At 41.0% G+C, this 144,179-nt stretch overlaps 2 protein-coding genes and 1 pseudogene across 2 annotated transcripts; 1 reads left to right on the top strand and 2 right to left on the bottom strand.

Moving 5' to 3' along the window:
- Nucleotides 1-12,705: 12,705 nt before the first annotated feature.
- Nucleotides 12,706-34,864, bottom strand: LOC118844666 (zinc finger protein 829-like). The gene is made up of 5 exons (XM_036752605.1): nt 34,739-34,864; nt 33,421-33,516; nt 18,981-19,547; nt 18,191-18,357; nt 12,706-14,194 (listed from the first exon to the last, which is right to left on the bottom strand). The coding sequence occupies exons 1-4, from the start codon at nt 34,860-34,862 to the stop codon at nt 18,314-18,316; spliced, it is 831 nt and encodes a 276-aa protein (XP_036608500.1). The 5' UTR covers nt 34,863-34,864; the 3' UTR covers nt 12,706-14,194; nt 18,191-18,313.
- Nucleotides 34,865-74,133: 39,269 nt separating this feature from the next.
- On the bottom strand, nt 74,134-96,976 carry LOC118844664 (zinc finger protein 420-like). Its single transcript, XM_036752603.1, has 6 exons — nt 96,893-96,976; nt 96,100-96,190; nt 83,006-83,095; nt 80,757-80,883; nt 79,960-80,055; nt 74,134-78,507 (listed from the first exon to the last, which is right to left on the bottom strand). The coding sequence occupies exons 2-6, from the start codon at nt 96,130-96,132 to the stop codon at nt 76,373-76,375; spliced, it is 2,481 nt and encodes an 826-aa protein (XP_036608498.1). The 5' UTR covers nt 96,133-96,190; nt 96,893-96,976; the 3' UTR covers nt 74,134-76,372.
- A 20-nt stretch (nt 96,977-96,996) lies between these two features.
- Nucleotides 96,997-140,897, top strand: LOC118842771 (annotated as a pseudogene).
- Nucleotides 140,898-144,179: the final 3,282 nt, after the last annotated feature.

The following is a 144,179-nucleotide window of genomic DNA, read 5'->3' as shown; positions in this document are numbered from 1 at the left end:
AGGGCCCAGTCATTAAGGGCTGAGTATCTAGACATTCTGGAGTGCGTATACCAAATACAGAATAATTCCATTGGTTGATGTATGGTGCATAGGCTAAAATAAGCAAACCAATAAATAAACAGGGTCCTGGGTTGGGGAAAGCAGGAAATATTTCCACTGACCCTGTGGTCACAAGCTAGAGGGGCTTCTCTTTAGCTTAGGGAGGAGCTATATGTATGCTCCCAGAACAAAAGCAGGGGGGGCGGGGGGGACTTTCCATACCATACCACCTCCTAGACTTGGTTTGGTCATGGAATTTGAGTGAAGCAGGATGCAGATATCTTTGTCAACATTCTTGTGGTTGTACATGTGAGCTCCATAACTGGTAAACAAGTAATGATCATTACATTAGAGTTTGAAGCTTATTATAGGGCCCTTCTATTTGAACCTATATTCCTATGTGACTTGGATGTGTATGGTATGGATTAATGGTATGATATGTGTATGGTATGGATTAATATGTGGCTTATTCTGACCCAACTATGCTGAAGAGGCTTGGCAGAATAGAGAATCTCATTGGTTAACAGACCTTGCTCTTGAGAACCAACAATGACATTAGCAGGGGAGAGGGGTTATCACAGGTTGGATGAAGCATGGGGCACCTCCACTGACCAAGTGGTCAGAAGATGGTCACCTGCTCCTGTTGGACAAGAGACAATGGCCCAGAGGCACAAAAATAAATTGGGGGATTTTCCATGTAGTTGAGTCACCTCCACCACACTGGACTTGGTCACCACGACAAGGAAAAATAAGGGTGGAGGGTCACTAGCTAACTTCTTACTATTAAACAAGTGAACTTACCATGTGTAGCTCACAGCTGTAGGGCCAAATACTGAGAATTTCTCATCATTACCTCTATGGAATCACATCAGATTGATGGAAACTGAAGGGAATGGAGTAGATGTCCTCAGTGAATCAACTCCTTCATAAGCCTAAGCTGCACCAGAGGGTCCCAGGCATCCTCCACAGATCCTAGTTGTTCCTCAGGACAGACTCTATGTCTGCTCCCCTTCCCCAGACCTCCTGCTTCCCTGCCCCCACTTCCTTCAGAGCTCTCGGGTCCCCTACCAGGGAGCTCAAACCTAGGCTGAGTTTTGTCTCCCATTCTCAGGCTTTCTTGGTCATTCCCTTGTGGTTCCATTCCAGATCCCTTCCCATTCTCTAGCTTCCCTAGCTTTCCTCCCTCCTAGATCTGGCAGTGAGTCTATTGTTTACATAATGTGTGGGTTAAGTGGGGAGAGGGGATGCAGGGAGGGCAGAGGACCTCTGGAAGGGAGATCTCTGTTTTAGGGGTTGAATGATAAATCATTATAGAAGATCATCCATATTATAATGTAAGCCTGGCCCTTCTCCCACTCCACCCCCACCCCCATGCCCCAGCTCTTGCAAGTTCTTTAAGCTCTCCAGCTTGGAATAAAGAATCAGACATTCCTTTCAGGCTAGGAGACTGAGAAGCCCCTCTTGGAGAATGCACCTCTCAGACATTCCTCTCTGACTGATAGGTCCAAACAAAGAACAGGAAACGTAAGACAAAGGATAGGAAATAGCTCCTCTCCCTCTTGGAGAAATACTCCTGAGATTGCCTAGCCAGTTCTTAGGAATGAGGGCTGGGGGAAGGTGGCTCCCCTCTCTGGCGGGAAAAACTTTCTTTGTTCAGCATCCTATAAAAAGTCATCACGTGGAATAAGAGCATGGGATCTCACCCATGGGGAGGACACTTCGCCTGGGACCATTTTCCCTCTTGGGCCTTGATCGAGCTGAGCTGTGTAAACCAGGATCCCCTCAGTTTTGAGAGGATCAAGTGCTGAAGTCCCTCTGAGAGATGATGAATCTATGTCGCCTGTGTCTTTGTCTTTGTTGTGTTAACTGTGTTTGTTAGAGTATTTCCTCTGTCTTTCAATAAAAAACTCTGTTCTGTTGGAAGTATGCCTTATCGCCAGAATGAATCCAAATCCGAACCTAACTTAGCTTAACCGAACAAGGGTCTCTGCTGGTCTCTGAGCCTCGGACTGGTCTCACCCCATCTGGGATCCCAAACTCCCTACTGCCTCTTGGGGCTCTGTAGGAGGATGGGGAGGGGAGAGAGACAGAAGGGGAGTAAGAAAGAGAGGGAAGTAGTAGAACTGTTCAGACCCTCCTCATTTTCAAGCCTGACCCTCCCTGTTGCCTCCTACCCTTTATAGGTCGGAGTCATTCCCTTGAGAGCAGGGCCTGGGTCTTTCTGACTCCTATAGGACCTTACCCTCTATAAATCCCAGTTGGGCAGCCTCCTACCTTGGAAGAGAGGGGAAAGAGCTCTCCCTGTCTTGGATCCTTCTCCCTCCCCAGCTCACTATGCAGAGGACCAAGGACTGGCCCAAGCAGGTATTGGGTCAAATCTAGACACTGAAGCTGGAGGGAAATTAGAAGATTTATTTTAATGTACAACAAATACCAATCACCCAGAGTATGAGCACCAAGGCAGGCAGCCTGGGATTGAGGTTACAGGTGGGGCAGATGGGCTTTTCTGTGCAGAGGTAAAGAAGGGAAGGACCTTCCAGGTGGCTCCAGGCTGTCCCCTGGTTATCAGAAAGGCTTAAAATTAGGACATTCCATCTGTTGATGTTGAGACATCTGTGAGGAAGAGCTTTGGCTGTTGCTCCATCTATGGGGCCATAAAGGGTGGGGGAGCAGGTCCCTGAGGTAGACAATGTCCAGGGATAAGATGGAGAAACTTTACAAAATGGAGTCACTTTGGTTCCTTTGCTACCTACACAGGGAGCCTGGATTCAGAGGGAATGGCCCCTGGGAGCAGCCGAGCCCCAGCCTAGTGAGTGCAGTCCATCCACAGGCTTGAGCAACATCTGCAATCCAGCCATTTCCATACACCTAGAGGGTGGTTTATGAAGCTGGTGATACCTGCCTTATGGATCTCTTCTTTACAAAATTTCTCAGTGGTTATAGCTAAAGAAAATTCTATCAGCTGGTCAACTCTCTATCAAGAGGTAAGCAACGCGTTATCACGATTCCTCAGGAAATGATTGATCGTTGCATTAATCAGACTTCCAGTGTGTGTATAGACACAGGCAAATACATACATTTGTATCAGTCAAGGTCCACCTAATCATCCTCCCATCTGCTCCCTCCCCCTCACTGAGAACACAAGAAAAACCCATTACACACAATGTGTGGTCAATCTGAAAAAAAAAAATCCACAATGCCCACCCTCAGATCCTCTTTCTTGGCCACCACAAAAAGAGGTAAAAAGTTATGAAAACAGAATTTGATTTGTTTAGGCCTAATCCCTCCCATAATCTATCCTTCTTTTAATTCCCCCTCTCCTTTCTCTCCTTTCCCTCCTTTTCACTAGTGAGTCAAATGTATTTCTATACAGAACTCTGTGCTGTGTGTTCTTCCTTTGACTAGAGGACTCAGGTTCAGGCATCAGTTGTTCCCACCCACTCCCACCTCTTTGTTAGGATAGATGTCTATTTATGCCCTATCATTATGTGAACTCCTATTTCCTAACCTTCCTTTCCATCCCACCACATCAGTGTATTCCTCTTCCTCTCTTTCTGCCTTTTCTTTAAGATGAAGACATAGCAGAACCCCTCCCAGGTCTTCTCTAATTTGATTCCCTCTTTGAGCCCTGAGAGAGATCAGAGGGAACACATATCACCTCCCCATATATGAATAAAAGTAGTTTATCCTTTTTTTTATTCCCCTAGACTGGTTCAAGCTTCTTTACTTTCTTATGTTTCTTTTCAGTTGTGTTTGAACTTCTAAAGCTCTCTGCAGTTATGGTCTTTTCATCAAGAATGCTTGGAAGTCTTTTCCTTAAGGGTCATTTCCCCCATGTCATTATACTCAGTTTTGTTGGGTAAATGACTCTTGGTTGTAAGTCCATGTCCTTCACCTTCTAGCTTATCCTATTCCAAGCTCCATGTTCTTTAACTGATGGTTATTACCTAATTGTCTGTGAACCTGTGGCTTTTTGGTACTTGAATTGTTTTTTTTATTTGTTTGTTTTTCTGACTGCTTCCTGTATTTTTCTCATTCACCTGTTAGCTCTGTGTTTTTGGCAATGGTGTTCCTGGGAGTTTTCATTCAGAGATTTCTTTCAGGAAGTGATGTGTGGTTTATTTTGACTTTCTGCTCTGGTCCTAAGACATGTGGGCAGCTTTAAAATTTCTTGAAATCTCATATGGAGGCTCCTTTGTTGAATGGTAGTCAGATAGTCCAAGGTTATTTAAATTTTCCCTTGTTCTCTTTTCTATGTGAGTTGTTTTTTACTATGAGATAAATGAGATTTTCTTGTTTTTTTTTCTTTCAACCTTTTGAATTTGTTTTAAATCTATTATTGCTTTGTGTCTTCTGTTTGTTGTATTCAAAATTATAGAGAGTTTGTTGCTTGGCCCAGGTTTTATACCCCTTGTACCAATCAGTTACCTCCTTGATTCTTTCCATACCACTCATTTCTTTTCCCTCTAGCACTCTCATTCCACTTATAAACATGTTTAACTCTTTCTTCAATACTTCCAGAAATTCTGGATGAGTTTGTGCCCAAGTTGTGTTTTTCAGAGGTAGTGCTTGGAGATATGAGTCATTCTTCTATATTTGTGTCTCTAGTTCCTTTGCTGCCATAATAATTCATTATGGTGAGGCTCTTCTTTTGTTGGCTCATTTTTTCAGCCTACTTCCTCTGCAACACTCCTGGAGGGAATGTTTGGGCTGCTCTTGTTGCTGCTTCCTCAGGGTCCTGAGTGTTGTGTTATTCCAGAATCTCAGGGGCAGGATGGAGGCCTATGAGCTCTCACTGTTCCCAAAGTGGTCTGATCCAGAGCAAAATAGGATTGTTGCCCTCTTGCTCTGAGCTCTCTAAGTTTCTGACCTGGGTTTTAGTCTCTACAAGAGTGGACTGCAGTCTGTCTCTGTCCCTACTGGCCAACTAATGAGCTCTGCTGGATGGCTCAGAGAAAGAGGATTGTAAGTTTCTCTTTATTTTGGTATTCCTGCCCTTGTTATTCCACTGCAGGCTGGGCTGGACCTTGGAAGTCACACCCTGCTTGGCATCCCAGGCCTGAACCACGCCCCTGCTTCTGCAGGCTTCTGCTCTTCCTTGCTTCATTCCCCAGGGTCTCCCTACCCAGGAATTTCAGTTCTTGTCATAGATTCCCTTGATCCTGATTATGTGAGCTAGGCCTGGCTAGAGGGTGAGAGAGCTGCCAGTAGCAGCCATCCTGTTGCAGTTCCTTGACTTGGGTCTGAATCTCCTTGCCCTGTTACTCAGGATTTCATTCCAGAAATGCTCCTTGTGCAGTGTCTTCCCCACTAGACTTGTTCCCAGGGTCCATGGACCTCCTGTTTTCCTCCCTGTGCCAACCTGGACCCAGGTTTCACAGGTTTTTCTGGTTTTCTCCATTAGGATTTGGTCTGGTACATTGTTCAGATCTCTTATCTGTTTGTGGAGAGGAGTTCACTGCATTGCTTCCTCACTCTGCCATCTATGGCTTCCTCTCCTGGATTCCTCACTGGATTTTTTTTTTCTTTTACAGGTGTAAATGGAAGTGACTATGTTCAGGCTTCAGTTAAGTGAAGGGGGTAAAAGGAAGGGGCCAGTCCATGTTATCTTAGGGACCTGAACAATGAGAAGGCAGAGGAGAGGCTTACCCCAGTAGCCTTCCCTTGGGGTCCCCTTCTCTTCCCATACTCTGGTTCTGGGCTGTATGTTCCCGACTGGGTTGTCTTCCTCCTTTGTTTCCTGGCAATGACAGTGCACAGGGGTCAGATGTCTCTCTCACAGCCAAAGATGAGACTTTGAGGGCCTAGAAGGAGGGAGGGACTGGGGTAAAGGGGGCCAAGCCAAGAGGAGGGTTTGTGAGAAGTTGGGCTGAAGATTGGCTGCATGGTGAGGCAGGCCCTTCAGAATGATGAGAGGCTGGAGGCCAGAGGGCACTTGGAGGATCCCACTGAATCTGTCTTTCTTTCTTCAGCTTGAGAGAATTGCCTGGTATGGACCTGATAAAGAAAACAAGTTTCCAGTCCCTGTGTTGTTCCTGTTGACCCCCAGCTTCTCTCCCCAGCATTGACCCCTGGGATCATTCCTGGACTCTACTGGCCCGAGCCCCTGGAAGCATTGTTAGGGCCCTCACCCTGTTCTCTATGGCCTCCCTCCCCCACCTTCTTTTTTTCTACCTGTCTCATTCTGCAGGGAAACAACCAGCAGTAAGGGCCAGAGGGCTTTGGGAATGAACCTGCCTTCACATCTGATGTTTCCCTGACTTCTGGGATTTCTGTCTGACTGCAAAAACAGCCCAATGAATTAATGTTCTTGAGTCTTCAGCTTTTCTCCACAATCTCAGCTGAGCTTCCCATTGGGTGGGGGATTGTGGGGGACAGGATGACAATCTGGAGATATTCTGGCCACATGAAGAGGAAAATAAATGAAAGTTTGAAGATGTGTTAGAATCCTTTTATTTGCTCTGCTGATTCTGTGAGTACAGGTGGGGGCTGGGGCCAAGAGGGGAAGGAGCCTGGGGGAGGCCAGTGTATTGTACTGCTGGGGGGCACTTGCAGACGTGGTCTACTGGGACTTGTTCCAGGGCTTCAGACAGAACCCAAGCTGCCTACTGGAACTGCAACCATGCCCAAATAGGCTGCTGGGGGGCTAGCTCATAGGCTGGCCCTCAGCACCAATTTTGAAAGAGTCCCAATTTCTCTCTGTTTTGTTGTCATTTTCCTCCCCCACCTTGTATGTGTGTCTCTGCTTTTCTTTCATTGCAGGAACCTCCCTAAGGGCTTCTGCGGCCTCTGCTCAGGGCTCAGTCCAGAGCCCTAGGGCTCCATCTCTGTTGGTGATGGCCACTGCAGTGAGTGACTGCCTTGTCCCCTTTTCAGACTGCCCCAGAGCGGCAGCTTTTCATCCCCTCTGAAGAAGGGTAGGGTTAGAACCATAACCTTCTGGAATTAATGAAAGGAGGAATATCTGGTCTCTAAATAGAAAGAAGCCCCTGCCCCTTCCTACCTCTCTGGAGTCCTGACCCTGTACATGGTTAGAGCCAATTTATCACTCTCTACCTGTGACTTCCCTCCTCGCCCCTCTCTTTTCTCCTTTGGAATGATCCACGATGCTGGGAACATCTGCCTTTCCCTCTTTTGTTCACCCTATTGTTTCTTTCCAAAAAAGAGAAATGTTTTAATTATTTCTGTTTCTCTCCTATCTTGTAATCACTATCTCAGCTTAGCATCACACAAGTTTTTTTTTCCCTTCATCCAAGGCCATCCAAGTTTTGCTCACTTGTTCTATAATCCCGGTGTATGGGACTTTCCCATTACAATTATTAATTGATCTAAGGAAGGCAGTCACAAAGTGGTGGAAGCAGGCAGAGACTGAGGCCCTACTGTCTTCTAGCTGATAATGTGATAATTAAGAGAAAACATTTGCTACAAATACGTCAGGTCGGATCCTGGGGTCTTGCTGGGACATTTGTTTCTCAGAGTAGCTAGGACATAGTTTTTACAACAGAAGGTTGAGGTCTCTGTCTGAGCCTCTGTTCATCTCCCAAGAAAGACAAGAGATTTTGTGCTAATAAGTAGATCTCCCCTGGGGTGTAAGCCGTGTATGCCATAGCCAGACATGATTTGGGGACCCTGGAGTTGGAATAGGGAAAGAGCTTCGAGGGGATGGAACCATCTTCCTCTCTGAGCCCAGAAGCATTCTCTTGCTTGACTAAGGTCATCCAGTTGTGGAGGGTTGTACATGGAGGACTTGTCTTCTCTCTTGTCACAAGTCTTCCTGTCCTCCAGTGGCTTACAAGGAGCAGGACAAAAATACTGCTTTTCTATCTCTGATTAGTTCACTGAAATGTGAAACATGTCTCATAGAACTTGAATTGCTTTTCTGTCCCTGATCTCCAAACTCTTTGATCCCCAGAGTCCAGCTTTCCAAATCCCTCTTTTTAACCATTACAGGTGTCCATAAACAGAAGGGGCTGCTCCAGAAGGCCCTGCCTTAAAGGGACTGAGTGACCAAATCCTATGGGCTTTGCTCCAGTGTAGATTCCATACAGGTGTAGGTTTGATCAGAGGGGTCAAATACACAGCCTGCTGCCTGGCTGCTATGTTCTGGAATACTTTGGAAGCAGGTTAAAGAGCAGTTGGGAGATATTTAACAAGGAAATGAAAATACAAAGAAGCAGATATCATTTCATTTTAAAACTAAGTCAGTATGTGGCCTGCAGTGATCCTTAAGTACAGATTGGTGGCTCCCATTTCTATTTGGGGGAAGCTGGGTGGTGTAGTGGAGAGAGTACCAGGCCTGGAGTCAAGAAGACTCGTTTTCCTGAGTTCAAATCTGGCCTCAGAAAGCTGTGTGACCCTGGACAAGTCACTTACCCCTGTTTGTCTCAGTTCCCTGGCCCTGACAGAGACCTGGGCAGGGAAGTAGAGAATAGTGGCCCCTTGGAGACTGGACAAAGCATCCAGGGGTAGATGTGTGGGTGGGAAGGTTTTTTTTGCTACAGAAAGCTCCTCCAGCACCAATTCCAGGAAGCCAGCCCCTTAATCTCAGGTGAAGTCAAGGTGGTGCTCAAAGGAAAAAGCCATGAGTAAGAGAGTGTGTGACTGATAGGGTGCTTGCGTCCTTGTGCTTGGACCCCAATTCCAAGATCACATTTCTCCCTAGTCTCAAAACATTATTCCTGACAGTTCTCTTCCCAACCCAAGGACACTATACCTAACAATTGCTCATGAGTGGGTCCCAGTAAGACAAACTACCTTTCCCTGCAATTACTCATGAGTGGGCCCCAGCAAAACAAATATCTTTCCCCATTACAGGAACAAGCTGACCTCTGTAGAATTTCCCTTGTCAAAACAGGACTATCTTATAACCACGGAATTATCATGTACTGACTGATTCCCACAATTATCATATTCAATTCAGAGGTCAAGCTATAGACATCAACTCTCAAAGCTATCTTGCACCAGACATAACAGACCAAAAATACACCCCTGAGAAGCCCCTTCCCCTGGTTTCCAGTAGTGAATGAGGCCTGTGACCAAGGTTGTAAGTTATCACCTAATTAGCCAATCTGCCAGATAATCCACTACTTTTCCTGTAAAACCTTTAGCATCCTTCCTGTTAGGTCGCAAGTTCCCTTAGGATCTCTGCCCGCCATATTGGCATTACAATAAACCTTTGCCACCTTGACTTAAAGAATGCTTGAGGATGTGAATTCCTTCCAGAAGACCTTCTCCTGTACTTCAGTCCTTGAGGGATCCCTGAATCCCTTAGAACTGCATCATCTCCAGTTCTAGTGAGTATCTCCACTGGGTAACTGTAGGCTTTCACCCTGCAAATGCCACCTCTTTGAAGACTGATGAAAGAGGCATGGTGCCCTGTGGCTATAGCCATAAGGGACTCAGTGAAGCAAGAAAGGGCCTCCCTCCAGATCCATACTGATTCCTGGGCAGATGCCAGTGAACTTGCAGTGTTGTCTGGCAAGTGAGCTGATGATGATTGGCAGATCCAAATGAGGTACTGTACTTTGGAAGGACATTGCAGTGTACCCACAAACCTACTCATTCTGGGTGTTTCCATCCCTCACAGAAAGGGCTACAGAGGAAGCAGAACTCAACCAGGTGGTTGACAGCAGCACAGGGCCAGCAGCCCAGACTGTCCCATTACTGCATAATATGTGCCTCATATGGAAATTGGTCTGTGAAATGGGCATATGAATGCTCTCGAATTTAGGGACTTCTGGCCTTACAGGCTGGCTGAGGAAGCAAGATGTGACAGCCTTTACAGAACTGAGGGAAATGAGGGTATTGGGACAGCAAACAGTTAATAGTGGGAATTGGGTGAACCACACTGACTCCATCTGGTGACTTAATTCTGCATCTAGCACAGTTCCCTTTCTGTTCAATTATAGGTCTGGTCTGATGTCTGTCTTCTGAGAAAACTTGATTCAATTGTGGGAACTGCGAGAAAACTTTATGGCATTGTCTGAACCTAGCCATGCATGGGTGGGAAGCTGAACCAACTCTCCCTGCAGCTTAGAGATCCTTAACTAAGGACCTGGCTTATGCTTGCCAGAAACCTGGTCAGATCCAAAGATTGAGGCAAGAAGTTTCATTACAGTTGTACATCTCAAGCAGCCCATCTGTCTTACCTGAAAACCAGCTCTGTACTGATCAATTACTGCTTCCATATTCCTTTGATTGTTTACAGACACTGTGGGGAGAGGGATATAGCTTTGTCCGATTTCAGAAACCTGTTTGCTCTCCCCTTCCCAATTTGGAAAGTCCCTAATCTTTCCTCCAATTAGAAATCAGATTACTTATTGTTTTCTGGTTAATTATTTCCTTTTAATTAATGTCTTATTTGCTTGTTTTTAATGTATAAAAATCTGTCTCCCCCTGTGTTCTGGATTTGGTGCTAAAGCTGAGGAAGGGCACTAGTCTTGGTTTGTTGGGCAATTGGCAAGCATTGTTTGATAACTTCATATGCTTGGAAACTCAAACCTTTGCTTCCTCCATCACTTCATCTTTCACCCACCACAGCACTCACTGACCAGGTCACCAGAGAATTCAAGATATGGACTGCATTCTGCCCCTGGAAATGTGAACTTCAGGGCAGCATTCTTAAGGGGCAAGTCCCTCACACAACACCAAGGTGACAATATCAATTCCAACCAGAGAAACTGAGACTGTGTCAGAAGGAAGTACAAGCATGGAGAAGGCTGCAGGCACCACGGAGAGTGTCATGGAACCTACTCGCCATTGGTCATATTACACCCTCCTCTACCTACAGGACTTCCTATCCTTCACCATCCTGGAGCTAGCTACCTCTATGCTGGGCTTCTCCACAGAGTTGATGGCTATCACCTCTTCAACTGCCTCCTGACCTTCAGCACCAGCTAGAAAGTCAGCCAGGAGTCATGACTCATCCCTGTGCCCACCTGCAATCCCTTCTTCATGACTCAAGCAGAAGCATGATCAGCACCCCTAGTGGAAGCTCCTTAAATGGGATCACACTTATTACAAGTGTATTTGGGGAATTTGTGGGAGGCACAGGCATCCTAAGAGGAATTGGAGCTGCAGCTACAGAGGCAGCAGCTAGAGGGCAATAGTTAGAGATATAGCACCTGGGGTGCAGCATCAGGGAGCTCACTGGTGGCCAAATGGGAAAATTCTGCAAAAGGACCCCATGGCAATCCCAAGAGCTCCAACCAATCCACAAGTCCTCCAGGTGAAGGACCAAGGGACCAGCTAGAACCCAGAGTCAGGCCCTGAGATCCACAGACCCTAAGGCTGCTGGCCCAGGTGCTCACCTTCCAGGACCCCAATCACCAGTAACTACAGCCCTCACAGCTGTGTCCATTCCTTTAGTTATCTCCACCTTGGGAACATGGGGGCAATCAGTGAGGCCCACTGGGCTGGTTCTGCTCAAACTGGCCTCTTTCAAACAATTAGTCTAACACTCTATCCAGGCACAATATGGGGCCATCTTGACCCATGTGCCTGCCCCCACTTCCTGGCCACTTTCACACGCACAGGAGAATTTCTAGCCAAGGTATGTGAAGCCTCAGACTGTGTCAATCTTTTGCAATTTGCTGAACTTGTCTTACAATATATGTCCTGAAAAGGCTGGACTGGCCCCCATGAGGCTGGCTTGCTATAGTCACTCCCTGTCAAAGAGCAGTCTCCACACGGCAGTGCCTTTGCAGTTGCCCAGGCATATATCCCACCAGAATTTGGTGGTGGACAATTGACCACCACTCTCGACTCCTGCACACCTAACTTCACTAAAGCTTTACAACCAGATGAGGGGAAGAATAAAAACACCTATTCGTTTCCAGCCAGCCATTGCCCATGAACTAACTACCTCAGCCCAATGGCACCAGACTCTGTGTGACATTCCTGACACCAATGGGTATCACAAATATTGCCCCCACAATGTATCTCCAGCTAGATTTGTACCTCCAGTGGTCAAACTTGGATTGAATGGGCAGACTTCAAGAGGGACTTGTAACCTGGGGTGTTGCAGAGGAAGAGGGCCATAGAAAGCTGAAGGATGCACATGAAGGTGACTGTTACAGAACTAAAGGACTAGACTGAGGATACTGCCAGAGGACTTAAATTGGCTGAAGGAGCCGTACTTTGGGAGCTACGGTGATAGACCACTGGCTGGCCCTGGACTACCTGGCAACCAGCCAGAGAGATGATGGTTCTGTCAACTCTCCCATTGGGAGAAATAGCCCCCATCAGTGACTGTAAGAGAGACTGAGTAAAGACTGTTGATGGCATCATCATAGACATCAAGAACATTAAGCCAGGGCTATGAGTGTTTTCAGTAATCTTTTCTCCTGGATTATTCCAGAAAAATGGGCAGGATTCCTGCAAGGATCCTTTGAGGTTATTATGATTATTGTTCTTTCTGTGATTTGGTTTAATCGGTAGACATGGTGGTACATGATGGTGGTCAGGGGACCAGGAGTGGATTCTGTTAAAATTGTATTTTGTTCTAGTGCCCCTGGCCACTCACTCCCCTTTTAGTCAGTATGTAATTTTTAGCAGGAAATAAGATTACAAAAGGGAACCTGGAAGTCACATAAAAATCATCCCAAAGATCAAAGGACCATCATTTCCAAATTGTATTATTTATTAACTCAAATTCACATCCTAGTGGTATGTGCTGAGTCAGGAGAAACCATCTAGGTGCTGCTCATCAAATGACTTGGATTTCTTCCCTTCACCAAACATTGTCCCCCAGTTGACACAATATTGACACAAGTCATTCTATTTTCGAGAACATCCAAATGTCTCTTTTCACACAATCCTGCAGTTTATGAGGAACTCTATTGTTTCCTTCATCTGTTTCGCAACCTGATGGGTTGGCATGAATTATTTTCCCTTACTTCGTCATTATGTTATAGTCAGACACAAAATTTAGCCCTTCACCAGTGACCTCCATCTTCCAGAGAAAGACATGTCTCCATTAAGCACTTTCATAAAGCTTCTTTCTGGTATGAATCCTGTGATGTAAAGTAAGAGATGATCTCTGGTTGAAGGCTTTCCCACTCTGAGTCCGTAGGTGGCTTACAACCAGAGTGAATTTTCTGCTAAGAAGCTCTGCACTCCATTCGAATGCCTTTCTTCATTCATGTCAGTGTAAGATTTCTATCTAGTATAAATTCTCTGATGGGAAATAAGGGCTGACTTTTGCCTGAAGGCTTTGCCATAATGATTGCATTCATGAGGTTTCTCTCCAGTGTGGATTCTCCCATGTTCAATTATACTCTTTCTACATCCGACGATTTTTCCACATTGATTACATTCATAAGGCTTCTCTCCAGTGTGGATTCTCTGATGATGATCAAGACTGGCCCTCTGTATGAAAGCTTTTCTACACTGATTATACACATGAGGTTTCTCCCTAGTATGAATTCTCCAATGTTGAGCAAGATTGGAGCTGTACTGGAAAGTCTTTCCACATTGGTTGCATTGATAAGGTTTCTCTCCAGTGTGGATTCTTTGATGTACAGGACAATTGTAGCTATATCTGAAAGCTTTTCCACATTGATTACATTTATGGGAGTTCTCTCCAGTGTGGATTCTTTGATGTTTAGCAAGTTTACTTTTCTTTAGGAAAGTTTTCCCACATTGATTACATTCATAAGGTTTCTTTCTAGTGTGGAATCTCCGATGTCGAACAAGATGGGAACTTTTTGTGGATGTCTTTCTGCATTGATTAAATTCATAAGGTTTCTGCCCAGTGTGGATTCTCTGATGCACAGTACATATTTCTCTCCAAGTGAAGTCACAGGGACTCATGAATCTTTGCACAGAAACTTTAATCAACTACTATGTGAAAAAAGCTGTGAATTCAAAGATCATAGCTGAATAGTTCCTCCCCTTGTAGGAATTTAACATTCAGTTGGAGAGAAGGCAACTGGTGTCTACAGCATAATTTCAAGAGGAATAAGATTCATATGAGAGGAGTGGCAGAAGCCTCACCAGTGGGGTGGAGCCTGATCTGGGCTTCAAAGGAAGTTGGAGATTCTGCCCAGTGAAGGTGGGGAGGGTGTGCATGGCCCTCTGAAGGAGCCACCCCTGCAAAGGCCTGGCGACAAGTGATGGAAGGATGTGTGCAGGAAGAGCTGGCATGCTGGCTTTACTAGAATAGAGAGGACACAAAGTGGGTTAATGTTGCACAGATTGGGAAGATAGGAGTGGGCCTTATTTTTTGTTTAATATTTTGGTTTCCAACATTGATTTCCACAAGATTCTGAGTTACAAATTTTCTCCCCATTTCCATCCTCTCCCCAACTCCAAGATGACATATATTCTAATTGCTCCATTCCCCAGTCAGCCCTCCCTTCTGTCACCCCACTCCCTGCCCCATCCCCTTCCCCTTTACTTTCTTGTAGGGCAGGATAGATTTCTATGCCCCATTCCCTATACATCTTATTTCTCAGTTGCATGCAAAAACAACTTTTTCTTTTGAGGATGTGATTTTAATTCTTTGAGTTCCAAATTCTCTCCCCTCTTCCCTTCCCACCCCCCCCTCCCTAAGAAGGCAAGCAATTCAACATAGGCCACATGTGTATCATTATGCAAAACACTTCCACAATACTCATGATGTGAAAGACTAGCTATATTTCCTTCCATCTTATCCTGTCCCCCTTTATTCAATTTTCTCCCTTGACCCTATCCCTTTTCTTTTTCTTTTTTTTTATGCTTGCTGAATTAACTTGAATTTATTTATTTATTTTTCTTTCTTTTTTTAATTTTTTTTTTAACATGCTCTGTAAGCAGCCTCATTGCTGCACGACCCACGATGAACTCCTTTCACTCTGTCCCTGCAGTTTTTCCCACTAACCTTCTCTGTTGTCTTTGGTGTTTGTGGATTGAGAAGTCTAGTAACTGCCACAGCTCACTGATTCGGGGTGCTAGGGCCTGTTCTGCTCTGCTCCCAGCACAATGCGATGGACCTTACCCAGCGATCATCCAGGCTGTCCTGGGCTGGAGCCCTGCTTCCCTCTGCTATTTCGTGGGTTCTGCAGTTCTAGAATTTGTTCAGAGCCATTTTTATAGGTGTTTGGAGGGTCCTGGGGGAGAACTTTAGGCAAGTCCCTGCTTTCCAGCCACCATCTTGGCTCCACCCCCAGGATCCACATTTCCCTTTCTAAGTAGATGTGCTTAGATTTGAAATAATGTTAACTGAATAAATACCATTTCTGGCAGACTTGTGCCTAAAATTCAGAGTATTGTATTAATTTTTTTTCCCTTCAAAGAACTTCTCCTTAGCTCACAGTTCCCCAACTTCTCCATGAGAATAATGTGAGAAAGTTAATTCAATGCTTTTCTGAATTCTAGGTAAATTCTGTAATTTGGCATTTCACTTAATGTATCAGTTTAGTGACCATGTCAGAAAGGGAAAAAAAAGCTAGTCTGACATATCCTATTTATGTCCATGTCCTTATTAATTTTATGAACAAAACATCCCTTTCTCACTTCTCAATGACTTACCCAGAAGTACCTCACTAATTGTAACACTTGAATTCCGTGATTGCTCACCTGGATTTCTGTACTCAAAGTGTCCCAGTGTCTGTTTCCAAAACTATCAGTCCTTGTTCTGGCATCCTATCCCAGGGACACAAAGATTCCACGGTGCTCCCCTGATGTCTCTGAGCCAGTTGGAAGGCTAGCTAAGGAGGACATGATGGTAATACCATCTCTCAGGGAGACAGCTTCATATGCTTTTTGTCATTACTAGTGTTAGCCCTCAGGACCATTTAGAGTCCAGAGGAAATCATAGGATCACAGATTTGGAACTCAAGAGGACCTTACAGGTCACAGGACCCAACCCTCTCCCCTCATTTTACAACATTGGTGTTACTTCTGGTTTTGCTCATTTCACTCTGAGTCAGTTCACAAATTCTTCCCAGGCTTCTCTGAAACTGTGCCTGTGACTTCTTGTGATTCACTAGTATTCCACAGTATTCATATATGAAAATTTGTCTAGCTATTCTCTAATTTATGGATACTTTCTGAATATTTAGTATTTTTGCCACCTGGCTATTATTAAGGGAGGCTCTCTTGAACCTCATGCTTTGCCAGATCAGCTTACCTGACTCTTGAGAGAGGAACCTTCCAGATCCTTCAGAAAATTCTCCCCTCTCCTTTAACTTTGTCATGTCTATGATTAGGTAAGGCTACAGCTCATCACATCTACTTTCTCTTATACTGTTCTTCCTCCTCCCCACTGAACTCTGCTCATTAAAGAGATATAATTACTAACAAGAGCTGTAGCTAATCTGATGGTTCTCTTCTGCTGGGACAAGTCTTAAGTCAAAAAAACTTTCCTAACAATCTTACATGACTATGGTAAGGTTCAAATGAAAGAATGGATATGCAAGTATTTTGTTTCTATTAAGCATCATATAAAACTTAACTATCATGATTTCGTCTGAGAAAGATACATGGTGGTCTGTGTTGACAACTTTGCAATGTTCTGCATTGCCACTTTCCTCCATCTGCTTAACCAAGTGATGATATATCATCCAGGACTTCTCTACAGAGGCTGGGCTGGGGCAAGCCCTGGGTTAGAAAACCCTCAAGGGCCTCAATTGATTATTTACAGGTTGCTCCAGGCATTAGGATTTATCATTGTACTAATTATAATTCTGAGCAGACAACAAGGAGTGGGGTGAACTTCCATTGTCTATTATATGTGCAACTCCAAGGTACCTGAGGTCAATGGAATGACCTCTTGGTGTAGGGTTGTGTTTCATCCTTGAGAGTGACACATTTTGACCCTTCATTTCAAATGCTCTTTAAGACTCTATCTCCCATCTTGGGAGTCTGGCTAGTTTGCTGCTGCTCAGAATGGTCCTGCTGGGAATAGAGTAAGCAGGGAAAAAAGAGTCATTTAGAAAAATTCAGAAGGAACCTTTGAAAAACATGGCATTCCTTTAGGTTAAAAAAGTCTTAAAATCATAACAATAAATGAATCTTTCCTTCATATGGCAAACCATATCTATCTAAACTCAAGAGCTGAAATTGCATGTAATGGAGAAACACTAAAAATCTTTCCAGTAAACACTGAAGAAAGGCAAGGATGTCCATTATCATGGCTGTAATTTGACATACTTCTAGAAACTCTAGCTATAGCATTAAGACAAGAAAACTGAGGGAATGAACAGGGGAAATGTAGGCAAAATTATTTTCGTTGATGCTAAGTTGGCTTACTTAGAGAATCTTAGACATGGTATGACAAAATCAATTAAAGCAATTAGCAATATGAGCAAATCCATAGGATCATAGATGCAGAACTGGAAGGGATCTTAGAGGCCATAATACACAATTCCCTAGTTCTGTAGATGAGGAAACTGATGCACAGAGAAGTTAGTTGCCTTTTTTAGTAATTGAGCACATTTAGCCTAGGGAACAGTGGAAGTGGGAGAGCAGGGGACATGAGAAACATCCTCAAGTATTTCACAGAATCAAAGTTTCAGAGTGGAAACAGATACCAGAGACTATTTTATCAAATCCATTCATGAATAAGAATTTTTAAATTACAATTTGCCTTTAAATGCTCATCAAGACTCTGCTTTAAAATGTTCATTTAAGAACTCAGTACTTCCAATTCCATTATACTTTTGATCTAATTGTCAGGAATTTTTCCTGAAATCGAGCCTAAATTTTCTTCTCAATTTAAAATCCCTGTTCCTAGTTCTGCCTTCCAGAAGAAGCCTGATTCCTATTTCACTTGAAAGCCCATTGAAAATAGCTTTCATATCTGGAAATTAGGTAGCCTAGTGCAAAGTGTACTGGATTCAGAGTCAGGAAGAGCTGAATTCAAATCCACCCTCAGATACTAGCCTTGTGGCACTGGGCAGGTCAATGAACCTCTGACTGTTCCTGGCAAAGATAGTGTAATGGTTTGCCATTTCCTTCTCCAGCTCATTTTACAGATGATGAAACTGAGGCCAACAAGGTTAAGTGACTTGCCCAGGGTCACCCAGCTTGTAAATGTCTGAGGTCAGATTTGAATTCAGGTCTTCCTGATTCCAGGCCAATTGGTATAACCATTGTATCACCTGTGTCCAAACAAGCTTTCTACAGTATGGACTGGAGGCATTCTGAGATGGAAGGCTCTAGCACTTACATAACCTGGAAAAGCTTGTTTTCAGAAGGTGAGATTTTAGCTGAGATGTGAAGGAAGCCAGGAGGCCCAGGTGAAGAGAGAGGCCATTCCAAGCATGAGAGACAGCTGTTGGAAAGGCACAGATCAAGGAGGTTCTTGGTCAAGAGTCAGCCAGGAGGCCAGTGTCCCTGTGTCAGAGAGGAGAAGATGACAAAGTTGTAAGAAAAATGGAAAGGTTAAGAGGCTGGTTTTCTGGTGTCTTCTATGTGCCAGGAGCTATATAAATATTATTGTCATGGTCCTTGCTAGGGAGAGCCAGAATAAGGGAGTATAAGTTACAGATAGACAGTAAACTATGGCTTATTTAGCCCCTCAATAGTGTGACACATTTCAGATAGATGTGTGTTTCTCAGAGTTCCACAGAGGACATAAAGCTCCATACTCCATTTACACACCTCTCCTCAATCATGTCATTGATGAAATTTATATCTTATATGAATTCTCTGATGTGATAAGAGGGCTGACTTTTTGCCTGAAGGCACACATGGATGGTATTTTCTTTAATGTGGATTCTGATGTTTAACTACACTGGAGCTGACTCTAAAAGCCTTTCCACACTGATTACATTCATAAGGTTTTTCTCCAGTGTGGATGTTCTGATGTACTCTAAGACTGGAACTGACTCTGAAGGCCATTCCACACTGATTGCATTCATAAGGTTTCTCTCCAGTGTGGATTCTCTGATGTAGTGTGAGATAGTCCCTCCGTGTAAAAGTCTTTCCACATTGATTACATTCATAAGATTTCTCACCAGTGTGGATCCTCTGATGTACAGTAAGATTGGCCCTCTTTGTAAAAGCCTTTCCACATTGATTGCACTCAAAAGTTTTTTCTCCAGTGTGGACTCTCTGATGTATGGTAAGATAGTCCTTCTGTGCAAAAGTCTTTCCACGTTGATTACATTCATAAGATTTCCCTCCAGTGTGGATTCTCTGATGTATGGTAAGATTGGCCCCACCTGTACAAGTTTTTCCACACTGATTACATTCATAAGGTTTTTCTCCAGTGTGGTGTTTCAGATGTTTATTAAGATGAGTCCTCTGTGTAAAAGCCTCTCCACACTGATTACATTCGTAAGGTTTCTCTCCCATGTGGATGTTCTCATGTACTCTAAGACTGGAGCTGACTGTGAAAGCCTTTCCACATTGATTGCATTCATAAGATTTCTCTCCAGTGTGGATTCTCCAATGAAGAGCAGAGATTTCTCTCCAAGTGAAGTCACAGGGACCATCACCCATGAATCTTTGCTCCTGAGTTACTTCTGCAGAAAGGTTTAGGACTGCAGGAATCTTCTTCACTTCAAGTCTGATTTCTCCTTCTGAAAGAAACAAGCAAGAAAACATATACACAGACACATATATAATTATATCCCCTTCCCTTCACTGGCAGAATATAAACTCCTTTACATTCTCTTTCCTCAGGCAAAGAGAAAGGTCTTCAAACTTCAAAAGTCTTCAAATAGGCAGAACCAATTATTTCAAAAAGCCTTAGCTCACATCCCAAGGATGATTTAGTTTACAAAGAGCTTCACTACACTGAATCTTTATAACAAACCTCTGACAGAGGCAGTATCCTTATCACATTTGAAACAGCCACAATCATGGACCATCATGGACCAACCATGAAACCATCATGGACCCCCCACAACCTTTCTACAAAAACCAAGGCCATGAGCTCAGAATGGCTCAGTGACTTGACTCAAAATCCCTAATGTGAGACATGAACTAAAACCTGTGACTTGGCATGCTCTGTCCACAGTACTAGAAAAGTTCCTTCCGCTGAATCCTTCCTTTTCACTTTCATTGTTTGCACTTTCAATGTTTTCTTCACAGATATTATGCCATTTGGTGTACACATACTAAATATTCAAATTATTTCAAGATCTCTCATATTTGTAAATATAATGTAATGTCCATAGTAACAACTTTTCTTTCTCCTATGCAATATTTGAGGTCACATGAAGAATACCAGTACCGGTTTTTGTATTTACCTAAAGCATAAAAGAATTTGTTCTGGCCTAATTAAATTTTTTTGAAAAAAAATATTTTTTTTGGCAAGGCACTCCAGGGTCTCACAGTGAGTAAGTGTCAAGTATCTCTGGTTGGATTTGAACTGGTACTCTATCAACTGCACCACCTAGCTGCCCTTCGGCCTATTAATTTATTTTGATAGTGATTACTTACTTCCTTTTTTAAAAAAAGTCTGTAAATGCCTCTGCTTACTATAATAAAAATAAAATCCTTGTAATAAAGATTGCAGATGTATAATCCATGTAAGATTGCTTACCATCTCATGGAAGGGAGGTGAAGAAATGAAGGAATTAGGAATTTTAAATTTAATCAAATGTTAAAAAGTTTTAATATCTAATAGGGGAAAATAAAATATCGTATTATAAAATACAATCTATTTGTACTAAAAAAAAATCCACATAATAAACCTTTAATAAGACCTTTATAATAATAAGACCTTTAAAAATGCATGGCATTTCCTCTGTCTGAAAATATGTGTCTCATACATGAATTTGAATCTATCATCATTTTGTAAAGAAGTGGACAGCAGGCTTCAGTATAATCCTCTTGAAACCCTTTCCCATTTAGGGGTTCACAAAACCATTAGAGATTCTAGAAAGCAGTCCAAAGGATTTGAAGTCAAAATTTGTCATTGGTACCTTAAGCACTAAATAATTGCCCAATTTTGTGGCTAAGATATTTATCCTATGGAACAACAATTGTGTGTATACTTCCATCATAAATTTCATTCTGCAGTGATTCCAAATCATGGTGGTCAGGCATAAAATCCTTTTGGGGTTCATGCAATGAGAACATCACACTCTGACTGCTTCGGACTGTGTGCAACATATTCTTTCCATTTCTCAACTCAACATCAAATTGTTTCCAAACTTGCAGGAAGTTTGGACATTCATGTACAATCATCAGAGGCCTGCATAGACCCTCACTAGCTGGCGGCCACTGTACCAGAGTAGTCCTCTCATTCCTGGGTTACCTTGTAATCACATCTCATCAAAGCTGCAATTACCAGATCAAGATGTTACAACTCCGTCAGCTTCTCAAAGGAACTGTTTGGCCACACAGATTAGGCATTGGGTAGAATTTCAAGGAAAGTGTAGTAGGTTTTCCATTGGTGGAAAAAAGAAAGCTACGTCCCAAGAAATCCTATCCTTACATAGGAGCTTTTAAATATAAACGTTGCTTTAAAAAAAAAAAAATCTGTGCAATTGACCTTCAAGTACATTTGTCATTTAATACATTACTTGTCATGAGCAATTAGAATATTGCTGTTGCTATGTACAATGTTCTTCTGGTTCTGTTTACTTCACTATGCATCAGTTCATGTAAGTTCTTCCAGGTTTTTCAGATATCATCCTGCTTGTTATTTCTTATAACACAATAATACTCCATTCCAGTCATATGCCACAGCTAGTTGAGCCATTCACAATTGAGGAGCATCTTCTCAATTTCTAATTCTTTTCTCCACAAAATGGGTTGCTATAAATATTTTTGTGGAAATAGGTCCTTGTGCCTTTTTTTTTTGATCTTTGGGATATAGACCTAACAGTGGTTAGGTCAAAGAGTAGGCAGAGTGTTATAGCCCATTGAGCAAAGTTCCAAATTTCTCTCCAGAGTGGTTGAATCAGTTCACAAATCCACTAGCAGTGCATTGGTGTCCCAGTTTTCCCACATCCCCTCCAATATCCAACATTTTCCTTTTCTGTGATGTTACCCACTGATTGGTGTGAGGTAGTACCTCAGTGTTGTTTTCATTTGCATTTCTCTGATCAATACAGATTTAGAGTATTAATTCATATGACTGTAGTTGCTAGCTATTATTTTTATCACTATGATTTTAATTTTAGACTATTTCTTGCCAATTCTGTTCTCCTTCTCAGACTGTGATTATTCTCACTTCTTGAATTCTCTCATTTCCCTATTGAACTAAATGTATTTCCATTCCAAAACAGTCTCTTTTCAAGTAGATCAACTAAGAGTGAGGTTCATTTTCTGTTCCTTCTTCTCCAACTGTCTCCATGTTTTCATACTATACTGGGAGCTCCTTAACAGCAGAGACTTTCTTTTGCCTTTCTTTGTACCCTCAGAGCCTAGCACAGTGCCTAAAACACAAGGTGCTCAATCAGTCTTTACTGATTGCCTGAAAGGGCCCAGGGCTGACAGCAGGCCCCAGCCTCTAACTCAGTCACTGCATTCTGGTCCCTCTCCTAGTTATTTAAGCATGTTCTCACTTCCATGATGGTTATCTCTCTTTCTTGCACCCACTCACCTATAAGTAGCGACCTTTGTTAGGTGCTAACCCTGATGGAACCTGACCAGACCCAACACTGAAGACCACAGAGGCATCTTTCTAAGCTCCTGAATTGTCTCATACCAGAGGACAACTTCAAGTCTGTACCTCTCAGCTCCCTAAAAGGAAGTGGTCATCACCTACATGAACCTGGCCAATGATTCTCCAAGAATGGGACAGAGACTGAGCCACAGAGGTAAAAAAAAGGGACTTGGGCTGATGATTTATGCAAAGTCTAGCCTTGGGTTACTTCCAAATGTGCTACTGGATGAGACTGAGAAAACCACGAAAGCAAGCTGCCTTGGTCCACTACAAATGTAGGCTGCACAATCTCAGCTGCACCCTCATTGTAGCAAAACAATCCTTTGACATCTCCCTAATTCCCTATGCCACTCACCAGAGCAGCTTTTCCAAATCTTCTTTCATCCCCAAGGCTCCCTTAAGGCTCCTTCCCCCCCCCCCCCCCCCCCCCCCCCCCCCCCCCCCCCCCCCCCCCCCGCCCATCCCACCCATGGACACCTTCTTGGCCTCCTATTTCATAGTAAAAGCTGGACATTTATCCAGGGCTATCAAATTCTTATCTCACATTCCTCAGATGCATTCTTTTCATTTTTGGGCTCAGTATCAGGTAAAAAGTTGATCCTTTTTCTTGCTAAAGCAAATTACTTTAGGTATGTAAATAATTGCATTCAATCCCTATTCAACCTTGGTACCTTCTTCCCCCAGAATCTGCATTTTTTTCACTTATTTTCACTCTCTCCCCCACTAAGGACTCCTTTCCTCTTGTCACAAATAAAACCATTTCTCTCTTTCCTCCATTTCATGGTCAGATAGCTAGAGATGGCCATTTAAAAACGGTGTCTCCAACTCTTTTCTTGCTTTCTTTGAAACTCTCTGCAGTCTGGCTCCCAACTTTCTTCTTCTACTGAAACTTATTCCTCTAAAATTAGCGACAATCCTGAAATTCCTAAATTCGATGGCCATTTCTTGATGCTCCTTCTTGACTTTTCTGCAGGGTTTGGCACTGTCAGTCACCCCTTTTCCTCGATACTCTCCTCTCTAAGCTTTAGTGACTCTCCTCTCTCCTGGTCCTCCTTTTACCACATGCAAAATGAAACTCATTCTCTTTCCTACAAACCTCCCATCTCCTTACATTCGTAATATTATCCAAGGCATCCTCAACAGTCCAGGCTCAGAGATGAAGTGTCATGCAGTCCTCATTGACTCTCACACATTCACACTCCTGGCCCCATATTCACTCTGGAGCAAAGTTCCAGGATTTCATTTGGGGGAAATCTCTCCCACACACCCCCTTCTCTCCCAGCACTGTCACTGTCTTGGTTCAGGCCCCAGTCACCTCACCCCTGAGGTATTTCAGAGTCTGCTGGTTATTCTGGCTGCCTCATCTCCCCCCAATCCAGTCAGTCTTCCACCCAGCTGTCGAGGTCATCTTCCTAAAGCTCTCACTTGATCATGTCATGACCCATTCAACAATCTCCTCTGACTCTCCAGCAAAAGGATCCAATGTAAAATCATCCCTAGGGTTGATGATAAAGCACTTAATCACCTCTCCATGTCCCACTCTTCCAGTCTTTCTTCACCCTGTCCCCCACCGTATTTGCTATAATCCAGTGGTATGGCCCTCCTTTCTATTCTGTGAATAGGACACTCTATCTCCTGACTCCTTGGGTTTTTCTCACCATCCCTTTTGCCTAGAATACTCCTCCTGGCTTCCCTGAAGACCCAGCTAGAGCTCACCTTCCACAATAAGCCTTTCCTAGTCTTCCCCACTTTAGGGCCTTCCCCCCTTGCCCAGCTCTAATTTAAGCTGTCCATACTGGCTTTCTACACAATTGTTGGCCTGTTCACCAGACTGTGAAATCAGGAGTGCTGAGGACTACCCTTGCATCTCTTAATGACTCCAATGCATAGCAAAGGGCCTGGCATGCAGCAAGATCTTAATAAATGTTTGTGGGTTTGAAGAAGCTCTAAGAAAGAGCTCATCTTGGAGCATCTAACCCCCTTTGGCACTTTTAGGAGATTTCATTCCCCAGATTCCAAATGGTAACTTCTTATAACATGATAAATTTATCCCTGGAAGGGAGCTGAAAGGCCATGGAGTCTAACCCCCTGGGAAAAATGAGGCTCCAGTGTTGTACCAGGAGCGAGTGAGACACACGACAAGAGTTTAAGTTTTAAATGGAGAAGTTTATTAGCCGGCGACCGTTCGGGGAAATAGAGTCTCCCAAATCAAAACGGCTTCTGATGCCAGTGAAGAAGCAGTATTTATACAAAAATCTAAGTACAGATGTTAGTTATCTCTTGAAACTTACATATGTTATTTTTGGCAGGCTCAGTAAGCCTTTGTTAACTTTACTTTGATGATCATGATACATAAAAGGAACCTCCTAAATAGATTGTAAATACAATATATCAGATAGCTGACTTAAGTGTTGACTGAATTACAACCCAGGATCTCTTCGTCCAATTTGCCATACATCCCACGGGAGCATGAGATAAGAGCTAGGAGCAATCACGTAATTCAAAGGAATATCCGGGGCTGAGGCTTTCATCCTTCAAGGCCATAGGCAGACCGGGAGCGATGGTCCAGCTGGGTTTTGTTGAGACAAGAGATAAAGTTGTCTCCAAGCCAACTCAGTTAGATAAAGGAAGATCGTTAGGCTTTCCTGGTAATTAGCTTACATTCCATGGGAATATCTTAGGGGCCCGGGACACTCAGACCTCAGTCTGGTTTTTTCTTATGCAGACTGGGGTTTGCAGTTAGGGGCTGGGGGCAGGGTTTTTCTAGCAATAGCTGGCTACTCAGGTATCACATCTCCCACTTCTTTTATGGAACATTTCAAATATTTGAAAAGGAATGACTTGATTCAGAGCACCTGAGGTTTGGGCCACTAAGACAGGGACAGAATTAACATGAGAACGAATAAGGTTGGGGATATGAGAAAGTAATCAGGAACCTATAGTTACAGACAGGATCAATAAAATGAGGGGGGGCCAGCCAAAGTGCTAGCAGGGTGGTGAGCCAGGGGGGACATTGGTCCCCTGAAAATCACTCAATATCAGCTTAGGCTAGTGCCAGGTGAAAAACTTGCAGTAAAAATTCCCTAAACGCATCCTGTAAAGCAGGGGTTTGGGAAGTAACTGAAGGCATGCATAAAGTAACAATAGAGGGCAAGGCTCAGGTAGAAATTCAGAAGCTTCTTCAATTAGAGTGGCCGCAACAGCCAGGGAGTCCAACTGTTCTTTTAAACAGGCAACTGGCTTAGGCAACTAAGGACTGCGTTAGGACTCCCAAAGCCGGTGCTCTCCCTTCATCAACATGCCAAGTGAAAAGTTTGTAAAGACAAGAGTGTTGACAAGGGTCAGTTAAAGTATATACCTGTAAAATATTTAAGCAAGGTACTCCTCTCATGATTAGGGTCTCATCCCTCAATGGCTAACAAGGGAAAAATATCCTTAAGTAAGTCTGATCTGGCCTTGTCAACAGAGGTAGGGGTATTTCCTGAGCAAAGTTTAGAGAACAAAGAAGCCCAGGTCCTGGATCTTCTTCCAGTTACTCATTAATTCAGGCTACAAAATGGTATAAAACATTCCACATTTCCCCCTTTTGGTCAAAGGCAAACTGAAGGTTTCGCCTGAAGACCAATTAAGGTATGGAAAAAAAAAACTCTACCTTAAAAGTTCTAAAAATCCTTATCTAGGTGGATTCAGGTTTTTTTTTCTTTCTGTGTTTGGACATCCCCAGAGATGGACAGTAATTATAAACCACTTGTAAACAAGCAGGGGGAGCAAGTTGCAAGGGGGATCAGTAGGGAGCACAATGGGGAAACTAGAGAACTTAAATAAAATAAGCTAAAGACACCAAAGGTACAAGTAAACAGTCTTGGGAACGCGAGGGACTCAGAAAGAGAGTTGTCCTTCGTACAGGTTCTGGTCCAGAGTCTCGGGAGGGGCTGCCTGCGTCTGTTGCTGTCCCCTTCAGGCTCCTTTGAAACAGGAGGGCAAGGTGTCCTATGGGCTCAGATGTCCACTTGGGATCAGGGGCAGATGTGACAGAAGGATCAAGGAGTCCATCCACAAGTTGGCAGCTGTAGAAGTAGTCAGATCTGATAGGAGCTTCCAGAATACATATGATTTGATAATTGAGAGAAAAACAGCACAACATAGGTCCCAGCCACACAGGGCTAAGTTCAAATAAATACAATACCTAGATAGTAAAAGAGAATTCTGCTTCTCTGGTTCAGATCTAGAAATTCTCAAACAATTCTAACTTAATATAACTTAGTACAATCACTTAAATTTGGTTCCCCTTCCTTTAACTTCAGAGTATTTCAGTTCATATATCATCTACTGTTTCTGTCCTTACCTAAATTTTGTACCTGGTATAAGAATCCTTTAAAATATGAAAGTCCAACCATAAATTGAACTCATCTTCCTTTTAAAATCATCAGACAGATACCTTACAAAGGAGATATAATTTCACTTGTAACAATATCTTATACAATTTCCTTGTGCAAAAATCCACATTTAAGATCTTGTTACCAAAACATACTTATCAGCTCGAATTTCCAGAATTGATAAAGTATGGAGCCAGCCATACACATCTGTATATAATTCTTAGGGGAATTGCCTTTTTCAAAATTTGCTATCCCTTCGTTCTGTTAGACATTGATCACATTACATCTTTGCCTTATTTGCTTTGCCTAATCATTTTTCCCTTTTGGAGGATGTTATCCCTATATTATTTCAATGTTTTATTTGGCCATGAACATAGGTTAAAATTGTAAGCTAGTCATACTTGTATCCTATTATAATAACTCAGAAATATTTCAATATTCTTCTATTACCTAATAGATTTAGCATAGTGCTTACAAAACTTCTTGTTAATATAAATTTGCTATGAAAGAAATGAGGGACTATGTCATATATCTTAACAAAAGGAAAGAACTTCTTCAGCTCTGTTTGATTCCAGGCATGAGTCATATCTGATAGCCAATCTTATAGTCACCAGGTGCTGAAAGCTGGGCTTAGGAGTAATCAGGTGGAGACTTTCCTTTTCAGAAAGGAAATAGCAGAATTGGGAAATAGAGTCAGGAAGATCCTACCTAGGCTGTGTCCAAGGTCGTCTTCAAGACTTTTTCCCAGGCACAGACCTTTCAAGTTCTCAGCTTGCAATGCCCGCCATACTACCACTGACTTCACGTGACCTAAACCTGTAATCAGAGCTTAAAACAATATTAAATTGTAGTCCCATAAAATCTTAAATAGCAAATAAATATCCTTCACATGAGACTGCCCAAATTTCATTGAGCTAATAATTATCAAATCAAGCTACATAACATTTCCAGCTTCTAAATACTTCCTCACACTCTTTCCTAACTTGCTAAAACCATCTGAAACTATCATTCTCAGGACAGGGGAGGCTTAGCTAACTCCCATTTGTCCCCTAACTCTCTCATCTGCCTTTTGTATCCCCTCAAGCTTTTATTTACCTTTCCAACCTATTACTCAGTGTCCCTTTACGTTACAACCATAACACAAAACAACTCATAAGTTAGTACTTTTTACTGACATAACTGTGTATACTGGAATCCCATTCCAGTTTGCTTAAACAAACAAAAGAGGTTAATGACTGACCTCACAAGTTGATGGATTTGTCCCTGTTAATTCCTTCTGGAGGAAAAAAGGAACACTTCAGGAATTGAGTCTTATACACATTGTTAAGCTCTAACTCTCGCTTAAAATCACAAAAACATTTTCCAAAATACCTCTAGAATTGTTTACCTAAACTGAAGATGTCTCTGATTTAGTCGCAGTAATTAATTACACTATTTGTGTCAATACCCAATTGCTCTTAAATCACCTCACAACATCCAAGAACTCTATCTCGCATAAATACAATACAACTTTAAAATCCCAGCCTTAGTCTATGGGATAATGATGCAACCCTACATCATAAAACTTCTCTTCCCTTTCTAATTATTCTCATTAACACTTTAGAAACCATATTATCTTTCATTTGACTATAGAAGAGTACCAATATAACCAGTCATTTGATTAAAACAACAAGATTTTACATATTTGCATTTATCCAATTTCCCATTTTTTAAAAACAACTTCTTTCACAATGGTAACAGATTCTGGCAGATAACTTCCCTTTTGTCACTACCTGCTTATTTCTGATTAAAGAGATCTGCCACATCATCTCCCCCTGAGGTGGGTTCTTTCCCATTAGATGGCAAGCTTTACTAATAAGAACTGTATCTTTAAGACCCACATCCTCCTCGAAACCTAATCTTATCCTAAAAACATCACCTTTGCTGACTTTAAAAAGCCAGGTTTGAGACCCCTACTGTTCTTTCTTTCAGTAAAAACTCAAATCCCAGTAATTGTTGCCCCTCCCCCTTTCTTCCCTTCTGACACGTGAGCAAAAGTAGAACTCTTTCTTCTTATTTAAACTAAAGGGGGATGAGTGCAGACTGCCTCTTTACTCAAAAATGTAGAATAAGACATTGAATGGGCCATGCTTTAACCACCCTCCCAAGACTTCTACAGATAAGGTTCTCACCCAGAACTTGGAAAACTGCAGGTTTGAACTGCAACCAATTTGCTTACAGGTGGAAATTCAGCAGGCCTTCTGAAAATCATATGAAAAGATTTTACGGAGCATTTTAAAAGTATTTTCCCTTCTTAAAGCAAAATAACCTTTAAACATTTGGATTCATTCATATTCCCAAAGTGCCATCACCAATTAGTCCATAAACCTCCAGATTAACATACATAAACATGTATCTTTAGATGATACGGGCTTCAAAATCACACTCCTATATTTTCAAAGTATTATAACAACTAAATTCTTTGTTATTATAAAATTTCTAGATATCACAAAATCCTTTAGTCAAAAAGATGTTGTAATGGGGATAACACTTAGTTTCTATACCCAATTAAGTTAGCTTTTATTACAATAACAAAGTTTACCAGGACCTTTAAAAACTTTGTCCATAGGAATCTCTCTATCCTGAAAACTTTCACAAGATTGAATATCTAAACGTCCTCAGTTCAGTTAACAACCTCAATTTCTTAATTAAGTACAATTCTTAATCTAACAACATCCAGATTATGAGAGAAATTATTTTCTAACAGCATAGGTAATGCGATGTTAACCAATTTGTATATAATAACAAATTTAGAAATAAGTACACCACAAGCAATTATCATGTATTTAAAACTTGAAACAGATTCTAATTAATTACCAATCTAGTGATCATAACTGAGTTGGATAAGCAAATCAGATCTGGTTCGTAACCACTAGTGGTAACATTCTTAATTTCTAAGGCCCAATACTCTTAGCATAGTAAAAGAAAACATTACTGTTTATAAAACCATATTTTAACAGTTCACAAGAGAACCCGAAAGGCCTCTGCACAAATTCCTGACTTATAGCAAAAACAATTTCAATTGAACTTCCTTTTAAATAAAGACAAAACTTGGAAGTTTATAATTCTTTAAGTTACAGCAATTGTCCAGCTTCTTAACCTAATGCAACTTTAAGCCCTAAACATTATTATGTGTGTAAAGTTTGAACTACTCATTTCTGTCTAGGTAAGTACATTTTAAACCAAATATGATAGTTTAAAACTACCAAATTCTCATCACATCCTCTAAGAGCACTCAATTTACATATATCTAACTCAGATTAAAATCGCATAATAGTCTTTTCAAATTACAAAATCTAAGAATTTTAGAAATATAATGTTAGAAGTACAAAAACAATAAATTTCAGATTGCAATTCCAGACTATCACATATAGGAATTATTGATCCTATTACTTCTGGTGTTTCTATATTAATATATTAATATACATGCATAACATATATCAATACATTAATATCTTAAATACACTTTATTTATTTAACTGTATATTCTCCATCAGGTAACAAGTTTCTTTTAGCTTCAGCTTCCACAGTCTTTCAATGTGGAGGGTGGGGGGAGGGATGTGGCCAGGAGCAACATCCCCCCCCCCCCCCCCGCCTAAATTTCCCCATACAAGTTTTCTCTTTCTTTCCTAATTCTTGACCCAAAGTACCTCAAACATTTCAAGTGAATAATCAATTACATACTCTCCCAGCTTTTATTATTTTTAGAATCTAACCACCCCTTAATTCAGAGCCCATTTCATCAATTTAGGTGAGCAAATTTCTAAACCTCTATGCACAGAGAATCTTCCATCTCGTCTTTAAACCACCAGATATATGCTCATAAAAACTTTCTCACATGGAAAGTGTGTTCTCATGGTTAATATCAGTATTATTAATTATTCACTTGTTACAACCACATATAACAGTTCCAAATTTTATCACATATAGAAATTATTCAACTTATTATTTTGGTATCCAAAAAACTACTTCAAAGGTTAACAATTACATGAAATCAGAGAGAGATAATAATGTTGTGTCTAAAATATAAACAACCATCATTATTATTTCCCTTTGCAAATCAGGAAACAGGTCAAACAGAGATTAAAATACAGTTTGCAATTGGAACAAAAATGTGAAGTTACCTAGAGCAGAAGCTGGTATCCCAATGGTGACAATTCTGGGAGGCAGAAAGTCCAAATCCATCTACCTTGCCCTTCCCCCACGACCGCAGAAGTTACTGAGCCTAGGGCAGTTTGCAGCTTCTGAGGACAGAGTGGGCAAGATGCAAAGGACCTGGATGGCATTTCCAAGCTTTGCCAAAAAGGATGGGCTACCCAGGGGCACAGGACTGACTGTTAGTCTGTGAATTTCTGTCCTTCTTCTCCTTTTTACCGGGTGGGGAAGGGTGATTTAAGTTTTCCCTACAGCCCTCCTGCGTTCTTCTAATCTGATCTGAGAGGAGAGGAGTTTGTTTTATCTGCTCTAACTTTTACTGCAGCCCTGAAACAGGATAACAATGGTGAAAAATCTCAACGAAGTAAACTTCACTCCTCGCTTACTCCTAAAGAAAACTTTTGCACTAGAATCTAAGGGAAAAGATTCCCTCCTAACTGTGATCAGGGACAAAGACAAATGCGAGAGTCCCATAGAAAACTTTAACAGAGGTTTTAGCCAGAAGGCATTCATTAGGAGGAGGTGTTTTTCAGCAAGAGGAGCTCCTGGAATGAATTTACAATTTCAGGAATTCCCTCTCCCGGAATTCAACTAACCAATTTCCAAACTTTTTAACAATTAAAACCCAGAATTTGCCAAAATTTTAACCCTTTTTCTTTCCGTTGTAGCTCTAATTCGGCCACAAATAGAACCACAAGGGGAGAAAAAATCTTTGTTTCCCTAGTTGCAGCCTGAAATCTCTGGCTGCCTGCATTTCAGATTTTAACAAAACATAGACATTTCACAATTTGACATAGACACACGAACAGAGACGAACTCAAAACGTAACAAAAAGACACAGTGTGGATCGAACTGAAGGCTAAACAGGTCCCCTCAGAGGAAAGAAAAGTGAACCAGATTTCCTCCTTAGGGATAGGACCCTCAATCTCCCCACACCCAACACAAAACAGAAGACCAGATGGCATGAGTTGGTTGAGGGCTAAACAGGTCCCCTCAGAGGAAAGAAAAGTGAACCAGATTTCCTCCTTAGGGATAGGACCCCCAATCTCCCCACACCCCAGCAGGAAGAGGCTGACGTCTCAGCTCTTCCACTCTGCCCACCTTCCCCTCTTCAGGGGTGTCGTGGTAACAGAGACCAGAGTGGCTAGCCCAGAACAGAACAGAACCTTACCTCTAGAGGATTTGAAACCAGATCTTCTCCGAAGGCCGAAAAGGGACGAGTCAGCAAAGAGCCCATTCTCCGAGACCGTCTCCCCACATCAGAGTCCTAGGAATAGAAATCCCCAGGAGCCGGCCCTCTGAAGTGAGAGAAGGTGGATCGGGGGCAGAGACTCCCTGTTGAGGTCCGGAATTCTGTGTGTGTCTCCAGGGCGGTAACACGGAATACCTCCTCATCTCGCTGGGGCCTCCAAAATGTTCTACCAGAAGCGAGTGAGACACACGACAAGAGTTTAAGTTTTAAATGGAGAAGTTTATTAGCCGGCGACCGTTCGGGGAAATAGAGTCTCCCAAATCAAAACGGCTCCTGATGCCAGTGAAGAAGCAGTATTTATACAAAAATCTAAGTACAGATGTTAGTTATCTCTTGAAACTTACATATGTTATTTTTGGCAGGCTCAGTAAGCCTTTGTTAACTTTACTTTGATGATCATGATACATAAAAGGAACCTCCTAAATAGATTGTAAATACAATATATCAGATAGCTGACTTAAGTGTTGACTGAATTACAACCCAGGATCTCTTCGTCCAATTTGCCATACATCCCACGGGAGCATGAGATAAGAGCTAGGAGCAATCACATAATTCAAAGGAATATCCGGGGCTGAGGCTTTCATCCTTCAAGGCCATAGGCAGACCGGGAGCGATGGTCCAGCTGGGTTTTGTTGAGACAAGAGATAAAGTTGTCTCCAAGCCAACTCAGTTAGTTAAAGGAAGATCGTTAGGCTTTCCTGGTAATTAGCTTACATTCCATGGGAATATCTTAGGGGCCCGGGACACTCGGACCTCAGTCTGGTTTTTTTCTTATGCAGACTGGGGTTTGCAGTTAGGGGCTGGGGGCAGGGTTTTTCTAGCAATAGCTGGCTACTCAGGTATCACACCAGGGTTCAGACACTGGCCCAGGGTGACACTGTTAATAAAAATATCTGAAAAAGAATTCCAAGGCAGGCCTTCCTGCCCCCAAATCTAGCACTTCCTTAACCACAACACATAGCAGCCTCTCATAATCACAGCTTTCATATACTTGCTTTCACCTCACTCACCTGGACAGAGGCTCCTCAGGCCTTCTTGCTCCAGCATCCATGGTGCTTCCCTTTGCTCAAAATAGGAGATCACATTTTCTCTGGGAACTGGAAGCCCTGGGCATGGGGAATCAGTTAGGGATGAGAATGGGGAGAAATTCAAAACTGGTCAGATAAGCCACAAGCCCAAGTAACAGGGACCTTGAAGAATCATCCTTTGCCCAGTCCCCCTACCTGGCTCCTCACTCCCTGAAACTTATATAAACAGTGTGTACTATTCATCCGGGGGTGTTTGTCTCCTTGGCTGAGAGTCTTCTACTGGCGAACTCAACCTGGTTTGTCCAAATACTATTTCTCAGTCAGTCTCAGTTATTCCTGGCATCCAGAGTGGCATGCAGGCAATGACCCCAGGTGGTTCCCAGGAATCCTGAAGGATATTTTCCATAGCATTAATTTTGGGGGTTCTGGGGAGAGGTCAGGGAGAAAACCTTGGAACCCCTTTGGAGTCAGAGAATTTAATCTTGTGCATCTTCTTCATGAAAGGATGGACTCATTGCATGGTTTCCATTGTCTAGAAATCAGAGGCAGCTGCTAGTGCAGTAGAGCGAGCCCTGGGCCTGGAGTCAGGACTGCCTGGCTTTAAATGTAGCCTCAGACAATTAGTAGCTGTGTGCCCCTGGACAAGCCACTTAACCTCCGTTTGCCTCAGTTTCTCAAGGGTTAAATGGGCATAATAATATCACCTACTCTGGAAGGTTATTATGAGGATGAAGTGACATAATATTGTAAAGAAAGCCCTTGGGCCAGCTTGTGGCAAATAGCAAGTGAAGGTAAATGCTTATTGCCTTCCCTTCCTTTCACACCATCTGTGCTGGAAGCTTAGGGTAACATGAAGGAAGATTAATGACAAACCTCCTACACCAGCCACAATGTATGCTTGTTAAATAGAAGAATATTCCAAATATTAGGCCCATCCCAAAGAGGGAGGGGCTGCAAGGAAAAGCTGCCTGGGCAGTTTTCTGCGATTTGGCATCAAAATTCAGGCAGAGGTTAGACCAAATAACCTCTGGGATTAGTTCCATGTCTGAGATTCTTCCACACTGATTGGAGCTTTGACCTGAAGATGACTAGAATTGGTAAGAAACTGCATCAGGAGCAAGAAAGGAAACCCTCAGCTTCCTATCACACAGCGCAAAGACTTTCTATAGGAAAACCAGGCTTGGACACAGGAGATATACACTTTCTCTAATAATTGACAGATGCTCCAAAGTCTGCACACTAGAGAATGAAGACATTCCCTTTGATTGCGGACTCAGAGTGAGCAGGGAAGTGTCCTTACCCAGGGAGAGCAGATTCTGGGCATTCTCCACCATCACTTCCTTGTGCAACTCCTTCTGAGGATGGTCCAAGAGGTCCCACTCCTCCTGAGTGAAGTCCACAGCCACATTCTTAAATGTCACCATCTCCTACATCATCAAAGTTTGTAGAATTAGAGCTGAAAGATACTTCAGGGTCAAATCCCCATTAATTTATAGGAAGAAGTCGAAGCTCACAGAAGGGATTTGCCCAAAGATCATCCTCTTTATGAGTGTCAGAGTCAACTTTTGAAACTAGTCAGTAAGATCCTGATGAAATTTTGAGAAAAGCACTTTATATCATCAGTTGGAATAAGGCTGACAAATGTCTGATTATGGAATGTGTCTCCTTGTAGAATCAGGGAGAATGTGTGTTCTATCTGAGGCAGATTCATTGGTGAAAGAAAAAGAGAGAAGGAGTAACGTGAAATTTCTTCCTTATTGAACCGGTATAAGTGATATATATTCTTAAAAAAGTCTATGAGAAGATGGTAGGTAGCAGTGCGTGAATATTAAATATGATCACTGAAAAGAGAACAAAGTAAAGGAAAAGATCTAGTTTGTTTCCTGAATGGCTGAAATAAAGTTTTATCTAGAAGGAAATATGAAGAGCATTCTAAAAAGATATTAATCAGAATCTGGACTGTACAGAGTGGTATGAGAGGGTTCCCACAAGTGAAGGAGCTTTACCTGTAATTACATAGAGGGCTTAAGATCACTCTGGGTATGAAGCTGTTATAGACAAAATAGCTTATCTTGTGAGTGCAGAAGCAGTGGGGCTGTGGGTACTTACCGGAGGCTGCAGGTCTTGGTTTGGGTTTGAGGTCAGAAGGGAGAACAGAAGGAGGATCTGAGGCCAGAGGCATCATAGCCCAACCCCAGGACTAGAGGTGATTACAAAAATTAAACTATTACAAAAAAATGCACAGCCAGAGGAGAAAGAATCCGACTATAGTGCATTGCTATGCGAGTAGAGAAGATCAGGGTTATTCTTCAGAGGAGGCTACTAAAACCAATAATGTCAAATAGTCACCTGCTAAAAAGGATTTATGGAAGAATTTAAACAAGACTTGAAAAATCAAATGAGAAAGGTTGAGCAAAAACTGAGGAGTAGAATAAGAACAATGCAAGGGAAACAAGATTATGAAAAGAAAGTCAACCAATTAGAAAAGGAGATCCAGAATCTTTTTTTTTTAATTACTTCCTTCACTTTTTGTTTTCAACAATCACTTCCATAAGTTTTAAATTTTCTACACCATCCTCCCCTTTCCCATCCCCATCCCAGGACAGTTTGCAATCTGATATAGGCACTACATATACATTCTTATTAAACTTATTTTCACATTAGTCATGTTGTATAGAAGACTTAAAATGAATGGGAAGAACCATGAGAAATTAAAAAAAAACAAAAAAGAGAAAAAATAGTCTGCTTCAATCTGCATTCAGACTCCATATTCCTTTCTCTGGATGTGGATGGCATTTTACATCATGAGTCTTTTGGAATTGTTTTAGGTCCTTGCATTGCTCACAAGAGCTAAGCTTCCGCTATATCTTGATCTTAAGGAAAAGGTGGAAAGAGAGGAAGAGGAATACACTAAGGTGGGTGGATGGAAAGGATGGTTAGGAAATATTATCTCATATAATGATGGGGCATAATTAGATATCTATACAAACAAGGAAGTGGGAGTGGAGTGGGGGAACATGTGATTGATTCCTGAACCTTAGTCCTTTAGTCAAAGGAAGGAAGAACATGAGCAACACAGAATTACCTGTAGAAATACATTTTACTCAGTAGTGAAAAGGAGGGAAAGGAGAGAAAGGAGAGGGAATTAGAAGGATAGATTATCAGAGGGATTAAGTATAAACAAAACAAATTCAATTTTCATAATTTTTATAATTCTTTTCAAGGTGGATAGAAAGAGAATCCAAAGGATAATTCATTAATGCAGTATAGATGAATAAATAAGTTTAACAAATGTAATGGGATATTATTTCATTGACCTTGAATTAGCATAGAGACCAATCAAGACTCCAGAGGGCCAAAGAAACATGCTGCCTATGTCTCCTCTCCCCTCCCCTCCCCTCCCTTCCCCTCCCATCTCGTCTCCTCTCTTCTCTTTCCCTCTCCTCTCCCTTCCTCTGCTCTCCCCTCCCCTCCTCCTCTGATCACCAGTCATTTCCGGAGGAGTCATGATAACATGTTGCTTACCCTTTGATAGAGGGCTGACACTCTAAGTACTGGTTGATACAATTTTCTTTAGCTATAACAATTGAGAAATTTTCTTTAGGTTGACTACATTCATTCTTGCAACAGAATATCGTTTTTCTTGCTTTCTCAGTGGGGGGGTGGAGCGGTGTGTGGCAGAAAGGGAAGGGAGAGATGGCTAATTTCTGATGTAAAAATATGATGAATTTTAAAATGAGGTAAAAAATGTTTTCCTCCAAATATTCCAGACTACATAAATAAAAATAGGATGGGGATAATGGTACCTACCTTCCAAGGTTGGTTGTGAGGGTCAGTGAGATATTGGGAAGGTGCTTAACTCAGTGTCTGGCACTTAGTAGGTCGTTGATAAAAAATGCTGGTGTCCTTCCTTCACCCAGTCTTGAAATCAGACTGACCACTCACCTGATGTCTGTCAAAGGAAGGCCCCTCCCCATTTGGGAAAGGGCTCCTACCTCTTAGAGTTCTGTCCTTCCCCTCATACAGGGTTAGGCCACTTTGTTTTATTTTCCCACAAAGGCGACAAAGCTGTCCCCAGGACCTGACTTACATAGTAGGCAAAGGCTCCACGTCCCTCCCTCCAAGGAGTATTCTAAGGGTCTCTGGACAAATTAGTGTGGCTGCCTGGCAACCTAAAGGCATAAAAGGGTCCTTCAGCTATGATACATTTCCCCAAATGGCACACTGCTACACCTTGCTTTGCTGACCAGATGTGGTGCCACGAACCTTGTCTACTCAAGCTAAAGAACTATGGTGTCCATACTGAATATTATTTTTATGCTATACTTAAATGAAGCTCCTTTTGCTTGTTGAATGACCCAGGAGTGTCTGATTTTTAGTTAACATTTAAACTGAGTATTGGCTTGAATCAGTTCCATCCATTATTCCCTTCCCAGGTCAATCTAGGACCTTCTCCAGCCTATGGGAGACTCAGATTTTCCAAGAAGCTGTCTGAAGTACCTTGACACACTAACAACTATCACTCCTTCCTTTTCTCCTTGTTGCTCTCATGGTCTCTGCCAGTGCCTGGCACATTGCACAGGAAGACCAAATTATCTCACCAGGAAGCCAATCTGTACAGTAATATGGTATGTGGAGAAGCTAGTCCTGGTGCCCAGGACCAACAGAGGCAAGGATGAGAGTCCCAGGAGCCTCTTTTAAACAGTAGAGAAGCCACCCATCATTCAATCACTGTGCCAGGGTAGGTCTTAGAAACACAGGAGCAGCAGGATGGCCCCAGAGCAGTCTGTACAAGAAATCTTGGGCTTGTATATCTAGGGCCTTTCTAAATGCTCATTGACTTGACCTGAGAACAGGTAAAAGGGAGAGCTTCAGAGGGACCTGGGAAAGCCTGTGTGAGCTGAGGCAGGAGGATAGGAGCAGCACCAGGAGAACAATTTCTGCTCTGATGATTACACAGCTAAGGACAAGAGCTGGGAGAGCCTTCAGGGCTCTGCTCCATGACTGCCCAGACAAGACTCAGAGTGAAGGGATTTCCTGGACCTTCAGGTGGCACAAGGGAGGCCAGAAGAAAGAGAGAGGAGGACGAAGGGCAGTCTGTAGGGGGAGGAAGTGATGGCAGACATTAAGAGAGCCAAGACATGATCCCTGGGTAATAGAGACTAAGAAATGAAGGGGTCACCCTTGTCAGTCAGCTGTAAGGAAGGGGAAGTTAAAAACAAATAGAGGGTAGTAGGTGGTAAATAGGTAGAGCACTGGCCATGGAGTCAGTAAGACCTGAGTTCAAATCCAACCTCAGACACTTGAGACTTTACTAGTTGTGTGACCCTGGGTAAGTTCTTCACCCTGATCTCCTCACAAAAAGAACTTGGGATGGCAACATTGGGGGGAGGGGGCTGTGCCGCACTCAAGACACCAGGGTTGTAAAGAATCAGATTAAAACACAGAATGTGGGAGCAGGGCAGTATTTTTAATACTCTATTCAATTTCATGCCTCTTTTTCTAAAGAAATGATCCATAAGGCAGGTATCACCAGCTCCACAGACCATGCTCTGGTTCTATGGAAATAGCTGGATTGCTGATGTGGCTCAAGCCCATGGATGGACTGCACTCACCTGGGCTGGGGCTCGGCTGCTCCCAGGGGCCATTCCCTCTGAATCCAGGCTCCCCGTGTAGGTAGCAAAGGAACCAAAGTGACTCCATTTTGTAAACTTTCTCCATCTTATCACTGGACATTACCTACCTCAGGGGACTGTTCCTCCACCCTTTATGGCCCCACAGATGGAGAAGCAGGGAAAGCTCTTCTTCATAGATGTCCCACCTAAGCATGGAATGTCTTAATTCTAAGCCTTTTTGATAACCAGGAGACAGCCTGGAGCCACCTGGAAAGTCCTTCCCTTCTTTACCTCTACACAGAAAAGCCCATATGCCCCACCTGTATGTAACCTTAATCCTAGGCTGCCTGCCTTGGTGCTCCTATTCTGGGTGATTGCTATATGTTATACCTTATAGTAAATCTTCTATTTTCCCTCCTGCTTTGGTGTCTGGATTTGACCCAATACTTGCTTGGGCCAGGCCTTGGGTGTCTGCAGACGGAACTGGAGAGGGAGAAGGATCCCAGAGAGGGAGAACTCTTTCCCTTCTCCTAGGCACTAGGCTGCCAAACCGGGATTTACAGAGGGCCAGGGCCTGCCCTCAGGGGAAAGATTGTAACCAGTAGAGGGGAAGGAGGCAGCAGGGAGGGTCAGGCTCAGAAATGAGGAGGATCTGAACAGGAAGACTATTTCTGTCCCTGTCTTGCTTCTCTCCTGTCCCCCTCCCCTCCCCATCCTCCTACGCAGCCCCAAGAGGTAGAGGGGGCTTGGGATCCCAGGCAGGATGAGACCAATCAGAGCTCTATAGGACAGGCTCTGGAATGGAACTGCCAGATAATGCTCATGGAAGTCTGAGACTTGGAGAGAAAACCCAGTCTGGGATTCAGTCCCCTGCATGAGATCTGAGGGCTCTGAAAGAAGTGAAGGCAGGAAAGCAGAAGACCTGGGAAAGAAGAGCAGGGTATTGTCTGGGAGGCAAGACATTCGAACATAGCTCATGGCAGGGAGGTCAAGGTCCCTAGAGTGACAGATGGATTCCAGGTGGACAGTCTGAGAAAGCTAGAAGACTGTGTTCTGAGGTCTAACAGGGAGCTAGGGAGGACACCTGGGACCCCCTGGTAAAGCTTAGGCTCAGAATCCCTAAAGGGAAAATAGAGAAAGGGAGCCATGTGCCTGGTACATGAGAGGGAAGCAGCCCAACAGCTGCAGGTCCAGATAAGGGCCCAGGAAAGAGCTTTGCTTCCTTCATCCAAGGAGGGGTCCTCAGGGCAGGCAGAACTCCTCGATCCTTACAGGGTCCTGGGTCTGAACACAGGAGCTGAGGGCAGGAAGACAGGACACCTGGGTCCTGATAGGAAGGCTGAAAGCAGCACTTCTGGGTCCCTATGGGCAAAGTCTGAAGTTGGGGAAAGTGTGACCTAATGGGAAATCTGGTGAGGGGGACCCTGGACATTGGGGAAGTGATTGGGAGTCTGGAAGAGTTAGGGTTGGGTAGCTCATCCAGTGGCTAGGGGAGGGAGGCAGATGTGCTCCTGGCAGACCTGAAGGACACTCACTTGAGTTCAGATGGGGAGGATGAGACCTAATGGCACCTGCAGCCAAGCAGAAGGCAGGATCTTTGTGGGGACCTGGCTCTGACCTAAGTGGGACCTGTACCCACAGAGCTGGCTTCCAGAAGGCAAAGAGACTTCAGCTCCAGGGAAGAATGCAGAGAGAGATCTCAGAGGTAGGGCTTCCTGCCAGTCCACTCTGGGAGGGCTCTCCTCCTCCCAAGAGTCCCACCCTGCCCATCCCCCAAGGCCCCCAGCATGAACCCTTTCCTCCAATCACACCCAGGGCCACTCCCCTGCCCCTCCTCCCCAAGCCCTGCCATCTATCACAGATCACTTGAAAAGCCTTTGCTGCTGGAATGATCAGCCCTAGACTCCTCCCAGGCCTCCCAACTCCAGCCCAGGGCTCTATTCCACCTAAGCACCACCCACCAAGCCGGTCATCTCCCCTTCCCCCATCTCTCCACACTCTCCTTCCCTCTCTCTCCCTGCTCTGGGACTCAGACCCTCCCCCTTCCTAGCAGAAAGGCTGCCAAGATAAAAGGTAGACTAACTGAAAGTAGAAGGCATGTACTTTGAGATGCTGGCAGCAAATGACCCTTGGGAAAATTCTATAGACCCTATAGACTGGTTCTAACTATAAACTGAGATTAGATTGGAATGAGTTTGTCCTTATCTAAATTAGACTGTGGGTTCATTGAAAGTCAGGTGTGTTTTTCCATAGCAGTAACTGGAATGTTTGATCCTCTGCAGGTAGATCAGACCTTAAAGCAAAATACGCTTCAAATTTAGCATTAAGGTGGTATCTTTAGTAACTGTAAGAATAAGAATTAAATGTAATTGGATTAGAATTACTCTGGGTGGATAGATGGATGAAATGATTTTTCCATGTAAGATAATTCAGAAATACATGGAACCAAATTGATGTCATTTGGCAATTTTGTTTCATGTTTAAATAGATAACATTGTTATGTTATTATTATGCTTTCATTATTATTGTTATTTTTAATTTATTATTTTAATATTTTTATCAACATTTACAAATAATTAATTTATTTTATTATATGCATTATTAGTATTTATCATTATTAATATTTATTTATTAATTTGATTTATTATTGTTGTTATGTTATTATTATGCTTTTAATTTTTTTATTAGGATTTTTGGGAAACCAATGTATAAGACATGTAGTTAATTTGAAAAGTTAAAATGATGCAATTGTATCCTTAGAAAATTAATTCCTCTTTTGATTTGGATGCTCTGAAATTATTTGAGTCTTCTTGTACAAAATTACTAATATGGAAATGCTATAATTTCACATGTATAACTGATATTTGATTGCTTACCATCTCAGGGAGGGAGGAGAGGTGGGAGGCAGGGATAGAACTTGGAACTCAAAATTTTGAATAAAATAGTTAAAAAATTAGAATTGGGCAAGTGGAAGCTAATGATTCTAGGAGACATCAAGAAACAACAAAACAAAATCAAAAGAATGGAAAAAAAAGAAGCAAATGTGAAATTTCTTATTGGAAAAACAACTGATATGGAAAATAAATTGAGGAGACGTAATTTAAGAATTATTGAAATACTTGAAAGACAGGATCCAAAAAGAGCCTGGATATGATCTTTCAAGAAATTATCAAGGAAAACTGCCCTGATTTCTAGAACCAGAGGGCCAAATAGACGCGGTAAGAATCTACCAATCACCACTTAAAAGAGATTCCAAAATGAAAACTCCCAGGAACATGGTAGCCAAATTCCAGAATTCCCAAGTCAAGGAGAAATTACTGCAAACAGTCAGAAAGAAATAATTCAAATGTTATAGAGCCACAGTAAGATTTACGTGGGATTTAGCAGCTTCTCCGTGAAAGAATCAGAGGACTTGGAATATGATTATCCAGAAGGAAAAGGAATTAGGATTATAACCAAGGCTCACCTACCCAATAAATTTGAGTATAAGTCTTCAGAAGGGAAATGAATAATGAAATAGAGGACTTTCAAGCATTCCTGATGAAAAATTTGATCTTCAAATATGAGACTCAAGAGAAATATAAAAAAGTAATAAAGAAACAAGAAAGAGAAAAGATAAAAGATTTAATAAGGTTAAACTGTTTGTATTCCTATATGGTAAGATGATATTTGCAACCCTTAAGAATTTTATCATTATTCTCTCCTTTGATCTGTCCCTCCACAAAAGTGTTTGCTTCTGATTACCCCTCCCCCCATCTGCTGTCGCTTCTATTATCTCTCCTCTCTTAACCCCTTCCCCCCTGCTTTCCTGTAGGGTAAGATAGAATTCCATACTCAATTGAGTGTGTATGTTATTGCCACCTTAAGCCAAATCGGATGAGAGTAAGGCTCACTTATTCCCTCTCACCTCCCCCCTCTTCCCTTCCATTGTAAAAGCTCTCTCTTGCTTCTTTTATGTGAAATGATTTACTATATTCTACCTCTTCCTTTCTTTTTTTCCCAGTACATTCCTCTTAACACTTAATTTTATTTTTTAGGTATCATCCCTTCATATTCAGCTTATCCTGTGCCCTATGTCTACACACACACACATACAAATGTATATATACATATATGTATACATATATACATATACATACACACATATACATATACATGTGTGTGTGTGTGTGTGTGTGTGTGTGTATTCCCTCTAAGGACCTTAATACTGAGAAAGGTGTCTTGAGTTACAAATATCATCTTTCCATGTAGGAATATAAATAGTTCAACTTTAGTAAGTCCCTTATGCTTTCTGTTTCCTGTTTACCTTTTCATGTTCTCTTGATTCTTGTATTTGAAAGTCGAAGTATCATCCTAAGTCTTTTGTTCTAATTAGAGTAAAAGTCAGTCTGTGACAAATTCATTTGTGTAACTATTGAACCCAGGGGTTGAAAACTTTTACCTGCAGAAGTATTGTTACTTCCCAATAGCATCTGATCCTCATAAAGGAATTAGAATCAGAGTGGAATTTCTAATGAGGTCTTTGCTGACTTTCTTTGTTTATCTCCATTCTGACATCACTTTTAATGCCCCCTGTGTTTGGACCCTGCACATTCAACCTACTTGTCAGATTTGTATCTTCCAGACTACAGGACATTCCTTTTTGGTTGACAGCAAACAGTGAGTACCAGCCCATGTTCTCCCATTGTCCCCTGTATGCAGCCTGTGCTCAGTTCCAGTCAACCTCCTCTCTGGGACCCCCCTTAAGGCAGAGACAGCTGTATGTATCACCCTTGCCAGCAGGAAGCAGTTTCAGAAGCTGAGACTTTGTCCCTTACCCCAAAAGATATTGGGTCCCATTTGTTTGATGGGGAGGTAATGTGGTGCTAATGATGGACCCCTAAAAGACCATGTCATTGAAAGCAACCCATCTCTGAATTTTCTCATACATTCCAGCAGCACAGATCACTGGCATCTGGCATAGCCCTTCTTTAGGATTGGGACTTAAACTGACATTTTCCCATTCAGTGGCTACTTTTGAGGTCTTCAAATTTGCTTGCATACTGAGCGCAGCACTTCATTTACTCTTGTGTGAAAAATTTTACATTTTATTTTTTCTAATTACATGTAAAAACAATATTTAAAGCATTTTGAAAAAAAAATTGATTTCCAAATTCTTTCCTTCCCTCTTTCCTTTACTCTGGGATTGGGGGTGTAGGGTGTGTTCAGGGAGGACTGGTACCTCTGGTGTGATGGCTGCTAGGCCCTTTTCAGGGCTGCTTTCCACCTTTGGTGTCCACCTATTCCACCCAACTCTCACCTCTGGCCTTCAGGCAAAAGTCAGCCCTCTTTTCACATCAGAGCATTCATGGAAGATATAAATCTCATCACTGACATGATTGAGGAGAGGCATGTAAATGGAATATATGGTTTTATAGAGATCAAAAAGTTCTGCATACAAGCCATTCACGGACTCAGTGTGAATCAGGGCTTCAGCCAGAAATCATCTCTTATTCTCCCTTCAGAGGATTCTATTAAAAGGATTTTTACTGAGCCAGTCTCTAATCTGAGAATCCTTGAAGCCACACAAACCATGCCTAGAAACAGGAGTGCCAGTAATCGAGTTATTTAATTAATCAATTGGTGCAACAATATGGCTAGCTGCTATTGTGGGGGTGAAAGACCAATACAAGCCCAACAACAAGAATGCTACCAGCACAGGTTCTCTGATTTGCTTTACTAAGGAAAGCAGAGTTAGGGGGTTAACAATCTTACTTTAATCCAACATATACATATATCATTCACTTAGTTCAGGGGAAAAAGCCAGCACCCTGAACTTCAGAGCAAATACAAATACAAATTATAAACATTCATTTATAAACAGACCAAATACAATTCATAGTTACCAAGAAGGCATCAACATCTGAGTTCACAAGCTAGAGGGCTCTTAGTTACAGCTGCCCAGAGTCTCCACGTCAACACTCCTCCAAGAGTGAGAGCCCCAGTGGAAAATGCCAACCTCTGGGTTTATATATCTTGTTCAGGGTCAAAGGTGAGTCATGCATGCCACTCACCCACATGACCTAAAAGCCAAACCCTGCAAGGGCACTTGATTGAATAAGTGCTAAAAGCCTTCCTTAATTACCAATATCCTCTCCCCCACCTGGCCTCAATATACATCCCACATTCAAAAATGGCTGAAAACTCCTCCCTGTAGGTGTGTAAGGTAACATTCAGTTACCAATTTCCATTTGTGGAAATGTGGTAGCCATTTGACCCAGTTTTCTCTGCAACCCTGACCATTATCTGGCCAGTTTAGACCAGTTTTCCTAATATCCTGAATCTTCGGTTTCTGAAAATCCATAAAGGTTATTCCAATTGGCTGGGGACCTTCATCCTGGTTAATTTTTACTCCTTTTTTGTTCATGCTGACACTTCATTAATTATTCTGTGGAACTTAATTAACTCTTCTATGGGAACCTGACTTTCCCTAACTTTTACCAATCTCTCACAATCCCTACTCTTGTCTTTAGTAAGGATTAGGTTTCTACTCTTTTTCTCACATGAATTCTTCCCCTCATCCATCTTCTCTTTAAGTAAATAGGGGAGAGATTGATCTACACATTGACAAATCACATCATCTAATGAAATCATCAGGTCCTTGGTATTTGTTTCAGCTATCATAAGCACAGCATCTCAGGATCTCGTTCTTCTTGTCCTCTTGTAGGAACCAGCTTCCTTTTGTCCATTCTCCTACAAAACTGACCTTAGCACAATTTTAAGTTATCATCCTTACAAAACCAAAAATGGGACCTTGGCCAATTACCATCTTTAAGAGGTTTACATTAAAACCTAGTGAAACTTCACTAAGGAATTAATGAGCTCCAATATGTACTTAAACTTCTATTCATTCCATGCTTCTTTTAACATCAACTAATTGTGACAGAGCTTGAGTCAAGCATGATATTAACCAAACAACAGATATTATTCTCACAAGCCCTTAATTGCCTCCATACTTTTACAAAGGAATAAAGGACCCTAATACATACAGGAATGCACACTAAAAACAGATATCAAGTCCAAATAGCTAGTTGTTGTTTGGACTAAATTCCTAAACCTGATGGCTAAGTCTTATAGCAAACTAAGATGTTCCAGAATCAATTATTCAATAGATTTGATATTACACTTAAAAAACTTTTTGATTATAGAAAGTTGCCACTAAGAAATTAGGGACATAACTAAGTCCAGGTAGAAATCATGTTAAACTACAAACTGCATTGAGTCAGGTTCAAAGTCTGCCAGGTTTCAGTTAAGGAATCAAGTCAAGAGAATCCCACCTCAGCACATGCTGAACAGTTGCCCTCTGGACCTACAATTCATGCCTACAGTTCATACTTGCCCCTCACAGGACTGCTGGCATCATGGATCAGTGGCTCAGACAGCCTTTCTTGATAGATATCAACACCTGGAGTTAGACTCAGAGAAATAGTCAATTAACAGTCACATTAGGTCTTTGAATAGCAAGCTTCAATAATCAGTTTAAGATATGACTATAATCTCACGTTGCTTAAGGAACATCTTTGAAGTGTGAACCTTAAGTAGCTTGCATGTACTTCTCTACCTTTGTTCAACTTTTGTTCATAAAATCTTCCCATTAAAATCATAAGTTATTTCTCCAACAGATTTACATCTGTTTCCCAAGCTTCTAATAAAATATACTTCAAGAATTAAACCATATAAATATGATAGGTTGAAACACTAACTTTATCTTATGTTTTATATCATGGAGCAAATTCAAATCCAAACAGCCACATTTAACTTTTCCTATCAATGCAGAAGTATTTTACAGGTTATCTTTCTCTAGGAAACTTACACTCCTCTGATTTAGTTCCAGTAATTAATTACACCATTTGTATTAATGCCCAATTGCTCTTACATCACCTCAAAAGAGTCCACATAGATACATAGTAACTTTAAATCCCAGCCTTAGCCTATGGGATAATAATTCAGCATTGTGTTTGTATCTTTATTTCTTTTCCTTTTATCTAGTTGTTCCCATCAATATTTAGAAAGAATGCTATTCTGCACATGACTATACAAGGGTACTAATTTACCCAATTATTTGATTGAAGACAACAAGATTTTACGTATTTGCATGAATAGATTAAATTTTAAATTCCTCCCCCCCCCCCCATAAAACATTCTAGGTCTTTGGATATCACAACTTCACTTCACAATAGTAACAGATCCTGACAGATAGCTTTCCTTTATCACTAGATGGCAAATCTCGTTAATCAAAACTTTCTCAAATTCTGATTTTAAAATCTGTTCTAAAAGCCAATTACTAGAAATCAGTTCTACTGACCTTAAAAAGCCAGGCTTGGAGTCAGCTGGTTTCTGAACTGCTGTTCTCTCTCTCTCAGCAAAACTTTCAGGCTTTCCCAAGTTATTGTACAAACAGAGATCCCAGTAACTGCTGCAAACTTGGAAGTTTATAATTTCTTAAATTACAATTCATTAAAACACATGGTCAAACAAAGTGACTTGGCAGTTTCCTAACTCCTTCATCATTTTTATAGTACAACTTTTAACCTAACAAGACTTGGAGAAATTGCCTTTCTGACAACACAAATGATACAGTTGTTTACCAAACAATGAAACCTTTTTTTTTAAAGAAACACAGCAATACCATAAACAGTTGGCATGTATTTAAACCTTTTAAAACCAAAATTATTTAATTACAAATCTGGGCTGGATGTGTCTTCAGCCTCATCTCATCACCATTAACATAAACTTCGCATCTAAGAAAATCCACATATGAAGCAATTATATTTAACTTAAACATTTGTTTTTGCCAATCACTGTGCCAAATACTTTTACAATTACGTGACTCCCATATTATCCCTGGGAGCGAATTCCACACTCATCTCCTAGCACTGAACAATGAATTAAGGTAAATAGAAGTTTCTTAGGGCCATACAATTAATAAATTTCTCAATGCCAAATAGCAATATGTACTTTTAAAATTATACAAGTATACATTTCTAAGTCTAATACCCCTGGCCCTTAAAAAATTATTATCCACAATTTCATGTATTTCCTTAATTTTTCAGTTCCCCATTCACATTCACATTTTTCTTCTTGGGAAAGTTTACAAACAGTTTGGAATCATCTATTATAATCAGGTCAGTATAAAATGATGTGCTGGGCCAATATTCATATTAGATTTTATTAATAGAACCCATCCACAGATCTAGCCTGAAAGGTGGGTGGACATAATTCCTTCTACCTTTCTGTAACTTCATCTATTGGTTTTTAGATCAAGCTATCTGCCTTTTACTCTAAGCTGCCTGCTTAAAGATTTTCATTCACTAATCTTCCTATTTTATCACAGTCTCTCCTTGCCTTTTCCCCATAAACTTTAGTGCCAAATAGTAAAATAAACTCTAATTTATCTTAAGCACTAAATTAGGAATGCCACATCTTCACTTTTCACACTTCTAAATACAACTAAAATGAGTTCAATTTCTTTCTGGTTGGATCACATTACACTAAAACTTTTCTCTTTTGGATAGGCATGAAAAGGGTTAAAATGCTTGTCTAGCCTGCTTCCCTTTGATCTGAGGGAAAAGATTCCCCTTCCTTTCTTCCTTATCTCTATAGGAGCTGTATCCTTTTCTTATCTTGAGGCTTCTTTAGTGCTGGGAAATTCAAAAAGAACTTTTCCCAAGTACCTTTAAGTCTTCCTCAGGCTCAGATAACTCTGCCTCTTGAGTGGAGGGAATAATAAACATCCAAGCCTTGAGAACCTGGTCTAACATTTCTCAGCTTCTTTCTCACATGCCCTGTTTTTTCCCCATTTTCGACATAAATCAATCTCAAACCCCATCATTGGGCTTTCACTGACAGTAACTTGTGGGTGTTTCTCCTCACAATGGAAAACTTTAACCAGACTACAACACACAAAATGAAACTGAATTGCCTGCTGTGCTCCCCCCACTCATTCCCTCCTGCTGTCACTGCTCCAGCCTTTCTCCTCAGAAATGCCAGTGGGAAGGGAGGGGAAAATGGGAGTTTACTGACCTCTCCTGCCACTGCTGCTGCTTCTGTTTGCTGACAGGCTACACTCTCACTCACTCACACAGACACACAAAAACACAGAAGGATAGGTACAGAAATCCAAAACATTTTTCCCTTTTTTTCTCTTTTCTTTTTTCCCCCTCATCCTGGGAGCATCCTCCCAGCCTTTCACCATCCTCCCCCAGAGGGCTTCAGAAGATTGTCTACGAGGAGATTGCTCTCTCCTGGGCCCAGACGTCCACCCTGCCAGCACTCCTTGGGTAGTGAGTGCCCCGACCAACAAAGGGCATTTCTCCCCTTTGCCGGATATATCAACTTACATGGTCTCCTGGTCATCCGAGTCTGGCATTAGTCAATGACTGATCGGCACAGACGCCCCCTCTCCAATCCTTTGGACTCCTCCAGGCCAATACTGCTACCTCAATGTCCGAGGTCTGAGTCACAAGTTGGGAAGGGGGTGTGGTTCAACCTCCAGGACTGTCAAAATCAACAGGAGCACTCTTCCTGAGGTATCTTACCTTCCTCCATCTGAGATCTGCGAGAGGTCCTGGGTTTCAGCACCAAATTGTTGGAAATATGCTTGACACTGAAATTCAGGTATCAAGGGCAATTTACTATTATTGAAGAATCCAAAGGAATTGGTAAATGTTCCTGGCCAGGAGCAGACTCCACCCTTCTTTAGGAAGGGGGAGTGTGGGATGCAGGAGTGAGACCAACTTTATTCTGTTAGACTGACACAGATTGATGCCCCATAAGCTCAGTACCACCCTTCAGAGAATGGATTGGTCTGCTTGCTTCTGGGTTACAATCTTCCCTACATGCCCCACCCCCCACATACAACTCCTTGGTATGTTCCCCCCTCAACGTATGTCCCAAGTTCAAAAATTGCAGAAAACTCCTCCCTGTAAGGTAACATTCAATTAGCCAATTAAGCATTGTGGTAGCCTTTACTCATTCCTACAGTTCATGAGTCTATGTCCTCCTTTTTAGGTTTTGCAACCTGGTAGGATAGCATGATTTATTTCCTCTTATTTCACAATTCTGTTATAATCAGTTTTCTCTTCAACTCTGACCATTATCTGGCCAGTTTAGACCAGTTTTCCTAACATTCTGAATCTGTGGTTTCTGCAAAACCATAAACTTTATTCCAGTTGGCTGGGGGCCCTCATCCTGGTTAAATTTTACTCCTTCTTTGTTCAGGCTGACACTTTATTAATTATTCTGTGGAACTTAATTAACTCTTCTGTGGAAACCTAACTTTCCCTAACTTTTGCCAGTCTCTCACAATTCCTTTCTCAATACATACTAGGAAGAAATTCTATGAATGTGCCCCATGGGGACGTGACTTTCTCTGGAACATGGAGGTCAATGGTGAAGGTTAAATTTTGTGTCTGATTATAACAGAATTGTGAAATAAGAAGAAATAAATCATACTGTCCCACCAGGTTGCAAAACCTAAAAAGGAGGACATAGACTCATAAACTGTAGGAATGAGTAAAGGAAGACAACTGGATAGTCTCAAAAACAGAATGTCTCCAGAATTAGTAAATGAACTCACATCAATATTATGTCAAATGGGGGGAAATTTTTGGTGAAGGGAAGAAATCAGAGATGTTTGATCAAAGATATAAAAACTGGGGTAATTGGGGGAAATTTTGGGGTCTCCTGTAGGCTTATGTTCAGGCTACTACTGCATGACAATGGATAAACTTTTCATTCACTAATTTTTGTGACCCAACAATTTTATGGTGATGGGGAAGGGATTCCCCTGATAGACTTCAGGCACAGCAGAACCATAGTGTAAAAATACAGCTGCTCATAGGTTGTAAGAGGCCCTGCCATTTTTATCTAACCAGCCTTCCATGCTTGCTCCTGCTCCACCAGCCTGGCAGAGGAATTGAAAGGAGCCACCAACCACAAAAAAGACTTCTGGGCTGATGGTCACATACGATCTGGGGCTATGGACAGTCAAAGGGACCTCCTGAGACTCCTCTACAGGAATGGTTTGTGTCTTGGTAAATCTAAATGGACTGTTTCCTGTGGCCAGATCAGCCAAAGCAAATAGGGTGAAAATGAACACTTTTTGGCAGACTTTGTAAAGCCTTCAAGAAGACAGTCTCTCTCATTTGTTTTTCCAACTCTGGTCAAGTCTGGTAGGCAGACAAGAGACACACAAGAGGGTAACAAATATTTTTTCTTCCAGTCTGCATAAATTTATAGTGTCATTAAGTAAAGATTAAATTTATGATTTTAAGAAGAGAGGTGGAGCCTCAATGACCCTGTAAGGGCACAAACTCACCTGAACTCTCCCAAATCCTCCTCAAAACAACTTTAAATGATGCTTTGAATCCAATCCAATCCTGGTTGGGCCTGGAGAACAGTGTGGGGAAGGTCACTCCTCAGCAAGGCAACAGCAGAAGTCTAGAGAGCTCTAGCTCACTGACAGTCAAGGTGTCAGACAATTGGTCAGAAGGAGCTTATACGGAACCTTTGCTGGCATTGGGCATAGGACCATCTTGTATTGCATATAAACAGTTTCACATCATAATCCCAGAATAAAGGGAAGAGGGAAGGAAAGAATTTGGAATTCAAAAAATTTTTTTCAAAGTGTTTTCAATATTGTTTTTGTATGTAATTGGAAAAAATGAAATGTGAACTTTTTCACAAAAGAAAAAATAAAGTGCTGCACTCAATATGCAAATTTGGAAACCTCAAAAGTGTCCACTTAATGGGAAAACATCCGTTTAAGTCTCAGTCCTAAAGAAATACTATGCCAGATGCATCTACAACATATAAATTAAAAAAAAACAAATTAATTATAGGTGAAGATGGATAGAAGTACTATAATAGTAGGGGATGTTAATTTTCTTCTCTCAAAAATAGATAAATCTAACCAAAAAATAAATAATAAAAAGTTAAGGAAGTGAATAGAATTTTAGATAAGCTATATATGATAGATATCTAGAGAGAATTTAACAAATATAGAAAGGAATACACCTTTTTCTCCATTGTTCATGGTACATTTACAAGGACTGACCACACATCAGTACATAAAAATTTTATAGTTAAAAGCAGAAAAGCAGAAATATTAAAAGTATCCATGCTAAATCATAATGCAATAAAAATGGTATTTAATAAGGGACTAAGGAAATACAGATTAAAAACTAATTGAGATGAAACAACCTAATCTTAAAGAGTGAGTAGGTTAAAAAACAAATCATAGAAATAGTCAATAATTTCATTAAAGAGAATGATAATAATGAGACATCATATCAAAATCTATGGGACACAGCAATACCAGTGATTAGAAGGAAATTTTCATCTCTAAATGTTTGCATCAATAAAATAGAGAAAGAGCAAACTAATGAATTGGGTATGCAATTAAAAAACTAGAGAAAGAACAAATTAAAAATTCCCAATTAAACACTAGAAGTTGGTTTTATGAAAGAATAAACAAATGGGTAATTTAATTTTTAAAAATGGAGAACAAATCAAGTTACTATTGTGAAAAGAGTAAATATGCCACTAACAAAGATGAAATTAAAACAAGTACAAGGAGTTATTTTCCCCAATTATATGCCAATAAATCAATCAATGTAATGTTAATGGAAGAATACCAAAATAGTAATTGCCTAGATTAGCAGAAGAGGAAATATGATATTTAAATAGGTACATTTTAGAAAAAAAAGTTGAACAGGACATAAATGAGCATCAAGACCAGATGGATTTACAAGTGAATTCTATCAACTAAAGATCAACTAATTCCAATATTAAATAAACTATTTGGAATTATAGGCAAAGATGGGATTCTTACCAAGCTACTTTTATGAAACAAATATGATGTTGACAGCTAAACTAAGAAGAGCAAAAACAGAAAAAGAAAATTATGGATCAATTTCATCAGTGACTATGGATGCAACAATCCTAAAAAAAAGTACTAGCTAAGTGATTACAGCAATATATTATAAAGATTATACCTTACAATCACTTGGGGTTTATACCAGGGATGCAGGGATGGTTTAACTTAAAGAAAACTATTAAGACAATTGATTATATCTGTGATAAAAGTTTTTTTAAGTTCATATGATTACATCAAGAGATGCAGAAAAAGCTTTTGATAAAGTCCAACACTAATTTTTACTGAAAACACTTAAAAAGTATTGCTATAAATGGACTGTTCCTCAAATTGATAGAAAGCATTTATCTAAAGCCATTAACCAGCATTATTTGTCATAGGGATAAACTAGAAACCTTTCCAGCAAGATCAGGTATGAAGCAAGGATGCCCATTGTCACCAATATTATTCAATATTGTAGTGGAAATCCTATAATAGCAATATGAAAAGAGAAAGAAATAGAAGGAATCACAATAGGGAATGAGGTAATAAAACTATCTGTTTTTGTAGACAAGATGATGATATTCTTGGAAAATCCCAGAGTCAAATAAAAAGTTCGTTGAGAAATTAACAATTTTAGCAAAATAGTGGGATATAAAATAAACACACATAAATCATTAGCATTCCTGTGTGTATCCAGTGATAATCTTTTCAAATTATTTGAACTTGAATAAGATCCAAAGCCTGAATTAATCAACCAAACTGCTTTCCTTTACTTTAAAATTGCCTTTTTCTGTGCCAGCAACTACAAAGGCCAGATGGGGTTGGCAAGGGGTGTCTGTTTTGGTCTTCTTTGTCACCAAAGAAAGATTCTAAAGTCTGAGTCTGAATCTGAGTCCGTTTTTGCTGCCTGGCCATGTTCCCAGCCAACTACTTGACCCTTGAGCTTTTTGTAAAGGTATGACTGCTTGTAGAGAGTACTTTGTTCCAAGCTTGAGGGGCTATGCTGTTGTTTTCAGAGCTATTTCTACACAGCAAGCTTTGCCACACCAGCACTCCCCTTCCCCCAAGAACCACCAACCCTGACCTGACTCAGATCTTAAGCAGGCTCTGCATTCCTGCTCTGATCTGCCACTTAATTCATCCCACCAGGTGGGCCTGGGGCTGGAAGCAAATGCAGCTGTAGTTCTGTAGCTGCACCACCCCCACTACCCCAGGGTGGTGGCCAACAGCAAACTCCTTTCACTCTGTCCCCTGCAGCTTTTCCCACTAACCTTCTCTGTTGTTTTTGGTGTTTGTGGGTTGAGAAGTCTGGTAACAGCCACAGCTCACAGATTCAGGGCGCTAGGGCCTGTTCCACCCGCCTCCTGGTCTGGTTGGTCCGGACGTGGCTCAGGCTGGGCTCTGCTCCACTCTGCTCCCAGCTCTGTGCATGATAGACCTTACCCAGGGACCATCCAGGCTGTTGTGGACTGGATCCCTGCTTCCCTCAGCTATTTCATGGGTTCTGCAGTTCTAGGATTTGTTCAGAGCCATTTTTTATAGGTGTTTGGAGGGTCCTGGGGGAGGGCTTTAGGCAAGTCCTTGCTTTCCAGCTGCCATCTTGGCTCTGCCTCCTTCCTTTCTTATGGTATGGGGAGAAATAAATTGGAATTGGGTTTGTTCTGAGGTGTATTTAAAACTAGTTATTCTTCTGGGAGTCAATCACAAGTTTGCTTCAGGTTCCATGATCATGTATGCCTTATGAATTCCTCTGGAATTATGGATGGCCATTCAGTGGATTAGAATTTTTACAGATTTAAAGGTTGTTGCTTTTTTATGGTATTATTGTTAATACTTATATTGTTCTCCTGGCTCTGCTCACTTTACTCTGCATCAGTCCATATACATTTTTCCATGTCTGTTTTAAATCACCTATTTTTTCATTTCTTATAGCACAAAAGTATTTCATTATATGCTGCAATTTCTTCAGTCATTTCCCAATTGATGTACAACCCTGAAGTTTCTGGGGTTGTTTTTTCCATCACAAAAAGCAATGCTATACAACATTTTTGTATATACGTACTTTTTTCTCCTTTTCTAATTTCCTTAGGACACAATTTTGCTAGCAATGTTTATCAAATATTGAGTCTTTATCCCACTAACTTGGGTCTTTGTGCTCATTGAGTACTAGGCTATTAGGTTTGTGTCTATGGGTTGGATTCCTAATGTTCCCTTGAATGATCTATTTTTAAACCAGGACCAAAGTATTTTGGAAAATACTGCTTTGTAGTAGTTTGAGATTTGGCACTAAGCCTCTTTTGTGCCCATTTTCCCACCTTTATTTTCCCTCAGATTTTTGACTTTTCTTTCTCTATTAGAGTTTTGTTATTATTTTCTCTCATTTTGTAAAATAACAATTTGGTAGTTTGAATGGTATGGCACGGAAAAAGGAAATTAATTTAAATAGTGTTATCATTTTGATAAGAAAGACTCACCCTATTCATGACCAAATAATAGTTTTCCAATTATTCAGGTTTGCTTTAATTTCTTTAAACAATGATTTATAGTTTTATTTATAAAGTTCTTATGTGTATCTTGGTAGGTAAGGTCTCAAGGGTTTTATATAGTCTATAATTTTTGCAAAAGTAATTTCTTTTTTTTATCTCTTCTGGTGAGGTTTTATGGGTGTGATATAGAAATGCTCATGCTTTGTGTGGATATGTGTGATATTGCTAAAATTATTAATTAGTTCAATTAATTTTAGTTGTTTCTCCAGGGTCTTTAAATACACCATCCTATCATCTGCAAAAAAAAATGATCATTTTGTTTCTTCTCTACCTTTGTTTATTCATTCTTTTTCTTCTTTTTGTCTTATTTCTACAGCCATCATTTCTAGCAATGTGTAAAATAGATGAGGTAACAATGAATATTCATCCCTGATTTTGTTGGAGAGGATTTTAATTTATACCCACTACATAAAATGCTCACTCCTGTCTTTGGGTATGTGTGGTGTGTGTAAATATGATTAATAGTATACTTTTTGGATATACATGTATCCAAGTATACTATTAATCATGTTAAGGAAAGGTACATTTATTCACATATTTCTAAAGTTTTTAATAGAAATAGTAGGTATTTATTTTAAAAATTCTGCATCTATTGGTAATATATTATTTTTATTTTTTGTTATTAACATGGTTAAGTTCATAGTTTTCTTAATATTATACTAATTCAGCAATCATGGAATGAATCCATCCTGCTCGTAACACATAATCTTTATACTATGGGGTTTTTTGTATTTTTGCCAAGATTTTATTTTAAAATTTTTGCATCAATGTTCATTAGGGATATTAATCTAAGATTTTCTTTTTGTTTCTACTCTTCCTATGTGTCAGGTCCCTATTTATGTCACAGAAGGAATTTGGTAAGGCACTTTCTTTTGCTCTTTCTGCAAACAACTTCTGTAATTTTGGAACTAATTATTTTTGAAAGTTTGATAGAATTCATTTTTGATTGCATCTTGTCCTGCAGTCCCCATTGTCACCTCCCCACTCTGACCTCATTGGGAGTCATTTATGTCTTGTTCAATTTCTTCCTTTGAGATTGGGTTGTTCAAATTTCATATTTCTTGTCCTGTTAATTTGAGTATTTTATATTTTTGTAAATATTTATTTCATATAGATTGATGTATTTCACATAGAGTTGGACAAAATAATTTCTAATAAAATTCTTTATTTAATATAAATTCTCCTTCATTTTTGTTGATGGTAATTTAATTTTGCCTTTTTTCTTTTAAATCAAATTGACCAATAATATATCTACTTGATTGTTTTTTCTCCTGAAATGTTCATAGTTTTATCTGCTTATTCATTTATCTGCTTATTCATTTTTGTTTCAAATTTTGTTAATGTCTAACTTGATTTCAGCATTTCTATTTTGTTATTTAATTGGCATTTTGAACTTTGATCGTTTTATTTTTTAATTGTATTTTAGTTACACATCAAATTAATCTGTCAGTCAGTCAACTAGCATTTATTAAGCACCTACTATGTGCCAGGCACTATGCTAACTACTGGGGATACAAAGTAAGTCATAGTCCTCATTGCCCATAGTTCTGCCCTTTGCATCAAACAAGGCAAGACTAATTCTTTTTTTTCTCACATGACAGCCCTTTAAATACTTGTGTAGCAGGAAACTGGATTAGAGTCCAAACCATAGAACCTAAAGGGAATGCTGCCACCAGTCTCAGGACCCATTGCCTGGATGGATGTTTTGATTTAAAAACTGATTGTTTATACAAATATAGGTATTATTTCTATAGTGCTGTAGACATCTCATTTTATCCTCACAACAACCTTGGAAGGTAGGTGCTGTTATTATCCCCATTTTACTTAGCAAAATGCACTCCTAAAAAGGAAAACCAGATGTAATCAGCAGGTAATGGAATTTAAAACAATCAAAAAGGAGATTCCTTGGGTTGTTAGGAGTTCTGCCAATGCTGTTTTTTAAAAATTCTCCAGGCCCCAAAGAGTCCCTAAATGAGTACCAAATCAATCTACCTGGGAGGAAACAACCCCAGCTGCTCCAGGTCTATCCTGTAATACTTCCTTTGCTCACAATAGCCCTTGTTGCTCTTGTAGAAGGGGGTGGGGAGTTTAACTCAACTCCCCTGGGTGCCACTAGCGTCCTTGCTTCTAATAAAAGACGTTTAGGGATCATCTAAGAAAGATCTGTTGTTTTACAGATGAAGAGCTCAGACAGGTAAACTTGTCCAAGGTTGCACAGAGCAGTGGGTCAGAACGCCATTCCCAGTTAGCTCTTATCCTTTGAGAGGACACAAAGCAGGCAGTTAAGCAGGTTCAGGAATCACTTATATGAAGGATCAGGAATTTTGGGTGTGAAAGTGGAAGGGGAAAGAAAGGAGAGAGCTCTGGGTCAAAGGGCAATGTCCTCTGGATTTCTCAGAACAGAAATCTCTGCAAAGCTGAAGACAGGAAGGTAGGATAACTGTACAGAGGTCACTAGATCTGGTAATCCCTCCAATCCAGTACTCACCGTGAAAGTTCTACCATGAAATCTCTTATCCCACCCACCTCTTCCTCCTCCCAAAGAGCTAAGGCACCATCTGGCTAAGCTGAAGAGTCTTGAGTCTGACCTGGTTTTAAGGTTCTCCAGAACAGCCTCTTTTTTCATTTAGAAATATTTTATTTTTTCCAATTACATTTAAAGATAGTTTTCAACATTCATTTTTATAAGATTTTGAGTTCCAAATTTTTTTTCTCTTCTCACCCACCAAGATGGTGAGCAATCTGATATAGGCTATACACATACAATCATATTAAGTATATTTCCACATTAGTCATGTTGTGAAAGAAGAATCAGAATAAAAGGGAAAAAACATGAGAAAGAAAATACCAAAAAAAATGAAAATAGTAGACTTTGATCTGCATTCAGACTCTATAGCTCTTTCTCTGGATAAGGATAGCATTTTCCATCATGAGTCTTTTGGAATTGTCTTAGATCATTGCATTGCTGAGAAGGGCTAAGTCTATCAAAGTTGATCATCACACAATGTTGCTGTTACTGTGTACAATGTTCTCCTGGTTCTGCTCACTTATTCAGCATCAATTCATCTAAGTATTTCTAGGTTTGTTCTGAAATTTACCTGCTCACTGTAAGGTGGATTTTAATGTGTGTAAAGTAGATTTTTAAAATTATTTTTTAGAGTTCAGTTTCCTAGGATCCATGGCCATAACAATCTTTATTTTCCAGGCTCATGGTTCAAAATATCTCCACCATGATTGTGGAGCATTATAAAATGATAAATGTAAACACATGTGCTTAAATTGTAAATATCCACAGCAAGATACAGGGATGAGGTGATGTAAACTTGTGAGGCTATTGCTGGCAATATGCCTTCTTCATCTGATGCCCTATAAAGCAAGTGGGCAGTGGTGCAGGAGAGGGGAACCCTTAGGGTTGAATGCACAAGCTAGAATGCTGTGTTTGCCTTGATTGATCCCCATCAAGGCTTGGGAGGAATCTGTGTTTGTCTCAACTGGCCCCCATTGAGGCTTGAGGGGATTTAAGGGAGTGCACAAGCTGGGTGTGTCTCAACTGATCCCATCGAGACATAGTGATAGTACCCCACGCCCCCACCTTAAGAAAGGTGGTTATGGAATGGTGTAGGAATTGTGCTCCCATTATCAGCAACCCTAGTGAGAAGACTAGACTTTAATAAAGTAAGATTATTAACCCCTTTGAAGCTGTCTTTCCTATCTGACCAGATCAAGAATGAACTTGTGCTAGCAGCTATCCTGTGTGCTAGTGTTACCTGTCTTACACTCACCATTTCTTATAGCACAATAGTATCCCATTACATTCATATACAACTTGTTTAGCCATCCCTCAATGGATGGGCATCCCTTCAATCTCCAATTTTTGCCACCACAAAAAGAGTTGCTATAATTATATTTGTACATGTGAGTCCTTTCCCCTTTTTTATGATCTTTGGGAAATAGACCTAGTAGTGGTATTGCTGTGCCAGAGGGTATGCATGGTTCTATAGCCTTTGCAGCATAATTTGAAATTGCTTTCCAGAATGGTCAGTTCACAAGTCCACCATCAATGCCTTAGTATTCCAATTTTCCCACATCTCCAACATTTTCCTTTCCTGTCACGTTAGCCAATCTGATAGGTCTGAGGTTGTACTTCAGAGGGGTTTTACTCAATAGTGATTTAGAGCATTTTTTCATAGGTAGCTTTAATTTCTTCCTATGAAAACTGCCTGTTCATATCTCTTTCACCATATATCAATTGGGGAATGGCTTGTGTTCTGATAAATTTGACTCAGTTCTCTATATATTTTAGTACACATTGTTATGGAAATGCATGTCTTATTCCTTAAACTGAAAATAATTTTTTTTTGAAAAATACCACTTTTGATAGCAGAGAAGCTGGAGACCACTAGAGGAGAATGTTGTATGAACTGTCAGGTAAAGTCACCATCACTGGTGTTTTTATGCAACTACTTTTTTGGTATAAAGGAGATTTAAATTTGGAGGATGAAGAAAGAAATCTTTTTCCAGAAACTATGGTGGTGAAATAGACAATTGAAGAGACAGACAGGATGTGAGGATGATGAAGGCAATGTGTAGTGTGGATTGCCCTCCAGGCTAAAGATTCATGTTCAACAAAAGCCATGGCCCCAGAGCAAAATGACTAGTAGAGGAATCAATGTCAACTGGTCAGAGCACTTCTCTGAGCAGGAACACTTTGCTGCTAACATGCCCTTGGGGTTTACTGGCTAGATTTTATTCTTAAAGACCTGGCCTTAAACCCAATTCTGTCCGGCTCTCATGGATTGGTACCAACAATAGGTAGGTTCCAGCCCAAACAGCACTTAGTGGTCATTGTTTGGGCTCCAGTAGTTCAGGGTGAAATGTAAATACTAATTGTTTCTGTTTAGGCCAGAAACCTAGAGGGTGTTTCCCTTTCAGATTGATTTTATTCATTTTTTGTTAGATAAAAGGGGCCATTCCTCCCTTCATTTCCAAACCAGCCTTAATCAAGAATGGGACTTTGCCTCAGTCAAAGTGAGAATTCCTAAGATTTAACTTAAAAAGGCCAAAGTCTCCCACTACATGCTGGGCCATCTCCAGTCTTCCTGATCTACATCTTCACACGGGATCCCTGGGGTGATGGGACCTGGATGCCTAAAAGGTAAAGACCATGTCTTTGAAAGCAACCCAGTCCCTGAATGTTCCCATCCATTTCAGCAGCACACATCACAGGCTGGCCCAGCCCATCTAGATCACTTACTGAGCTGACCTCACATTTGTTTCCTGTTTGGCTGGGATCATTCAGACTCCTTCCTAACCCTCAATCCCACCCAGAGCCTTTCACTGGCCTTTTTGTAGATAAGAATCAGTCTCATCCCCATAAAGCTGTGAGATACTTGGAATTGATTGCAGTTCAGATCTATAATAAAGAACCCTGTTTTAGGACAGTTGTTGACCCCTCCCTGTGTTATACCGCGAGTGAGACACTCCACAGAGTATAAGTTTTAAATGGAGAATTTATTAGCTGGTGGTCATTCGGGTTCAACCCAAATCAAAATGACCAAGAGTTTGGGGTGGAGAAGTCAAATTTATACAGTAGATCAAGGAGCAGTGGTTAATTATCTCTTGAAACTTGCATATGTTATTTTAGCAGGCTTGGCAAGCCTCTTTTGTGATCATGATACATGAAGAAGAACCTCCTAAACAGACTGCAAGTACAGCATATCATACTGCTGACAAAGTGTCAACTGAATTACAACCCAGGATCTCTCTGTTCAATTTGCCATTTACATCTCACAACATATGATAAGAATAAGGAATTCAAGAGAATGTCCAGGGCTGAGGCCTTCATCCTTCAAGGCCATAGGCAGACCAAGGGATGCTCCAGCTGGGTTTGTTGACGCAAGATAGAGACATCTCTCAGCCTGCTCAGGAAAGAAACAGAGATTGCTAAGCATCAGGCCCTTCCCTTGGCCATACGCCATACTCCTAGAACAGTCACGGGCTGGGGGGCGGTGGCCAAGGACACCCACTGAACGCCAAACGACAGGAACTAAGTCTGATTTTCTTACGCAAACTGGGGTTTTTTAGTTAGGGGCTGGGGGCAGGGTTTTTCTAGCAATAGCTGGCTGTTCAGGTATCACACCTGCATTACAGCACACATCCGTGTACCAAGAAGACAATGCCTTGCCGCACATTCCTGTAGTCCCCAAGGGACCCCCACCCTCTTGCTTCAACCTGAATTTGCACAAGACCCTGTCTCAAGACTCAGGCTTTAGCAACAAGGAACTGACCTACACCCAAAGTGAACAAACAAGTCCTGTTATGGGTATGTCCCTCAACGCCCCTGCCCCCAAACAGTAAAATAATAAGGCAATATGAATGCAGGAGGCCTGCTCCTGTCAGCTAAAAAGGATAAGGTTACGCAAGGATGGACATTTGCTAACATTCCTGTTCTTTGACCTTTTTTCTGTAAAAACCTTGCAACAACCCATACAGTTAAGGGAATTAACTGCTGAACTTCCGCTTCTGTACCTACTTGCTTGCCTTAAAAATCTTTCCCTGAGCTCTGTTTGGGGCCGCTCTGATTTGGGTGGCTTGTGCCCTGGACGGCCGCCGGCTAATAAATTCTCCAATTAAAACTTATACTCTGTGATGTGTCTTGCTCGCTGCCGGTATGACAGCTGCAGGTTCCCTGAGAATCTTGCCCCTATATTGGCCTTACAATAAAGCTTGTTTGTAAAGTTTGAGTGAGAGAATTCATTCCAGGAAGATGCTGCCCTGTACTGTGACATTTTGGGACGAGTATCCTATTGTTTGCCTTCTTAAAGGGTGGGGAAAGGACTGGAAAAAGTATTTGGGACTCAAATTTCAAAAAAACACAAAAGTAAACGTTAGGTATTTTCTCTGTGTGTGTGTGTGCTTCTGATAGGGTTAAAGCTTACGGGCTTGTAAGCATGCTTAAGGAGCTGTTTGAGGGAGGCATGACGTGGGCAGTTCTGGGGGGTTGCACCTGGCCAATGAAGAGCCAGGCGGGAGATTTGAATTAGGAGTCAATAAAACGACTAGCATTTATCTGAGTCCCTTGTACTCCCCTTATTCTGTTCAGGGGACCCGTGCATTTATTCAGAAGGAATAAATGTAAGATATAATTAAAACCTTCTTGATCTTCCAAAGAGTATTGTTTATTCCTAGACGAAGCAGGTTTCTAAAAAGAGGATAAATTGGTCTCCATGGTGTCAATTTAGCTCTAAATAAATATACGATTCCCTGATGCCCACAATTTCTAGGGTTGTAACATAGGAGAAAGAAACACATCCCACAGTCTTTGCCTTGAGACTGTATTTCAGGAAAGCAGCAGGTGGCACTCACCTGTCCAGGCCTGGGTCTCAGCACATGAGCCATTCTCTCTTACTCAAGGCTCCCACCTGCTGGGGCAGGGCAGAGGCCACAGAAGGCAAAGCTGGGGAGGAAAGAGGAACCATGAGAATGAGGGGCCACACTGTGGGTCTACACTGATTGGAGACAAGGAAGCTCCACTTCTGGGGGAGGGTGGTCAGGGACAGGGGAGGGGTCCTGGGGGGAGAAGTAAGGTTATTGGGGGGGGGGGAATATGGCTTTAGAGACAAAACACGTGCTCTCAGTGGGGGGGTAGGTGGCATCGAAACATCAGGGAAGGCTGCCGGGAGGAGGGGGTGCCCCAGAGGATGCTGAGAGATGAGGCCATAGGGAAGGCCGGGCCGAGGAGCAGAAGGACACACACTGGGAGCACCTACCCTCGGACACTGAGCACAGGGGAAGGACTGAGGCCTGGAGAGGCAGTACCTGACCGGTGTGATGTGATTCGGCCTTGACTGAAGGGGGATTAGAACCCACCCCCAGACCCCACCTCCACCTGCTCCTCCTCCACTTCCTGCCAAAGGCCGCCCCCAAACCCCTGGAATCTCTGGGGGGCTTCCTTCCTCTCCTCTGGCCCTTTGCTTGAAAACTATCCCCTCCGCAGGCACAGCCTTCTGGTAATCCCAGTCTGGAGGCTGAGGAGCCTCTGGCCCATGCCTGGATTTCGGCCCCGCCTCCGGCCTGGAATGTGGGGCAATCTCCCTGCCTGCCCTGCCCCTTCCAGCTGGTCTAGCCTTGGAGCCCTGTCCCCTCTGCTCCTCCCCTTATGTGGTGAATGCCAGGCATTTGGTAGATGGACTAAATAAAGCTAAGAGCTAACATTTACCTGGAGCTTCCCCTGTTCCAGACACTGTTAAGTACTTTGCAGTGACTGTATTATCAGATCCTCACAACAACCCAGGGAAGCGGGTGCTATTATAGCCCCCATTTTATACATGTAGAAACTAGAGAGAAGTGACTTGCCCGGGGCCATACAGACAGCAAGGGCCTGAACTTGGATTTGAACTCAGGTCTTCCTGATGCCACACCCAGAACTCTATCCATTGCACATCTCCTGGACTGCCTGTTAGGTAAGACGGATCACACACAGTTTGTATACAAACACACAGATTCCCACTACTGTCTCCGGTAGATTACCCACTCACTGATCAGTGCCCACTTGCTTTATAGGGCAACAGACAAAGCAGGCATCTTGCCAACATTAAGCTCACAAGTTAACTTTAGCAATATCATCATTTGGCGAAATCATAGCAGTATCAATTATGTCCCCCTCATTTCTCACCAGTGCAGCCTCATAGGACTGTCACTAAGATTCTAGGAATCATTATCTAGGATCCTTGGGGCTATTCTGGGGGTTATTATCTAACATCTGGAAACTAGACATTCCCATGGCCATGGATCCTGAGAAACTGAACTCTAAAAGGATAACAAAACCCTCCTTACACACACACACACACACACACACACACACACACACACACGTACATATAAATATACATACTTTCCTCTTTGAACCAGTTCACATGAATGGCTCATGTGACATCTGCCCCGCCCCCTCCCCATTTCCCCCTACATTTTAAAAACTCTTCCTTGGGAGCCTCTTTTATGAGATAAATTTCCCCATTTATAGTTTTAATCCATAAGAACAAAGGTCAAGAACTTCAAGGGAAACAATGGGAAACCAATGTGAAGGTGGCCCAGCAGTACTGGATTTTAAACTGTTTTAGAAAACAGTGATCATCAGAATAATTAGTTACTGACCAAGACACAGAGTGGAAGATCAATGGAGTAGATTAGGTACACAAGACACGTAGTAAATGCCCAGAGTAATCTAGTGTTAGGTAAATGCAAACACACAAGCTATTGGGACAAGAACTCATTATTTGATAAAAAACTGCTAGGAAAACTGGAAAGTAGGTTGGCAGAAACTAGGTATAGACCAACATCTCACATATCAAATACCAAGATAAAAGTCAAAATGGGTATATGACTTGGATATAAAGGTTCATGCCATGGGCAAATTAAGGGAGCACAGAAAATATTGCCTGACAGATCTATGAATAAATGAAGAATTTTTGACCAAATAGGAGAGAGAGAGCATCATGGAATAAAAAAATCGATCCTTTTGATTACATTAAAGTTTTTGCACAAACAGAACTAATGTAGTCAAGATTAGAAGGAAGCAGGAAACTCAGAAAAAATTTTTACAGCAAGTTTCTGTGATAAAGACTTCAAGTCTTGAGAACTCTCAGGGGGCGGAGCCAAGATAATAGAGTAAAAGCAGGAAGCTTGAGCTTCCCCCCCAAGCCACTCAAAATATCTATAAAAGTTACACTAAACAAATTCTAGAGCTGCAGAACCCACAAAATGACAGAGTAAAACAGATCCCAAGACAACCTGGAAGGTGGACAGGAAAGTTCTATCACACTGGCCTGGGAGCTGAGCGCAGTCCAGCTTGGGCTGCAATGCCACAGACAGGGCTGGAGCAGGCCTCAGAGGACTGAATCATTAACAGCTGTGGTTTACAGACTTCTCAACCCACAAATGCAAAAGACACCATAGAAGGTAAGTGGGAAAACTCTGCTGGACCTGAGTGAGAGAGGAACGAAGTCTGGCCCCAGCCCCAGGGCAGCAGAGGTGGCAGTGGTAGCAGTGGTGGAGGCAGCAAGAGCACCAGTTTCTGGAGCTCCCTGCCCACAGACTGTGTGGGGATGGAGCACCTGATCAGAGGGGGATTGTAGGGATCTTTTTGCTGGCACTCAGGCGGGATTCTCTTGCTTTGCCCTGCTTGGATCTGGGTCACGGTACTGCATGGTGGTTCTGGGGTGAGGAGGAGCACTGGTCTGGCAGAGCTTGTAACAGTAATGGAGAGGGAATCCTTCTCACAGTTCCAAGGCAGAAAAGAGTGCTTGTGGTCACTCACAGACCAGAATGCAGGCCAGGCCAGGAGTTAAACACCTCTCCTTTGATCATACCACCTTGGAATAACTAAAAATTTACAGACCCCTAGAAGTATTTCTGAAAACAGTTCACAAAACCCCTGAAGTTTGGGACAGACACCCTACACAGTGGAAGCAGAGACCTTTTTTAATAAAGAGCTAAATAGTCAAGCAATTGGCTAGGAAAATCAGCAAACTGCAGAAAAAAAAAATCAGACTACAGAATCTTACTTTGGTGACCAGGAAGATCAAAACATACAACCAGAAGAAGACAACAAATTCAAAGCTCCTACATCAAAAGCCGCCAAGAAAAATATGAATTGGTCTCAGGCCATGGAAGAGCTCAAAAAGGATTTGGAAAATCAAGTAAGAGAAGTAGAGGTAAAATTGGGAAGAGAAATGAAAGTGATGCAGGAAAATCATGAAAAATGAGTCAACAGCTTGCTTAAGGAGACCAAAAAAAAAAATACTGAAGAAAATAACACCTTAAAAAAATAGACTAACTGAAATGGCAAAAGAGGTCCAAAAAGCCAATGAGGAGAAGGAACTGGCCAAATGGAAAAGGAGGTCCAAAATATCACTGAAGAAAATAACTCCTTAAAAATTAGAATGGAGCAAATGGAAGCTAATGACTTTATGGAAATCAAGAAATTATAACACAGAACCAAAAGAATGAAAAAATAGAAGACAATGTGAAATATCTCACTGGAAAAACCAATGACCTGGAAAATAGATCCAGGAGAGGTAATTTAAAAAAATTATTGGGCTACCTGAAAGCCATGATCAAAAAAAAGAGCCTAGACATCATCTTTCAAGAAGTTATCAAAGAAAACTGCCCTGATACTCTAGAACCAGAGGGTAAAATAGGAATTGAAAGAATCCACTGATTGCCTCTCAAAAGAGATCCAAAAAGGAAAACTCCTAGGAATATTGTAGCCAAATTCCAGAGTTCTCCAGGTCAAGGAGAAAATACTGCAAGCAGCCAGAAAGAAACAATTCAAGTATTATAGAAACACAAAATCTAGAAACTTCTGCATTAAAGGATCAGAGGGCTTAGAATATGATATTCCAGAGGTTAAAGGAACTAGGATTAAAACCAAGAATCACCTACCCAGCAAAACTAAGTATAATACTTCTGGGGGAAAATAGACATTCAATGAAATAGAAGACTTTCAAGCATTTTTGATAAAAAGAACAGAGCTGAACAGAAAATCTGACTTTCAAATACAAGAATCAAGAGAAGCATGAAGAGGTTGTTGTATGTGTCCTTCATTCTCAAAGAGAACCATAACATCAGGGAAATGATGACATGATTTGCAGTTGACTTTGATTTGAGTGAGGGAGGGCTGGGGAAGATCACCAGCCTCACACATGAAAAGGTAAACAGAAAAGAGAAAATAATGTACTTATTAAAGTTGAACTGTTTACATTCCTACATGGAAAGATGAGACTTTTCTCAGTATTAGGGCAGTTGAAGGGAATACACACACACACACACACACACACACACACACACACACGGAGGGCACAGGATGAGTTGGATATGAAGGGATCATATCTAAAAAATACAATTAAGGGGTGAGAGAGAAATATGTTGGGAGGAGAAAGGGAGAGACAGAATGGGGTAAATTCTCCTATAAAAGAAGAAAGAAAACGTTTTTACAATGGAGGGGAAGGGGGGTGAGGTGACAGTGAATGAGTGAACCTTACTCTCATCTGATTTGGCTTAAGGAGGGAATAACATGCACACACAATTGGGTATCTGACTCTACAGGAAAGTAGGGAGGAAGGGGATGGGGGGTGGTGAGAAAAGGCAGGGCAGATTTGGAGAAAGGGTAGTCAGAATCAAACACTCTTGAAAAGGGACAGGGCTAAAGGAGAGAACAGAATAAATGGAGGGTGGAATAGGATGGAGGGACATATAATGTCATAAAATGACTATTACGGAAGTGTTTTGCATAACTATACATGTATGACCTATATAAAATTGCTTGCCTTCTCAATGAGGGTGGGTAGGGAGGGAAGAAGGGAGAGAATTTGGAACTCAAAGTTTTAAAACAAATGTTAAAAATTGTTTTTACATGCAACTGGGAAATAAGATATATAGGCAATGGGGTATAGAAATCTATCTTGCTTTACAAGAAAGTAAGGGTAAAGGAAATAAGGGGGGCAGCATTGATAGAAGGCAGGGCAGACTGGGGAAAAGGGTAATCAGAATGCATGCCATCTTGAGGTGGGCAGAGGGGGAGAGATGGGGAGAAAATTTGGAACCCAAAATCTTGTGGAAATGTTGAGAACTAAAAATAAACAATTGTTTTTTTTTTTTAAAAGACCTCATCTCTGAAATATGTAGAGAACAAAAATATATAACAACTCATTCCCAAATTGACAAATGGTCAAAGGATATGAACAGGCAGTTTTCAAAAGAAGAAATCAAAGTGATCTTTGATCATATGAAAACATGCTCTAAATCACTAATGATTAGAGAAATGCAAATTGAAACAACTTAGAGATACTGCCTCATACCTATCAGATTGGCTAATATGACAGAAAAGGAAAAGAATAAAGATTGATAGGAAGGCAATGAGGAAAAATTGGGATACTGATCCACTGTTGTTGGAGTAATGAACTACTCCAATCATTCTAGAGAGTAATTGGGAACTATTCCGAAAGGGCCATACAACTCTGCATACCTTTTGACCCAGCAATACTTTTGCTAGGTCTGTATCCAAAGAGATCAAAGAAAAAATAACCTTTATGTACAAAAATAGCAGTTCTTTTTCTGGTGGCAAAGAATTTGAAAACAAGGGGATGCCCACCAAGTGGGGAATGGCTGAACAAGTTGTGGTATGTGATTATGATGGACTACTATTGTGTTCTAAGAAACAATAAGCAGCATAGTTTCAGAAAAAGCTGGGAAGACTTATATGAACTGATGAAAAGTAAAGTGAGCAGAATCAGGAGACCATTGTACACAGTAAGAGCAATGTTGTACAATCATCACCTGTGAATAACTTCGCTGTTTTTAGCAATAGAATAAGACAATTTTGAGGGATTTATGATGAAAAATGCTATTCACATCCCAAGAAAGAACTGGATTGACTCTGATTGGAGATTTAAGCATATGCATTTTATTTTATGGTGGGTTTTTTTTGTCTGTTTTCTTTTGGAACATGGCTAATGTGGAAATGTTTTACGTGACTACACATACACATATTTTTTGTTCCAAAGTTATATTTCTTAAATTATAAAGCCCTTTACTTCCTCCTATATCCCCCACACACATTTTAAGAGATAATCAATTAGACCCCTATTTTATATGATTCCACATGGGTGGTGACTATGACTTCTGACACTGGGCCTCAGAGCTCTGAACTGGATTGTAAGTTCACTTGCTTAATAGAGGACCTCCATCCTTGATTTTCCTTGTTATGGTGACCAAGCCCAGCATGGTGGAGGTAAGTCAATTACATGGAATTTCCCAGCTGTGACAAGCCCTTGTCATCCCTGTATTGCCCAACATGGAGAAATGACCATGGGCACTGGGCCAACAAATGGTCCTGGTTGCCAACCTATGGCCTGCCTTTTTATCAGTCTGGGAGTGTGCTCATCAGGACCCCCTGAAAGGTCAAGTTAAGTCTGTCAAAGTCTGCTCATTAGCCCATTTGTCAGCCAATAGGATTCTGTATTTTGTTTAGACCCTCCTTCCTAGAGGGTCAAGGGCAAGGTCTGTCAACCAGTGAGATTGTTTTTTTTTAAATTTTCCATCTGTATAGTCTGAGTATCAAGCATAAAACTCAGGCCCTGGAGCAAGGAGGCATCTCAGATTGTGAGGAAAAGCTGAGGTCCATTTCATTAGAGGGAAACACAGATCCTTTAATAAAGTCCCATTGGCTTAGAGCTCTGCCTCAGTTTCTTTTATTGTAGTTTGGACAATTTTACACGTAACATACACTGGAAATAAAATGCAAAGAAACACAAATTCGTATAAGCAGAGTCAAGCAATACAACTTCTCACATTGGATACAGCCCAAAATATTTCTCACTGGTCCATTACCTCTCACATGAGGTAATCAGCACTCTTGCATATTCATATTCTAGAATCATGGTTGATCACTGTGTTAAGTAATTTTTAAGTTCTTCAGAATGGATTGTCTGTCACAGCATTGATGTTATAGTATAAATTCTTCTCATTCATCTCAGCATCACCCCCACGGAAGTTCTCCCAGGATTTCTTTAGAACTGTCTCTTCATTTTTTAGAGAAAAATAATATTCATTAATATACCATAATTTTTCTGTCTTTCCTCAATTGAAATACATCCCCTTTATTTTCCAGTTCTTTGCCACTACAAAAAGAGTTGATATAAGTATTGTGAAATTTTGTGTCTTTTCCCTCTTTGGGCTCTCTGGGATACAGTCCTACTAATGAATTAAAGGTTACATACAGGTTGGTACTTTCTTGGGCATAGTTACAAATTGTTTTCCAGAGTAACTGGAGCGATTTACAGTTCTCCCAATAGTGAATCAATGTGTCTATTTTCCCACTCCTTTTTTGTCAACTTAAACAATATGATTGATATGTCCTGTTCTGTTACTCTGGGCATTTTACTTCTTACAATTATTCATCCATTTCATTTAACTTGTTGGCTTCTTGTGAGAAAATTGAACAAAACACTTACTAAAAATATTCTTTATTTCTTCATTGATTGTCATTTTTCTTTTTTATACTTTGATATACTGGTGGTTTGGTTTTCTATTTTCCTTTCAGTCAAATTAGCTAATGATTCATGTATTGCTTTGTTTTCAAAAAGCTGTAACTCCCAGTTTTAACTATCAGTGTGTTTTTTTACTTTCAGTTTTGTTGATCTCTTCTTTTACACTTTAATTTTCTATTTTGGTGTTTTTATTTTAAAATAATATTTTATTCCTCCACCCCAACTATATGGACAAGTTTAACTTTCTTTTTTAATTTGTATGGTCCAGATTATATCTCTCCCTCCCTTCCCTTCTTCCTGAGGTGGTCAGTAATCTGCTATAAGTTATATGTGTGCAATCACATAAAACATATTTCTACATTATTCATTTTGTGGAAGAAAGCAGAAGGAAGCAAGGAAGGAAAGAAGGAAGGAAGAAAGAAAAGAAAGAGAAAGAAAGAAAGAAAAAGGAAGAAAGAAAGAAAGAAAGAAAAAGGAAGAAAGAAAGAAAGAAAGAAAGAAAGAAAGAAAGAAAGAAAGAAAGAAAGAAAGAAAGAAAGAAAGAAAGAAAAAGAAAGAAAGAAAGAAAAGAAGTTAGGACACTTCAGTTCTTTCTCTGGTTGCAGATAGTACTCTTCATTAAAAATCTTTTGGGATTTTCTGCTTCCCTCCTAATTTTTGTTGCATTGGCTTTTTTTGTACAAAAACATTTCAATTTAACATAATCAAAATTATCCATTTTGCATTTTGTAATGTTCTCTATCTCTTTTTGGGTCATGAATTCTTTTCTTTTTGGAACATTGTTACATTGCTGGTGGAGTTGTGAGATGAACCTGCCATTTTGGAGAGTAATTTGGAACTACGCCCAAAGGGCCACAGGAATGTTCATACCCTTTGACCCAGCTATACCACTTCTAGGGTTGTATCCCAAAGAAATCATACAAGAGGGAAAGGGACCCATATGTACAAAAATATTTATAGCGGCTCTTTTTGTGGTAGCCAAGAATTGGAAACGAAAGGGATGCCCATCAATTGAGGAATGGCTGAACAAGCTGTGGTATATGAAGGTAATGGAATACTATTGTGCCATAAGAAATGGGGATGTTACGGACTTCATAACAACCTGGAAAAACCTACACAACATAATGCTGAGTGAGCGAAGCAGAGCCAGGAGAACATTGTATACAACCACAGATACATGGATTCTGTGAGGACCAACCCTGACAGACTTCACTCTTCTCAGCAACACAAGGTACAAAGACAACTCCAAAGGACTCACGATGGAGAATGCTATCTACATCCAGAGAAAGAACTATGAAGTTTGAATGCAGATTGAGGCACACTTCATGCTCACCTTTTTTTCTTCTCTTTTGTTTTTGTTTTTGCGGTTTTTTTTTGGTTCTGTTTCTTCTTTCTCATGATTCATTCCATTGGTCATAATTCTTCTCCACAACTTGATTAGTGTATAAATTAATTTAATGTGAAGTTATATGAGATTCCATGCCATCTTGGGGAGGGAGGGGGGAGGGAGGGGAGAAAATCTGGAACTCAAAATTATGTAGAACTGTGTGCTGTAAACTAAAAATAAAAAAAAAAATTAAAAAAAAATCTTTTGGGATTATCTTGGATCCGTGTATTAAGGACAATAGCTAAGTCATTCATAGTTGTTCATTAGGCAATATTTGCTCTTACTGTATACAATGTTCTTCTGGTTCTGTTCACTTCACTCTTCATTAGTTCATATAAATCTTTCCAGGTTTTTCTTAAATCATCCTGCTCGCCATTTCTTATTGCACAAAAATAATCCATTATGATCAGATACCAAAACTTGTTCAGCTATTCTCAAATGGATATGCATTCCCTTATTTTCCAATTCTCTGCCACCACAAAGAGAATTGCTATAAATATTTTTGCAAAAATAGGTCCCTCCCCCCCACCCTGCCTTCTTTCTCTTTGGTCTACAGACCTAATAGTGGTATTTCTGGGGCAAAGAGTATGAACAGTTTTATAGCCTTTTGGGCATAGCTCCAAATTGCTGTCCAGAAAAGCTGGATTGTATAATTCACATCAAATTGGATTTCTGGAGGGGAGGGAGGGAATTTGGAACTCAAAATTTTTTAAAATGGAGGGGTGGAGCCAAGATGACAGTGTAAAGGTGGGGACTTGCCTGGGCCCTCCCCTCCTGCCCCCTCACCACCCTCCCACCCCAAATAACTTTAAATAGTGACTCTAACCAAATTCTAGAGCTGCAGAATCTACAAAAAGATGGACTGAAACGATTTTCCAGATAAAACAAATTAAAAGGTTAGCAGGAAAGGTCTGTTGCACCAGTTGAAGAGTGGAGCAAAGACCAGTGCAGGCTAAGCAGCACTGGGTTTCAGTCCCAGGGTGAAGAGGAGCACTAGTACACCTGAACTTGGGACCACAGGGGACCCGGTCACACCTCCAGGGTAGAAGAGTGCTTGTGGTTACTCACAGACCAGTGCATAGTACAGAGGAGTAATAAACACACCTATCCCTAGATCATACCAACTTGGAAGAACTGAAATTTTATGGGCCCCTGAATTACCTCTAGAAACACCTGCACAATATTCTGCCTTCCCCAAAGGGTCTCTAAGTGGGTCCCAAATCTAGCCACCTGGGAGGAAAACTTAAAGCAAACAGCTCCAAGTCTGCTCTGTAATACCTCCTTTGCTCACTATAGCCCTTGTTGCTCTTGTAGGAGGGGGGGAGTTTAACTCAACTCTCCTGGGCTCCACTAGTGTCCTTGCTTCCAATAAAAGACCTTTAGGGATCATCTCAGAAAGGTCCGTTGTTTTACAGATGAAGAGCTCAGATATGTAAAATAACATGCCCAAGTTTCCACAGAGCAGTGGGTGAGAACACTATTCCCAATTAGGTCTTATCCTTTGAGAGGACACAAAGCAGGCAGTCAAGCAGGTTCAGGAATCACTTATATGAAGGATCAGGGATTTTGGGTGTGAAAGTGGAAGGGGAAAGGAGAAAGCTTTGGGCCAAAAGGCAATGTCTTCTAGATTTCTCAGGACAAAAATCTTTGCATAGCTGAAGAACAGGAAGGTAGGATTCTCCAGAACAAGATGCTATAACAGCCTTTTTCCCCCTCTTGCTTCATAGTATTTTATTTTTTTGATTATCTGTAATTTTCAACATTCACTTTTTTAAGATTTTGAGTTCCAATTTTTTTGCTTCCACCCCTCCCCAAGTTAGTAAGCAATCTGATATAGGCTATACATGTATGATCATATTAAGCATATTTCCACATTAGACATGGTGTGAAAGAGGAAATCAGAACAGAGGGGGAAAAGTACAAGAAAGAAAATACAAAAGAAGTGAAAATAGTATTAAGATTCCATACCTCTTTTTCTGGATGTTGATAGCATTTTCTATCATGAGTCTTTCGGAACTGTCTTAGATCATTGTATTACTGAGAAGAGCTAAGTCTGTCAAAGCTGATCTTCGTACAATGTTGCTGTTACTGTGTATAATGTTCTCCTGTATTAGCAAGGCAATAATCACAATATAGATGGTAACTATCAATATGTCTATGTAGTTCTGTATTGCAAAATATAAGAGACTCTTTGTATAGAAGGTAGAAGAATTAAAAAAGTAAATTTATTCAGATACCAGAGAACCAGGTCCCAAAACCACTAAGTCCAACTCATCCAAGCAGCAAACAAATTCCAGAACCAGGAAGTCCACTTTATAATAACAGCAAAGAATCTAAAACATGACATCACAGCAGCAAGCCAAGCCATCCCATAACCTTCCTGCCCCCTGCTGGGGCCCTGCCACCGACAATCACTCACAGCACAGCCAGCATGTCTGCTCTCTCCCTGGGCTCTAACTTGCTCTGTGGCACACTTTCCCTTTCCTCTCAGCACTCTCCTCCCTGTCATGTAAGCAGGTCACATGGGCCTATTAATGGGTGGGAAGATCTTGAAATCTAAATTGTCATTACTTCACTCAGCATTAGTTCATTTAAGTATTTCTAGGTTTTTCTGAAATCCACCTGCTCATCATTTCTTATAGCACAATAGTATTCTATTACATTCATACACCACAGCTTGTTCAGCCATTTCCCAGAGGATGGGATTCTCCTCAATTTCCAATTCTCTGGCACCACAAAAAGAGCTGCTATAAATAGTTTTGTACATATACATCTTTTTCCTTTGATCTGTTTGGGATACAGACCTAGTAGTGGTACTGCTGTGTCAAATAGTATGCAGTTTTATAGCCCTTTGGGCTCAGTTCCAAATTGTTCTCCAGAATGGTTGGACTAGATCTGAATTGTGTATTAGTGTCTCTATTTTTCCACATCCCCTCCAAAACGGCATTTTCCATTTCTGTCATGTTGGCCAATCTGAGGTAGTGTGACATGTTACTTCAAAGTTGTTTTCATTTCTCTATAAACAATAGTGATTTAATGGACTTCTTCACTATTATCGATCGCTTTGATTTCTTCATTGAAAACTCCGTTTATATTCATTAACGATAATGGGAATCTTATTCATCTTTTCAAGTGTGTCATTAATTAGATGACAAGGCATTTGGCTACCATGAGAAGGTCATAGTTAATCCTGCTGTTTACCTACACTTCAATTCTGAGGACAGGGCAGAAATCACACTGCACCAACATCTGCCACAGGCCTTTGTGTTAATTAAGGTGAGTCCAAATCTTTATGGTCCACGGTGGCTACCCAAATGAATACGAGCAGAAGTAACATCAGAACACAGCTCAAATGATGAAATATTCCTCAAATACCATCAACACATTAGGCTCAGGCTCATTTCATAGCCAAGAGGTCATCCTCAAGAGTCTTACATACCATGTGCCTAGGGTTCAAATTTAACACTAAGGCTCTACCTATACCAACATCCATTCAGTAACTTCTGCCTCAGCCAGCATAACTCTCTCCCTCCCTGAAGCTCCATGGGAGGATAACACTAAATCTTTTCCCCTTTACAGGCCTTTTCCCATGGCACCTAAATAAGGAATCTCTGAATTACATCAATGGACTCAGAATCACAGTTCAGTCAACTTGGGGAATCTTCCCATACCCCTTACATCATAAAGAATCGCTCAAGTAGGGATTCTCTGATGGACATAGAGTGGTGTCCTTAGTTTAAATGACTTCCCAAACTCAAAGGTTTCTCTCCAGAATTAGTTCTTTGACGTTGAGCACATTGTGTCCTCAGGCTGAAGGTCTTCCCACATTCATTGCATTCAAAAACTCTCTCCAATATGAATGCTCTGATATTGAGTAAAAGATACATTTAGGTGGAAGGCCTTCCCTTGTATATTATAGTCAGAAGCTATGAATTATTTGAAGAAAGATCTGAAGGGATGGAAGCCCTTCCCACATTACTCACATTCACAAAAAATTTCTCCAGTATGAATCCTCTGATATACAGCAAGATGTAGCTTCTTCCTTCCTTCCTTCTAGCATGAATTCTCTGATGGACATAAAGTAGTGTCCTCTATCTAAAAGCCTTCCTACATGCATTATACGCTTAAGGTTTCTTTCCTGAATGAATTTTTTGGTGTTGAGTAAGTTGTACCCTCACTCTGTACATTCATTACATTCATAAAATTTCTCTTCAGTATGACTTTTTTGATGTCAAATAAGACCTGAGTTTTAGGGGAAAGCCTTCCCACACTGCCTAGTTATGATGGATGTCTCGAGTATGAATTCTCTGATGCACAGTAAGATACATCTTCTTATAGGCCTTTCCACATTCATTACATTCATATGGTTTCTCTCCAGTATGAATTCTCTGATGTACGGTAAGGTGTGTCTTACTCTTGAAGGCCTTCCCACATTCACTACATTAAAAGGGATTCTCTTCAGTATGAATTCTGCGATGCCTCACAAGTTGTGTATTATATCTGAAAGCCTTTTCACATTCACCACATTCATAAGGTTTCTCTCCAGTATGAATTCTCTGATGCAGAGCAAGAAGCTTCTTCGTCCAGAAGGCCTTCCTACATTCACTACATTCATAAGGTTTCTCTCCAGTATGAATTCTCTGATGCACTGTAAGCTGGTACTTATCCCTGAAGGCCTTCTCACATTCACTACATTCATAAGGTTTCTCTCCAGTATGAATTCTCTGATGCACTGTAAGTTGGTACTTATCCCTGAAGGCCTTCTCACATTCACTACATTCATAAGGTTTCTCTCCAGTATGAATTCTCTGATGCAATGTAAGTTTTATCTTACATCTGAAGGCCATTCCACATTCACTACATTCATAAGGTTTCTCTCCAGTATGAATTCTGTGATGTACTGTAAGTTGTATCTTATATCTGAAGGCTATTCCACATTCACTACATTCATAAGGTTTCTCTCCAGTATGAATTCTGTGATGCACTGTAAGTTGTATCTTATAATTGAAGGCCTTCCCACATTCACTACATTGATAAGGTTTCTCTCCAGTATGAATTCTCTGATGCACTCTAAGCTGCATCTTATATCTGAAGGCACTTCTACATTCACTACATTCATAAGGTTTCTCTCCAGTATGAATTCTCTGATGCACTGTAAGTTGTAGCTTATCTGTGAATGCCCTTCCACATTGACTACATTCATAAGGTTTCTCTCCAGTATGAATTCTTTGATGTCGAATAAGACCTGAGTGGTAGCGGTAAGCCTTTCCACACTCCTTACATTCATAAGGTTTCTCTCCAGTATGAATTCTCTGATGCACTGTAAGTTGTAGCTTATCTGTGAAGGCCCTTCTACATTCACTACATTCATAACATTTCTCTCCAGTATGAATTCTCTGATGCACTGTAAGTTTTGTCTTATTCCTAAAGGCCTTCCCACATTCATTACATTCATAAGGTTTCTCTCCAGTATGAATTCTTTGATGTTGAGTAAGATCTGAGCTGTAGCAGAAAGCCTTCCCACACTCCTTACATTTATTAAGGTGGTCTCCAGTATGAATTCTCTGATGTACAGTAAAGTATGTCTTACATCTAAAGGCCTTCCCACATTCACCACATTCATAAGGTTTCCTGCCAGTATGAATTCTCTGATGCGCTGTAAGTTTTGTCTTATCCCTGAAGGCCTTCCCACATTCACTACATTCATAAGGTTTCTCTCCAGTATGAATCCTCTGATGCACAGTAAGTTTTGTCTTATCCCTGAAGGCCTTCCCACATTCAATACATTCATAACGTTTTTCACCAGTATGAATTTTCTGATGAACTGTAAGTTTTGTCTTATCCCTGAAGGCCTTCCCACATTCAATACATTCATAAGGTTTCTCTTCAGTATGAATTCTCTGATGTACAGTAAGGTATCTCTTACATCTGAAGGCCTTCCTACATTCACTACATTCATAAGTTTTCTCTACAGTATGAATTCTGAGATGTACTTTAAGTTCTCTCTTATCCCTGAAGACCTTCCCACACTTACTACATTCATAAGGTTTTTCTCCAGTATGAATTCTCTGATGCACTGTAAGTTGTATCTTATATCTGAAGGCCATTCCACATTCACTACATTCATAAGGTTTCTCTCCAGTATGAATTCTCTGATGCACTGTAAGTTGGGTCTTATATCTGAAGGCACTTCCACATTCACTACACTCATAAGGTTTCTCTCCAGTATGAATTCTCTGATGCACTGTAAGTTGGGTCTTATGTCTGAAGGCCCTTCCACATTCACTACATTCATAAGGTTTCTCTCCAGTATGAATTCTCTGATGCACTGTAAGTTGTATCTTATATCTGAAGGCCCTTCCACATTCACTACATTCATAAGGTTTCTCTCCAGTATGAATTCTCTGATGCAATTTAAGTTTTGTCTTATTCCTGAAGGTCTTCCCACATTCACTGCATTCATAAGGTTTCTCTCCAGTATGAATTCTCTGATGCACAGTAAGATGCTCCTCGCTCCAGAAGGCCTTCCCACATTCATTGCATTCTGGAGGTTTATCTCCAGTCAATTCTCTGCTCTCTGAAAGGAAGAATAAGGAGATGGTTAACTCTGCCTTTTTTACCCTTTCCCAAGGTCCTTAGTTGCTCACAGGTTTCAGAGCTATTCTCTTGCTTTCTTATTTATGAAGGCTAGTCTCTCTAGTCTTTCACCAAGAATCAATTTATTTTATTTGAAAGTATGATGACTCAAAGATAACACATGTAAGTGATTTGACTGAGGATGAATTTACCTGGAGAGATGAATGAACCCTTACTCTTCTTTAGTTGGATGACATTTGAGTGGAATAAGACTATTCAGAAAAAAAAACAGATGACTCTGAGACTTGCAAATGTATCATTATCTGAGGTGAAAATAGGAAGACAAAAGACTGAAGAGGAAGAATATAGAGTTTAGAATGAGGAAGAGAAATAGATACATGAAATAAACAGAATAAAGAAGAAATACGAGGGAAAATATGTTGCCGTGAATTTTCTCTAAAAATCCAGCGACTTTTAAAGGAATTGATTGAAATCTGTAAGAGTAAGATGTACAGGTGTTTTAAACAAGAGAAATTATTTATAATTACCTGAAACACTGCTCAAACTCTGGTAATCAAAGAAGTGAAAATGAAAACAATTTGGAGATAGCAATAAAGTCATCAGATTAGCAAATTTAAGTTAAAATGATAAATTTTAGCAGTTCTGTTGAAATAGCTATTTATTAAGCTGCTGCTGCCATTTTTCTGGAAAGGAACAGCAATTTCAGCTAGGGCTACAAAACTGTTCAGATCCTTTGGTCCAATGGTTCCAGGACTAGGTCTGGTTCCTCAATGTTACTGAAAGCAAACAAAGCACTGTCAGGAAAATTTTTCACAACAGCTTTTAGTGAAATAGCAAAATAATGAAAACCTACAGGTCCAATCATGGGGTTATGAAGTCCTGTCAGATGCATATTAATGTGCTTTTATAAACATAATTTCAAAGCATAAAGAAAAACTGGATGACACATAACATGACAGAATGAAGAAAGAGGAATGGGGTTAGGATTAGATCTTTTTAAAAGTAATGAGACCAAAGCACCACAATCATAAAAACAAAACAAAATATTAGAAGAGAATTAAGAAGCAAAAAGAGCACATTACTTAATGTCTTAAGTAATGTACTTATTTTTAAAGGGAGAATGAATTTGTGCAAGTACAGCAGTAGAATGCCTGCTTAGAAGAAGGCAATCTTCAAGGAACAGAAGAGAAATGACTGCTCTCTACTAAGGCAACAACTTTCTTTGAGAGAGTGGAGGTACATTTCAGTAAAGAGATAAATACAAAATATAACCTCTTGGAGTGAAAAATGAAGTTTGAAAGTCTCAGCTCCTCTCAACAAGCCTGAGAAGCCTTGATAGGCCACTCTGTTCATTTTACAAGAGTTTGGACCCCAAATGACCAACTGATCACTATCTTGCAATGACCCATTTGCTTGGTTTATATGTAGTCACCTGGACAGCTGCTTCTGGGAATATCTGCCTCTGGAATCCAAGATGCTTCCTTTCTTTCCAACTGGTTGATCACATCTGGTTTGGAAACTGCAAATCCTATTCAGTGAAAACGAATAAATGCTAGAGAGTCATCTCAGAGTTCCATCATAGAACATAGAAGGTGGGAGAATAAGGGTGATGAATATGTTATACCACCAAGGGTACTGTTAGCTGATTTTGTCTGAAATTTTTGTTTTTTTCAAATATGTGAGCCTCAATAGGTTGGGTGGAGGGAGAAGTAAGGTTTTTTTTTTTTAGGTGTCAGGGAGAGGAGAAATTGCATTAAAAAAAAAGTACACACAAAATGAAAGAATTCAAAACTAGTTTAAATCTTTTTAGGAAAAAAGTAGGCATGCTAGGAAGTCCTCAAGCATAGTACAAAGGGGAAAAAAAGGACATTCTGTATTATGGTAGAACAGATTACTGAGTAGGACTTAGGAAAAAATAGTTTAATTGACTCACTACCTGCTTAGAGTAGGAACACTGTGTATGAAGAAACTTAGACTGAGCTTAAAAAGAAAATCTTAGATTTGAGGCCACAGAGAGGGAAAGATACATTCTCAAAGATAATAAATCAAGAAATCTATTTCCAGGCATACTAAGCAAAGACCCTTTTTTCTGGAAACAGGTAGCACAAGTAATCTCTCTCTTGGCTACAAAAGCATTAGGAAGAGTTTACTGTTGTATACAAAAGAATAACTGTTAAAATCTTGGAAGTTAACATAGCATGTATCACTACAAGGGGAAGATGTTCTTACCCAAAAACACTAAGTTCCTATAGTTCTCCAGCATCACATGCTTGTACAACTTTTTCTGAGATGGGTTCAAATGTACCCACTCCTCCCGGGTGAATTCCACAGCCACGTCCTTGAATGTCACTGATTCCTGAAATACCAGAAACATTTGTGCTTAGCCAGGTATAGCTCTAAGTGTTATGAAGTTCAAATGTAAACTGCCTGCCAGTAGACTGAGGGCATTGAGTGTTTTAGGACAGCAAGTGGTACAGGGTATTGAAGCAATTCAGTCAACCACAATGACTGATTTTATGACTCAATTCTAGAGGTAGTTCAGTTCTTTTTCTGTTCAATTTTAGGTCTACTCCAACCTCTGTCTTGTGAGAAAAAATTATTAAGTTTTGGGAATTGAGAGAAAAACCTTACTGCATCCTTTGAAAGTAGGCCTGCATGGCTGGGAAACCGGAACACCTCTACCTGCTGTTTAGTGACCCTCAATTGAGGACGCAGATTATGCTGACCAGAAACCCAGTCACATCCAAAAAGACTGATGTAAGTTCTCACAATTCTACACGTCAAGCCGTCCACATATCTTCTCTGAAAACTGGCCCTATAGTGAATAATTAATGTTTCCAAGTTCCTTTGATTATATACAGACACCTGGGGGGAATGGGACACCTCTTTTTCTGAATTCAAGGAATTGAACCTGTTGCCTCCCAGACCTTAAACATGGAAAGTCCCTAATCTTTCCTCCAATTAGAAATCAGATTGCCTAATATGGCATTATTTGCTTTTGATTAATTGGTCCTGTTTATTTTTAATGTATGAAAGAACATCTCTTCCTACATTCTGGGTCTAGCCCTAAGTTGAGGAAGGGGCCTGGTCCCAGTTTATTCTTCTTAATATAAACTGCTTAATATAAAATTGATAGGCCAAAAAGATTGAACCTTTGTTTGTTCAGTCATTTCGGCTTTCATCGCCACAAGGGATTGTTTCATTTATTTACCTGCATCCCAGTGCAGTTAAAAAGAACAGCAAGTTGCACATAATAGATCTGCAGCTTCATGTGCAATCATCTTTTTTATCCTACTGTTTTTCAAACGCTTGTTTTATTCCATTAATTAAAAATTAAATGAATAAAAACTTTTACAAGAGTATTCCTTCCTGATTAAGGGCAGGAGTCATTGTTGCCATCCTTTGTCTCCTCCACCCTTAGCACAGCGCCTGGCATTCTGCAGGTACCTAGTAAATGCTTATTGTTGTAAATGGTTCCAACGACAACAATTTTAAATGTGCGTCTTTTTTTTCACAATGTGTACACCCATGGCTCCTACTTCTGCCCTCTGAGCTGAAGCAGCAGTGTGGCTAATTCCTTTTCTACTTGCTGAAATAAACAATGAAAATGACATGGTTGAGGACAGCTATCCTGTGGTCCTAAGTCTTCTCTTACAAACTAAACAAGCCCAGTCCCTTTGACCAATCAGCCTGATTTCTTCACAACCAAGGCAGCCTCCTTCCTGTTTTCATCCAATCCCTGTGCTTCTTACAATGTGCTGCTCTGAACTGAACAGTGTTCAATGCTCCTGGAAACCTGAGAGCAAAGGTAAGCATGGGGGACTACAATCACCTCTCTGTAACAGCGTGTGAACCATTTTTTACTGCTGGAAAGGGTGTTAAAGGACCATTACTTTCCAATTCATATATTTAGAGCTGGAAGAGACCTCAGAGTCCAATTTTCTCGTTTTACACATAGAAAAGAGAGAGAGTGACTTGCTTCGTGTCAAAAGGGGAATAAATGGTAGATGTGCACTTTCACACCAGGTCCTCCTGGCTTTAAATCCAGGGCTATTCTCACTGTACCATGTCACCATTCCCTTTCTGTACAACCAGACCAAGGCCACAACTGAGTTTTTGTACAAAAACATTCATAAGAGCATTCTTTGGGGCAACAGAGAACTGGAAACAAACTGGATTCTCACCAGTAAAGGACAACTAAAAAAAAATGGCATAGGAATCACACTGTCATTTATATAGGTAAAAAGGACAAATATGAGTTCTGAGAAGCACTGGAAGATATGACTGACAGAACATAAAAAAATTTAAATATAATCATATTTAATAAGCAACAAAAAGATGGTGAGCTACAAATAACGGAAGAAAAAAACCAACTGAATTATTACTTATTAGACTTATGGATAGGTGAACAATTTATGAATAAAGAAGAGATAGATGGCTTGAGGCAGTATTTCAGGAAAGCAACATGTGGCACTCACCTGTTGGGTCCTGGCTGTCAGCACAGCAGCCATTCCTTCTTCCTCAAGGCTCTCACCTACTGGGCAGGGCAGAGGCCACAGAAGGCAGAGCTGAGAGGAAAGAGAACCATGAGAATGAGGGGCCACGCTGTGAATCTGCCCTGCTCAGAATAGGGATCTCCACTTCTGCCCTGGCTGGAGGTGGGGGGGGGGGGAACACTAGAAATGAATAGTCATTTCTCCTGGGCGGGCGGGGTGAAGGAAACTGTCATTTTTCTCTTGGGGGCAATATCCTTTTAGAGACAAAACTGGAGAACAGACAGGTAATCCTTGGGCAGGGGGGAACAGATGCCCGGCAGCATCAGGGAAGGCTTTCTGGAGGAAGGAGTGCCCTGGAGGATTCCAGGAGGAGGGGATGAAGCTAAAGGGAAGGCCAGACCAAGGACTAGACAGACACACATCAAGAGTATGAGCCCTCAGACCCTGGGCAAAGGGGAAGGACTAAGGCCTGGAGGGACAGGGCCTGACTCAGGTCATGGGATCAGCTGTGACTTAAGGAGGATTAGAACCCACCTCAGTGTGCCAACCCGGGCCCCACCCCCAACGGGCCAGCCCCAGACCTCTGGAAGCCCTCAGGGGCTTCCTTCCTCCTCAGGCAGATGCCTGTCCCCTTGACCCTGAGCTCCTAATCAGGCCCCAGGTCCAGACCCCACAGCCAGCCTCTGCCTGGGCGCGTCCTGCTGTCAGCTGCCTTCCCCATCCTCCCACCCCCCAACATCACACTTGAGCTCAGGACCCAGGAGGGGAAGGCAACAGCAGCAAGCATGGAAGAAGTGGGGAAGATACCAGGAAGAAGTCCAATCCCCAGCCCTTAGGCTTGGAAAATGCTCCCAAGGCATGAACAGCCTTCTGGGAATCACAGTCTGGAGGCTGAGGCACCTTCTTCACTTGAAAAAGATCCCAAAAGGAAAACTCCTAGGAATATTGTAGCCCTGGGCACCCTGAAGCCCACACTTCTAGGCAAGCAGAGGAACCTCTCCTCTCAAGCCCCAAAGTCCTTGCTCCCACACCACCAGAACCTGGAATTTTTGCTCCAACTTCCCCAGAGCTGAGAAACCCCTATTAGGAAGCAAGGTTCCTCAGGGACCCTCCTCAATGACTCCTCGGACCTTTAATTCAGAAGCTGGACTCTACAGCCTCCTAGCATTCCCTGGTCCTTAGTCCCTCTCTCTCCCCTTTCCCTAATCACTGACTCGACCACCTCTGAGTCCACAACCAGGCTCTGCAACTGTGGGGAGAGAAGAAAAACCTCTACGCCTGGTAAGCCCAATACATGTAATGATTTGGAATGCAATTAATGTCATCTCAAATTTTCAGCTTGTATCATTATTGTATTTCTAAATTGTAGTAAAATTCTCCTATCTTGTAAAACTTGAGTGAACATTATGAGCCAGAAATGGTGTTAGATAAAGCAATTTTTAATCTGAATTTTGTCGAAACTACAAAATGGAAACAATTGCATAAAACCAGTTATGTTACTTTATCAGTCTCGCTAACCCTGTCTTGTTATACTTTACAAGTGCCATTTAGAACACCAGGTATTTCTACCTTTACCTGTAGTTAATAGGAGCTTACAGCTAAAACAATTCGACCAGCACTTAACGAAACTTCTAAGATTGTTAACTAGGTTATTTGGGATTACTGTTTTAATGTTAAAAACCAATAAATTTCTGGAGAGATAAAAGGAATTATGTCCACCCACCTTTCAGGCTAGATTCATGAGTGGGTTCTATTAAATATAATATGGAAATTGACTATGGCAAAGATATTCGTTATTGTGAGTTATTATTACTGTTCAATTAACTATCAAACTCCTCTGCTTGGAGGGCAAACTGACTATACCTTGTTAGCAATGATTCAAATTCCTTAGGCTTCCTTTTTACCTGGGCCAAAGGAAGTCGTTAGAATATTGGCCCAGTACATTTTAAACCGACCTGATTATAATAGGTGATTCCAAACTGTTTGTAAAACTTGACCAAGAAAAATGTGAATGGAACTTAGAAATGTATATTTGAATAATTTTAAAAAGTGTTTATTGTTATCTGGTATTGAGAAATTTATTAACTATATACCCCAAGAAAGTTCTATTTAGTTTACTGTTCAATAAGGGGATGGTGGTGGAATTCATTCCCAGGGATATTACAAAGATTGCATGATTGTAAAGGTGCTTGGCACAATGCTTGGCATAAAATGAATGCTATTTAAATGCAAACTGTTTTAAGTTGAATATAATTGCTTCATATTCATTAACCTTATGTAGATTTTCTTCAATGTGAGGTTTATGCCAATGGTGATGAGATGAATGACTCTCTGCGTAAGGCAATGTGGAAACGCATGTGACTGAGGTAAAGCCACCAGAATTAATTGGTTTTGGTTTTAAATTTTAAATAGATGATAGTTGTTTATGGTATTGTTGTATTTCTAAAATTGTCCTTTATTGCATAACTTGGTAAACAACTGTATCATCTGTGTTGTCAGAAAAGCAATTTCTTTTATAATTTAAATGTTGTTAGGCTAAGAATTGTACTGAGTTAAGAAACTTTTAAATCATTCTACTTGACCATTATAATATTTTGTAGTGTTGTGATTTAAGAAATCATAAATTACCAAATTTTGTCTTTAATTGTTTTGCTATCATTTAGGAAATTTGTGAAATTGTTAACTAAGGTACTGATGTTATTGCTTAAATCTAGTATTTACAAAAGTAGGTTTACTTTTCTTTTTTCTTTTCAATTATGTGAAAAGGTTTGGTGATCAAATTTAAGAATTCTTTAGTACTTAAGAATTAATAATATCAAGATGAAATGTAAGCTGTTCCTGAGACAGGGAAATATTTTTGTGAATAAAAGTTTTGTAAAATCCTTTGCATGATTTTTAGAAAGCCTACTAAATTTCTATTCGTAAGTTAATCTATTGCAGAAATTTGATATTGATGACAATTATGTCCAAACCGACTGTGAATTTTTAAATTTTATTTAAGTTTCATTCCTAGGTTTGTTGTGTATTTGGATTGACCTTGAATAAGTATGCTCAGGGAAACAGTAAAGGATAGCAAACAGGCCCAAGGTTTTTCTATTAACCCCTTTCTGGAGACCATGTTAACTCTCTGTATTTTGTAAAACTGTCAAGGCCCTTGGAAACTATCTGCACAGGCAAGGTCATCAGCCCTGGGAAAAGAACTTGTTTAAGTTATGTAAATTCTAAACAATGAACTTGGCTTGCTCAGAAATTGCAAGTTTATGTACAATAGATAGAAAGGATTCTAATGATTGGCTTTTACACCAGGACAAGTTTAAATTTGAGAGGGAATGATGTTTAATGAAAACCCTTATGTATGAGAATCCTGGTAAATCTTTATTGCTTACTGCAGCTCCATAGAAGTAGAAGCAACTGTATCTGGCTCTAAGCTGTATCCAGCTCTAAGCTGTGATTTGTGAGACTTGCTATTTAAGGTAAAAGGCTCTTGGGACCATAACCTGTTTTGTGTTTGAATTTGGGTATAGTTATCTGCATTAAATCAGAATCTGAGAGAAATGCCACAAGCTACTCAGAGGGTAGGTGGAGGCATTTGGAAAAAGCTGAGAGGACCTCATATCGGTCTCAATCTAGGATGGAATCCTCCTGCTCAGTTTCCCCATTGTGTTCTTTTGGAAAGGAATGTTTCCCACCTGACTATTCCTGAGTCTGGCTATGGGGAGAAGGATACTGCATGATTGAAGAACTGTAACTATATGTTTCAACAATCCAGCTAGCAGCTACTGTGGGGGTGAAAGACCAACACAACCCCAATAACAAGAACACTACCAGCATGCTGCAAAAGCACAGGTTCTTTTGATCTGCTTTAGTAAGGAAAAGCAACATTTAAGGGGTTGACAAGCTTACTTTAATTCAGCATACAAATATCATTCACTTAGTTGAGGGGAAAGACCAGCACACTGAACTACAGAGCAAATTACAAACAAATTACAAACATCAACAGACAGACCTTGTCTGATTCAAATCCCAATACATAGTTATCAGAGTTTAACAAAGTCCCAACACCCGGGTTTATGAGCTGGAGGGCTTCTTAGCTACAGCTGCCTGGGAGTCTCCAAACGCCACCAAGAATGAGAGCCCTGCGCAAATGGCTCTGTCTTCTCTTCTTATAGGATTTCAGACATCATCAAATGTCATCTGAATGACCAAAACTTAGGCTCCTATGATTGGCTCTTGAGTTAGCCCCTCCCTTTAGGACTCTGGGAGGTTCACATCCACATAGGTTAGGTTAACACCTAATAGAGGTTAGAGCTTGGGGCTTAGCACTTAGTAAGACTCAATGAAATACACTGAATTACTCAAAGGAAACAAAAGCCAAACTCTTCAAGGGTACTTGGTTGAACTAAGTGCTAAGAGCCCATTTTGCTTACCAACACACTATATCTGAGTTTAAACAAAGCAAGAATGTTTTATCTTGTCATATTGGGTATGTCACATGTCCCTGCTTTTTCCTTCTATAGCAAATTTCTGTGATCAGAGCAAGTAGTTAGTATAAGATATAGGCCCTTTTGTGCTATCTTACTAGGCAATCTAATCTTATTTTTATCTAGAACTAGAACATGTGGGGGGGGGGCAGCACCAAGATGGTGGCTGGAAAGCAGGGACTTGCCTAAAGCTCTCTCCCAGGATGCTCTAAATGCCTACAAAAATGGCTCTGAACAAATTCTAGAACTGCAGAACCCACAAAATAGCAGAGGCAAGCAGGGCTCCAGCACAGGACAGCCTGGATGGTACCTGGGTAAGGTATATCGCATGGAGCTGGGAGTGGAGCAGAGCCCAGTGTAGGCTTCTAACTAGCCTTCTGAATGACTCTAGAATAAAACATTAACTGCTAAGTTAAAGCCCACCACATTGTGACTCCTGCCTGACTTTACAAGTTGATTACATATTGCCCACCTACCCCTCAAAATCTTTGAAGAAGAGCTGGAAGAGAGCAACAGCTCCAGACACTGAGGCTGACGGGACATATGTGGTTGAGGGGATGGGCACATTGGGACAATGGGTTTGTAAGTGATTATTTATAAATAATTCCCAACTCTTTGAAGCAGAAAAGACCAGGTGACTAGGTCATAGGATTAGTTGAGTGCCTAAAGAATCCACTTCTGGCTGGTGTATACACAAGTCAGTCAACAAGTTTTCTACTACCCTAGAGTCCAATACTGTACCTCTGAAAATTGGCTCACATTGGACTTTGCAGGAATCTGGCTAAAACTGGCAGCACAATATCCAAATTCTCTCTTCTTCCGCCATTAAGAAGACAAGAAATATATCGTTTATACATGTGAAAGCATGTAAAACATTTTTATTAGTCATGTAATAAAAAAGCAAGAAAACTTTAAAAAGTAAAAAGATATACTTCAATTCACACTAAGTTTGTCAGTTCCCTCTCTGGAGGCAGACAGCATGTTTCATCATGAGTCCTCTGGAATTATCTTAGATCATTTTCTTGATCTGAATAGCTAAGTCACTCACAAATAATCATGTGATCATCATTAAAATATTGTTGTTACTGTATACAAGGACCTCTTGGTTCTGCTTACTTATGTCTGCATCTATTCATATAGATCTCCCAGGTTTTGCCAAAACCACCCCCCTCATTTCTTAGAGCACAATAATATTCCATCACTATCATATACAACTACTTATTCAGCCATTCAGCAACTGATGGTCATCCCCTCAATTTCCAATTCTTTGCTACCAGAAAAATACCTGCTATCAATATTTTTGTACAGATAAGTCCCTTTCATCTTTCAGATACAGACCTAGCAGCGGAATTGCTGTGTCAAATGGTATGCGCAGTTTTATAGCCCTTTGAGCTCAGTTCCAAATGGTTCTCCAAAATGGTTGGACCAGTGTTTCAACAATCCGGCTAGCATTTTCTGTGGGAGCGTAAGATCCACCCACAGCCAGCACCCAGAAAGCTGCCAACAGCACAGGTTCTTTTGATCTGCTTAACTAAGGAAAGCAAGGTGAAGGGGTCGACAGGCCTACTTTAATTCAGCATACAAATATCATTGACTTAGTTCAGGGGAAAAAGCCAGTACCCTGAACTTCAGAACAAAATACAAACAAATTACAAACATCAACAGACAGACCCAATACAGATGCATAGTTACCAACATCTAGGTTCAGCCTAGGAGCTCAGAACAAGGGCTGGCCTAGAGTCACGCGCACCACCACTGCTGCGGCAAAGAGTTCCAAAGAACAGACAGCCAACCCCTGGTTTTTATATCTTTTTCAGAGTCAGGGGTGACCTAGAATCGTCACAAAGAGGTGCACTTAAACCCACGTGGTCTAAAAGCCTCTGCTCTCCCAGACATGTAAACTAGGCCCTCTCTGGAGTTAGCCCCACCTTGGGCCCCACCTTAGTTGCCAATCCACACCCACTAAGGTTTTACACCTAATAGGGGTTTGGGCCTGGGGCTTAGCACCTAGTAAGGATTACTCAAAGAAAACAAAGGCCATTTTGCTTACCAACACAACCAGTTCTTAATTGTGCATTAGTGTCCCTATTTTTCCACAACCCCTCCGGAATGTCATTTTCCTTTTCTGTCATGTTGGACAACCTGAGGTAGTGTGACATGTTAGTTGTTTTCACTTGCATTTCTCTAATCAATAGTGATTTAGGGTACTTCTGCACTATTATTGATCACTTTGGTTTCTTCATTGAAAACTCCCTATTTATATTCCTTACCCATAATGGGAATCTTATTCATCTTTTCATGTGTCACTAATTAGATGACAAGGCATTTGGCTACCATAAGAAAGTCAAAATTAGCCCTGCTGTTTACCTGCACTTCGATTCAGAGGACAGGGCAGAAATCACATTGCACCAACATCTGCCACAGGCCCTTGTGTTAATTAAGGTGAGTCCAAAAACGAATAGGAGCAGAAGCAACACCAGCAACATTAGGAACACAGTTCAGATTGTGATATCTGAAAGCACCATCAACAATTATTCATCACACATTAGGCTGAGGCTCATCTTATGGCCAAGAGGTCATCGCAAAACACCTTTCCTACCATATGCCAAGGGATCAAAGTGAATGCTAAAGATCTCCCAGTATCACTATGCACTCAGTAACCTCTGCCTCAGCAAGCCTAACCTCTCCTTCCCTGAAGGCCCATGGGAGACCATGAGAGAATAACACTAAATCTTTGCCCCTTTACAGGTTTCTACAGAGGGGAGGGAGATCTTCTGCTCCCACGATGCCTAAATAAGGAATCTCTGAACTACATCACAGGACTCAAAATTATAGTCTAGTCAGCTGAGGAAATCTTTCCACGCTCCTTACAATCATGAAGAATCATTCTAGTAGGAATTATCTGATGGACATAAAGTAGTGTCCTTAATCTAAAGGCCTCCCCAAACTCCAAAGGTTTCTCTCCAGAATTAATTCTTTGATGTTGGGCAAGTTGTGTCTTCAGGCTGATGGTCTTCCCACATTCACTACATTTATAAATTCTTTCTCCAGTATGAATGCTCTGATGTTGCATAAAAGATACATTTAGGTTGAAGACTTTCCCTTGCTACATTCAGAAGTGATGAATTATTTGAAGTTGAGAAAGATCTGACTTGGGATGGAAGGCCTTCCCATGCTACTCACATTCATAAAGAATTTCTCCAGTATGAATTCTGATACATAATAAGGTTTGGCTTCTTCCTGAAGGCCTTTCCACATTTACAACATACATAAGGTTTTTCTCCAATGCAAATTTTTGATGTCTAATAAGCTCTGAATGCAATGGAAGGCCTTTCCCACACTGCTTAACATTCATGAGGAGTGTCATGAATTCTCTGATGGACATAAAGTAGTGTCCTGTATCTAAAGGCCTTCCTATATGTATCATACTCTTAAGGTTTCTTTCCCAAATGAATTCTTTGGTGTTGAGTAAGCTGAACCCTCACTCTGAAGGTCTTCCCACAGTCATTACAATCATAAGGTTTCTCTTCAGTGTGTATTTCTGGATGTCAAATATGGTCTGAGTTGTAGGGGAAAGTCTTCCCACACTCCTCAAATTTATTAAGGATGTCTCCAGCATGAATTCTTTGATGATCAGTAAGATGGGACTCCCTCTTGAAGGCCTTTCAACATTCATTACATTCATAGGGTCTCTCTCCAGTGTGAATTCTGTGCTGCACTGTAAGTTGTGTCCTATATCTGAAGGCTTTTCCACAATCACTGCATGCATAAGGTTTCTCTCCAGTATGAATTCTATGATGCACTGTTAAATTGTGTAAGATCTGAACTACAATAGAAGTCCTTCCCACACACCTTATATTCATGAGGAATCTCACCAGGATGAACTCTCTCATGGACATAAAATACTATCATCTATCTAGAGGCCACCCTACATGCATTACACTCTTAAGGTTTCTTTCCTGAATGAATTCTTTGGTGAGGAGTAAGTTGTATCTTCACTCTGAAGGTCTTCCCACATTCATTATATTCATAAAGTTTCTCCTCAGTATGAATTTTTTGATGTCGATTAAAATCTGAGTTGTAGGGGAAAGCCATCCCACAATCCTTAAACTTATTAAGGATGTCAACAGTATGACTTGTCTGATGTACAGTAAATTATCCCCTCTTCCTCAAGGCCTTTCCACATTCATAAGGTTTCTCTCCAGTGTGGATTCTGTGACACACTGTTATGTTGTTTCTTCTATCTGAATGCTTTTCCATACTCACTACATTCATAAGATTTCTCTCCAGCATGAATTTTTTGATGTACACTGCCATCTGAGTTGTAGAGGAAATCTTCCTCCTACTCCTTATATTCATAATACATATCTCTAGGATGAATTCTCTGATGAGCAGTAAGATGTGACTTCCTCCTGAAGGCCTTTCCACATTTACTTCATTCATGAGGTTTCTCTCCAGTATGAATTCTCTGATGCACACTAAGCTCTGGTTTTCTCAAGAAGGCCTTTTCACATTAACTACATCCATAAGATTTCTCTCCAATATGAATGTTATACCACCAAGGGCACTAGATTAGCTGGTTTTTTCTGAGATTTTTGTTTCTCAAACATATGGGGCTCAATGGGCTGGGTGGAGGGAATAGTAGGGATTTTTTTTTCAGGAGTCAGGGAGAGGAGAAATTACATTTTTTAAAAAGCATCCATAAAACTAATAAAAGAATTCAAAACTAGTTTTATCCCTTTTTGGGAAAAAAAGTAGCTATGCTAGGAAGGCCTCAAGCATAGTACAAAGGATATCCTATATTAGGGTAGAATAGATTACTGAGTAGGAGTTAGGAAAAAATAGTTCATTGGACTCACTCCCTGCTTAGAGAGTGAGAACATTTTTGTGTGATGAAACCTACATTGGGCTTAAAAAGAAAAGCCTGGATTTGAAGCAACAGAGAGGGGAAGATACATTCTCAAGGATAACAACAAATCAAGAAATCAATTTCCAGGCATATTAAGCAAAGACCCCCTTTTCCTGGAAAGTTTGCACAAGTAATCTGTCTCTTGCCTGCGAGATGATTAGGAGTATGTTTCTCTTGCATGCCAAAGAATAATTGTTAAAACCTTGAAAGCTGTCATAATATATATCAAGACTCCAAAGGGGTAGCCTGTTCTTACCCAAAGACACTAAGTTCCTATATTTCTCCAGCATCACATGCCTGTACAACTTTTTCTGAGATGGCTTCAATTGTACCCACTCTTTTTGTGTGACTTCAACAGCCACATCCTTGAAATGTGACTGATTCCTTAAATACCAAAAACATTTGTGCTTACCCAGCTACAGCTCTAAGTTCAAATGTAAACTATTTACCAGGAGGGTGAGGGAATTGAGGGTCTTGGAAAAGGATAAACTGATGTGTAGAGAATAACTTTACACACATGCACACACACACACCCCTATTTGTGTCTAATGATAACCATCTTTAGGGTGCAAGGGGGATGGGAAGAAAAAAAAAAAGAAATTTACATGATATTTTCATGTAATTGCAAGTTGTGCACGGCAGATTTGCAGTTTCATGTATAATCATCTTTTTTACTATACTGTACAATGGAAATGCTTGCTTTATTCCATAAATTAAAAAAATTACCACTTCTGATAGAAAAGAAGATGGAGACTACTAGGGAAAAATGTTTTATGAACTCTCAGGGAAAGTCACTATCATTGGTATTTTTGTATAAGTACTTCTTTGGTATACAGGAGGATCAAATTTGGAGGGTGAAGGAAAGAAGTCTTTTTCCTGAATTGACTGTGGTGAGATAGCACAAAGCCTTACAGAAAAGTTAAAAGAAACTTTTCTAATTGCTCTCTAACCACTCATTCCTTACACTGATGATCCAGTCTCTGTTCCAATGCCCTATGTGCCCTTTACACGTTTTCAGGGAAGTTTGTCCTCCAGCCAGAGGTCCCCATATATAGCTGTTTGACAGCTTAGTAGTAGGCTGGTATCATGTCTCTTCTGGGATACCCAGTTGCTAAAAGACCCAGGTAGCTCAGAGGCTGTGGCCTTGATTGGAGAAGTAACCATAATTGCTTCAATTACTGTGTACATTCAGTTACCCCTCACATGGTTTCTTACACAGATGGGCTTTTAAAAAAAGGACATTCTGTGATCAGCAATCATTTTAGGCAACAAACATTTGGAAAATTCTTCACAAAGGTAAAGAAGAACACTGATTCTTCATACTCTAGGCTGGTGACTTTAGTCCTTGGTGGGCTAGTGATTTAACCCCTTTCCTCCAGGTTGGACAAAAGAACAAGGATCCAAAAGACTCCAAGAGGTTAGAAGATTGGGCTGAATCTAACAAGAAGGAATCTAAGAAGGATCAATGTAAGCTGCATTTCTGCCCTGAGGCACTAATGGAAGTCCAACTTCAGGACTTTGGAGGACAAGTTCCTCTCCTCTTCATATGTGAGTGGCATATTGCTATTGAAAGCAAGTGAATGGCTTTATTTGAGGATCCAATGTGCATGAAGTCATTGTGACAGTTTTGATTACGAATCTGTATAGGAAGTCTCAAAACAATCTTCCAAATGATAATAAGGAAATGACAAAAATATGTGTTTTAACTACACAGGTGCCCTGATTTACCAAACCAAATATGCAGAATGCTAATTTAAAACAAAAAAGACCCAATTAACCAATAAAGAAGTGATTATTTGCATTAACAAAAGGATTCATCTATTAAATGAATTTATAAAAGGAGGCACCTTTGCTTCAAGAAAGGATATACTACAAACATCCTATAAACCGTATTCATACTCACTGAAAGCATTTGACAGCATGGATGAAAACATCATGCTAAATAGCATGGGAGCAAGCACACAGCCTTGTTTCACTCCACTGGTGACTGGGAAGGCATGAAAGCGCTGTCCATTCTCTAGAAGCAGGGCAAGCGTGCCCGTCATGAAATTGAAGTACAATGCTGATGAACTTCTCCACAAGCCCTCACAACCAAAAGTATCAAAGGCCTTGGTCAGATCTATAAGGCAGCATTTAATTCCATCACAAGTAAAGTACAAGCAAAGCTTAGAGATGCAGGATTCTCTCCTCAGTAAAAAGACAGATGAAATTCAGTTTTATGCTGATAGTAATAATCCAAAGTGCTTTTATGTTGCCCTGAAGGTTATTTACAGGCCAAAGACCTACGATGCATCTCAACTACTCAGTGCTGATGGAGCCACACTGATTATTGATAAGGACAGGATCCCAGAGAGATGGGCTGCACACTTCCATAGGGTTCTCAACAGACCATCATCAACCAATGTTGAGGCCACTGACTGTTTACCTCAGGTCGAAGTCAATCCCTCCCTAGCTGAAGCTCCAACTGAAAAAGAGGTTTTGAATGCTATTAGGCTCCTTTCCTGTGGCAAAGCACCAGTGCTGATTTTATTCCAGCTGAGATTTACAAGGTAGGGGGTCCACTACTCATGCAGAAGCTGAATGAAATTTCCCAGGTCATATGGCAAGAGGAAGTAATCCTCCAGGAGTTCAAATATGCCTCCACTGTCCATCTCTATAAAGATAAAGGAAATAGATTGTTCTGTGACAATGGGGGGGGGGGAGAGAAGTCTCTCTCTTAGTCACTGCTGGCAAGATTCTTGCCAGAGTCCTCCTTAATAGGTTGATCCTTCACCTGGAAGATGGTCATCTACCTGAAAGCCAGTGTGGCTTCAGAAAGGGCCCAGGAACAGTTGATATGGTATTTACTGCCCGACAACTCCAGGAGAAATGCCAGCAACAGAACAGAAGCATATTAATGTAGTTATTTTCCCACAGACCATCTAGAATTCCTCATTTTACTTTTTTGCCAATTCTGCCAATCTGATGAATGTGAGGGGGAACCTCAGAGAATCTTAATTTTCCTTTATTCTTGTCATATCTTGTCAAAAATCTTGTCTGTCTGCAGAATGTCTTTTTTGTTTGTGTTATTAGTATAGTCTATTATGTTAATAGTTTTCTTAATTTGAACCAAATATTAATGCTTAATATAAATCCATTCTCATAACATATAACCTTGATGTAAACCCTGCAATCTCTCCCTGCTTTAGGTAACAACATCATCTTTCTTTGTAGAAGGAATTTGGTGGGAACCTTTCTTTATATGTCGAAACAGCTTATGTAATTTTAAAACAAACCATGAAAATTCCAAAGGATTAATTATAAAATATAACTCAAGAACTGAAAACTTTGAGTGCATATTCCTTTTCACTTTCACTGCACTTTTTTGGGGAACAGGGCCAATATAGAAAATGTTTTGCGTTACTTCACATCCAACATGGGTATCCTATTGTTTCCCTTCTTAATGGGTGAGGAAAGGACTGGAAGGTAGAAAAGTATTTGGAACTCAAAAAAAAAAACCCACAAAGTAAATTTAAGGTCTTTGTGGGGGGGGGGGGGAAGGATAAATTGGTGTCTATGGTGTCATTTAGCTCTAAATATTTGATTCCCTGATGCCCACAATTTCTAGGGTTGTAGCACAGGAGACAAAAGGCATCCCAGTCTTTAGCCTGAGACAGAATTTCAGGAAAGCAGCAGGTGGCACTCACCTGTCCAGGCCTGGCCATCAGCAGAGGAGCCATTCCCTCTTCCTCAAGCCTTCCACCTACCAGGGCAGGGCAGAGGCCACAGAAGGCTAAGCTGGGGAGGAAAAGAGAACCATGAGAATGAGGGTCTGAGCTGTGAGTCTGCCCTGCTCAGAGACTAGAAATCCCCACTTGGTGGTGGTGGGGTTGGGGTTATGGTGGTAGGGGAGGAAGAGGACCAAAAGGAAACAGTCCTTTCCTGGGGGGGAGGGGAGTCATTACGGTGGGGAGGGGAGTAAACAGTACTTTGTCTGCTGGGGGGGGCACTTTCTCTTTAGAAACAAAAATGGATAACAGCCACGTGTCCCTGGGGTGGGGGTGGGGGACCTACAGCAGCATCAGGTAAGGCTTCCTGGAGGAGGGGATGCCCCGGAGGATGCCAAGAGGAGATAACGCCACAGGGAAGGCCAGACCGAGGACCAGAGGGACACACACAGTGAACAACTGCCCTCGGACCCTGGGGACAGGGGAAGAAGGAGCGAGGCCCGGAGGGGCAGGGCCTTACCGGGGTGACGTGACGCGACCTTGACTTAAGGATGATTAATACCCACCCCCAGACCCCACCTCTGCCTGCCCTCTTCCAACCCGCACCCCCCACGGGACGCCCTCAGACCCCTGGAAGCCCTCGGGGGTTTCCTCCCTCCTCGGGCGGACACCCCACCCCCGCCTTCCCTGTGAGTTCCCCAGCCACTCCCCAGGCCGCACCCCCGCAGCCGACCTCTTCCAAGGCCTGGCCCCGCTCTCGGCTGCCCCTCACCCGTTCACACTTGAGCTCAACACGGAGGAGGGGAAACCGCCACCACCAAACTCAGAAGAGGCCAAGAAAAAACGAGGTGGAAGTGACTCCCTTTTGCTTGGACAATGACGCAAGGCACGCACGGCCTTCTGGGAATTGTAGTCCGCAGGCTGAGGCGCCTTCTGCGCATGCTTAGGGATCAGCCGTGGAATGTCTTTCCTGCTTCCTTCGCCCTTCTCGGCCCTTCTTTCCGGGAGCCCCTCTCTCTTGCTCCTCTTCTTACCTCGTACGTAGTCTTCACAGCCCCAGAGCCCACGGGGAACCACCAGGAGTGGGGTTCCAGACCTGGGCGGGGGGGGGGGGACCCTGGGGCTCCTCCCAGTCTAATCCACCCCAGGGTCTCTCCTACTCCAGCAGCTAGTCCCAACAGGCCGAAGCTCTAAGGAAATGCTTCCTCTGCCCCACCATCTTCCCAGAGGAAGTGACTAGCAATGAAGGGAAGGGGTGGCTCTAAGGAAGGAAACCACTAGCTGGGAGTTGGAGACCAGGAGTGCTCGCTCAGCCCCCGGGGGCTTCCACACCTCAGGAGCAGTACACGAGTGGGCCCGGGGCAGCAGGAGAGGTGAAAAGGGCACTGGCCACCATCAGGGACCCGGGGGACAACGAAAGGTTCTGTTGTGGCCTGGGCTGTGTTTTGGGGAAGTAATGTTGGAGAAAACCCGAGGATCCGAGAAAGGCCAGGTCCTGTGTGGGCTTCATGGGATGAGGAACACGGAGGAGGGCTGGAGGCTGAGCCCGTAAGCACCCACTTTGTGTCTGTTTCCTCTGTCAAGGAGACGGACCCAAGCAAAAACCAGGACATACAGCGTTTAGCTGCCCTTGGAGAATGACAGTCGTTTGGTAGATGGAATAAATGAAAGTAAGAGCCAACATTTGCTTGGGGCTTCCAGTGTTCCAGGCACTGTTAAGTACTTTGCAGTGACTATCTCATCTGGGCCTCCCAACAACCCTGAGAAGCAGGTGCTGTTATAGACCTCATTTTATAGATGTGGAAACTAGGGTGAAGTGACTTGTCCAGTGTCACACTGCTAACAAGTACCTGAACTTGGATTTGAACACAGGTCTTCCTGATGCCGCACCTAGAACTCTATCCACAGCATCAAGAAATTCTGAGGGTCTTACCCTCCCAGACTGATTCTTTTGTGAAGACAAACAAGGCCATCTTTTGCTTCAATTCTTACCAAGCCTTTAACCACTGAATGGGTGTTACCTCAGACAAACTGAGATCTGGAAAAGGCCAAGGCCTCCTGCTGCATCAGGAGCCATCACCAGGTGTCCTGACCTGTGTCTGGTGCCTGGACTTTGGTGACTCTGGAAGAGAGAGCGAGACTGATGACTTTGACCAACTCTGCCTCACTTCAAGCCAATTCACTTGCAAGTTAAGATATCACCCCCCTGGTGTCATTGGTCCTCTTCCAGAATGAAAGACAAAGAACAATCCCCTGCACCACCAGCTGCCCTGCTTTCTCCCTTAGTACTGAAAGAACTGAGAGAAATAGGAGAAACAGTAATGTCCAAATTTTCAAAAAAACAGAAGATGATAGAATCAGGAAATTGTAGGTACAATGTAGGTGTTGTTCAATCCTATTCAATTCTTCCTCACCCTTTTTGGAGTTTTCTTGGCAAAGATGCTGGAGTTCTTTGCCATTTCCTTCTCTGGCTCATTTTAGAAGTGAGGAAACTGATTATTAAGCAAGCTTAAATGACTTGCCCTGGGTCACAAAGCTATTAAGGGTTTAAGGCCAAATTTGAATTTTCAAATGTTGTTGATATGTTTATTTTTACATTGTCTCCTCCACCCAAATATATCTTTCCCCTTCCCTATACAAAGAATCATCCCTTATAACAAGGAATAAAAAGAGAGAGAAGCCACTTCAAGAAATCTAATTAACACCTTTACTGATTCAGACAGTCTAAGTCACATTCCACAAATATAACCCACCACATCTGCAAAGAGGGGAAGAGAAAGAATTCAAAAGAAGGGAGGGGGCCAACTAGGTGGTACAGCAAATAGAGCACTGGCCCTGGAGTCAGGAGGACCTAAGTTCAAGTCTGGCCTCAGAAATTTGACACACGAGCTGAGTGACCTTGGGCAAGTGACTTAAACCAGATTGCCCTGCCTTCCCTCCTCCAAAAATAATTTTTTTTAAAAAAGGAGAGAGTGTCTGTCTTCCCTTGCTCTTCTGAGGCATTGTTACTTTGAAAATCAGAGAGGCAAGATTTATTGCATATGATAATGTGTATTCCTTGAGGAAAAAATGGCCCCAGGCAAATTAAAAGGTAGACAGATTTACAAAATGTATCATATTAAATGTGTTTTATGTTACAACCTCATAAATTTACTGTGGATTTTTATTTTCAACAAGACAAGGGGGGAATAATTGAAAATGTCTTCTCACTTCTGACATCCTTTTCTCATTCATAACTTTCACTCAAGTAGAAATTATAAAATACAAGAGTTTACTTACCTCTTAACTGGTAAACGTGTATTTATTTCTTTGTTGTTTCCCTAGGTCAGCGGAAGTGTTTTTCTAAAAATTGCAAGGTGTTTTGTAATCTGTTAAAAGATTTATCCAAAAAAAGCAAAAACCTTTGCTGCATTAATTGATTCTTAGAAATAAAACTCCTTCACTCCCCTTTGTCTGAAAGAATGATTCATGTGGGGTTTTCCCCCCTATAAACTTTTCCTCATATAATTCAGATATCATCTTCCCATGTAGGTATATAAACATTTTAGCCCTATTGAATCTCTTATGTTTTCTCTTTCCTTTTTACATTTTTATACTTCTCGTAAATCTTGTTATTGGAAATCACTTTTTTGTTTGTTTGTTTAGCTCTGGTCTTCTTGTGAAAGCTTGAAATAATTATATTTCATTGAATGACCATTTTTTCCCTTGAAGGATTATGCTCAGTTTTGCTGGGTAGGTGATTCTTGGTTGCAGTCCTAGCTCCTTTGCATTCCTGAACATCATGTTCTATGACCTTCGATCCTTTAATATTGCAGCTCCTCAGTCCTGTGTAATACTGACCCTGGCTCCTCAATATCTGTATTGTTTCTTCCTGGCTGCTCAACAATATTTTTTCCTTGACCTGGTAGTTCTAGAATTAAGCTATAATGTTCCTTGGACGTTTTATTTTGGAATCTGTTTCTGGAGGTGATTGGGGAGTTCTTTCAATGTCTATTTGCCCCTCCGATTTCAGGATGTCAAGGCAGTTTTCCTTGATAGTTTCTTGAAAGATGCTGGTCAGGTTCTCCTTTTGATTATGGTTTTTGAGGAATCCAGTGATTCTTAAGTTATTCTCTCCTGGATCGATTTTCCAGGTCAGTTGTTTTTCCAATGAGGTATTTCACATTTTCTTCTATTTTTTCATTCTTTTGATTTTGTTTGATTGCTTCTTGATGTCTCATAGAGTTGTTAGCTTCCATTTGCCAAATTCTAATTTTCAAGGCATATTTTCCTCAGTTAGCTTTTGTACTTTCTTTTCTATTTGGCCAATTCTACTTTTTTAAGGAGTTGTTTTCTTTTTCCAAGCTGTTGACAATTTTTTCATGATTCTCTTGCATCACCTTTTCCCAATTTTTCTTCTACCTCTCATTTGATTTCTGTACTCTGTTTTGAACTCTTCCATCAGTTCTTTATGGGCTTGAGACCAATTCCCATTTTTCTTTGGGGCTTTGCCCATATGTGTTGTCCTATTCTGAGTTCATCTCCTCCTTTTCCCTGTTACCATAATAACTTTCTATGGTCAGATTCTTTTTTTTGTTGTTGATTTTTGCTCCTCTTTTCCAGCCTTTTTTCTTACTTTTTAATTTGAGCTCTGCTACTGAGGTGGAAGGGACATTATCCCAAGTTTCTCATGCCAGGTATTGCAGGCCCTGGCTGTTTGCCTGGTGCTCTGCTGGTGTTGCCCTAAGGCCCACAAGGGACCTCATGTCTGGAACTGTATGGAAGGGGCATGGTGGAAGTTAGCTGGTGCTGCTGGAGGCTCTAGGGGTCTGGTAGTTTACCTGGTGCTGAGCCAAGGCTCATGGGTTGGAGTGGTCCCAGCACTGGAATCTGCCTCTTCCCCACAGTTACCCCGAGGCATGTGGGGGGGTGGGCCTGGTACTTGCATCTACCTTTGTGCTGAGGTACATGGGGGCTCCTAGAGCTGGCATCTGTCTCTTTGTCTGGGATTATACAGAGGCATGTGGGGTGTCCCAGTGCTGGCATCTGCCGATTTGCTGAGGCATGCAAGGTGTCCTGGCATTGGCCTCTGCCCATTCAGTTGGCTCTGCTGAGGCACGTAGGAGGGGGGAAGAGGACCCCGTCTCTGTGTTGGTGTTTGCCTGCTGGTGGCATTGGAGTTCAGGATCTCCTGCTGGCTTGTTGAATTGGGGCATGGTGCTGGCTTGCTGGGATGCTTCCTGTCCTCGACTGTGCTGCCCTTTGGCCAGAGTGGCCTTTGTTTTCTTTGAGTGACTCAGTTTATCTCATTGAGCCTTGCTGGGTGCTGGGGCTGCTGCTTCTCTTCCAGGGCAGGAAGCCCAGAGACCATGCCTGGGAGCAGAGAACTTCCTGTGTGATGAGTCATGGGGCTGGCTGAGGGGAGGTGTTGACTCCAGAGCCACGCCCTATTGGGTGTTAACCTAGGGGAAGGGGCCAACTCAAGAACCAATCGGCCCTGGTCATTCAGGCGGCGCTTGATGATGTCAAAAACTCTATAAGAGGGGAGAAGACGATTTGAAGATCCCTTTTTTTTCCTTTCTGTTGGAGCCAGAGATGCCTACAGCCGAAGATGACACAGGAGCTGCCAGTAGCAGAGCTGACCCATGTGTGGAGCGAGGAGTGCTGAGCAAGGACTTGAGGCCAGTGGGTAATCTTCTTGCCGTAGAGGGGAAGCACGTACACGATTTTGCTTTATACCATCATGCTTCTCTGTGGCCTCCTGGTTACTCTTGTGAGGCGGACTTATTGGGCCTGGAAGCTTTTGATCAAAATATCGAAAGGGGGACGCTGGTTTGTGGGTCTGTTACTGTGGAGTTTAAATACATGCTTTAGTTCTTCTGCCTTCTACCTAGAGAATTCCTTATATCCTGCGGTTCCGAACCTTTCAGGCATATATATGATTCTCTTTGAAATCATAAATTCTGCCTTCATAATACATGCTCTTTTACCCAAGTGAGACATAACTTTCCTGTCAACTTTCCATGTTTCTTGGGTTAGAAGATTGTATCACTCCCATCTTTTTTCTAGCTCTGCTGTTTCAAAATTCATTTTGAATGCTATTTTGTAGTTGTTTGCAGATGAATATGGTCAAGTTCAGATGATTTCCTGCTGACTCTGCCATCTGGGTTCCCAGAGCCTTAGCTATAGTGTCTCTTAAATGGGACTGCTAAAGGATATATGCATTTTGCAGAACTGCATGGCATCTTTACAAAAACTGGCCATGCATTATGGTGCAGAGATAAAGTGCAAAGAAATGGAAAGAGGCAGAAATAGCATAAGCATCATTTACAGACCATAATGCAGTATTCACCTGTTTAGAAAACACAAAGACCAGAATGTAGACATCCTGAATAGTGCATGTACTCAAGAATAAATGATAGAAACAATAATTTTGTGAAAGACAATGGCAAAAATATATTCCAGATTTCCAGGGATACAACAACTAAAGCAATCCTCAGAGGAAAAAGTATATTCCTAAAAACATACATTAACAAAATAGAAAAGGAGAGGATTAATAGGTTTAATATGTATTTTAAAGGAAATTATATTGTTGAAATTATATAAATTAATTATATATAATTATGTTATAAATTATATAAATTTATAATTAAATATGCATTTAGAAAGTCAACTAATCACTAAGCTTAAAATAACATCGAAAGATGAGATACTGATGGAGGACAGAGAGACAAATTAAAAACCAAAAAGAAATGATACACAAAACTAAAACTTAGTTCTTTTAAATGATTAACAAAATTGATATAGCTTCAGCCAACTTGATTAAAAAAGAGGGAGGAAAAAAATTACAAAATATATGGTGAAAAAGATAAACCACATCAGAATAAAAATAATTCTCAGTAGCTACAATACAAAGTTACGTGCTTAATAAAGCTGAAAACATGAAAGATGGAGAGAATGACCTTAAAAAATATAAAAGACACAAGGTAACAGAAAACCAAATAGGAATGTTAAATAATCTGCTTCTGAAAAGGAAAAGAACCTGAGTATAAAAGAACTAACAAAGGAAAAAACAAAAAACGTTTGGTTCTGACATATTTGCAGGTGACTTCTTTAAAACTTGAAAAGAACACTTATTACCCATACTACACAAGTTATTCTCAAAAACTTAAAAAGAAAATATTCTATCAGACTTCTTTAAGGTGACAAAGGCCTAAAAATCAATCAACAAGCATTTATTAAATATTTACAAAGTGCCAGGCACTATCAGATTCCAATACAGGATAAGATTAGCTAAACAGCTTAAGGAGATGTTATTTCTCTTGAAGGCCAAGAATTTTTTCATACTAGTAACAGCTGAATTGTTGCTATCCCAAAGAAAATCCACTTTATACTTGCTACATCCATGGGAAATTAGTCTATTGGTCAATTCACCAACATATCAATGTTATTTTGAAGTACTAAAACCATTTAGTTGAGCTAATTGAATTCCAGACTAGTTTCTATTTTTTTTCCTGAACTTAAAAAAAATTTAAATTTATTTTAGTTGTATTATTTTATAGTTATCTTACTTGTTTTTACATATATTTTTATTTAGTTAAATATTTCCAAATTAAATGTAAGAAAAAAATTTTAACATTCATTTAAAAATTCACTCCCTCCATCCTGACCCTGATCCTTCCTTTGGAAGGCAAGAAACTTGATCATTGTATTTACCTGTGAAGTCATGCAAAACATATTTCCATATTAGTCATGTTCCAAAAGAAAATAAACCAAAAGGAAAAAAAAAACAAGAAAAATAAATGAAGATTACATCAGTTCTCTTCCCAGAGGGGGATACATTTGTCTTCATGGGACTTTGAAATGGTCTCAGATCATTCTCTTGATCAAAGTAGCTAAGTTTTTCACAATTGATCATCCTTACCATATTACTGTTATTGTATACAATATTCATCAGAATGAGAGAATTGGAAGAAGTATATATTGGGACCCTGATTATTCCAAACTGCTCATCAAACATTTCATAGTGCTATAAGCTGGTACAATATCATACATAAGAAATGCCCTATGTCCATCTCTCTCCATGCTGGCAATTTTTTTGAGGGCATTAGTAATAGCTTCTAAAACTGCCCAACTGAGCCTGCCTTTCCTTTTCCTTTAATGCTATAAATATTAGGTGCAATTTTTTTTTATCAGATCCCAAAGAAGTGATAGAGGGATCTGAGTCAACTAATGCCTCCCAATGAAATTGCATATACTCTCAATAAAGATTTTAATCACAAAATCAAGAGTGAAGTTTGATTGTTCCCATATATTAACACTGAAACTGTAATACTGGAAAAATTAGGAACCTCTGAGAAACCCCTAGCTACTGACAAGCACCCCCAGAAAGAATGGACTCAGATCTCTTCGGCATTTAGCAGATATCCCTGGGGCTCTGTGACTCCTCCAAGGAATGTCAATAGATAGGACCATCCCACTGAAGGATAACCTGGCAGACCCCTTCTGTCTAGCAGATATCCCTGGGGCTCCGTGACTCCACCAAGGAATGTCAATAAGATTATCCCACTTAACTATAACCTGACTGAATCTTTTGATCAGTCAGGACCTTTGTTCCTGTTCCCCCCACCTGTGACCTGACCTGTAGGTTCCACTTAATTAACCACTGTACCCCCACATGTCCTATATAAGTCACAGCCTCACCCCAACACGGGGCCATTGATTTGGGTAGCAAGACCCCGATGGCCGCTGGATAATAAATTCTCCATTTAAAACTTAACTCTGTGGCGTGTCTCACTCGCTTCTGGTACAACATTTTGGAGGCCCCAGCGAGATGAGGTGGTGTTTCGTCTTCCCGCCCCAGAGACACACGCAGAATTCCGGACCTCAACAGGGAGTCTCTGCCCCCGATCCACCTTCTCTCACTTCAGAGGGCCGGCTCCTGGGGATTTCTTTTCCTAGGACTCTGATGTGGGGTGACGGTCTCGGAGAATGGACTCTTTGCTGATCTGTCCCTTTTCGGCCTACAGAGAATTCTGGTTTTCAGACCTCTAGAGGTAAGTTTTTCTGGTTTGGGCTAGCCATTTGGTCTCTGTGAAACACGGTAACCCTGAGGAGGGGTGTTTTCAGATTTGGGGGAAAATTTGGGATGCCATTCTTTCCCATTTGGGGTGTGGGAAGATTGGAGGTGGTTATGCCTCCTCTGAGGGAATTTGTTTAGCCTTCAATTAACCCACGCTATTGGTTTTGTTTTGTGTTTTGGGGTGTGGGAAGATTGGAGGTGGTTATGCCTCCTCTGAGGGAATTTGTTTAGCCTTCAATTAACCCACGCTATTGGTTTTGTTTTGTGTTTTGGGGTGTGAGGAAGATTGGAGGTCGTTATCCCTAAGAAGGAAATTTCTTTCCTCCGAGGGAATTTGTTTAGTCTTCAATTAACCCATGCTATTGGTTTTTCTGTTTTGTGTTTTGGGGTGTGAGAAAGCTTGGGGGTCGTATCTTTGAGGAGGAAATCTTTCCTCTGAGAGGACTTGTTTAGCCTTCGATTTCACCCACACTGTTTGTTTCTCTGTTTTATGTTCTGTACGTTTTGAATTTGTCTGTGCCCATGTGTCTATGTCAAATTGTGGAATGTCTATGTTTTGTTAAAAAAAAATCTGAAATACAGGCAGCCAGAGATTTCAGGCTGCAACTAATGAAACAAAGACTCTTTTCCTAGTGGTCTGGCCTAACATGGAATTACAACAGAAATGGAGTTTAATTTGGCAGATTCTGGTTTTTAAATTGTTAAAAAGTTTGAAAATTGGTTAGTTGAATTTTGGGAGAAAAGACTCCTGAAATTGTAAAGTCATTCCAGGAGCTCACTCTTGCTGAAACACCTCCTCCCAATGAATGCCTTCTGGCTAAAAAACCTCTGTTAAAGTCTTCAGTGGGACTCTCGAATTTGTCTTAGTCCCTGATCACAGTTAGGAGGGAATCTTTTCCATTAGATTCAAGTACAAAAAAGGTTCTTTGGGATTAAGCAAAAAGTGAAGTTTGCTTGAATTACAATCATTGAGATCTTTTCACTAGGGCTGCGGTAAAGGTTAGAGCAGTTAAATCAAACTCCTCTCCTCACAGATCAGATTAGAAGAGAATGCAAGAGAACTGTAGGGAAAACTTAAATCACTCTCCCCACCAGGCAAAAGGAGGAGAGGGACAGAAATTCACAGACTGACAGTTAGTCCTGTGCCCCTGGGTAACTTTGTAGCCTGTCCTTGCGGCAAAGTTTTAAAAGTAAATTTGTGAAAGAGAAAGATAGAAACTTGTATAAAGGAACTTAGGGGGGTTGTAGAATAGCAGCCTGAGATCACCTGGCTAGCCAGGGGGCCATGTGCTGCTCTTAGCTGCCAAGTGCTCCTGGCCACACCCTTCCCCCACCCTCCACATTGAAAGATTATGGGAGCTGAAGCTAAAAGGAAACTTGTAAAGAAATAGGGCTGTTTAGTTAGTGCTTGGAAGGGTAGGCTCCTTTGCCCTCAAGGGGCTGCCAGACCCCACCTAGGGAGAAGCCCTTAGAAAACTGAAAAGGGATTTTTCCCTTTATCTGAGACAGCAGGCTGAAGGGGAAACTGAGAAATATTTTAGCTTGGTAGAAAGAATGAGTGGGGGAGTAGCAAGCCCATGTGCTCTTAAGGACCATTCCCTCTTATCTTCCTTAGGAGTCAAAAAATCCTTTTAGGCATTTTTGTATAAGATGAAGCTTGGGAAAAATGGGTGCAAATTAAGTTTCTCTTTCTTTCATAAGTTCATTCATGGCCAGGCAAAAGTTCCTAATACCTGGGCCAGAGGTGGTAGTGTTGAAGAATATACAGTTACATAAAGTGTATTTAAGATGTTAATGTATTAATATATGTGATACATGTATTTATATATTAATGTATTAATATAGAAATACCAGAAGTAATAGGATCAATAATTCCTATATGTGATAATCTGGAAATGCAATTTATTGTTTCTGTATTTCTAAATTTATATTCTATTTTGAGAAGACCATTATGTGATTTTAATTTGAGTTTGATATATGTGAATTGGATGCTTTAAAGGATGTAATGTAAAGTTGGTAATTTTAAACTGACATATTTGGTTTAGAAATGTATCTACCTAGACTGAAATGAGTAGTTCAAATTTTACATACATAATAATGTTTAGGGCATCGTTACATTTCTATAATATAAAAATATTTTGTTAGAGTTGCATTAGGTTAAGAAGTAGGACAATTGCTGTAACCTAAGAAATTATTACCTCCAAGTTTTGTCTGGAAGTTCAGTTGAGATTGTTCTTGTTATAAATCAACCATTTTGTTAAAATGTGGTTTTATAAACAGTAATCTTTTCTTTTTCAATGTGGAGAGTATTGGGCCTTAGAAATTAAAATGTTACCACTAGTGGTTATGAATCAGATTTGATTTGCTTCTCCAACTCAGTTATGATCACTAGATTGGTAATTAATTAGAATCTGTTTCAATTTTAAATAGATGATAATTGCTTGTGGTGTACTTATTTCTAAATTTGTTACTATTATAAAAATTGGTTAACATCGCATTACCTATGCTGTTAGAAAATAATTTCTCTTATAATCTGGATGTTGTTAGATTAAGAATTATACTTAATTAAGAAATTGAGGTTGTTAACTGAACCAAGGATATTTGATATTCAATCTTGTGTAAAAGTTTTCAAGGTAGAGGGATTCCTATGGACAAAGCTTTCAAAGTCCTGGGAGCCTTTGTTATTGTGATAAAAGCTAATTTAATTGGGTATGTAATTATAAAACTAAGTGTCCTCCACATTACCACACTTTTTGACTAAGGACCTTTGTAATATCTAGGAAATCTGTGCAATATTTAAGAATGAGGACATTTGGCACCAACTTAGTTAATGAATTCTAGTTTTTTTTAAGGGTTAATTTGCTTTAAGGAAAGAGAAGGAGATAGATGTCTATCATTCTAAAACCTTCTAAATAATTCTCTTCAGAAAGGTTTAGTGAATATTCCTTTTTAACAGCAGGATAAAATTTTAAACTGTTTTAAAGAAGGGAAAATACTTTTGGAAAATGTTCTGTAAGGAGGTCTACATTCTTTACTCCTCCCCACCCTTAGTTTAGATAAGAAGAAAAGAATTTCACCTTAGCCCACCTGTCAGAAAGGAAGGAAAGGGGAGGGGCTGCAATAAGAAGATGGTAGGGGTCAAGAAGCCTCCAACCTGGCTTCTTAAAAAAAACCTATAAGATTAGACTAAGACTTGAGATGGGTTTGGTCTGGTAGTTTAATTAGTGAAGTCTGCCATCTGATGGAGAAGAACCCACCCTCAGGGGAAGATGAGATGGCAGATCTCTTTAATAAGTGTTCCTTTCCTTTAGAATGAGTTATCATGAAAAACAAATCCCATTTTTGTGTGTTTAAGAAACTGGAATGGGATTCCAGTATACACAGTTATGACAGTAAAAAGTACTAACTTATGAGTTGTTTTGTCTTATGGTTGAAATGTAAAGGAAGACGGAGTAATGGGTTTGAAAGATTTGGTAAGGTAAATTAAGGTTGAAGGAAAATAGGAAAGGCAGATAACGGGTTTGGGGACAAATGGGAGTTAGCTAAGCCTCCCCTGTCCTGACAATGATAGTTTCAGATGGTCAAAGTAAGTTGGAGACGAGTGTGAGGAAGTATTTAGAAGATGGAAAAGTTATGTAGCTTGATTTAATAATCATTAGCTCAATGAAATTTGGGCAGTCTCATCTGAAGGATATTTATTTGCTATTTAAGATTTTATGGGACTACAATTTAATATTGTCTTAAGCTCTGATTAGAGGGATAGGTCAGGTGAAGCTAGTAATAGTATGGCAGGAATTACAAGCTGAGAACTTGTAAGGGGGATGTCTGGGCCTGGGAACAGTTGTGAAGACGACCTTGGACATGGCCTAGGTAGGATCTTCCTGACTTTATTTCCCAACTCTGCTATTTCCTTTCTGAAAAGGAAAGTCCCCACCTGGTTACTCTTAAACCCTGCTTTCAGCACCTGGTGACTACATGATTGGCTATCAGATATGACTCATGCCTGGAATCAAACACAGCTAAGGAAATTCTTTCCTTCTGTTAAGATATATGACATAGAAGATGGCGGCTGGTAAGCAGGGACTAGAGTGAGCTCCGTACCGAGTCCCTCCAAAAACCTATAAAAAATGGCTCTGAACCAATTCTAGAACGGCAGAACCCACAGAACAGCAGAGGAAAGCAGGGCTCCAGCACAGGACAGCCTGGATGGTCTCTGGGTGACGTGTATTCCACACGGAGCTGGAGCTGGGAGCTGAGAACGAAGTGGAGCAGAGCCCAGACTGAGCAGCGTGGAACAACCAAACTTGGAGTCGGGTGTATGGGGCCCCTAGCGCCCTGAATATGTGAGCTGCAGCAGTTACCAGTCCCCTCGACCCACAAACACCAAAGACTGCGGAGAAGGTTAGTGGGAAAAGCTGCGGGAGTAGAAGGAGTTTGCAGTTCGGCTTCCAGCCCCAGGGGCAGCAGAGGTGGGGCAGCTACAGTTGCTGCTGCTTCTGGCCACAGGGTGGGAGGAATTAAGTAGCAGATCAGAGCAGGAGTGCACAGCCTGTTGAAGATCTAAGTCCAGCCAGGGCTGGGGGTTCTTGGGGAAGGAGTAGTGCTGGTGTGACAGAGCTGGCACCTCCCCCCCAAACGTGGAACATAGAACTCATTAGTCTACAAGCAGTCATACCCCACTGAAAAACTCAAGGGTCAAGTTAGTTGGTTGGGAATATGGCCAGGCAGCGAAAGCACACCCAGATTCAGTCTCAGACTTTGGATTCTTTCTTTGGTGACAAAGAAGACCAAAACATACAGCCTAAAGAAGACAACAAAGTCATAGAGCCTACAACAAAAGCCTCCAAGAAAAACATGAACTGGCCCCAGGCCATAGAAGAGCTCAAAAAGGATTTGGAAAAGCAAGTTAGAGAAGTAGAGGAAAAATTGGGAAGAGAAATGAGAAGGATGCGAGAAAACCATGAAAAACAAGTCAATGACTTGCTAAAGGAGACCCAAAAAAATACTGAAAAATACACTGAAAAAAAAACACCTTAACAAATAGACTAACTCAAATGGCAAAAGAGCTCCAAAAAGCCAATGAGGAGAAGAATGCCTGAAGCAGAATTAGCCAAATGGAGAAGGAGGTCCAAATGGACCACTGAAGAAAATACTACCTTAAAAATTAGATTGGAGCAAGTGGAAGCTAGTGACTTTATGAGAAATCAAGATATTATAAAACAGAACCAAAGGAATGAAAAAATGGAAGGCAATGTGTAATATCTCATTGGAAAAACCACTGACCTGGAAAATAGATCCAGGAGAGATAATTTAAAAATTATTGGACTACCTGAAAGCCATGATCAAAAAAAGAGCCTAGATACCATCTTTCAAGACATTATCAAGGAGAACTGTCCTGATATTCTAGAGCCACAGGGCAAAATAGAAATCGAAAGAATCCATCAATCGCCTCCTCAAATAGATCCCGAAAAGAAATCTCCTAGGAATATTGTCACCAAATTCCAGAGCTTCCAGATCAAGGAGAAAATACTGCAAGCAGCCAGAAAGAAACAATTTGAGTATTGTGGAAACCCAATCAGAATACCCAAGATCTGGCAGCTTCTACATTAAGAGATCGAAGGGCTTGGAATACGATATTCCAGAGGTCAATGGAGCTAGGATTAAAACCTAGAATCACCTACCTGGCAAAACTGAGTATCATGTTCCAAGGCAAAATATGGATTTTCAATAAAATAGAGGACTTTCAAGCTTTCTCAGTGAAAAGACCGGAGCTGAATAGAAAATTTGGCTTTCAAACACAAGAATCAAGAGAAGCATGAAAAGGTAATCAAGAAACAGAAATTGCAATGGATTTACTAAAGTTGAACTGTTTTGTTTACATTCCTACATGGAAAGAGCATATGTATGATTCATGAGACCTCAGTATTAGGGTAGTTGAAGGGAATATGCATATATGTATATGTATATGTATATATATGTTTATGTATATATATAAGTGAATGTGTATGTATGTATATATCTATGTGTATATGTATGTATGTGTATGTATGTATATTATATATGTGTGTGTATATATATGTGTGTGTGTGTGTGTGTGTGTAAAAGAGAGAGAGCAGACACAGGGTGAGTTGAAGATGAAGGGAAGATATCTAAAAGAAATAAAATGAAATTAAGGGATGAGAGAGCAACATACTGAGAGAGGGAGATAGGGAGAGATAGAATGGGGTGGATTATCTCGCATAAAGGTGGCAAGAGGAAGCAGTTCTGTGGGAGGAGGGGAGAGGGCAGGTGAGGGGGGAATGAGTGAACCTTGCTCTCATCAGATTTGGCCTGAGGGGGAATACCATACATACTCAGTTGGGTATCTTACCCCGCAGGAAAGAAGAGGGAGGAAGATAAAAAGAAATAAAGGGGGGGAGATGATGGAGGGGAGGGCAGATGGGGGTGGAGGTAATAAAAACAAACACTTTGGAAAGGGGACAGGGTCAAGGGAGAAAATTCAATAAAGTGGGATGGGTTGGGAAGGAGCAAAATGTAGTTAGCCTTTCACAACATGAGTATTGTGGAAGGGTTATACATAATGATACACGTGTGGCCTAGGTTGAATTGCTCGACTTCTTAGGGAGGGTGGGTGGGAAGGGAAGAGGGGAGAGAATTTGGAACTCACAGTTTTAAAATCAGATGTTCAAAAACAAAAAAAGTTTTTGTATGTAACTAGAAAATAAGATACACAGGCAATGGGGCGTAGAAATTTATCTTGCCCTACAAGAAAGGAAGGGAAAGGGGATGAGAGGGGTGGGGGGTGATAGAGGGGAGGGCTGACTGGGGAACAGGGCAACCAGAATATATGCCATCTTGGAGTGGGGGGGAGGGTAGAAATGGGGAGAAAATTTGTAATTCAAACTCTTGTGAAAATCAATGCTGAAAACTAAATACATTAAATAAACAAATTTAAATTAAAAAAAAAAAGAATGGTTTGTGACTATTTGTAAATGCCATCAAAAAGACATGGCATGGCTAAAAGTTTATGATGGTATATATGATTGTTAATAATGATTGCATTACTTTGTATGGTTCGTGTTTAAGTTTTCTTGGTTATCTAATTTGTAAATGTAAAACATGTGCCATGCAAATCTCCCCCTCTATTGTGAATCATCTAAGTAATTGGTCTGTACCTGATCCAATGCAATTGTGCAGTTTGTGAATTATGGGAAAAACTTTATTGTAATTGTTTGGACTCAGCCCTGTGTGGCTGGAATACTGAACTACTTATTGTATTTGTTTGAACTTGGCCCTGCGTGGCTGGGACCTATGTTGTGCTTTTTTTTCTCTTAATCATCAAATCACATGCATTCTGGGAGCCCCGTGTGAGGAGTGGACATCTGGGCCTATAGGAGACCTTGCCCTGTAGAGCCTCTATCAGATTACATGCCATCTTGGGGAGGGGGAGAGGAGGGAGGGGAAGGAGGAGGAGAAAATTTGGAACTCAAAAGCTTGTGGAACTGAATGTTCTAAACAAAATATATATATATGTATATATATATATATATTTTAAAACCCCATCTTAGAAAAACAAATTGTGCAACCCATAAATGAACTCCCTAAGGAAAAATAAATCTCCATGGCCACATGGATTTGCCAATGATTTCTACCAAATTTTTTAAAAAATAATTCCAATATTCTATAAACTATTTCAGAAAAGTAGGTAGGGCCAACTAGATGGGCCAATTAGATAAAACACCAGCTCTGAAGTCAGGAGGACCTGAGTTCAAATTTATTTTTTTAATATATATATATATATACTAAATATATTATATATATTATATTTATATATAAATATATATATACACATAGATATATACATACATACACCATTCATTCTGGTGAGGTTCATCTTTTGTTGACTCATTTTTTTCAGCCTACTTCTTCTGCATCACCTTGGAGGGAATGTCTGAGCTGCTCTTGTTGCTGTTTCCTTGGGGTCCTGAGTGTTGTCTTATTCCAGAATCTCAGAAGCAGGATAGAGGCCTAAGAGGTCTCAGTGCTCCCAAAGTGGGCTGATCCAGAGCAAAATAGAATTGTTGCCCTACTGCTCTGAGATCTCTAAGTTTCTGGCCTGGGTTTGAGTCTATGTAAGAGTGGACTGCTGCCCATCTCTGTCCCTATTGGCCAACTGATAAACTCTGCTGGCTGGCTCAGAGAAAGAGAATTGCAAGTTTCTCTTTATTTGGGGATTCCTGCAGGATGGGCTGGACATTGGAAGGCAGACCCTTCTTGGCATCCTAGACCTGAGCCACACTTCTGCTTCTGCAGGTTTCTGCAGTTCCTTGCTTCATTCCCCAGGGTCTCCCTGGTGCTTGACACAGATTCCCTTGACCCTGGTTATGTTAGCTGGGCTTGGGTAGAGGGTGAGAGAGCTGCCAGTGGCAGCCATCCTGTTGCAGTTCCTTGAATCTTCTTGTCCTGTTACTCAGGATTTCATTGCAGGAATGCTCCTTGTGCAATATCTTCCTCACTACACTTGTTGTTCCAAGGGTCCATGAACGTCCTGTTTTCTCCCCTGTGCCAATCTGTACTCAGGACTCACAGGTTCTTCTGGTCTTCCCCATCAGGATTTTGTCAGCTACTTTGTCCAGATCTCTGCTGTTTGTGGAGAGAAGTTCAATGCATTGCTTCCTCACTTTGCCATCTTAACTCTGCCATGCCCAGAGACATTATCCTCAGTTTACATGGGTTGAAAAATCTGACCCAGATGTTAAGGGATTTCCTTGGCAAAGATACTGGAGTGGTTGGCCCAAAATCAGGAAGAGGTGGACATGACTGAAAAACAAAAGAACCATTAGGGAAGGTAATAGGCAGAGATGAGGAAGAAGAGTGTGACAGTGGGGCTGTCCAATGAAATGGGGCTGGAAAATGAAAATGTGTGGAGCTGAGAGATGAAGGGTCTTGTTTAGGGAACAGCCAGGAGACCAGGGTCACTGGATAGAAGAGTACGTCCAAGTAGGGACTAAGTCATATAGAGCTTCGCATGACTTTTGTATTTGTATTTTGTACTGGTGGTTACTGAGTGGAAGGCCAGGGTGGAGACATGGTCAGAGCCTCCCTTTAGGAACAATCACCTTAGTGGCTGAATAGAGGATAGATTGGAGTGGGGAGAAGCTTGAGGCAGGTAGACCCACCAGCAGGTCGTAGCAATGTCCCAGGTGTGAAGTGATAAGGACTTGGACCAGGATGGGGGCAGTATTAGGTGGGGGAGAAGTGATCATTTATGGGACATGTTGCAAAGGTGGAATCAGCAGAGCTGGACAACAGAGGGGATGTTGGAGAGAGAGAGTGTGAGGAGCAGAGGGTGGATCCTAGCTTGTGGACCCAACTGACCTGCACCAGGTGCCAACTGAAATCTTGGTGGCCTACTGCCAAGTCCTGGGTTAGATTGGTGAGGACCTGGACCTCCAGTCAGCCTTTAGGGTCAGGAGCAGTTGTAGGCTCTAGGTGGAATACTTAGAGAGAACTAGGTTCAGAACCCATTGTTGGTCTGGCTCAGTTCCCAGGATGGAAGCAGGGGCTCAGTCCTAGCTCCTAGCCCTGCCTGAAGCATGCAAAAGAATCACCAGGGCAGGAATTAGTCTAAGATGGGACCTGCAGCTTGCCAGCTTGCTGATAGTGGCCAAGTTCATTAGATTTACTGTTGCCAAGAAGGCTGAGAACCAGGTCAGGAGCCTGCAGAACAAGGAGCCCATGTGGGCAAGGGAAGCCTCCATCAACTTTGCCACAGATGAGACCACTGGAGGAGCACTGAAAGCTTGCAGGTCCCCAGCCTGAGCTGTCCTTGAGATCCTGGAGTGAGGCAGCATTCAATATTGCCAGGAAAGGAGGAGGACCCAGGAGAACACAAGCTCAGCTTGGCACTGTTTCATACCACTCAGTGCAGTCCAGATTCTAATGACTATCTTTCTAGATTCCTTTTCATATTTTCTTATAGATAAGACTTTATTCCAGCCATTCAGGAAGCAAACTAAATCTTTTCTTTATCTTTATTCTCCTTTCAATGATTGTATTAAATGTTTGTTTTATCCACCAGAATGCATTGTACCCACCAGATTCCCATGGTTTTTTCTTTAGACTGTATCACATCATTTCTGATAAGGAAGAAATTTCACATCACTTCTCTCTTTCACTTCCAGAGATGAACGTGCCTTACAGATAGAACACACGCTTTCACCTGATTCCACAGTGAGACACATTCCATAGTAAAACATTTTTCAGCTTCATTACAATTTATATTTTCTCAAATTTGAATATGAATATGAATTTTCTCAAAATTGCATTGGACCCTTACTGATTGTGGTTTCAAATTTCCTCCTATGAATTGACGAATATTGGAAGATTTAACTTTGAAGTGTCTTTCCATTCTATGTTGTATGACTTTTGATGATTTAGGAGACAGTGACATTTGAGGATGTGGCTGTGGAATTTACCCAAGAAGAGTAGAGGCTCTTGGACCATCCTCAGAAGGAAGCTACTCTCCCTGGGTACAGAAACTTCCTGTGCTCACTCTGAGTCTGCAATCAGAGGGAATGTCTTCATTCTCTAGTGTACAGACTTTGGGGCATCTATCAATTATTAGAGAAAAGTGTATGTCTCCTGTGTCCAAGAGACAGACTCCTCATGCTACCTGGTTTTCCTATAGAAAGTTTTTGCACTGGGTGATAGGAAGTTGAGGGTTTCTTTTGCTGCTCCTGATGCAGTCTCTTACCAATTCTAGGCATCTTCAGGTCAAAGCTCCAATCAGTGTGGAAGAATCTCAGACATGGAACCAGTCCTGGGGATTATTTGGTCTAACCTCTACCTGGACATGAATTTTGCTACCAAATCTCTGAAAACTGCCCAGACAGCTTTTCCTTGCAGTCCCTTCCTCTTTGGGATGGGCCAATATTTGTAATATTCTTCTGTTTAACAAGCATACATTAGTAGTTTATAGCTCTCACTTGTGGCAATTGTAGTAGGTTTGTCCTTAATCTTCCTTCCTATTACCCTAAACATCCCACACAGAGAGCAGGAAAGGAAGGGAAGGGAATAAGCATTTACATTCACCTGCTATTTGCCATGTGCTGGGTCAAAGGCTTTCTTCACAATATCATGTCACTTCATCCTCATAATAACTTTCCAGGTTTGGTGATATTATTATGCCCATTTTATACTTGGGAAACTGAGGCAAACAGAGGTTAAATGACTTGTCCGGGGGCACACAGCTACTAAATCTCTGAGGCTGTATTTAAACCTAGGCATTCCTGACTCCAGGCCCAGGGTTCTCTCCACTGCACTACCAGCTGCCTCTGATTTCTAGACAATGGAAACCATGCAATGAGTCCATCCTTTCATGAAGAAGGTGCACAAGATCAAATTCTCTGACTCCAAAATATCCTTCAGGAGTCCTGGGAATCACTCTGGGCCTTGCTTGTATGCCCCTCTGGATGCTAGGAATTACTGAGACTGATCGAGAAATAAAATTTGGACTAACTTTGTTAAATTTGCCAGCAAAAGGCTCTCACCCAAGGGGGCAAACATCCTGGAATGAATAGTGTACACTGTTTATATATGTTTCAGGCAGTGAGGAGCCAGGTGGGGGAGTGGGCAAAGGCTGATTCATCAAGGTCTCTGTTGCTTGGGCTTGAGTTTGATCTGACACAATTATCCTTTTACTCAGTTTTGGGTGTAGGAGTTTCTGCTAGAATGGAGCATAAGAGGATGGGGGCAGAGGGTTTGGCTGTTTCTCAGAACAGGTAGTACAACACATACTACTTTGAGTTACTTGCATCACAAGCACTAATAGGTCAATATGGATTCCTATGTGTGACCAGAATGGAGTGATCCTCAAAATGGAGCAACTCTGTATCCTCTCCCCTTTCCCCAAAGAAAATTGAATTACAGGTTTCTCTCCATGCTCATAACTACATGATTCCTGATGCCCAGGGCTTCCAGTTCCTAGAGAAGACGTGATCTCCTATTTTAAGCAAAGGGAAGCACCATGGATGCTGGAGCAAGAAGGCCTGAGAAGCCACTGTCCAGGTGAGTGAGGCCAAAGCAGGTATACGAAAGCTGTGATTATGAGATGCTGTTTTGTGTTGTGGTGAAGAAAGTACTAGATTTGGGGCCAGGAAGGCCTGCCTTGGAATTCTTTTTCAGATTTGTTTTTAGCAGTGGCTTCCTGGGCCAGTCACTAAACTATGGAACCTCAGTTTCCCCAGGGTGTTAGACTGCATTGCCTTTTGGCTCCCTTCCAGAGATAAATTTATCTTCTTATAAGATGTTACTATTTGGAATTTGGAGGCAGGAAATCTTCTGAAAGTGCCAAAAGGGGTTAGGCCCTCCAAGATGAGCTCTTCCTTAGACGTTCTTCAAATCCACAAACATTTATGAAGATCTTGCTGTATGCCAGGTCCTTTACTAAGCCCTGGGGTCATAAAGAAATGCTAGGGATGTCCTCAGCACTCCTGGATTTTACAGTCTGGTGAACAGTCCAACAACTGTGTAGAAAGTCAATATGGACAGGTTAAATTGGAGCTGAGCAAGAGAGGGAAGGCCCTAAAGTGGGAAGACTGGGAAAGGCTTATTGTGGAAGGTGGGCTCCAGCTGGGGCCTCAGGGAAGCCAGGATGAGCATTCTAGGCAAAAGGGATAGTGACAAAAACCTAGGGAGTCAGGAGGTGGAGTGTCCTGTTCACTGAAGAGAAAGGAGGCCCATACCACTGGATTATAGCATATATGGGGGTGGGGGAACAGGGTGAAAAAAGACTGTATGAGTAGGAGATGGGGAGGGGATGAAGTGCTTTAGCGACCCTGTGGAGGCTTTTACATTGGATCCTTTTGCTGGGGAGTCAGAGGAGGTTGTTGAGTGGGTGGTGACATGGTCAGGTGAGAGATTTAGGAAGATGAACTTGACATCTGGGTTGAGGATTGACTGGACTGGGGGTAGATAAGGCAGTGGGACCACGCAGAAGGCTCTGAAATACCTCAGTTGAAAATACCTCAATTGGCATCTGAACCAAGACAGTGAGAGCTTCGGGAGAGAAGGGGATATATGGTAGAGATGTCACACAAGTGGAATCCCAGGACTTTGCTCCAGAGTGAATATGGGATCAGGAGTGTGAATGTGTGAAAGTCAATGAGGATTGCAGGACACTTCATCTCTGAGCTTGGACTGTTCCCGATGCCTTGTATAACATTAAGAATGTAGATAGATGGTAGGATTGGGGGAAAGAGAATGGGTTTCATTTTGCCTATCATGAAAGGCGGACCATGAGAGAGCAGTGTCACTGAAGCTCTGAGAGGAGAGTATCAAGAAAAAGGGTGACTGACAGTGCCCAAGCCTGTAGAGACATCAAGAAGAATGAGCATCAAGAAATGGATATTGCGTTTAGCAATATGGGATTATTGCTAACTTTAGAGAAATAAGTTTCAGTAGAACAAGAAAGGTTGGAACCAGACTGCAGAGAGTTTCAAAGAAAGCAAAGGAAAGGAGTTGGAGACACCAGTCATAAATGGCCATCTCTAGGCATTTGGCCATGAAATGGAGGACAGATATTGGACAATATCTCATGGGACTGCATGGTTCATTGAGGGTATTTTGAGAGAAATGGTTTTATTTGTGACAACAGGAAAGGTGTCTTTAGTGTGGGAGAGAGTAAAAAATAGTGAAAAAATGCAGATACTAGGGGAAGAATGTACCAAGGTAGATGAGGGATGGAATGGGATTATTTGCACACATAAAGTGATTCTCCTTAGCTAGCAAAAGGATGACCTTTTTATCTGATACTGAGGCCAAAAAGGAAAAGAAGGCATTTGAGTAATGTGAGATAAGGACAATAAGATAGCTCTTGAAAAAGATCCTTCTTTTTCAATGAAAGAGGAGGCCAAGTTCTTAAGCAAGAGGGTGTGGATGAGTGGGGTGAGGGGAAGAGAACAAGCCGTAAGGGAGAGTTGGAGATGAATGAAAAGATTTGGAAAAGGCGCTGTGGTGAGTGGCATGGGGAGTTAGGGAGATATCAAAGGATTGTCTTGCCACAATCAGGGTCCAGCTGAGCTTGTTCAGCCTAAATCTGTAGTGGACCCAGGCAGCCAGCTTTCATGATTTTCCTCACTCTCATCCAGCAGCATGTATATGAGTGAAGGCTGCTGCTTTAGTTGGAAGTAATCCAAGGCTAAACTTTACATAAATCATCAGCCCAAGTCCTTTTTCTGATCTCTAGGGCTCAATCTCTGTCCCATTCCTGAAGAATCATTGACCAGGTTCATGCAGGGGATGACATCCTCAGTTTTCAGAGCTGGGAGGTAGAGACTTGAAAGTGTCTCCTGGTGTGAGACCCTTCAGGAGCCTAGAAAGAAGCCTTTGTGATCTTCAGTGTTGGGTCTGGTCAGGTTCCATCAGAGTTAGAACCTAACAAAGATGACTACTTAGAGGTGACTGGGTGTAAGAAACAGAGAGAAATATAATAGAAATGAGAACATGCAGTTTACAACCAGGAGAGAGACCAGAATGCAGGGATTAAGGTCAAGGCCAGGGCCTGCTGTCAGCACTGGGACCAGTCAGGCAATCAGTAAAGACTGATCAAACACTTTGTCTTTTAGGCACTGTGCTAAAGCTCTTAGGGTACAAAGAAAGGCAAAAGAAAGTCTCTGCTGTCAGGGAGCTCCCAATATAGTAAGAAAACATGGAGATAGTTGGAGAAGAAACAACAGAAAATGAATCTCACTCTTAATTTATCTACTTGAAAAGAGATTGTTTTGTAATGGAAATACATTTAGTTCAATAGGGAAATGAGAGAATACAAGGAGTGAGCATAATAACAGTCTGAGGAGGAGAACAGAATTGGGGGGAAATAGTCTAAATCAAAATCATAGTGATAAAAATAATAGCTAGTATCTATAGTCATATGAAATCATACTCTAAATCTGTATTGATCGGAGAAATGAAAATGAAAACAACACTGATGTACTACCTCACACTGACCAGAGTGGCTAATATAAAAATAAAGGAAAATGATGGATATTGGAGAGGATGTGGGAAAGCTGGGACACCAGTGCAATGTTGGTGGAATTGTGAACTGATCCAACCATTCCGGAGAGCCATTTAGAACTTTGCTCAAAGGCCTGTAACACTCTGCATCCTCCTTAATCCAGCAATACCACTCCTGGGTCAATATCCCAAAGACATCCAAAAAAAGGCACAAGGACTGATTTGCACAAAAATATATATAGCACCTCTTTTTGCTGAGAAAAGAATTGGAAAGTGAAGGCATGTGCATCAATTGGGGAATGGCTAAACAAGCTGTGGCATATGGTTGTAATGACATATTATTGTGTTATAAGAAATAACAAACAAGATGATATCAGAAAAACCTGGAAAAACTTACATGAAGTGATGCATAGTGAAGCGAATAGAACCAGAAGAACATTGTACATAGCAACAGGAATATTGTTTCATGAAGAGCTGTGAATGACTTAACTTTTCTCAGCAATGCAATGGCAATCCCAAATGATGAAAATTATTTTCTTTTAATTCCCTAAGCAGTCAATAAAATGAATTGATGGTTACTCTTTTAATGATTTATTTTTCTAATTGCTCATGACAAGTAGTATATTAAATGATAAATGTACTTGAAGGTCAACTGCACTGAATTTTTTTTAAAAAACAATGTTTATATTCAAAACTTCCATTGTGAGGATAGGATTTCTTTAGGCATAACTTTCTTTTTCCTACCAATGGAAAACCTAGTACTCTTTCATTGAAACTCTACTGAATGACTAATCTGTGTTGCCAAGCAGTTCCTTTGAGAAGCTGACAGGGAAGTCAATAATAAAGGTTCACATCAGAAGACAACCTTAGCATTGTAATGAGGGGCACTTTAAGGTTGGTTTTTGTAGAAAGATTATGGGGGTCCAGGATGGTTTCTTTGTGGCATCTACTGTGCATGCATAGCAATCATGGTCCAAAGAGCCCGTTATATCTGCTGCAAGAATGCCAACCAGAGTAACATCTTGATCTGGTAATTACAGGTTTGATGAGATGTGATTACAAGGTAACCCAGGAATGAGAGGACTACTCTGGTACAGTGGCAGCCAGCCAGTGAGGGTCTGTGCATACCCGTCATCATTTGCACATGAATGTCCAACTTTCTTGCAAGTTTGCAAGCAATTTGGTGTTGAGTTGATAAATGGGAAGAATATGTTGTGCATAGTCAGAGGCAATCAGAGTACAATGTTCTCATTGCATGAACCCCAAAGGGATTATGTGCCTGATCATCATGATTTGGAACCATTGCAGAAAGAATCCTATTATGGTTGAAGTATGCACAAGGTTGTTGTACCAGAGTCTAAATATATGAGTAATAAAATTGGGTGATTCTTTACTGCTTAAGGTACCAATGACCAATTTTTAGTTCAAATCCTTGGGAAAACTGTCTAGAACCTTGAAAGGGTTTGTTAAACCCTAAATGGGAAAAAGTTTCAAGAAGACCAATAGTGAAGCCTGCTGTCCAACTTCCTTACAAAAGAATGATAGACCCAAATTTGTGTATGAGACACATATCTTCGGGGATTGGTAATGTTGTACATTTTTAGCATTGTGTTTATTATGAGGATTTTTTTAGTACAGATTTTATTTTGTAATATAATATATTATTTTCCCATATTAGATATTAAAACAATTTTTAAACATTTGTTTAAATTTAAAATTCAAAATTCTTTCAGTCCTTCCCCTTTCCCCTCCCTGAGATGGTAAACAATCTGATATAGGTTCTGCCTGTGCAATCATTATTACAAGGATTTTATTTTTATTTTAGTGGGCAGAAGCATTTAGAGACAATTAAAAAAATAAGTAATCAAGTAATCGCTATCAAAATAAATTAGTAGGCCAAGGGGCACCTAAGCTGTATAGCTGATAGAGTACCATTCCTGGAATCAGGAAGACCTGAGTTCAACTCTAGCTAGAGACGCTTGACACTTACTAGCTGCCTGACCCTGGACAAGTCCCTTGACCCTGATTGACTTACAAAAAAAATTTCTTTTGAAAAATATTAATAGGCCAGAATAAAATCTTTCATGTTTTCGATAAATACAAGAAACAGTACTGTATTCTTCATGTGACCTCAAATACTGAAACAGCAAAAAAAAAAAGGTTGAAAGTTGTTACTAGGGAAATTACATTATAGTTACAAATATGAGAGATCATGAAATAATTTGAATATTTAGTATGTGTGCACCAAATGGCATTACATCTGTGAAGAAAGGATCGAAAGCGCAACCAATGAAAGTGAAAAGGAAAGACTGAGTGGAAGCAACTTTTCTACTCCTGTGGACAGAGCATACTAAGTCATAGGTTCGAGTTAATGTCTCAAACACATTTAATTGTTTGTTTCTTTCAGAAGGAAATATCAGACTTGAAGCGAAGAACACTTTTGCAGAATTAAGCTTTTCTTTGGAAGAATCTCAGGAGAAAAGATTCATAGGTGATGGTCCCTGTAACTTCACTGGGAGAGAAATCTGTGCTTTTCATCAGGGAATGCCCACTTGAGAGAAACCTTATGGATGTAATCAGTGTGGAAAGACTTTTGCACAGAGAACTTATCTTAATGAACATCAGAGAATCCATACTGGAAAGAAAATTTATGAATCTAATCAGCATGGAAAGGCTTTTATACAGAGGGCCAATCTTAGAGAACATCAAAAAATCCACAATTGAGGAAAACTTTATGAATTCAATAAATATGGAAAGGCTTTTATGCAGTGGAGTCATCTTGCCAAACATCAGAGAATCCGCACTGGGGAGAAACCTTATGAATGTAATCAATGTGGAAAGACCTTCAGAGGCAACTCCAATCTTGTTAATAATTGGAGAATCCACACTGGAGAAAAACTTTATGAATGTAATCAGTGTGGTAAAGCTTTTACATGGGGGCAATACCTTTGGGTACATCAGAGAAGCCACACTGGAGAGAAACCTTATGAATGTAATCAATGTGGAAAGGCTTTTAAAATCAGCTCCATTCTAGTTAAATATCAGAGAATCCACACTAGAGAAAATATAATCCATGTGGTAAAGGCTTCAGGCAAAAGTCAGCCTTTTTTTCACATGAGAGAATTCATAAAAGATATAAATCTCATCAATGACATGATTGAAGAGAGGCACTTAAATGGAGTATAGCACTTTGTAGACAGTAGAAAATTCTGCATACAAGCCATTTATGGACTCAGTGTGAAGATGGCCTCCAGCCAGAAATCATCTCTCATCCTCTCATCAGAGAATTCTGTTAACGGGATTTTTACTGACCAATCTCTAACCTGAGAATGCTTGGACCCACACAAAGCAGTTCTAGAAACAGGAGTGTCAGTAATCAAATTGTTTAATTAATCAGTGTCAGAGTGAGGAATATTCCCTTAGCTGAAGTGAAAGTATATGTTTTATACTTAAGTCATACCTGGGGAAAGAGGGGGGCAGGTGGATTACAAACAATCTTTTAGTGGTTTCTGATGAGAAAGTCACAAGTCCCACAACATGATGTCTTTGGGAGTTGTGACCACTGCCCCTAAAGTAGAGAACTAGAGTTCTGCAAAGGAAACAGGTTTTGATTAATCAGTTTAAGTTGCATTGTGAGCTCTGACAGCCAAGCCAGACATCCAGCTCTTAAAAAATTAAATTGTTAGTATATTCATTACATATATCATATCAATTAATGTGAAAATTATAAGTGCCTTTCTCAATACATACTAGGAAGAAACCTTATGAATGTGCTCCACAAAGACATTCCTTTCTCTGGAACGTGGAGGTTACTGGTGAAGGTTGAATTTTGTGTCTGATTATAACAGAATAGTGAGATAAGGGGAAATAAATCATGCTATCCCATCAATTTGCAAAACCAAAAAAGGAGGAAATAGGCTCATAAACTGTGAAGGAAGACATCTGGGTGTTCTCAAAAATGGAATGTATCCAGAATTAGAAAAAGAGCTCCCATCAATATTATGTAAGCTGAGGGAAAATGTTTGGCGAAGGGAAGAAATCAGAGGTGTTTGATCAAGGCTATAAAAACTGGGGTAGTTTGAGGAAATTTTGTGGTCTCCTGTAGGCCACCTATATGTATGTTCAGGTTACTGCCTATGACAATCAAGAAACTTCTCGTTCACTGATTTTTGTGACCCAACTAACACGGTAAAGAGGATGGGTTTCCCCTGCTGGACTTGAGGCAGAGCAGAACCATTGTGTGAAAAAGCAGCTCCTTCTAGGCAGGTAAGTGGCCCTGCCATTTCTATCTAACCAGTCTCCCATGCTTGCTCCTGCTCCATCAGCATGGCAGGGGAAGGGAAAGGAGCAAACAACCACATAAGAGGCTTCTGGGCTGATGGTCATATACCATCTGTGTCTCTGGACAGTCAAAGGGCACTCCTGGGACTCCTCTGAAGAAGATGGTTTGTGCCTTGTTATATCTAAATAGACTATTTCCTGTGGTCAGATCAGACAAAGCAAATAGGGTGAAAATGAACACTTTTCTCCACAACTTACAAAGCCTTCAAAAAGACGTCTCTCTCTCTCACTCTGTTTTTTTTTTTAACTCTAGTCAAGTCAGGTAGGCAGACAAAAGACATACAAGAGGGCAATAATTTTTTTCCAGTCTGCAGAAATATGTAGTGTCATTAAGTAAAGACAATATTAATGACTTTAAGAAGGGTGGTGGAGCCATGATGTCCCAGTGGGGGCAGAAACTCGCCTGAACTCTCCCAAATCCTCCTCAAAAGTACTTGAATCCAATTCTGGAGAGGAAGAACCAACAAAAAATCAGGATGAAACAATTTTCCAACCCAAGACAACTTAGGAGGCTGCAGGAAAAGTGACAGTGTTTGGACATGGAGGACAGTGGGGTGAAGGCCATTCCTCACCAAGGCAAGAGCAGCAGCTTGGAGAGCTCTCAGATCACCGACAGTAAAGGGGTCAGACAACTGGTCAGAAGGAGATTATAAGGAACGCTTTGCTAGCATTGGGCATAGGATTATCTTGTATTGCACATATATAGTTTCATGTCACAATCCTAGAGTAAAGGGCAGAGTGAAGAAAATCAAAATTTCTTTTCAAAATGGTTTAAATATTGTTTCTGCATGTAATTGAAAAAATAAAACACGAAAATTTTCATACAAGAGTAAATAAAGTACTGCACTCAATATGCAAGCAAATTTGGAAACCTCAAAAGTGGCTACTGGATTGGAAAATGTCAGTTTAAGTTCCAGTCCTAAAGAAGTGCCATGCCAGATGCCAGTGATCTGGGCTGCTGAAATGTATGGAAAAATTCAGGACCAGGTTGCTTTCAGAGACATAGTCTTTTGTGGGTCCATCATTAACACCGCATTACTCCCTCCTCAAAGAAACGGGACCCAATATCGTTTGGGATAAGGGACAGTCTCTGCTTCTGAAACCCCTTCCTGCTGGCAAGGGCTGTACAGCTGTCTCTGCCTCAAGGAGGTCCCAGAAAGGAGATTGAGCACAGGGTGCATCCAGGGAATAATGGGGGGACATGAGCTGGTACCCACTGTTTGGTATCAACCATAGGTGAATGGCTCGTAGTCTGGAAGACACAGATCTGACAAGCAGGTTCATGTGCAGGGCCCAAATACAGAGGGTCTTAAAAGTGCTGTAAGAATGGGGGAAAACAAAGAAAGACAGCAAGAGCCCCATTAGAATTTCCTTTCAGATTCCAATTCCTTTAGGAGGATCAGATGCTATTGGGAAGTAAAAATGCTTTTTCAGGTAGAAGTTTTCCACCCCTGGGTTCAATAGTTACACAAATGAATTTTCCAGAGACTGACTTTCATTCTAATTATAACAAAAGACTTGGAAGGATACTTAAGAAATCAGATAACCTCCCTTTAAGAAAATTGATTGCACTGAAATTCTCTTCCCCATACCAAAGGGAAGATGTTTCTGATTTAGTTTCAGTAACTAATTGAATACTTTAATTACTAAGTTGTTTAGGATATAGAAAGGAGTTTACTCTGAATACCTCAAATCTGAAACACACCTTATCCTATCCCATCCTTGAACCATGGGATAGTCATTCACATGGCTGTGCAGGCAGGCAGATGATAAGCCTGAGTATTAATTTACCCAGTTGTTGGAGTAAATTTATTGTTTGACTACACATTCAGGCCAACACAGCAAGATCTCACATGCTTGCAATGTGCTCCTATCTTTGACTAACCATTTGTTCTGATTATAGAAATTTGGCATAAAAGGATAAAGCAGGAAAATGATTATATCAAGTATGACATTATAAAACATCCTTCTTTCTCTTTGAATTCAGGTAATTCACAGTTTTCAAACCATTCAGTATCAATTGCATCTCATAGCCAGGTGGGTAACATTCCTTTTCAACGGGACACAATGGGGAAACTGATTCAGGAGGATCCCATTTTAGAATGAGGCTAAAACTGGCCTCTCAGCTTTACCAGATGCAGACCTCTGCCTGTATCACATTCTCTCTGAGGAGCTTGTGGCGTTTCTCTCAGATGGTGGATTATTGATTCTTGATTTATTGATGGATTATTATGACCCATTAGACAACTCAAAATCAGTTATGGTCCTACGAGTTTTTACATCAAGCAGCAAGTTTCACTAATCACAGCTTAGGGGAAAATTTACCAGGATTTACATCTCAAATTAAAAATTTGTCCTGGTATAAAAGCCAATAATTTCTATATACTTGCAAATTCTCAGAAATCCAAGTTCATTGGATCTCCATCACCTAAACAATATCTTTTGGCAGTTTACAAAATCAGGGGGATTGACAAGAAACCCTCGGAAGGGGTTTCCTCGCCACCCCATCTACCCTTAAAGCTGCTGTGGGCTATGGGTGTTTTGACTAGCCCCGAGGACTGCTCTGAATGGGCAGAACCAATCTGGATAAGGCTTCATCCCCTCCTTTCCACACACACATACACAGTGATGGATTACCAGTTTTAGGTTTTATCATTAAAAATAACCCAAATGTCTTAGTTAACAATCTTACAATTTTCATAAGTGAGAGCCAAAGTGTTTTAGCAGCAACTTCCTCCTACCTATAGGCTAAGGTCAAAATACCCAGTTTTCTAAATGGCTAGTACAGTGGCTTCTTCTACAAGGTAGAATTTCAGATGGGACTTGATGGAAGGCAGGAGGTAGAGATGAGGGAGGACATTGTAGGAATGGAGACAGGCAGAGTCAGGACTGAGTTTCTTGTGTGAGGACTGAACAAAAAGGGCAGTACCACTGGATTCAAGAGCATGTAGAGTTAAGCTACAGGAAGAATGGAAAGGTTGGATGGGGAGCAAGTTATGAAGGACTCTGAATGCCACAGAGGATTTTATATTTGATTCTATAGGGTAACAGGAAGCAATTGCACTTTATGCAATGAGAGTATAACATGGTCAGACTCCCCTACTTTTTGATCATTTTGGCAGCTGATGGGGGTATGGCCTGGAGAGTGTTGAGGCAGGCAGACTTCCCAGCAGCTATAGCCATAGTCCAGATGTGAAGTGATTAGGGCCTGCACCCTATTGGGAGTATATTCCAGAGATGGTGAAAGGGTGAATTTGACAGTGCTCAACTACATATTTGATATGAGAAGTGGGGGTGAGATATGGAGGAGTGGAAGATGGCACCCAGTGTGCCCAACTGAGGGCCCTGGAAGCTGATGCCCATTGGGAAGTTACAGGGATCTGAAGGGGGAAGGATCTAGGTATAAAGGAAAGCCTCACATCTGGTGATTTGTCCTTTGGGAGCAAGCTAACCCCTTTCTGGAGACATTTGGGATAGCTTGTTCTCTAAAGCTCAGTGGCATAGAAAAGAATTTTTTTTTCCTGAAGAAAAACCTTATTGCTACATTGGTAGCAGTGATGATATTTAGGTGGGGGTGGGGAATAGCAGTGGGGTGTGGATGGCAAGTTAAAGCAGAGTCCAGAGTATAATCTTATTGGATATTTTAAAAAGTTGTTCAGTGCCTTCAGTTGTGTCTGACTTTAAAAAAAATTATTCACTAAAACTTAAATACACAATGAAGAAAAGAAATATATTGTGAACTTAAATATTGAAACTTAAATACAAAATAAGAGAAATTCATGTCATGTGTACCCCAGAACTTAAGAGAGGATTCGACGTACAGAGCAATGTTTCCATTTCAAGAAAGCCTGTATAATAAATTCTATGCATTGTGTTGAAAACTGTCCATCTTTTATTTGCTACTTGTAACTTTTCTTTTGTTCTGTGCTGTACACTTTGTACTTTGCTTGTTTTTCCCTCTTCTTCCCTTCCTCCCCTTCCCAGAGGCTAAAATCAAGTATGGATATATTTACATATAGATCCAGATACTTACATATATAAACATATACTTTCCCTAACAAAATCTAATTCTGATCTTTGTTTTAATGTGTGTGTATGTGTCTCTTATTTCCTATCCCTCCTTACTCCTCTACTTTACTTCTACCCAGTACCTTGCCCTCCTATTTCTTGACCTACCCTTCTCCAACAATCCTTTTCTTATCTTCCCATTCTCACAAATCACAAAAACCCTTTTATTCCCCGCCTTTAACATATTCCCTCACCTTCTCCTTTAAAGACTCCTCCCTAATCCTCACTTCTGCCCTCATCCCCTTAGCATTTTATTTCTTTCTGAATTGAGAAGACTTTTATACACTTTTAGATATATATGTATTGTTCACTCTTGAACCCATTCCCAATGAAAGTAGGTTTCCAGAACTGACAGCCCTCCTCCCGCATATAATTTTTCTGTGTTGGTTCTTCTTCTGGCACCTCATTTGTATGAGATAATTACTCTTCTTATCTGTTCCTGAATGGTTTTACTTTCTAAAGTCCTATCATGCTCAGGTCTACCCCAATCTTTCTTATGAACTACCCAATTACTAATAACAGTCTTAAACATAGGTTTTATATTTTACATATATATAAGGTAACCACTCTGTTCTTATTGAGTCCCTTGTAATTGGGCATTGGTATGTACCTTACATTTCTCTTGGCTCTTGTATGTCAAATTAAGTTCAGCTTGTTGTTGTGTTTGTTTGTTTGTCAGTTGTTGTTAACAAAATCCTTAAAGTCTGAGAATTCATTAAATACCATTTTTGTCATTCAGAATTAGGTTTAGCTTTGCTGAGTAAGATATTTTTATCTGGAACCCCTGTTCATTTGCTCTTCAACATATAATGTTTCCAGACTTATGGTCTTTTAGTGTCGCCACTGCTAGGTCTGGTGTGGTTCTAACTGTGGCACCGACATATGGAAATGGCTTTTTTTTCTTGTCGCTCACAATGTTTTGTCCTTAAGCTAAGGGTTTTGGAGTATGACTATAGTATTCCTGTGGGTTTTCTTCATAAGATCTCTTTCACATTGTGATGGGTGGATTTTTTTGGTCCAATTATATTTTTATTTCTTATCCTTACAATTTCTAAACATCATCTTCATATCAAATTTTATACGTATTTTGCGTTAAGATCTAACCTACTGTGAGAAATCATTCATTTGGACCCTTGCTCTAGTCCAGTCAGTACCAATCAATCTGATATTCTTCATAAATCATAGAGGGATAGCTAGGTTCTTATAGTGGGCCTCAAACTTTAATGTAATGTTCATTACTTGTTTACCACATTCTGAGGCTTACGTGGGCAACCACAAGAATATGGACAATGATATCTTCTTCCTGTTGTACTCAATTCCATGTCCAAAGCCACCAGGGAAGGGATTGCTTGATTCTTTGGATCCAAGTTATTCTTGCACCTCTGTACCACTCTCTCTTGTCCAATCTGTACCTATGTTATGACCACTTAGTCAGGGGAGATGCCCCATGCTTCACCCAACCTGTGAACCCCCATCCCCTGCTAATATGTCATTTTTGGCCCTCGAGCAATGCATATCAACCAACGAGATGCTGTATTTTTCCATGCCTCTTTTGCATATTTGGGTATGAAACACTATAAAACAAAGTATTGGAAGAAGGAGGCATCTCAAATGATGAGGAAGATCTGAGGTCCACTTCATTATAGGGGATAATGGACTCTAATAAAGTGCCTTTGGCTCAGAGCTCTACCTCAGTCTCTTTTGTGGTAGTTGTGTGATTTTAATCCCCACACTAGCTTTACAAGGTCAAACATCATAATTATCCTAATGGAAAAACACATGTGACTTTAAACGTTGTCCCATTATAATGTAGTTTAGGACAAACTAAGTCCCATCAACTTTAGATTTACAATTGTGAAAGTGCCCCTGAGATCAATATGGCAGTTTTCTATGAGTTAACCATAAACAGACAGGTGCACTGGACATAGAGTGAGCCTGGTTGTTAAAGGTGCCAATCAGGAGCCTGCAGTGAGCCAGTTTTGCTCACTCCTAGGTGCCTTTGCTGGTGTTCTCTGCCTGACTTTGCTGAGCTGTTGCCCAAAACAGCCTAGTGGTCAACTGTTCCTGCAAAACATCCTTCTGTGCCTCACGTGTTCCTGGGAATGACTGCTCACTCTTTATGCTGACCCCTCCCCAAACCTCCCCTTTGTGGTTTTCAAGGATAAAATACCTCTGCCTTTCCTAGGCTAGGGGCTCTGTGGAAAAGGAATGATAATGAGCTTACTAATCTGAGTGATTTGTTTGAGCTCCCTCATCATCCAGGAGAGGCAGAAATAACCTGGGAATCAAAATCAGCCAATCAGAAGGTGGAATGAGTGTTGCTCAAGCTTGAGATAGCAGTGATCCTTTGTGGTGTCCAGTGGGTGAGCCCAGAATACCTCCACTGTGCCGGCAACCACAGGGCCTGCTCAAAGTGGTCCATACTGGCCCCAAATGGATACAGCCTGCACAAACATCCTGGTCTTAGGTACTCTGCATTCACAAGATCCTCCTGCCTCTCTTTGTTGTATGTAAAACCATAGAAAGCACTCCCCGAGGCCCCAATCTAGGGGCCAGCCCCAATCTAGGGAACAGCCAGACTAGGTTCTCCTGTTCTCTGAATCCCAAATTCCCAAAAATTCTCTGAGCATCTGTATGTGCTATACTCACCCAATATATGCTTCAGGTTTTGCACTTGAATTGTACCTCCATCCCCTCTGGTCAGTGGACAGGTACCTCAATTACTTATTCTGGCACAATGAATCAGGTTCTTTGTACTTTGTACTGGAGTGCCTCAACTTTAGTGGTCTTATTTTCCTCTAATAAAACTTTTCTGATTTCAATTCATCTTTGACTCTTCTGCATTTGGAGGGGTAGGCTTTGCCCCATTGACATTTCTGGTGTCAGAAGTGGGATTCATCGTAATAAGTAGTTTCTTCATGACCCTTGGAGGACTGTTCCAGGTGCTTTGGTCCTGGCTTAGAGCTCTTGATGTCCAGCCTGCTATTTCTCCTTTGGGGGTCTGGTAAGTGTGTCCCTGCTTGAATCCCAAGCTCCTGTCTCTTTCCAGTTAAGTTCATTTATTAGGAGGAAAAGAGGTGCCAGAGCAAATAAAGGCCTGGCAAGACCTTACTATCCCTGCCTCCCTCCCCTCCTCTTTCCCAGAGATGGTAAGCAATCAGATATAAGTTACACGTATAAAATTATGTATAGCATTTCCTTATTAGTCATTTTGTACAAGAAGACTCAAATAATTTCACAGCAACCAGATCAAAGGAAGAATTAATTTTCTAAGGATACATTTGCATCATTTTAATTTTTCAAATTTACTGCGTTTCATATGCACTGGTTTCCCAAAAATCCCAATAAAAAAGTGGAAGCATAATAATAACATAAAAAATGTTACTTATTTAAGCAAGAAACAAAATTGCCAGTCAAATGACATCAATTCAGTTGCATGTATTTCTGAATTATCTTATATGGAAAAATCATTTCATCTGTCTATCCATCCGGAGCGATTCTATTCCAAATACATTTCATTCTTATTCTTACAGTTCCTAAAGATATCATCTTAATGCTAAATTTGAAGTGTTTTTTGCTTTAAGGTCTGATCTTCCTGTAGAGGTTCAAACAACCCAGTTATTGCTATGGAAGAACACATCTGACTTTCAATGAACCCACAATCTAATTTAGATTAGGAGAAACTCAGTCCAATGCAATCTCGATTTACAATTAAAAAAAAGGTCTATAGACCTCCCACACCCCAACAGGGAGAATACAGTGTCCCATTCCCCCCCACCTGCTCTGCACACATCCCTGCGTCCAGGTTATCATGTTAGCAGAGACCAGATGGCTAGCCCAGAACAGCACCTTACCTCTAGAGGTCTGAAAACCAGAATTCTCCATAGGCCAAAAAGGGACAAGTCAGCATAGAGCCCATTCTCCGAGACCGTCACCCCAATTCAGAGTCCTAGGAAAAGAAATCCCCAGGAGCCGGCTCTCTGAAGCGAGAGAAGGTGGATCAGGGCAGAGACTCTCTGCTGAGGTCCAAAATCCTGTGTGTGTCTCTGGGGCGGTAACACGAAATACCGCCTCTATCTCTCTGGGGCCTCCAAAATGTTATACCAACAGCAAGCAAGACATGCCACAGAGTATAAGTTTTAAATGGTGAATTTATTAGCCAGTGACCATTTGGGGTTTTTCACCCAAATCAAAATGGCACCATATTGGCGTGAAGGAGTAGCTTATATAGAAAATACAGGGTACAGTGGTTAATTATCTCTTGAAATTTTACAGGCCAGGTCACAGGGTGGTGGGTGGTCCCAGAGAATAGGAACAAAGGTCCTGACAGATCAAAAGATTCTGACAGGTTATCTTTAAGTGGGATAATCTTATTGACATTCCTTGGTGGAGTCAAGAGCCCCAGGGACATTTGCTAAATGCCAAAAGTTCTGAGTCCATTCTTTATTATGCAAACTGGGGTTTTCTCAGGGGTCTCCTTAGCAATAACTGATTTTTCCAGTACCACAATAATGTCTTGCCTCCCCAACCCTAACCCTGGTGTCCTTCCCTAGGCCTCCTGCTTCCCTGTCCCCACTCTTCTCAGAGCCCTACTGTCCCATGCAGGGGGTTGAATGCCATACTGGGTTTTCTCTCCCAGTCTTTGGCTACCCCTGGTCATTTCCTGGTGGCTCCATCCCAGGGCCTCTCCATCCTCAACCTTCCCTGGCTTCCCTCCCTCCTAGATCAAGCAGTCAATTTGTTATCTAGATAATGTGTACCTTGGTTGGAGAAAAGGGATGCAAGGAGGACAGAGGACTAGTTGGAAAGAGAACTCTGACTCAGGAGCATTGAATCTCTGACTGGTCTGATCCCATCTGGGTTCTCAAGTCCTCTCTGCCCCTCTGAGGATGGGGGGTGAAGGGGGCAGAAGAAAGTGTGGGAAACAGTCTTCTTGTTTAGAGCATCTTCATTTCCAAGCCTGACCCTCTCTGCTGCCTCCCTCTCTCTGTAGGTTGGAGTCTGCCCTGAGGACAGGACCAGGGCCTTTCTAATCCCTGTGGGACCTCACCTGTGAAAACCTGTAGTTCTGCCTCCTGCCCAGGAAGAGAAGGGAAAGACATTTCCCCCTCTGGGTTCCTTCTCCCTCTTCAGCTCAGTCTACAGAGGACCAAGGCCTGGCCGAAGCAGGGAGCCCGGAGCCTGAGGTAATGGCCCCTGGGAGTCGCAGAACCCCACCTCAGGGCAGTGTCATCCATCCACAGATTTGAGCAACCTCAGCCATCCAGGCCATTTCCGTAGGTTTGTCCACGAAGCTGGCAATGCCTTTCTTGTGGGTCATTTCTTTATAAAAATAGGCATGGATTGAACATAGCAGTAATCACCTTGTCCTTCTCTCTGCTTCTCCTTTAAACTGATTTATTGGCACCCTGGGCTCTGGACCACTGACCCCCTCCCACAGTTGCTGCCCTCCCCTGTTTGGTTTTAAGGTCCCCTCATCACTTTATTTTTATTTTATTTTGTTGTTGTTGTTTTTGTTTGTTTTTTGGAGGGGGGAAGGCAGGACAATTGGGGTTAAAGGACTTGCCCAAGGTCACACAGCTAGGAAAGTGTGTCAAGTGTCTGAGGCTGGATTTGAACTGAGGTCCTCCTGACTCCAGGGCCATTGCTCTACTCACCGTGCCACCTAGCTGCCTCAAGGTTCCCTCATTACACCGGACTGACCAGGATGTCATAAATATGGGAAAATCACCCACATGTACAAAAATATTTATAGCAGCTCTTTTTGTGGTGGCAAAAACTTGGAAATTGAGGGGATGTCCATCGATTGGGAAATGGCTGTACAAATTGTAGTGTGTGAATGTAATGGTATGCTATGGTGCTATAAGAAATGATGATCAGGAAGACTTCAGAAAAACCTGCAGTCTTATATGAGCTGATTGTATCGCCAAGACAATGTTCACAACCATTGCTATTGTGAATATACCTGCATTGTTCTGAGTTACAAAATATAAGACTCTCCATATAGAAGGCAGAAGCAAAATATTTATTCAGACACCAGAAAACCCAATCCCAAAACCGGTAAGTCCAATCCATCATAGCAGCAAAGAAGGTAACACACAGTATGTATTAACAACCCAGCTAGCAGCTTCAGTGGGGGCGTAAGATCCCCCCGCAGCCAGCACTCCGGAGGCTGCCGGGACACCGGGAAAGCACAGGTTCTTTTTGTCTGCTTAAACAAGGAAAGCACGGTGAGGGGGTTAACCAGCTTACTTTAATCCAGCATTCAGTTAGCATACAGACATCATTCATTTAGTTCAGGGGAAAACACCAGCATTCAGTTAGCATTCAGTTAGTTTAGGGGAGCAAAGAGACAAGCATCAAGAGATATACCAAATACAGATTCATTCACGTACTTCAGGGGAAAAAAGCCAGCACCCTGAGGTTCAAAACATTCGTTTAGTTCGGGGAAAACAAACCAGCACCCGAACCTCAAAACCAAAATACAAACAAATTACAAATATCAACAGACAGACCCAATACAATTCATAGTTACCAACATCTGGGCTCGGCCCGAGAGCAAGGGCTGGCCCAGAGTCACGCTCCCCACTTGCTCCCACACCAACCAGAAAAGGAAAGAGAGAGCTCTTCAAGCTGTCCTCTCCCCTCTTGTAGAGTTTTTGACATCATCAAGCGCCGCCTGAATGGCCAGAGACAATTGGTTCTTGAGCTGGCCCCTCCCCCTAGCGTAGACCAGGTTAACACCCAAAAGGGCGTGGCTCTGGAGTTAATACCTCCCCTCAGCCAGCCCCATGACTCATCACACAGGAAGTTCTCTGATTCCTGGCATGGCTGGGCTTCCTGCCCCGGAAGAGCAAGCCACAGCATCTAGGGGCTCAATGAGGTAAGCTGAGTCATTCAAAGAAAACAAAGGCCATTCTGGTTATACAGTATCACAGCAGGGAGCCACTCCATCCCATAAACTTCCCCCCTGCTGGGGCCTTCCCACTAACAAACCTTCACAAATCCTAGCTCCTCTTTGCCTACATCCTTTCCTCCTGCTGTTTCTAATTGCTCTGAGCATTTCCTGTTCCACACCTCCAGACTTTTTTAACAAGCTCCTCCTACCACATGTGACTTAGACTTCCTGTGATGTAAACAGGTCACATGGGCCTATTAATGGATGAGAAGATCTTCAAATTTACATTACCATTCTATTCAACTTCAATATCTTATTTATCCATTGCGTAGGTCAATGGGAATTTTGAGGTAAATGGTGTCAACAGCAATATGACAGGGATAACAAGAAATAAGCACATAAAACAATATCATCATTCTTCCCTCGATCCAATGGGGCTCAAAATCTTGGGGTAATGGGTGAAGGTCTCATCCTTCATACCTTCTTCTTGCTGAAATTGAATGTAGAGCTGTCCCTGCTCTAAGAGATCAAGAGTCCCATTTGAGAGGTCAGTTCTTTAACTGGCATCTGAAGCTTGGTTGAAGCCAGGTCCAGGGGTGACACATCACAGTCATGGACAGGTCCACAGGTGACACATCACAGTCACAGACAGAGGGTGACATCTGACTTAAATGATCAGGCATATGCAGGCGGAGGGTACTAAGCTTGCAGGAAACAAATCTAGCAGACAAATTTGATAGACAAAAGCCTAAAAGAAACTAAGAAATAATAAACTGTGCTTCTGGAGTCCATGAACCCATGACCATATCATAGCCTTATTTACGGTAGAATATATGAGTCAGAAGTACAATTTGGTAATCATTTTATCCTGAATAAATAACAGTTACAGTATTATCTTTCCCAAATGCTATAATTTCCACAGCCTTTGGAACATTATCTGGTTTCTAGTTTACCCATATGTCAGCTCTCCATTTTATTCTATCAGTAGAACCTGATATTCATCAGGATGACTGGAGATGACCCAGGATGCAATGGGAGACCTTGGCCCTTTAGGCTAAGGCCTTTTCATGTACTCAGAGTCAGGTAACACCCATTCAGTGAATAGGCCTCTTTAAAAAGTGAGTCGAGATGGCCCTTAAATTAGGAAAAAAAGAAAAATAATCAAGCTGAGAGGGAAAAACCCTCAGGGTTGCTGTTCCAAAGAGAAATAGTTACCACTGACATTCACTGTACCCTAGGAGGGCCCAAAGTACAACTATTAAGTGGAGCTTGGGCAGGGACCTTTTGTGGTCCAATGGGATGAGCTTCAGAGTGAACTGGGTTTAAGGTTTTGAGAAAGAAACAGAGAGAGAGAAAGAGAGAGAGAGGGGAAAGAGTGAGGCTGATGACTTTGCACAACTCTACCTCACTTAAATCCAATTGACTTTTAAGTCAAGACTTCATCTTCCTGATGTCATTTGTCTTCTTTGATAACTGAGGGCAAATAACAATCTGTGAGTAGTAGTAACTTCCTGACTGGACACCCAACTGGGCAGTTTCAGTTCTATTTGGGCAATGCTATTTCTTCCTTCCTTCCTTCCTTCCTTCCTTCCTTCCTTCCTTCCTTCCTTCCTTCTTTCTTTCCTTCCTTCCTTCCTTCCTTCCTTCCTCCCTTCTCTCTCTCTCTCCCTCCCTCCCCCTCCCTTCCCTCCCCCCCTCTCTCTCTCTCTCTCTCTCTCTCTCTCAAAACCTTAAACCCAGTTCACTCTGAAACTCATAGATTGGACTACAATAGGTCCCTTCCACACATTGAGGAACTCCCCAAGAAAGACATCATTAAGTTTCTGCAGGACAACAGCTCAGATTCTGTTCTTACAGAACACAAATGACTAGGAAACATAAAAAATGTGGCCAAGACAGCAAACAAGGATCATTTGTAGTCACAGCCTACAACCACCTTTTTGAAAGTAAGTGTTTCAAAGGTACTGAAAGTGTTGTCAAACTGACAGAGCAGGTGAAAAGTGTGAAACTTGATAAAGAGAAATGCCAAGAAGTCAAGCCTGAAGAGACTTTGGATGAGTGTCCACCAAAATATTAGAAATCTATTCTTTTTTTTAATTTAATGTAAATTTATTTATTTAACATATTTAGTTTTCAGCATTGATTTTCACAAGAGTTTGAATTACAAATTTTCTCCCCATTTCTACCCTCCCCCCCACTCCAAGATGGCATATATTCTGGTTGCCCTGTTCCCCAGTCAGCCCTCCCCTCTATCACCACACTCCCCTCCCATCCCCTTTTCCCTTCCTTTCTTGTAGGGCAAGATAAATTTCTACGCCCCATTGCCTGTGTATCTTATTTTCCAGTTGCATGCAAAAAACTTTTTTTTTGTTTTTGAACATCTGTTTTTAAAACTTTGAGTTCCAAATTCTCTCCCCTCTTCCCTTCTCACCCACCCTCCCTAAGAAGTCAAGCAATTCAACATAGGCGACATGGGTATCATTATGTATAACCCTTCCACAATACTCATGTTGTGAAAGACTAACTATATTTTGCTCCTTCCCAACCCATCACCCTTTATTGAATTTTCTCCCTTGACCCTGTCCCCTTTCCAAAGTGTTTGTTTTTGATTACCTCCACCCCCATCTGCCCTCCCCTCCATCATCCCCCCCCTTTTATTTTTTTATCTTCCTCCCTCTTCTTTCCTGTGGGGTAAGATACCCAATTGAGTATGTATGGTATTCTCTCCTCAGGCCAAATCTGATGAGAGCAAGGTTCACTCATTCCCCCCTCACCTGCCCTCTCCCCTCCTCCCACAGAACTGCTTCCTCTTGCCACCTTTATGCGAGATAATCCACCCCATTCTATCTCTCCCTATCTCCCTCTCTCAGTATGTTGCTCTCTCATCCCTTAATTTGATTTTATTTCTTTTAGATATCTTCCCTTCATCTTCAACTCACCCTGTGTCTGCTGTCTCTCTCTCTTTTTTATATACATATATACATATATATACACACATAGATATACATAGATATATACACATAGATATATACATACATACACATTCACTTATATATATATACACATATATATATGCATATTCCCTTCAGCTACCCTAATACTAAAGTCTCATGAATCATACATGTCCTCTTTCCATGTAGGAATGTAAACACAACAGTTCAACTTTAGTAAGTCCCTTGCAATTTCTGTTTCTTGATTACCTTTTCATGCTTCTCTTGATTCTTGTGTTTGAAAGTCAAATTTTCTATTCAGTTCTGGTCTTTTCACTGAGAAAGCTTGAAAGTCCTCTATTTTACTGAAAATCCATATTTTGCCTTGGAGCATGATACTCAGTTTTGCTGGGTAGGTGATTCTAGGTTTTAATCTTAGCTCCATTGACCTCCAGAATATCGTATTCCAAGCCCTTCGATCTCTTAATGTAGAAGCTGCCAGATCTTGGGTATTCTGATTGGGTTTCCACAATACTCAAATTGTTTCTTTCTGGCTGCTTGCAGTATTTTCTCCTTGATCTGGGAGCTCTGGAATTTGGCGACAATATTCCTAGGAGATTTCTTTTCGGGATCTATTTGAGGAGGCGATTGATGGATTCTTTCGATTTCTATTTTGCCCTGTGGCTCTAGAATATCAGGGCAGTTCTCCTTGATAATTTCTTGAAAGATGATATCTAGGCTCTTTTTTTGATCATGGCTTTCAGGTAGTCCAATAATTTTTAAATTATCTCTCCTGGATCTATTTTCCAGGTCAGTGGTTTTTCCAATGAGATTTTCACATTGCCTTCCATTTTTTCATTCCTTTGGTTCTGTTTTATAATATCTTGATTTCTCATAAAGTCACTAGCTTCCACTTGCTCCAATCTAATTTTTAAGGTAGTATTTTCTTCAGTGGTCCATTGGACCTCCTTTTCCATTTGGCTAATTCTGCCTTTCAGGGCAGTCTTCTCCTCATTGGCTTTTTGGAGCTCTTTTGCCATTTGAGTTAGTCTATTTTTTAAGGTGTTGTTTTCTTCAGTGTATTTTTCAGTATTTTTTTTGGGTCTCCTTTAGCAAGTCATTGACTTGTTTTTCATGGTTTTCTCTCATCCTTCTCATTTCTCTTCCCAATTTTTCCTCTACTTCTCTGACTTGCTTTTCCAAATCCTTTTTGAGCTCTTCTATGGCCTGGGGCCAGTTCATGTTTTTCTTGGAGGCTTTTGTTGTAGGCTCTATGACTTTGTTGTCTTCTTTAGGCTGTATGTTTTGGTCTTTTTGTCACCAAAGAAAGAATCCAAAGTCTGAGACTGAATCTGGGTGTGTTTTCGCTGCCTGGCCATATTCCCAACCAACTATCTTGATCCTTGAGTTTTTCAGTGGGGTATGACTGCTTGTAGACTAACGAGTTCTATGTTCCACGTTTGGGGGGGAGGTGCCAGCTCTGTCACACTAGCACTACTCCCTCCCCAAGAACCCCCAACCCGGACTGGGCTTAGATCTTCAGCAGGCTGTGCACTCCTGCTCTGATCCACCACTTAATTCCTCCCACAAGGTGGGCCTGGGGCCGGAAGCAACAACAGCTGTAGCTTCCCCACCTCCGCTGCCCCCGGGGCTGGAAGCCGAACCTCGAACTCCTTCCACTCCCGCAGCTTTTCCCACTAACCTTCTCCACAGTCTTTGGTGTTTGTGGGTTGAGAAGTCTTGTAACTGCCGCAACTCACTGATTCAGGGCGCTAGGGCCCCCTCCGCCTGGCTCCTGGTCTGGCCGGTCCACGCCGCTCAGGCTGGGCTGTGCTCCACTCCGTTCCCAGCTCCCAGCTCCGTGTGGGATAGACCTCACCCAGAGACCATCCAGGCTGTCCTGGGCTGGAGCCCTGCTTCCCTCTGCTGTTTTGTGCCTTCTGCCATTCTAGAATTGCTTCAGAGCCATTTTTTATAGGTTTTTGGAGGGACTCGGCAGGGAGCTCAAGCTGGTCCCTGCTTTCCAGCTGCCATCTTCTAGAAATCTATTCTTAAGAAGGGAGATAAAATTAAATTTCCCAAAAAAGGAGATGTTGTTCTTTGCTGGTACACAGGAACATTGCAGGATGGAACTGTTTTTGATACTAATAATTAAACTAGCGCAAAGAAGAAAAAGAATGCTAAGCCTCCAAGTTTTAAAGTTGGAGTGGGTAAAGTTATCAGAGGAAGGGATGAAGCACATTTAAAAATGAGTAAAGGAGAAAAGACTCATCTGGAGATTGAGCCTGAATGGGCTTATGGCAAGAAAGGACAGCCTGATGCAAAAATTCCACCCAAGGCAAAACTTTATTTTGAAGTGGAACTAGTGGACATTGATTTAATAAATGTTTTACCGACCAAACTACATGCTTCAGGATCTATTTCTACAAAGCTGTGGCCCTGTCTGTACTTAAAGAACAAGTGATCTTATTCTTGGGGGTGGGGAAAACAGATTATTCATTTTGAGCATAAATCCCTGAAGTTGAGCATGTTGAGGCAGTTGAGGCTGGATGGGCTTGAGTTATTTAATAACCATGTTGTAAATATAAAATCCTGAATATAAATACATTAACCCAAACAACTGGGTGTTGGCTCACTGAATTTTTGGGGGTTGCATGCAATGAATGACAATCCTTCCAGTGTATGTTTTAAGCATTTTTAGAAAGTACTTTCCTTACTAGTAACTTAATAGATTGTGATCGTGTGACTTAAACCTAATAAAAATTAAATGAACAAAAAAAAAATAGGTCCCTTCTCAAGCTCCACTTAATACATGTATTCTGGGTCCTCCTGGTTTAGAGCGAATGTCAATGATAACTGTTTTTCTTTGGAATAGCAACCCTGAGAGTCTTCCCCTCCCAGCCTGATTTTTTTCTTTTTTCTTTTTTTCTAATTTAAGGGGACATCCCTTGACTCACTTCTTAAAGAGGCCTATTTACTGAATGGGCATTACCTCACTCTAAGTGAGTACAAGAAAAGGTCTTAGCCTAAAAGAGCAGAGTCTCCCATTGCATCCTGGGTCGCCTCCAATCATCCTGATGAATATCATGTCACTGGATCCAGATGGCTCTGGAGGAGAAAGTGAGGCTGGTGACCTTGCACAGCCCTCCCTCATGCAAATCAAAGTCAACTGCAAGTCATGTCATCATTTCCCTGATATCATGGTCCTCTTCAAAAATGAAGGACAAAAACAGTCAGTAGAACTAAATCTTTCAGTTCCTCTGCTAATTATTTTGGAAGGAGGGTCACTTTTCACAAGGGGTATTGTTTCACAAGGAAAATAATCACTTGAACTATTCTATCATTTTTACAAAACTGTATAGGTTCTTCACTCAAATTTTGGAATGTTACAACAATTTTTCCTTGACAATTGGAATCTATTACTCCAGCCAATATATGTATTCCTCATGCTGCTAATCCTGACTTAGACAATATCCATCCAAAATGATTCTTAGGGATTCTCATACACATTCCAGTAGAGATATTTTTTATTTCTTTTCTATCCAACCAGAAGTCCTCTAAACAAAATAAATCATATCCTGCCAAACCAGGTGTTCCTGGACACTGTGGTGGGACATCTTTCCTCACAGTCCAATACTCATATTGGCCAGACAGGATTATTCCACCAAGTGGTTGTAGGGACTAACACTCCTTCTCAACATATTACTTTATAGTATTGGTAATTTCATCTTGCCCGCATGGGACACGATACTGCTTCAAAGTAATTACTTCAAAAGTTGAAGTGATTGGGTCCATTTTTATTTTTCCTACTAAAACAGTATTGATTTCTATCTTCCTTCCTGCAAATTGTTATCTCCCCTCAGGTAAATTTAGAGTTATACCTCTCAGTATATCTATTCCAATGATGTCTTCAGGAGTGGGTACAATGACCATGATATATTCTTTCTTAGGTAATTGTCCAATTTTCATCATTAGTTTAACTTGTCTGGATTATATTTCAGCCCCTCCCAGTCTTGTGATAGTAATAGGAGTTCCATGTTTAAACTTATCAGGGTTTTGATTATAAGGGAGGCCTCCTCCCCAGTATCTATTAATGCCCTAGTTACAGTATTTGATCAGTTTTTCCAATATTTGGTTAAATTAATAGGGGATCTATAATCCCATGTTTATTTCTGTGTATTTCTTTAATCTGAGTTGGGGCTTGGCCAATTTCCTATTCTCCCTGAAGGTGTGACACACTTGGATACAAGGGTTCAGAAGCATCTGTAGGGGCAATTCTTACTTCTCCATTCTGTCTGCTATTAAGCCCCTTATCTCAGTACATTTTATATAGTTCATTAGTTGGAATACCATCTATACTTCCAAAATCTACCCCTGCTCTCATTAGAGCAGTAACATTTCTTTTCTTGTCAGTCTATTTGACTTTGAATCTGCTGGCTATTTACTCTTCTTTCTTGAGGAAATTCATCTTTTTCCCAGTCCCCTAAGTCACTTAACTATGAAATGCTATCCAGCACCTCTGAAAGAGGGTGCTCTATCTCCGTGTTAGCAGTCAAAACTAGGTGTTCATAAGCAGGGGGAACTGTCTTCACTCCTATATCTGCAGGAGAGACTCCCAAGGGCATATCATAATAATAATCTCAGCATTTTCAGTCATGATTGCTGTCTTCATTACCTCCTCCTTCAAGTTTCTCATACATTCCTTAAGTGAATACTGGGGCCTATCTGCCCTGGACCACATAGAGTCAGCAGGATATAGTCTGCAGCATCTATTCCCAGCTAAAGTTAACGAATTGCTTGTATTGTTACCTCCTAGCATGTGGTAATCCCTAAAAGCTTGTTGAACAAAAGAATTCTGACTAATACCTACGAATTGCAAGCAATCCACACCATCTGCCAATACTCCTTGACCCCCTTATCACTGATTCTCACCATCTAAGATATTAATGATTCTCCCATTTTGGGGGTAAATGAATCTAAGATATCTTTGACCTCCTGCTGAGTGAAATCTTCAAGCATCTCTCTAAAAACTGAATTTTCTCCCTGATTCTCTCATTTCCTTCACAGTATGGGGTGTGCATCTGGCTGAGTCTCATTTAACATTGTTTCATTTTCAGCCTGAGGAACCTCATCCAACATTGTTTCATTTTCTGCCAACACTATCTCCTGGCAGCCATCACCAGGGCAACTAGGCTCACTCTGTGCTGAACTTGTATGCACTTTTAACCTTTTATGTTCTTCACTTTTTCTTAATTAAATTAACAGCAAAACCCTCATTCAAATCAGCTTCTATCAACTGAGATTCCCCATGTTGCTCTTCTGATGAAGAGTTCGAACACTGTAACACACAAAGCAACTCCCGTTCCATCTGAAATTGCTCTTTCAACAGTTTATCTCTGCTTTCATACATAATGTGATAAGCTGTTAGTAAAACATTTCCTCTCCTAGACATTGCTGCCAAGATGGTGGAGTAAGAGCTCAAACAAGTGTTTTAGCTCTCCCCCCCAAACCCTCCAAATACCTATAAAAATGATTCTAAACAAATTCTAGAGCTACAGAACCCCAAAATGACAGAGTGAAGTAAATCTCCACCACTAGACAACATGGAAGGTGTTCAGGAAGGGTATATCACAGTGCCTTGGAAGCAGAGTGCAGTCCAGGATGGGCTACAGCAGTACAAACTAGGCTGGAGTAGGATTCAGAGGACTGAATTGCCAGCAGCCGTGGTGGTTTCCAGGCTTCTTAA

The sequence above is a fragment of the Trichosurus vulpecula genome, chromosome 3 (assembly GCF_011100635.1).
Source record: "Trichosurus vulpecula isolate mTriVul1 chromosome 3, mTriVul1.pri, whole genome shotgun sequence".
Lineage (NCBI taxonomy): Eukaryota > Metazoa > Chordata > Mammalia > Diprotodontia > Phalangeridae > Trichosurus > Trichosurus vulpecula.
This window is presented reverse-complemented; position numbering and strand designations above follow the sequence as displayed.

Coding starts and splice junctions, on each gene's coding strand:
- LOC118844666 (XM_036752605.1), bottom strand. CDS start 34,862: ATGGTGACATTTAAGAATGTGGCTGTGGACTTCACTCAGGAGGAGTGG. Junction 19,548..33,420: donor CCTGAGGAGCCTCTGTCCAG/GTGAGTGAGGTG, acceptor TGTTTCTTTCAG/AAGGAGAAATCAGACTTGAA. Junction 18,358..18,980: donor ACATCAGAGGATCCACACTG/GTGAGAAATCTT, acceptor TCTCTGACACAG/GGACACTGGCCTCCTGGCTG.
- LOC118844664 (XM_036752603.1), bottom strand. CDS start 96,132: ATGGCTCCTCTGCTGATGGCCAGGCCTGGACAG. Junction 80,056..80,756: donor TAGGAACTTAGTGTTTTTGG/GTAAGAACATCT, acceptor TTCACTGAATAG/GATTTGCAGTTTCCAAACCA. Junction 78,508..79,959: donor TCCCAGAAGCAGCTGTCCAG/GTGACTACATAT, acceptor TCTTCCTTTCAG/AGAGCAGAGAATTGACTGGA.